The sequence below is a fragment of the Pteropus medius genome, unplaced genomic scaffold (assembly GCF_902729225.1).
Source record: "Pteropus medius unplaced genomic scaffold, Ma_sr-lr_union100, whole genome shotgun sequence".
Lineage (NCBI taxonomy): Eukaryota > Metazoa > Chordata > Mammalia > Chiroptera > Pteropodidae > Pteropus > Pteropus medius.
Genome location: NW_024348533.1, coordinates 5,415,642 through 5,549,948, shown reverse-complemented (window position 1 = coordinate 5,549,948; position 134,307 = coordinate 5,415,642). Strand labels below are relative to the sequence as shown.

General features: G+C 44.9%; 5 protein-coding genes and 3 pseudogenes across 14 annotated transcripts in view; 4 read left to right on the top strand and 4 right to left on the bottom strand.

Moving 5' to 3' along the window:
• Positions 1 to 2,516: 2,516 nt before the first annotated feature.
• On the bottom strand, positions 2,517 to 2,631 carry LOC120616754 (uncharacterized; annotated as a pseudogene).
• A 12,974-nt stretch (positions 2,632 to 15,605) lies between these two features.
• Positions 15,606 to 15,724, bottom strand: LOC120616721 (uncharacterized; annotated as a pseudogene).
• Positions 15,725 to 21,168: 5,444 nt separating this feature from the next.
• CANX (calnexin) lies at positions 21,169 to 49,945 on the top strand. 5 transcript variants are annotated; one of them, XM_039880253.1, is made up of 16 exons: positions 21,169 to 21,302; positions 27,226 to 27,315; positions 34,776 to 34,952; positions 35,259 to 35,332; positions 35,885 to 35,943; positions 36,413 to 36,554; positions 37,006 to 37,087; positions 37,570 to 37,762; positions 39,204 to 39,393; positions 41,666 to 41,779; positions 42,064 to 42,220; positions 43,412 to 43,627; positions 44,536 to 44,655; positions 45,518 to 45,644; positions 45,830 to 45,909; positions 47,622 to 49,682. In XM_039880253.1, exons 3-16 carry the CDS (start codon positions 34,779 to 34,781, stop codon positions 47,673 to 47,675), a joined length of 1,782 nt encoding a protein of 593 aa, XP_039736187.1. In that variant the 5' UTR covers positions 21,169 to 21,302; positions 27,226 to 27,315; positions 34,776 to 34,778; the 3' UTR covers positions 47,676 to 49,682. The 5 variants fall into 5 exon arrangements, with proteins under 5 accessions (XP_039736187.1, XP_039736186.1, XP_039736189.1 ...); XM_039880252.1 differs by lacking the exon at positions 27,226 to 27,315 and having other exon boundaries at positions 47,622 to 49,945; XM_039880255.1 differs by lacking the exons at positions 21,169 to 21,302; positions 27,226 to 27,315 and adding an exon at positions 22,434 to 22,452 and having other exon boundaries at positions 47,622 to 49,945.
• MAML1 (mastermind like transcriptional coactivator 1) lies at positions 49,946 to 91,901 on the top strand. Of its 4 annotated transcripts, none has more exons than XM_039880246.1 (5): positions 49,946 to 52,958; positions 81,772 to 83,184; positions 84,800 to 85,039; positions 86,477 to 86,573; positions 88,466 to 91,901. In XM_039880246.1, the coding sequence occupies exons 1-5, from the start codon at positions 52,644 to 52,646 to the stop codon at positions 89,443 to 89,445; spliced, it is 3,045 nt and encodes a 1,014-aa protein (XP_039736180.1). In that variant the 5' UTR covers positions 49,946 to 52,643; the 3' UTR covers positions 89,446 to 91,901. The 4 variants fall into 4 exon arrangements, with proteins under 4 accessions (XP_039736180.1, XP_039736182.1, XP_039736184.1 ...); XM_039880248.1 differs by lacking the exon at positions 49,946 to 52,958 and adding an exon at positions 68,535 to 68,901; XM_039880250.1 differs by lacking the exon at positions 49,946 to 52,958 and adding an exon at positions 78,272 to 78,420.
• A 10,995-nt stretch (positions 91,902 to 102,896) lies between these two features.
• LOC120616671 (crk-like protein) lies at positions 102,897 to 103,529 on the top strand (annotated as a pseudogene).
• Positions 103,530 to 119,407: 15,878 nt separating this feature from the next.
• On the top strand, positions 119,408 to 122,210 carry LTC4S (leukotriene C4 synthase). Its single transcript, XM_039880245.1, has 5 exons — positions 119,408 to 119,575; positions 121,338 to 121,437; positions 121,541 to 121,611; positions 121,701 to 121,782; positions 121,960 to 122,210. Exons 1-5 carry the CDS (start codon positions 119,518 to 119,520, stop codon positions 122,099 to 122,101), a joined length of 453 nt encoding a protein of 150 aa, XP_039736179.1. The 5' UTR covers positions 119,408 to 119,517; the 3' UTR covers positions 122,102 to 122,210.
• A 1,067-nt stretch (positions 122,211 to 123,277) lies between these two features.
• MGAT4B (alpha-1,3-mannosyl-glycoprotein 4-beta-N-acetylglucosaminyltransferase B) lies at positions 123,278 to 132,803 on the bottom strand. Of its 3 annotated transcripts, XM_039880240.1 has the most exons (16): positions 131,820 to 131,865; positions 129,323 to 129,451; positions 127,407 to 127,592; positions 127,179 to 127,319; positions 126,973 to 127,106; positions 126,515 to 126,561; positions 126,101 to 126,214; positions 125,829 to 125,904; positions 125,616 to 125,730; positions 125,219 to 125,349; positions 124,942 to 125,049; positions 124,648 to 124,841; positions 124,221 to 124,299; positions 124,048 to 124,135; positions 123,848 to 123,960; positions 123,278 to 123,748 (listed from the first exon to the last, which is right to left on the bottom strand). In XM_039880240.1, the coding sequence occupies exons 1-16, from the start codon at positions 131,848 to 131,850 to the stop codon at positions 123,725 to 123,727; spliced, it is 1,710 nt and encodes a 569-aa protein (XP_039736174.1). In that variant the 5' UTR covers positions 131,851 to 131,865; the 3' UTR covers positions 123,278 to 123,724. The 3 variants fall into 3 exon arrangements, with proteins under 3 accessions (XP_039736174.1, XP_039736175.1, XP_039736173.1); XM_039880241.1 differs by lacking the exons at positions 129,323 to 129,451; positions 131,820 to 131,865 and adding an exon at positions 132,578 to 132,803; XM_039880239.1 differs by lacking the exons at positions 129,323 to 129,451; positions 131,820 to 131,865 and adding an exon at positions 132,578 to 132,759 and having other exon boundaries at positions 123,386 to 123,748; positions 123,848 to 124,135.
• Positions 132,804 to 133,218: 415 nt separating this feature from the next.
• Positions 133,219 to 134,307, bottom strand: part of LOC120616670 (uncharacterized) — a 7,182-nt gene continuing 6,093 nt past the window's right edge. The window contains exon 5 of the mRNA XM_039880332.1: positions 133,219 to 134,307. This exon is cut by the window's right edge and continues 1,217 nt beyond it. The gene's annotated coding sequence lies outside the window, so the exon portion shown is untranslated.

Below are 134,307 nucleotides of genomic sequence, written 5' to 3'. Positions count from 1 at the left end.
AGAATATAAAGCCCTCTGGAGCTTACATTCTAGTGTGTGTGTCGGGGGTGGGGGGCTGACAATAAATAAAATACATACAGCATGTCAAATCGTGACAAATGCTAGGAAAAAAAAACAGGAAAGGAGGGTAAGTTGTGCTGGTTTGTTGAAGGTGGGGAGAAGTCATGCTCTTTTAAATAAAGGCATCAGGGAAAACTTCACTGAAAAGGCGATATTTAAGCAGACATCTGAAGGAAGTGAGAGAAAAATCAGCAAGACACTGAGAAAGAACAACTGTGAGATATCAGAAGAGTGTGGTGCCCCAGAAGCCAAGTGAAGACAGTGTTTCAAGGAGAAAGAGGGGTCAACTGCATAAAATGCTGCCAATGGGCCAAGAGGATAGAAAATTGGCCAAAGGACTTAATATTGGAGGTTGATGGCATCCTTGACAAGAGCAGGCTGCAGAGAGTGGGGGTTGAGAAGTCCAAAGTTGAGGGGGATTAAGAAAAAAGAAGGAGAGGAGGAATTGAAGACAGTGAAGATAAGCAGCTTTTTGGAGTTTAGTTATAAAGGGAAGCAGAGAAGTGAGGCAGTAGCTAGAAGCTAATGTAGGGTCAAGAAAAGTTTTTCCAAGATGGGAGATCTACCTACTAGGATCTCTACTCTCATTTCCTTTCATCTTTCCAATTACTGCAGACAAATCCACAGCTTTTTTGACCTCCCTCCTCAAGCCTAAAAATATTTTTGCAAAGGTCTGTTTCCCAGAGGGTTCTGAGCTGTAGGCAGTGAAAGCCACAGAGTCCTTTGTTCCTGCTTTCTGCTCTGACACATCTTTCCCAGGGGCAATGAGCTTGGTGCCACCTCAGTCAGGGGGTGATATTTCAGAGCAGAAAGAACAAAGTCAGATATCTCAAAATATTTCATCCTGCCCATTTAATTTGGGCTCTCTATCCATTTGGATGACCCTCCCTAAACATGCGGCTCCCTGCCTGCCTGCCTGCTGCTGGTCTGACAGGCAGGTGCTTTTTATTACTCTAGAACTAGTTGTTTGCAAGTACTCTGGCCAAAACAATAGTCCCTCAACTTTAGTCATTCTTGCATCACCTTTATGATTTTTGCTTTTTCCTCATGTCACATAGTTTTACTTCATGTTTATATGTAAAAAACTTTCCTCTTTTGAAATATTTTTTTGTGGCAAAACTAACATAACATAAAATGATTATACTATGTACAGTTCAGTGGGTTTTAGAACATTCACAGTGTTACGCAATCACTACAGCTCCAAAAACTTCTTCAACCCAAAAGGAAATTTGGCACCTGTTAAACAGTCACCCTTTTCTCCCTGCTTCCTCCAGCTCTTAGTCACCCCCAATTTGCTTTCTGTCTCTGTGGATTCACCTATTCTGGATAGTCTCCATAAACAGAATCATACAATAGGTGGTTGTATTCACTTTAATATAGTTTTTCACTTTAATATAGTTTCTCTATTAGTACCTTCTTTCATTTTAATATAGTTTCTCTATTAGTACTTCTTTGATTGCTTTGCTAGTGTATTATTTTGATTCTTCTCATTTCTTTTTCTGTATATTTCATTTTGTTATCTTGAAAGAAAACCTCATTTCACAATTATAACTATTTTAAATGTTTTTAATATATTAATATAAATAAAAATAAAAAATTTCTTTTGAACGCTGTTCAAAAGAAATGTTAAGCTTAGTGTCTTATGACATGTTTTGTATCATCTTGCTAATAAATAAGGCCATGTTTTTACACTGTGGACCCTGAGAATGACGTACCTGTTAAGGACTCCTGGTAGTTAATTGGGGCTCAAACTCATAAACCTCTAGCAGTCCTAGCAAGGGGCCTCTCTGCACTTCGGGAAACAGCTACACTGAACTCTTTGCCTCCTGCTCCGTGTTCGTGCCATTTGGACTCACCCTTATAAAGAAACTCCTAGACTTGTAAATCAACCAATGGGCTGGAACACTTGAGCTGAGTTGAGACACGGGCCTCTGTGCTTTAGCTGTCTCATAGCCATGCTGTTTCATAATTGAGCTGTTTACACTGAATAAAGACTCCCCCTTCACTGCACCCCAAATTGAGGACTCCTGTTGGTACTTAACTGGTGCCGGCGACATTCGACCTTCAGTTGACAATACACAGCAGTGGTTTATTAATTTCTAATCTACTCCTGAAAGCAAGTTAGGCTGACGCAGGACACCCGCTTCTTTCTGTTTTCACATGGCTCTAGACTCTGGTGGATGACATAAAGGCTTGTCTACACTCCAGGGGAAAGACTGCAGATTGCAAGGACCAGTGCCATGCATCACCTTTGTCTTGCAGCCGCATAACTCACAAGTACAACACACTCCCCACAGCACCTGATATACCTTGCTGTGTGTGTTGGGGGAGTATCTCTCTCCCCACCGTGTCCTAAGAGAGAACACCAATCAGACATTGATAGAACACAAGAAACCAGGATTTTTGATGTGAAATACTCCAAATTCTTTTTCATTACTATTCATTATTATTATTTATGAATACAGCACCTGGTCTTCCTAGGTGGTCTCCCATCCAAGTACTAACCAGGCCCAACCCTGCTTAGCTTCCGAGATCAGACATGGGCTTGTTCAGGGTGGCATGGTCATAGACCATGGGCCATGGCTTCACTGGGGCGGAACCCAGGACCTTCTGTGTGTAAAGCGTAAGTGCTAACCGCTGCACTATGGAACCACGTCCAATACTCCAAATTCTTCAGTGTTGGTAACTAACACAGAATTTTAAAATAGCACGGGGTGGCAAATCCTATCTGTGTACAGGATTTTCCCTGGAGAGTACTTGTTTATACTGGGTGGAACAGTTCCTCTCATTCCACGAAGAAAAGGAAGCCTGCATGGGAGAAGAGACTCACCAAAAGCCCAACAGCCAGGAGGGGGAGGCAGAGTCCAAGTTTCCAGAAAGCTTCTTTAGGAGAACAGTTTCCTGGTCGTAAAATACACTTACTCTGGACTCATGCTAAAAGCCCTCCCGCACGCGCCTGGAGGCCGTTTAGGGCCAAATGTAAGGTCCCCGACCCCGCCCAGCTCGCTTCACTGCAACTTCCATCCCTGAGCGTCCAAGGTTTCGCTGCCTCCCGGACTTCGCCCTGTGTCCCTTGGACCGAGAATGGCACTGCCTGCTGCCAAGCCTGGTTCTCCACGTTCTCAGCGGGTCGCACACAGCCCTCCTCCACTGGGGGCCGGCTGAGCCACCCATCCACGCCGCACCGCATCGGCGGAGGAGAACCATCCCCGCCCGCCCCTGCCCCAGGGCCCGGCAGGGAGTGAGGAGAGTGTGCGCCGCAAGGGCTTTATTGCGTCACCGCGACTCGAGTGCTCCCAGCTCCAGCATGAGCACGCCGCCCGCGCTGTCGCGCCTGCGCAGTTTCTTCTGCCAGGGGCGGGCCGCTGCCGCGGAGCTAGCCTCGCCATTTAGCTTTTGCTCCAGCAGGTGCATGCGCGCTGTTGTCTCGGTCAGCATGTCCATGAGCAACTCTTGCTGCAGCTTCAGGTAGTTGTTCTCCTCTAGCAGCACCTGGCTCTTGACGCGCCGCATCTGCGCCTTCCAGCCCGAGATGGTTGGCGAGGGCAGCGGCGGCTTTGACCGCCCGGGCGGGCCCTCATTGGTCCAGCGGCCGCCGCGAAACACGAAGGCCTGGTCACTAAGGCGTGTGCGCGGCGCGCCGTAGCTGAGGCCCAGCTCGGCCTGGCGCGTGCAGTGGTCCAGCAGGTAGAAGGTGGACATGGAGGAGAGGCGGCGCAGCGGCGGGCGCCGCGGCGAAAATCGCCGCGAGAAGTGGTCAGCCCAGAGCTGCCGTAGCTGTTCCCACAGGCGGCTGGCGTGGCCCGAGGCCAGGTACCCGAAGGCCTCCAGGGCGACGGCCGGGTGGGCCCCGGCAGGCGCCCAGGTGGCAGGAGCGGAGCCGCGAGGTCGTGGGAGATAGGGGCTGCGCCCTTGCCTCGGGACCCCTGGTGTCCTGAATGGTGAAGGCGAGCCAGGGGCACTGCTAGGGAGCAAGGGACCCGGTGAACAAGTCTTTTCACTGCCGGCTGCCCCTCAAACTGCGACGCCCTGTGGACAGGGCTTGGCCGCTGAGGATCCCATCCCTACACACTCGCACTAGCAGCAGTCTTACAAAACTACCTTCCCCCAAAGACCACTCTGGGTCAGGCCCTGGGTCAGAGATGCCGATGAAGGACCTGACCCCTGCTCTCTGAGCGCTGGGCGGCTGCGGGGAGGGCTTGTAAGGGAGAAGGACATGATAGCAGAGACAGGTACTTCTAAGACGTGCAGGACTTGGCCCGTGGATTGGAGTGGATAAGAGAATCTCTAGGGAGAGTGAAGAGCTAGGCAAGGCTTACATGTTCCAGAGGTGAGGAAGAACTTAGGGTGGGTATGGTGTACGTTACTTGGCTGGGGGTAGCAGAAGAGGAGGCTGGACAAGGGGAGGAGGGCACAGACTTCCTTCTGTGGGCAAGAGGGCGCTGCTGAAGGATTACAAAACCAGGGCTGGATTTGGATTCTGAAAAGTTTGGTAGGATGTCTGGCATAACCAACTGCGTGACTGCCTTCATAATTCGGTTATTCTGCAACCTCCAACTGGCACCTGCTCTATCCCAGGCCCTGATCAGGGCAGGAAGTCTCAGCACAGCCTGTACCTGCCCTCAAGATGATGCTGGTGCTGGTCCAGCTGGGGAGCCAGATGTGTGTGTAGATAGTTCACAGTCCAGTGTGCTCAGTGACATCCTAGGACACGTGCCATGGACTAAGACCTATGCTTAGGGCTCAAGGTAACAGGGCTCATGCAGACTATACATGACTTTTGTTTCAAGCAGACTTCATCTTCAAGGAAGCTAAAGTCCAGATAACAGACAGGTCCCATCCTCCCTCTCTGCCCCCACCCCTTAAGTGCTGATTCTGTCTTGTGAGAATAGGACTCTGTGTTCTCTTAAAGTTTTCTCTCCATGAAGGGTGAAAAAGAAAAGAACCTTGGGCAGGGTTCCCTCTGTTATACCTTCATCAATTCAACACTCGCTTATTCAGCTGAATAGAGGCTCGGTGCTGTTATCCATTAGCTGTGACTCAGGGACATGTCTTTGGAAGCCCACAGAGGGCCCAAGAGATGCAGCCAGCCCCACCCTGAAGGTTGCACCTTCCCAGAGGACCCTTCCCCAAGAATCCTCATGGCTTGTTTTACCTCACCTGGAGGATGTGTTGAAGGTGCCGAGCTTCTGTCCCAGGCCTGGCCCCATCTCTGAGCCACTCAGCTAATATCCACCCACTATGACTCACAATGCCTCCAGGACAGATCAGCCCAGAACAGAAGGGGAGCTGACTGCCAAGGCATAAAACAGATCCCGGGCTCTCCCCTGTATTCATTCAGTGCATTTATTGAGTGCCTACTGTGTTCTAGGTACTGTTCTAGGAATGTGTTGAACCTATTCCCTCATCAGGCTCTCATTCTTGGGGGGGGTGGGGCGGTCATAAGCAGAGGCCAAGATAGGAATTTGTTCTAAAGGAGTGAACAAGATAGTCCTGCGTGAAGGCACTGCTGATATCATGGGTCAGATTCCTCAGAAGCAGAGCCTGAAGTGAAACTTCTTGTTTGAGTGATGTATTGGAGAAGTGCTCTTGGAAGAAGGGAATGAGGGAAGCAGGACGGGGCAGGGAAAAGAGCTAAAGCTAAGCATGAGTGTGGCCTCAGGTGGAGACCACAGAGTTTGGCCTCCCTACCACCAGGAACTCAAGCCTCTTGTACCTGTCCCCTTCCCCCACTCATTTCAGTCATTGGCAGGGGCAGCTGTGAGCTGTCAACCAACACTTAAGGCACCTATAGTGTGGGTGCACCCCTAGTAAAAGAGATCTGTGAGGCACCAATATCATAAATGAGGGAGAGAATACACATAAATGTAATAACTAGACGAAAAAGAATTTGATAAATGCAATGAAGAAAATAGAGAAATGAAGTGACTAGGACGGAGCAAGGGGTAAGATCCAATTAAGATGTACTCACTGAAGGCACTTGACATTCATGCTAAGACATTCACTCCTGGGTATTCATTCAAGAGAAAGGAAAGCACGTGGGCACGCAAAGACTTGTACACAGGTGTTAATGGAGTGAGGAGACCCCAGCTACATGAAGATTGGGTGTTAGAGGCAGGAAGGAGTTTGTTTGAAGGACAAGCGTCATGTATTGAAGGTTCATGAAGGAAATGGCGTCAACCCTGCCTGCCAAGCACACCCAGTTGACTGCCATTGCCTCTCTTTGGCATTCCTGACCCCAAGGACCCCAAGAGCTTCTTCTAGGGGCTTCCTGCATGGCCTTTCATGGGGTAAGACCCAGCTAGAGGAACACTCTCACCTGGGGTGGAGCCAAGTGGTCGCGCCACCTCCTGAAAAACTTAGTTTCATTAAGGTATAATTGACAACTACATATTTTTATAATGTACAATTTGATATGTTCTGATAAAGTATGAAATCACCAAAATCAAAATGATGAAGGTATCCATTATCTTCAGAAGTTTCTCCTGTTCCCATCGTTATAGAATCATCTGCATTTTCTAGAATTGTATGTAAATGCAATTATTTAGTATGTACTTTTTTTTTTTTTTGCACTAGCTTCTCACAGCATAATTATTTTGAGATTCGTTCCTTTTATCAGTGAGTGGTATTACATTGTCTGGAATTAGTTTTTCCATCTACCCGTTGATGGCTATTAGAGTTGTTTCCAGTTTGGGGGCTGTTGCAAATCCAGCTGCCATTAACACCTGTGTACAAGTCTTTGCGTGCCCACGTGCTTTCCTTTCTCTTGAATGAATACCCAGGAGTGAAATGGCTGGATCATGTGGTAGGTATATGTTTACTTTTTTTTTTTTTAATGTTTACCTCTTTATGAAGCTACCAAACTTCCCAGAATGGTTGTACTACATCCCCACCAGCACTGAGAGAGTTTCTGTTCCTCCACATACTTGCCCACACTTTGTATGTGCCATGGGCGTCAGACCTATGCTTAGGGCTCGAGGTAACAGGATTCGTGCAGACTACACATGACTTTTGTCCCAAGCAGACTACATCTTCAAGGAAGCTAAAGTCCAGATAACAGACAGGTCCCTCTCCACCCCTACCCCTATGGTAACCCTTTTTAATTTTAGTTATTCTAGTAGGTTGTCTAAATTGTGATTTTAATTTCATTTCTCACAGCTGATGATGTTGGTTATCTTTTCATGTGTCATTTGTTACCCTCAGTGATGTTTTTCAAGTCTTTTGCCCTTTTTTCCCCACTAGATTGTTTATCTTATTGGATATAAGGAGTTCTTTCATGCTGTATTTGTCGGATGTTTTGCAAATGGTTTCTCCCAGTCTGCGGCTTACCTTTTAAAGAACCAGTTTTTAATTTTGATAAAGTCCAATTTATTAGTTTTTCTTTTGTAGTTTGTGCTTTCGGTGTCATATTTAAGACTCTTTGCCAAACCTAAAATCACTAAGATTTTCTCCTCTGTTTTCTTCTAGAAGTTTTCTGGTTTTAGCTTTACATTTTGGTCTGTGTTCCGTTTGAGGTAATTTTTGTTTACAGTGTGAGGTAAGTGTCGGAGCCAGCCGACGAAGTAATTGAGGGTACCTGAAAGGGGGAGCATGGACTGAGGAAAAGAAAGAAGACAGACAGAACTGCAGGAGGGAGCACAGATACAAGCTGTGTCTGTGTCCCCGAGTTTATTTAGAACACACTACTTATAGCATCGCAATGAGAAAACAGCAGTCAAGACCCAAGGTCAGCCAAATTACTCATCCTGCAAAACAATGAAGTTCTCACAACTCCCTTCTTGGAAAACACTGAGTGTTTAAAATAGTTTAGTGCCACTTATGTCAAAGCTCGCCAAGTTAGCTCAGCTCCCAACAGGTAAGAGTCGATTTTTTTCATATAGATATCAAGTTGACCCAGTGCCATTTATAAAAAGACTAGCTTTCCTACATTTGCAGTTGTGTCTTTTTTGTTCATCATGTGACTGTGAATCCTCCTGGGCTCTCCATCTCTACCATCGATCTCTACTCTATTTTGCACCAGTACCATATTTTCTTAATTATTGTGGCTTACAGTAAGTGTTGGTAGTTGGTAATGTAAACCTTCCAACAATATTTTTTTTTAAGATTGCTTTGGTTTTCTAGGTCCTTCAAATTTCTATATAATTTCAATTTCATATAATTGAATTTCCATGCTAATTTTAGAATTAGCATGTCAGTTTCCACAAATAAACCCTCAGCTCCCTCTTCCTATCATCAGGACACTTGAGAGCTCAAATCAGCCCTCAGAAGGTTGTCTGATGGACATGGAATCAGAGCCTAGGAATATTTTAACCAAGTCAGTGATTCATTATCACCTTCATTCCCCCCAAATTGTGTCTGTGTTATTAAAGCTAATTTTCATTAACAATTGCTATATTTCAGGCAAGTCATGGCATACAGCATCTTTCAACTTCCCTCATTTCCATGGACTACAAAAAAGGAAAGGCTACAAAGCCCAAGGAAGTCTTTATTTGATTATTTGAACAGGAAAAGTTTAGAGAGCTGAGGAACAATTTCTATTTAACATGTTAACTCCTTTCACAAGCAGAACTTGATTTTGAGGGAGTTTAATAAAAACTGCAGAATTTAAAGACCTACAATAAAAAAAACAATGGTTCCTGGCTCCTTTAAGGGACTCTATCTCGATGTTGTCACCAAAAAGACCAGATTTAGAGCCCATGAGAAAAGGAGTGCCAGGTCCCAAGAGGTCTGAGTTTAAGGACATGGAGTTCATTCTGATGGCACAGAGGAAAGAAGAAGAGGATCTAAATGAATTTTCATTTCCCCACACCACAGGCAAATGCCAGTCACTGTGGATGTCAGTGAATCCCTTCTCTTGGCAACCGAGAGGACTACTTCCAAAACCAAGGAAGCAAAATCTGGCGATTTCAGTCCAGCTTGTAAGATACTCTCTTAGTGACATTTGCCCTTTCCTGAAACAAGCCAGGCGTTCTCTGTGCTAATATAGCTTTATTTAAAAAATCTGCACTTGTATAAAACTTGATAAAAATAGTAAATGGTACAGAACACAAGTTATAAGAAAATGCACACATTTTACCAAGCATCTCCATTTTCTATAGAGTTGGTTTTACACTCCCTTTTCTGCAAGGTGCCTGTCTAGGAAGAGCAGATTTAGCAGGAAAGGATCCCTGCCCTTCCCCTAGGCTTTTTCTTCTTTAGCTTCTCTTGGGCTGGGTGGTGACATCAGTAGGTGGCACCACGGTGGTAGTCTAGGGATTCACTGCTCCCTTTCTTGCCTAGTGTTGTTCTTCACCCATTGTGCCTTAAAATTAGTTCCATGCAGTATTGGAATCTGCAATACTCTGGAAAAAAAGTTTAAATTTTCTATTTTAGTTAAAAATCTGAAAAAAAAAATTAGAAAAAGTGACGATGTTTTATCTGCTCCAGATAACCACCTTTAGGAAGCACCACAGAACCTGAGCGTCTGTACCTGCCTTGGTCTGAGTGGCAGAGACTGAGAGGGGAAGGCAAGCAGGCAGGCCTGGGAGCACCGAGCTCCTCTGAATGGGAGAGTTCAAAGTCATCTGAAGAGGGAACAGGGGAATGAGAATGTGCAGCATGGCACAGCACATAGCATGTGTCAGCTGAACTTCAGAACACTTGCCTTGGGGCATTGGGACCAGATCATAGGTCAAACAGCACTTATTTTCAGCAGAAAACATTTTTTGTTGTCCTGTTTAAGAGTTAATTTGTATATTTCCGTGTTATAGGTGATTTATAAATTTATTACGGTTTTATGTTTGCATGAGAGATATAAATAAATGAATGTATAGTGGCCTTATGTTTATAGGCATTTAAATAAGAGTATGATATGGGTTAATGTTGTGATTAGCCCATGTATAGTTTGTCACAAATAATTCCTTTTTACACAGGTACTTGTTATCATTTAAAAGAAAGTCCGAGGCTTTCTGCTGAAAACAGAATCATTTTCTGGGCTTTTAACTTCCAAAATAGACTCCAAACAATATTGATACAATACTTTAAATGACCATCTATATTTCAATTTTTTCAGATTACTAATAATGTCCTTTATAGCATTTTTGTCCCTCTGGTACAAGATCCCTTTTGGGACAGGTGTTGCTTAAGTATTGACAAGGAGCTTTCTCTATTGTGGGCAGACATTTTACGACCATGTAAATATCCTGTTCCTCATCAAAATTTCCCCTTAGATTTAGCATTCATTGGTGATTATTGCCTGATTCAGTCTTTACTGTTATGGTTGCCAAATGATGCTTTTCCAGCGCTAGCACTTTCTGTTTATCAGTTGGCTCTCAGCATTCTACCAAAAGCAAGAGATCTTCCTTCTCCTCTATTGTTACTGTGAGATAATAGAAAATATATATGTTCCTGGCACAGGGCTCCTAAAACTCATGTAATTTCCTAAGTGATAAGAATGCTAAGAGTACCTTTCTTCTAATATTTGGTCTCTGATCCCTGTTGTTGACAGTTTCTAAATCCCTTGGAATTTCCTGGGTGATAGGAATGTCTTTTGTTTTAATGAGATGACTCTTTTGTTGTTGTTATTATTATTATTATTATTTTTTAATGAGGTGACTCTTGGTGGGCTCCTGAATAGGACTGGTCAGACCAAGCCATTATTAGAAACTTGGAACTTTCAGTCCCACCCCCCATTCTCTGGAGAAATGGGAATTAACGATTGATCAAGTCTCCATAAAAATTTCCAAAGTACTGGGTTCATAAAGCTTTCATGTGTTGGATGTGTTGGAACACATCCACTTACTGATAGAGTGACATATTCCAATTCCACAGGACAGAAGCTCCCGAGCTTGGGACCCTCCCAGACCTCACCCTGTGTGTCTCTGCATCTGGCTGCTCTCTGTATCTTTTACCATATCCTTTAATAAACTAGTAAATGTAAGTATTACATAAAACTTCCCAGGGCAGAGAGACCGTAGGAATAGGCTGACAACTCTCTCATCCTATCAAGAGTTTACTAAGGCAACTTACATACGAGGGTCATCTCCAGTGGTGGTGGGATGACATGGATATCATTGGTGTCTTGTGGCAGGTGCAAAGGGGTTATATAGGACAGGGCAGGATGGATACAGGTACTGGGGTGTGACCCGCCCCAGGTAAAGAGAAAACACCTTATGCGCTTGCCTGGGTGGGGCAACAGCCTGTTTCAGGAATGAGCAGGAACCAGCAGAGGTGGGAGAGAGGAAAGGAGTCAGTCAGACAGTGTCAGAAGGGATTTTGGGGAAGCAATCTCTGTTCTGGCCCAGATCTAGCAGCAGTCAGGCAGCTATCACAGCACGGAACAGTCTCCCCACCACAGTAAGTAAATGTATCCCTGAGTTCTGTGAGCTGTTCTAGCAAATGACCGAATCCAAGGGGGAGGGGGTAATGGGAACCTCCCATTTTTAGTCAAGTGTGACAGAAGTGGTGGTTAACCTGGGGACCTGCTACTTGCAATTGGCACTTGATGCGAGGGGCAGTATTGTGGGACTAAGCCCTTAACCTCTGGGAGCTGATGCTGTCTCTAGGTAGGTAGTGTCAGAATTGAGTTAAATTGTAGAGCACTCAGTTGGTGTTGCAGAGAATTGCTTGGTGTGGGGGGAAAAAAAACAAACCCAAGTATTTGGCGTAGGAAGTATTGTGAGTGTGGCAATAGTGTGAGAGTACAGGAGAAATGAGTAGTGTAGGTTTTCTCTTTATAGGTATAGACATTTCTGTTTTTAAAATTTGTTGACAGTTCTACTTTTCAGTGGTTTATAATTCATTGAATTATTTTGATTCTCAAATGGCTGCCCACCCCTGCCCAGAGATTCTGATGTAATATCCTGTAGCCATCGCTTGGGCACTGGGATTTTAAAAGCTTCCCAGGCGATTCTAATATACAGAGAAGGCAAACAACCTTTGCAGTGTAAAACACAGAGACTAAGGCAAACAGAAAAAAAAAATTAGGAGAAACAGGCAAAGGTATAGATAAAAAATCTTCGACTAAAAGTATATGGGAGTAGCAGTCTAGGGGAATGAGAAGGTCAGCAAATTCTCTCTCCCAAAAACAATTATGAAACTGGAGAGAAAAATGTTTAAAACGGGGCCCTGGAAATTGACCAAAAGCAAACGAGAAATTGAAATGCACTTATCCATGAAAAACTGCTGAACTCTGGGTGAGATCAGTGAGAGTCTGTGGCATTTTTGCCTCGGGCTGCTCACATTCCCCAGCTGGATCAGGATAAGCTGTACCAGGACAGGGCAGGCTGCAAAAGCCAACGGCTTAGCTGCCACAAGGAGCTCACTGGATTTGGAACAAATCACAAAGAGAAACCACTGCACACCCACTAGAAAGGCTATAAGCAAAAAGACAGATAATAGCAAGTGTTGGCAACAACATGGAGAAACTGAAACCCTCCTATATGAGAGTATAAAATAGAGCAGCCACTCTGGAAAATAATTTGGCAGTTTCTGAAAAAGTTAAACATAAACTTAGCATAAAAGTCAGCAATTCTATGTACTACCCATGGAAACATGTCCACATAAAGATTCATGTGCAAAGATTTGTGTACATGTCCATATAAAGAATCATCTATTATAGCTAAAAGCTGGAAACAATCTAAATATCCACCAGCTATTAAATGGATAAACAAAATGTGACTTATCCATGTGTGGATGTCCAGCATGGGCTACCACAAGATGTGCTTTAGTGGTACGCAGATTACTTTGAGCTAAAGGCAATTTTAGCTTCAGTTTCCAGAGAAACTTCTTCCCGCCCCCTTTAGCTACCTAGAAGTATTTGAATTAGAGGCCTTGCCTATAAAATATATTAGAAGTAACTTCTCCTGACCTATCTGTAGGGCAGGGCAAACTTCTATTTACTGAACTTCGGCTCTTCTAATCCTCCTTCAATAACCATTTAAAGCCACCATAGCACCTTGCCTCATTTCTGGCTCAGTATCTCATATGAGGTACCTAAGTCCTCATCTCTATCTCTGAACCTCTCATGCATGTGGAGTGTCTGAATTCTCACATATTCAGAGTTCTCATATATGTTAAATTTAGTTATTTTCTCTTGCTAATCTGTCTCATATCTATTAGATTATTAGACCATTCAAAAGGACCTCGAGGGTAGAGGAAAGTTTGTTCCTCGCCGCCACATAGAATTATTTAGCCATAAAAAGAAATGAATTCCTGATAGGTGCTGCAACATGAATGTACCATGACATTATGCTAAGTAAAAGAAATCAAACAAACAGTCCACATATTGTATGATCCCATTTATATAAAATATATAGAAAAGAAATCAATAGAGGGAGAAGGTAGTTCAGTGGTTGCCTGGGGTTGGCTAAGAGTTGACTGCAAATGGGCACATAGGAACTTTTTAGTAGTGGAGATATTCTAAAATTTGATTGTGGTAATGGTTGCACAATTCTATAAATTTACTAAAAATCATTGAAGGGAGAAAAAAATGGTGTAGTTAGATGATAGAGGCTCTGTTTATCCCTCTGGCGACCAAATCAGTTATGACAGTAATAAGGAGCAGCAGCAAGGAAAAATCACCTGGGATTTGGATAAGCAAGCTTTACTTGGACTAGGGAGAAGTCCAAGAAAGCACCCTGCAACAGCAGAAGGTAGGACGGGGCGAGGATGGGAGGCTGCCTGGTCCCGAGCAGCTAAGTGAGACAGTGGTTGCCGCAGTGGCAGACGCTTCTTAAAAGGGGCTGCATCCATGAGGGGAGTTTCGCGGTGACTAACCTGCTCACTCTGGTTTCAGCTGCGCGCAGGGGGTCCCAGGGACTTACAGGGAGACGTTGTCGGAGTGAGGGCCTAGGAGAGACTCACCCTGTACAGAAGTGCCGGAGATATCCATTGTTCCTCTGTTGACTCCCCCCCCCCTCCCAGTGCACCGATGCAGCACCGCCATAGCTGACTTCATCAAACTGGATAACAGAGGTCGCTTGGCCCAGAGGATTCCCTGAAACCCTGCCTCCTTCAACACGCGACACATCCTGATATATCCTCAGTGAGTCAGGTGCTCCTTGCTGACCGGTGCCTAAATTCACACTGGTGGCAGCTGGGCCTCGGTTTCTGGTGTGGCCTTTTGAGGCAACAAAAGCACAGCATCTGTGGATTGCTTGCTGAATCTTAACACGTGGCCTTGAAGGGGTAAATTTGGCCTGCAGCTGAACCCGTCTCAGGACTGTGCCACTGGACATCCACTTCATAAATCCACACTATAAGACTGGGAGACTTAGGAGCTTTGCTTAGTACATAGAAACAGACACGGAAAGGCAGCCAAAATGGGAAGCAGAAACCATATGAGAGAACAGAACAGAGATCCAGATATAATGGAGTCAAGTAATCTAACAGATGCCGAGTTCAAAACACTAGTTATAAAGATGCTCAATGACCTTTTGGGAAATGTAGATGAGTTCAGTGAGAACTTCAATAAAGAGGTAAAAAACACAAAAATGGAAATGGAAACAGAAGTGAAGAACACATTACCTGAATAAGAAGTATATTAAATAGAATAAACAAAGGAAAAAACAAAGTGAATAAAGAAAAGGATCAAATGCCCTATCTAGAGGACAGGAAAGCCAAGGACACACAAGCAGAATGGCGAGAGATAAGATGATAAGACTAGGAGTGGCTCTACAGTGTAGTGGTTAGCACGTCTGCTTTACACGCAGAAAGTCCTGGGTTTGCACCCCAGGTGAGCCACAGACCATGTGCCAGGGGATGGGGGGTGCCAGGCCCCAGGCCCCAGGCCCCAGGTGCACATAAGCGTGTGGGAGGAGACTCTCCGCCTTCAGAGATCCAGTCCTTAAGGGGAAATGGCAACATCCATGGTCAGAGGGTGAAAGTGGGGCAGGGGGGTGGGGAATTAAAGAGGGAGGGGAAAAAAAAGGATGGCAAGACTATAAAAATAATTTAAGGAGTATATGGGACACTACTAAGAGTCCAAATATTCATCTTATCGGTGTAAATGAAGAAAATCAAGAAAATCAAGATGTTGAACAACTGTTTAAAGAAATAATGATGGAAAATTTCCCTAACCTGGTGAAAGAAATGGACATAAAACCCCAGGAAGCTCAGAGAATTCCAGAAATCAGGGATCCAAATAGGCCCACACCAGTACACATCATAATCAAAATCCCAAAGGTTAAATACAAAGAAAGAATATTAAAAGCAGCAAGAGAAAAACAGATAATTACTTGAAGGCAACGCTCAAGACTGGAGCTGATTTCTCAAAAGAAACTATGCAGGACAGAAAGGCTTGGTAAAAATATTCAACAAGATGAAGACCCAGGATCTACAACTAAGAATAATTTATCCAGCAAAGCTGTCATTTAGAGTTGAAGGACAGATAAAGAGCTTCCCAGACAAAAATAAGCTAAAGGAATTTATCACCACAGGAAATGTTGAAGGAACTTTTTTCTTTTTTATTTATTTTTATTTATTTTTTTTAGGCGAGGCAACCTTTGCTTGACCTCACAGATTGCAAGGACTTTGTCACCTTACAATCTCTTATTTTTTACTTTTTACGCCTACAGCACCTGGTCTTCCTAAGTGGTCTCCCGTCCGCGAACTAACCAGGCCCTACCCTGCTTAACTTCTGAGATCAGACGGGATCGGGCTTATTCAGGGTGGCATGGCCGTAGACTTGGAGGAACTTCTTTAGGAAGAAAAAAAAAGTATCAAAAACAGGAATAAAGAATGGTAACAACTACACTCCTATCAATAAGTACCTTAAATGGAAAAGAATTAAGTGCTCCAACCAAAAGATCGAGTGTCTGAAAGGATAAGAAAACAAGACCCCTACATATGAAAAGGAAGGGAATGGAAAAAGATATTGCTTTGATGGACCTAGAAGCTATTTAAGTCAGACAGAGAAAGATAAACACTATATGATTTCACTTATATGTGGAATCTAAGGAATAAAAAGAACAAACTAATAATCAAAAACAGACTCACAAATATAGAGGACAATCTGATGATGGACAGAGGGGAGGGGCTTGGGGGGGATGGGGAGAATGCGGTGAAAGGTTAAGAAGTACAAATTAGTAGCTCATAGATGGTCAGGAGGATGGAGAGCACAGCAGAGGAAATGCAGTTAGCATTAATATGTTGGCTAGGTAGAGGGTCAGAGTGGGGGAGTGTGCAATTGGGGGGATCGTTTTATGAACTATATAGATGTTTAACCAATGTACTATTTACTTGAAGCCTATTAAAATAAATAAATTTTAAAAATCATTGACTTTTATTTACAGTAGGCAAACTATGCCGTGTACGTTATATTTCAATAATGTTTAAAAAACTATGTGAGGATGTTAAACAAAAAAGATTTACAACTGAAAGCTTTTCTGAAAAAAAAAAAAAAGTTTATTGAGCTAAAACACTAGCCAGAAAAGGACCAGGTCCTGGGCATGTAGTCTGAACTACCAGCAGCAAGGCTGGATGGAGGAGGCAAGATGTCTGCAGTCCTGGAGTTGATGGGCTTGTTTATGGAAACAGTTTGGGGAAGAAAGATGTAAGTTGTTGTGAAAGAATTTACATTGGCTACAGATAAAAGGGGTGAGAAATAGTGAAGCGGGGCTTGTTCCAGGTTAGATGCAGAGTCTGTAAAGAAAAGAAACGTTACCCTTTGGATTTTGGTGGACAACAGTCTAGAAAGTATAAGCAAGAAGCAGTGGTGACTGAACGTTATCTCTAAATAAGTGTGGAAATTGCCACCTGGAAGTTGATTCAAAGTTTCAACATACATTCAGGAATGTAAGCAGTGTTTTGCTCGTTTTGCCCTACAGTTGTTAACTAATTAATCTCCCTTGTCTCTTCCTTCCACCCAGTGGCATGCTACAATTTAAGACATTTCGGAATTTTCTCCTTGTCAGAGGGTAGAATACAGACATTTTTAGATGTGCAAGATTTCAAAAGCCTACTACACAGCCTTTCTCTGGAAACAACACGAGGCTGTAATTACTAACTGAGGTAGTAGACCAAGAAAAAGGGAAGATGTCAAGTTATTAAGGGAAAATTAAAACATATGTCTATACGAAAAGTAGTATACCATGTGTGTTGCAGTTTTATATCATATAACCAAAAACTGGGCACAGCCCCAGTGTCTATTACCTGGTGAATGCATAAACCGTGGCATACAATAGGATACTACTCAGGAATTAAAACCAACAAATGACTCAAAAGAAACAAATGGCATACTTGTACAACAGAACAGGGGTCCCCAACCCCCGGGCCGTGGACTGGTACTGATCCGTGGCCTGTTAGGAACCAGGCCACACAGCAGGAGATGAGTGGCGGGTGAGTGAGTGAAGCTTCAACTGTATTTGTAGCTGATCCCCAGAGCTGGCATCACCACCTCAGCTCTACCTCAGATCATCAGGTGTTAAGTTCACACAAGAGCACCAGTCCCTAGTGCCAGAAAGGTTGGGGACCACTGCAATAGAATATTACTCAGAAATTAAAAGCAATACATATTAACACAGATGAGGATCTGAGGGTGTGGCAGCTTCTTTACCTTTGCTGGATTTTTAGTGGCACCTTTGTTAAGCGCAACAAAGCTTCGGTTAATATTCTGCGGATTGTGGAACCACATACTGCCTGGGGGGAGCCAAACCTGAAGTCTGAAAAGAATGGATCCACAAACACGGTTATGGCAAAATCAACAAGAATCGAATTACCCTGATGGATAACCACTTAGATTGTTCCATCTCATGGTAAATATGGCATCGTCTGCATGGAAGATCTGACTCATAAGATCCATACTGTTGGAAAACCTTCAACTTCCTGTGGCTTATAAATTATTATCTCTAGGAGGGACCAGATCAACAGAGTTATTAGAAGGATGAACTGAAGTGTCTACCATGATTATTTTTGTAATTTGGTCAGTTAATCAACAGTGACTGCTTTAAAATTGTTTAACAAAAAAAAAGGAAAGGAATGGGAGGGAGGGAAGGAAAGAAAAATTTTATTCTTGTCCTTGGCTTCTTCCTTTGAAGAACATTATGCTTTAGCCAAAAAATCCCTAGCAGGATGCTGAGCACGTTCTCCAGTCTTGCTCTGTCTTGGGCCCATACCCAGGATCTCCAGGATCAGCCAAACTTGAATTCTCTTTTTGGGAGTCCTACATTTCACCTCCAGTCACCAAAGCTCTCACATTCAGTGTTGGCTTTGGTTCCTCTTCCTCTCTTTCCCTTGCATCCAATGGACCATTCTTCAGCATCAACATTTTATGCTTCTGTTTCCATACACCTGCCATTCCCTCATCCTGACCTTTAATCAACAGCAAAAAGTGGCGTCCAGTTAGTTAGGCCTCATAGCTGCTAGTCTCTTTCAGACCTCCCTAGAATAATATTAAAATAATGCTTCATAAACATCTAAATCATTATCCAAATCTAAAATCTGAACTGTACAAAATCCTTGGCTAGGCCTTCAAGGTCTGCTCCTAACCTAACACTGGAGCTGACTTTCATGGACACCTTTCTGTAGCCCAAATGTTACCGGAGAGTGAGGATCCTCTTCCAGTGCGTTGTCCAGGTTCTTAATGTCTTGAACAAAGAATTGAGCAAGACACCAAAATACAGCAGAAAATAGCTTTATTAGAAGGGAAGGTACACTTCCAGATGTGGAAGCGGGCCTAAGCAAGAGAAGCATAGCTCAAAAGGCCTGGTAACAAAGCCTTTGGGGTTTTTATCCCTATTTGCTGGTTACTTGTGGGTGGGTGTTTACTTTTCTTAGAGGGGTGGGCTTCCTTGATTGACAGGACTCAATGATTCATCGTTTGCTTTCTGTGCATGTTCGTTCCCAGAATTCAGTGTTATAATCATATTAATGAACTCCTGGGCACATGCATCATATTGTAATAATGGTATAATGAGACTCAGGTGAGTTGAAGGTCATTGGGTCTTCATTGCACAGGTGCGAGTAACTGGCTTAAATTGTTAAATTGGTACCTAATTCTCAGCTCACTTGTTTCTTTCTATGAGTTACTTTTAGCCTAAAAATGCCTCTAGCTTGCTTAATTGTGGGCAGATTAGGGCGGACCCCTTCTAAGATAGGATGACCTTAGTGTCTTTGCAGGCAGACCTGAAACCCCCTTTCCTGCCTAACTCTTTTCTAAGAGCCATGAACCCCCTTATTATTAGTATGGATGTTGAGGGACATGAGGTCTCTTCTGTATCTGCTTCCTGCTGAGAAGGGTCATTGTCCCTGCCTGCTGGGGTTTCATGGAGCTCTTTCCCTTTCTGCCTTAGGGCGTAGTCTTGAGTTTTCTGCCGAAGTGCCGCCTCAGTCTCTAGACAAGGAAGATACAAACTTATTGAAATAATTATATCTATTAATTTCTATTATTGATTTGCCTATTAAACGAGTAAAGGGAAACAGGCTTGGTTAATATATTTCTTAAAGAGTAAAAAAAACGACCTTTGGCCTAAAGTTCCCTCCTCTCTTGGATTCTAAGGGCCCCGTCTGGCCTAACACCATTTCTTCTAACAATGGGCCAATGACCCTTATCAATAGCCAGAGGATCTGAGTCACCAGTTTCAGGAGAATTATTGGGATTTGAGGGAGAGGAGGGAAGAAAACTTAACTAGATTTACTAAAAAGATTAAGAACTCTGCAAGAGATGTCCCGTATAATTTCCTGTTAAAAGATTAAGAATTTTTACTAGTGATGTCCCGTATCACAAACACTCCCATACATGGCGTCCTCAAATACACAATACCCATTTTCCTGCCTTTGCTGTTTCCTCGTCTAAAGAAACCTTCCTCCAACTCTCCACCTATAGAAATCCTGCATAGCTTACCAGGTCCAGCCAGCTCAAGTCTTACCTCTTTTCCCATTCCACATGAATGTTCCTCCTAACTCAAAACCCCATTAAATTCTGTTCAGTAACCCATCTTTTTGCATAAACCTTTGCTGAGGCGCTCTTTTGCTCTCTCTCTCTCTCACACACACACACACACACACACACGGTTCCTTTAACTATATTATAAGATTGTTTGGAACACGTGTCATCCAGAATATTATTCTGCCTTGACTATCCACTTTCTTTGGTAAACAGAAAAGCAAAATTCCCTTACGCAAATTTGGAGGCTGAGAGTTGGAGAATACTAAACCCAAGCAAACACCAAACTGACTCGTCTCTTTTCCCCCTTCCAGGTGGCAGAAGGGAATAAAGGTGGTCCAAGGATAGGTGATACACCAGTTGAGTCCTTTTTTTTTTTTTCCCATCTTAGGAATCTGCCTTTGGGTGGCCAAACTAGGACCTTACCCTACTTTCATTTTCTGAGGTTCTCAGCATATTGAAAACTAAAAGCTAAAAGTGGGTTTAAAAAATTGTGGTGTTTCAAATCTTTTTTCCATTGCACCATACTTTTCTCTCAATCCTGTCGTGTGTGTCATCGTCGGGAAACATCACAAATTGTAAGTTGAAAAAACCTTGGATTATAGTATTCAGAAGGCTGCAGGCTGTTAGGACCAGAGCGATGACTCTGCAGGAACGGTCACACGTGGTTACAAAGCGCTGTGCTGGGGACGCCAGGCGGAGGGAGCCGGTGCCGCTTCCCCCTAGCCCCGTCGGGGCCTCGCACTCGCTACAAGGGAATTGGTCCTTCCCGATGGCCTGCCGGACGGCTCACCCCTTCTGCTGCCTGCCATTTGTCCCCTTAGCGAAGGGAAAGGGATGTCAGTCCTGGGGCCTGGATCCAGGAACCGAGGAGTTAGAAGAACCACAAGAGTTAAGATGAAACGGCGGGCAGCCTGCCTACTAAGGCAGGAGGGCAACAGGCGCAAGAACGCGAGCTCGCTCGGCCCCGCCCCAGGGCGCGCGCCCGCTCCGCTGTGGTCCGCCCCCTCCCCTCCAGCCCAACCAACAGCCACTTCCTGCCTTACTCCCAGCCAATTCTCACACTCCACGAAGAATAGCCCTAGGGGGCGTATGGGAAGGTGATTAGAGCGATGGCCGCAGCAACCAACCGCATTACGGAGCTGGCGTAGGGGGGCGGGACTTGGCACTAGCCGTAGCTACTCAGGAGCGAGGGGCGGACGCAGGGCTGGGCTTCGTGCGGCGGTGCTCGCTCGCGCGGTGGCAGCGGCAGCCTAGGCCTCTTGGTCCCGCGGCACGTGACGGTCGGGTCGCCTCTGCCGCTGTCCCTACTGCAGCGCGAGGCGAGGTGTGCGGGCGGGAGGAGGCACGGGTGCCGCCGGCGGTCCCCGGGAGGCTCGAGGTGAGACAGAAGGCCTGCGGATGTATTCAGGCCTGTGAGGACCCCGGGGCCCTGGGTTCGCGGCGCCACGACCCAGGGGCCGGGCGTGGCCGGAGCCGAGGGGTCGGGCTGGGTTTTCGAGGGCTCGGGCCCTGCCGACTTGCGGTCGTGACGAGCAAGGCCCGAACCTGGGCGAGCTCGGTTGGGAAGCCGGGCCTCCGCCGCGCCGCTGGGGTCGGGAGGCGTGGCAGGTGCCCTAGAGCGTCCCTTAATCTCAGGCAAAGCCAACTTCCTATGGTTGTGCTGCTAAGGCTCTCTTTAGGCCTTTTGCTGGCTGTCTGGGAAGCCGCGAGGTGGGCCGGAGTAAAGGCCTGCAGTGGGATCGGGCCTGATCACTACCCCTAGTAGTGGGGAAAGGTGGTATTGGACCGAGAGAGAACATTTAGAATTAGTGTTACAGCTTCAATATTTTAAAATGAAACCTAAAAGCGAAGACTGGATCTTAGCACCCTGAAGAGAATAGAGAATGTGCTAGAACACGCAGTAGTTGAAAAACTTCAGTCTTAACATTTTCACCTATTGGGAGGTGGGGAGTAGTCCAGTCGCAAAGTCACCGAACGTTAAAAGCAGGAAAACACCTAAAAGCTCATAGGGCAGGTCATTTTTGGTGGAAGAACAGGCCCAGAGATATGAAACGACTGGCCCAAGGTCATTCGATTAACTTTATGATCACGTTGGGATTATAGTTGAGGTCTAGGCAGTTTTGGTATTAAGGGTAAGATCCTGGTTCAAGTCCTTCATCAGCCGTTTGTTGCTGTGAACTTGGGCACTTTACTTACCTTTTTATCCCAGTTTTCCCCAGATGATGGGTATAATAATACCCGATGGAGTTGTTAGAATTAGATTAAGGTGTATATAAAATAAGAAAAGTCAGGTACATATTAATTGCACAATATATAACGATAGCAATAAATTATAGTATGTTGCTGTTGCACTATACTGACTTACATCCTAGAGTTGGTTAAGTCTTCTTTCCCAGGACCCGTGGTCACATATGGTGATGAGAAGAAGAAAAACTGATCTAGTGGATTAACTGCTGGGCATGACACAAGTGAATGCTGGTTGAGGGATGTTAAACTGAGCTGAATGTTAAAAGCTTGGGAGGACAAAGGTGAACCACAGTTAAGTCTCTTTATGTCTCTAAGAAAAGGAACATTTTGCTTGATTTTTTAATAAGCAGATAGTTTTTTTTTAAAGGAAGAATTGTGTTGATCTTTAAAACCATTCTGTATCTTAGTCTTTTCCTAACTGTGAGAGTCATGAATAGAATAAATGCCATGGTTGTACATTTGCTGTAATTATACTTAGAGCAGAGGTAAAGAACTGTGTGGGAGTTCTTTGCACCAGCCAGGGTGCACAAGCAAACCAGCCCGGTAACTGGATCTTGAGGCTAGGGTGAACTGTAATGGGGTGAGTGTGTCATACAACAAATTTTCTGACCTATTTGAAATGAGTGTCAGCATTCCTCTACACTGTACTATCTTAACCTGACAGTTTGAACTAGCACATTATCTTCCAAGGACCATAAGGGGTAAACGTTACTGCAGTTTTGGCAATCAGGCTATTGCATTCTTTTAGTTACAGCGTTCACTGTTCCCTGCAAATAGCTTAAAGAGATGAAGTGACAGTTGGTAAGCTTCAATGCAGGCTCAAGACTTGAATTCCAGGCCCAGCGGGGGTAACTAGCTTATGCAACACCTTGGTTTCCACAAATTTCAGATGGAAATGAGAAATCTTCTGTATACCTTACCATTAGGGGGCTGTTGGGAGAGGGACAGATAGAATGGTAAATGTGAAACTACTTTGAATAGTGGAATGAACTGTGCAAAGGAACTGGCAGCTCACAACTCCTAGGAAATAATAAAAGTGCCTGATTGTAGTTGTGACCTCTGTAGCTTACTGTAGAACTTTGTGCTGGTTGGCCACATTAACAAACATATGTACTTCTAAATTATTTGGAGAATTTTGGTTTTTAAAGAATGTAGACGATCTTCAGCAATACATTTTGAGTATTTATATCTTAACCCTATGTAGTTAATAGCAAAAAAATGTGTTACGGAAAAATCGATTCTAGTGTTCTTGTCAATGAAAAACAAAATGCAAAACTAAAGACAGTATGGGTCTATTTTTAAATGGCTAAATATTTACAATAAAGAGCACTTAGAATTTTATGTACTTTTCTCCCTTTTAAGTGCTTTTGTTTTTTGACTAGATGCACATGTAGTAATATCAGAAGGTACAAAAAGTAGTAGTAAAAGTAAAATAATTTATCTGTGACTGGAATCAGATTTCTTATACTGCTACCTTTCCAATCTAAGCCTTACAATTTCTTAATTGCTTTAAAGTTCAAGCATTTTGGAACCATTACAACTTAAATGGCGTCACTGGGCAACACCTAGTAATAGTAGAGTTCAGTGCAGACGTTGAGCACATACTGTAAACTGGGCTCTGTCATAAGCACTTTACATGCATTTTGTTTATACAACCACCCTAAGAAATATAGGGTTTTGTCTCACTTTAGAAATGAAGACACTGAGGCCCAAAAGTGAGTAATTCACCCAATATGCCAAGCTAGTAAGTAGTCGATAAGGGATTGTGACTTTTGAATTCTCTCTCACTCATAAACACTACTATATGTCTAACTGACCTTGGACAGTTTGTGTAACTTATCTTAACCTTAAAGTCCTCTGTCAAATGGGGATAATAAAACTTCCTGGGGTTTTCAGGAGGATTAACTTAGACAACTTAAGATATCTCAACCCAGAAAGACTTAAAATTTAAAAAGGTGAATGGATAGCCTTATAGGAAAAGACGTCCTCACCTTTTATTACACACTTACTTTTTAAAAATCACTTATTTTTTTTAAACAACCAAGAACCTTAGGTCATTTCTTCTGTTCCTCTTTCTAATTTCTCATAGATTAATCTGTGAGAAAGGAATAAGAGTTGGAATATACTACTTTACAAAGTCCCACAAAGAAAAGCCTGGAATCAAATGGTTTCACTGGTGAGTTCTACCATATGCTTAGGGAAGAATTAACACCACTTCTTCATAGATTTTTCCCAAAAAAATGGAAAAACACTTCCTGCTCATTCTGTGAAGCCACTGTTACCATGGTACAGAATCAAAGACTTCACAAGATGAGAAAACCGCATACCAGTATCTCTTACGAAAATAGATGCAAAAATACTCAATGTTAGCAAACAGAGTCCAGCGACATATAAAAAGAATTATTCACCACAGCCACCTGGGATTTTCCTCATGAATGCAAAGTTGGTTCAACATACAGTAATAACTGATACACCACATTAGTAAAGGAAAGAAACCACATGATCATCTCAGTAGATGCTGAAAAAGCATTTGACAAAATGCAACACCTTTTCATGATGGAAGCATTCAACAAACCAGGAATAGAAAGGAATTTCCTCAACTTGGTTAAGAGACAATGAAGTAATCCCTTCCTTGGGATTTCTGTTCCTTTTCCTAATTTTTGTGGATTAAAATAATTGGGAGTTGAAATTTCCTAATTTTAAGAAACAAAGTCCCACAAAGAAAAGCCCAGAACCAAATGGCTTCACTAATGAGTTCTACCAAATTCTTAGGAAAGAATTAACACCAATCCTTCACCAACTTCCAACAACTAGAAGAAGGGAGAACGCTTTCCAGCTCATTCGGACTGATATTACCCTGATGCTAAAGCCAGACAAAGACTGCAAGAAAGGAAAACTGTAGACATATCTCTTCTGAGAATAGATGAAATTGTAGACTTAACTTGAAAAAATATAAACATCTAAATTTAATAAACTTAAAAATAATTTGAGCCCCCATTTGTTTTAAGGTCTTTAATAGAATATAATTCTTTAATAGGTCCCTTCAATAAGGGACCCATATTGAAGATAAAGTTTCTGCCTTTGAAAAGTGACAAATTTAATATTTTAGTGTTTGCCTATTCCTAAAGTGATCTAAATAGTTGTCTGAATTTGCTAAAATTTGATGAAGACCGTGTCTGCTTCTGTTAAATAGAATACTGTCTTCAATTGAATTCTCATGTACATTATTAAATGTGTATAGTAAAATCATCTAGACTATTTTTTAGAATATGTGCTGAGAACAGAATTATCATTACTAAAAAATAAATTTAGGAGAGTTTATAAAGAAAAGTAATTGATGACAGAGCCAGGAAAAGAATTACTGATAAACATGGACATTTCCATATTCAAACATTGAGGTTGTATATACACTATTGCAAGGAAGAATTAAAGAAGAAATCATATAATGTAATTGGAGGAAAGCAAGTTTTTCTTTGTAAAGTAATTCAGCTTTCTTAAAATAAACTGGAGGTGTAGGCAGGCCTATTAGACCTTTTGGTCCAGCACGAGAATTGAGAATATATTCACTGTGTTTGTACTTCTGTGTATCAGAGCAAGCCGTTGGGTGTCTCTGTGAAGCCCTGGGCCCTGACATACCTTGTACAATCCTTACATTTTCACAGCAAGGCTTCGAGTCAATAATGCTCGTTGCTCACATCTGTAGTGTAGGGACAGAAGACTCCTGAAAGTTCAGTAAGCTGACCAAGGTCAAAGAGAGCAGGGGAGTATGGAACCTAGGTTTCTCTGATGGGACAGGTTATACCACACATTGTAGTGCCTTGTGTATGTGTGATTAAATTTCTGAATCATCAGTTTTAAAATAGGAAACTTCCAATTCTCGAATTCAGGGTAAATTTGCTCATAAGAGTTAAGAGTGGATTGAAATTAAAAGTGATTAGCTTAGATGCTCTTGAATCCTCCTGACACTTAGATTTTGGGAGCTGAGCTTTTTGTTCTGTCCTTGGGAAATTGTGAAGCAAGCCAGAAATTATTTATATTTTAAATGCATATTATAAATGTGCATGCGTTTCGCTCTTGTTTTCTTGGCTTTTTGTACATTTGTCCATGTGGTCTCAGAGGGTAGAGATTCTCTGCTGTGGATGTAGGTAGATAATTATATTCGATTACTAAAAACAAAGCCTTTATTAATAAGAAGGGAGAGAGAAAGACTTTATCTCATCAAGTTTAAATTTCTAATCAAGCTCAAATTTCTGAGTCTTTGTAGTTTTTTTGCTTTAGTGGACTAGGTCAATATAAAGCTGGTTTCTAGACAACTTGGATCAGGTTTAAAGACCCATCTTTAATGATCCAATAATACATTTTTTTTTAAAGCTGATAATTTTGAAATAATTACCAACCCACAAGAAATTGCAAAAAGAGTATAGAGAGGTCCTTTGTGACCATCATCCAGCTTCCCCCAATGGTAGCATCTTACGTAACTGTAGTATAACATCAAAAGCAGGAAATTGACATTGGTACAATCTACAGACCTTAACTCAGGTTTCACCAGGTTTTACGTGCCCTTGTGTGTACACAGTTCTGTGCTGTTTTATCTTTGTCAGTAATTCATTTTGTGAAATTTTTACTTTTTTGGCATTTGTTTTGTAGAAGGAAAATACTACTAGCATGATTTTTAAGTACTAACAAACCTATGTGCATTTTTTGCAAATTAGAGAGAAGAGGTTATGATATGAGTTTATTTTGATATTAACAAAAAACAAGAAACTTGATTTGTAGAACTAATAATACAGTGTATTCACAAAGTCTGAAAACATGAGCAAATACACAAAATGTCATTAAGGTCACCTTTAATCTATAAAATGCTGTTTCCAGACTTTATGTATATATCCTATGAGCTCCTGAAGGTAAGAGACCAATTAAAAAAAATGCTTGATATCTACTTGGCACTCATGGAATTGAACTCCGTCAGCAAACATTCATTTAGTGTCTGATGTGTGTCAAGCTTTCTGATAGGCATCACATGCATTTTCTCCTTTTACTCCTTTGTAACACAGAATCCCCACAGTTCAAGCTGTGACTGCCAGAAAACAGTCTTGAACTCTGCCATCCAACTTTTATCAAAAGCCCAGTCAAGGGATTTATGGGTGAGTATTTGAAGGTTATGCAGTCTGTTCATTTCTCTAGAACAAGTTCCAGATGAACAGAAATCGGAACTTGGACCATTTAGCGTTGGCCCCATGGTACCAGTTTTATTGACTTAGCCTTTGCTTACATAAGAGACATAAGAGAAAGCCACACAGAACTCACATTTGCATATAACTTAAGGGTATTTTTGAAAAAATTTGTTCACTTCAGTAAACGCAAAGGTGTTAAAAGATTTTCATGTTTGTGTTGTCTTTTTAATACATTAAAACTTTTTTTATTTTAGACCTTTGTGAAAATAATACACAGAATTCCCATATACTCCACATCCAGTTTCAATTAACATCTCGTTATGATTCATTTCTTATAATTTATGAATGAATATTGAAACATTATTAACTAATCTTTATGTTTTATTTAAATATCATTAGTTTTTTAAGTTTGTTGGGGTAATATTAGTTAATTTTTAGGTGTGCAAGATGATATTTTGACATCTATGTAACTGTTGGCATTTGTAGTTTTGATTTTTAATTGCCGGCTCTCCCGCAGGTCCATGCCTGTAGTACAGTAACTTGTAATTTGGCCAAGACAGGAATTTAAATGGCCCACTGTGAGAGAGTTGTAGAGCACTGAGTTGCCTGGTTATGAGTTACACATTCACCCAGCATTTGCATCCTAGCTCAAAGGGGCTCTGCAATGTAGGGTTTCAGGCAACAATCTTGCAATGATAAAAATTATGAGAAAGAGAAAATGCCTCCTAGAAGGAAACCAGAGAATGAAGTGCTTCAAGAAACCTTGCCCTAGAAGAGCTAATATATCTTCGTGAGCATGGGCTAAGAAGTAGAAGATAGAAGAAAACTTTAGGAAATGTGATAAATGCTTCTTACTATAGGAAAATGCTACTTCGTTTAAAGGTATTTTTTTATTCACCTTTATTCCTAAGCATTCCTACTCTAGGGACCACCTGCTCTGTGGCTTGGGGAAGTTGGGGGTTGTTTTTTAAAAGCATTATTATGAACTACTTGTTACATATTTCTTGTTGATAATCTTAGAAACAATGGGTGACAATAGAGAAGTATGCTCTGCTTGATATTCTGCAAATATAAAGACAAAAGAAGGCTTGAAAAGTGACAAAAATTTTATGAAAGCCTCTTAAACATTAAAATATGTGGAGAATTATTTTGTATCTTTAAGACAAAAGCAGGATAGAATTACCAGGTAGGGTGCATTGTACTGGGAGATGGGAACCTTGACCTCTCATCCTAATTCTGCCAGTAACTCATTTTTTGGCAAGTTAATTTCTGGACCTCAGTTTCTTCTCAAAAATGGAACGTCGACTAGATTCCAATAGTATATTTCAGCCACAGGATTTTTTTGGAGAGGTGGAGAGATCAACCATTTGAGGCATGATAAAGGAACACCTTTTTTTAATAAATGAATTTTTAAAACAGTTTTAAATATATAGAAAAATTATGAAGCTAGTACAGAGGGATCCTGTATGACCCACACCCCATTTCTCCTATTATTAGCAACTTACATTGGTATAGTACATTTATTAGTTAATGAACCAATATCGATGCATAATTATTAACTAAAGTCCATATTTAATGTAGATTCTTTTTTTTTGTTTTACCCAGTTATTTTTCTGTACCAGGTTCCACATTACAAATAGTCATCATGTCTTCTTAGACTCCTCTTGGCTGCGACAGGTTTTTAAGCTTTCCTTGTTTTTGATGACCTGGACATTTTTGAGGACTACTGGTCAGGTTATTTTGTAGAATGTCCCTCTACTAGACATTCTACAGAGAGGTTGAAGTACTGTTTTCATCACACTGTCAAGGGCACGTACTATCAACATGACCTGTCGCTATTGATGTTGACCTCGCTCACATGGCTTGAAGTTTATTTCGCGGTTTCCCTGCTGTAACGTCTCTGTTTTCCCCCTTCCCATACTTCCCGGCTGCTTTGGAAAGAAGTCTGTCCGTGTAGCCCATACTTAAGAGTGGGAGTTATGCCCCACCATCTTGGGGATGGAGTGTCTGCATCACTTACTTGGAATATTTCTGCATGGGAAATTTGTCTCCTCTCTCATTTGTTTATTTACTCAATCATGTTTGTATCGCTATAGATTCATGGGCATTTATTTTATATTGTGGGGCATAATCTGATACCACTCATTTTGTTGCCCATAGTGTCCCAGTTTTGGCCACTGGGAGCTCTTATGTTCCTTGGACACAACCCACATCATTGTGGTATTATTTTTCTTTTTTGAACAGTCCTTTCTGGCACAACTAAGGCGCCAGGCTCATCTTATATATTTTCTGCTCTAATTCTAGAATAAGCCATTTCTCCAAGGAGCCCTGTTTCCTTTAATTGGAGATGACATTGGTATTAGGTGTATTTATTGCTACTGGGATTTAGTTTCTTGTAGGCCCTCCCTCCCAGCTGACAGAACAAGGAAATACATGTGTGTAGACTAACTGGTATATGTGCACGTATCTGTAAATACTTCTCTAACCTTCTGTATGTTAAGGTAAACATGAGTTCGTACTGATGTCTCCAACTCTTGCCCATTATCTTACCCATTACCATGTGGATTACCCTGGCTGCCTTCCCTTGCTTGTGTGTAAATACCCACACCCAACTTGAAAGTGGCTTCCACCATCCACTAGCCCTTTATTTCATTGTTCAGTATACATGTATAGCAGTGTTAGGATTATTAACCTGCACACATGTGAAACAATTTACCAATTAATGAAAGTGCTTTCGTACAGTCTAGACTTATAGAATGTAATCTGTATTCATTTCCAAAGTGACTTCGCTCACTATCTTTTCCCTCCACCTTCTTGAATGAAGTTGTTTCATACCTGTACTACAGTTACATTGTTTTGTCACATCCTAGTGTTATCCTTAGATCACTTGACCTCCTAGATGATTTAAAATTTTTTCATATGTTAAGATTGGTTCTTTGTGCTGTAAAGTTTTGTGGGTTTTGACAAATGCATGCTGTAATGTGTCCATAATTATAGCATCATGCGGAATAGTTTCAGTGTCTTTACCTACTTAAACTGACCACCGGCCTTTTTCAGAATGTGAATAATTGGAATTATACAGCATGTTGCCTTTTCAGACCGGCTTCTTTCATTTAGCAATATACATTTAAGATTTGTTTAAGTCTTTTTGTGGCTTTACAGCTCATTTCTTTTTAATTGCTGAACCAGTATTTCATTGTGCGAGTGTACTACAGGTTTATTCACCTGTCGAAGAATGTTTTGGTTTCTTCAAGTTTGGGGTGATTATGGATAAAGCTGCCATAAACATTTGAGTGCAGGTTTTTGTGCATTTGTAAGGGTTCAGATCAGCTGGTTAAGTACCTAGGAGCACAATCGCCAAATCATACGGTAAGACTGTTTATTTTAGCTTTGTAAGAAATTGCCAAACTATCTTCCAAAGTGACTATACTATTTTGCATTTTCACCAGCAATGCAGTGGGAGCTTCTGTTGCTTCACATCCTTGCCAGTTTTTTGGATCTTAGCCATTCTAGTAGATGCATGGTGGTATCTCGTTTTAATTTACAATTACGTGATGGCAAATGATGTCAGGCATCTTTTTATATGCTTATTTGCCATCTGAATATCTTTGGTGAAGTATCTGTTCAGATTTTTTATCTATTTTTTAATTGAGTGGTTTGTTTTGTTGAGTTTGAGTGAGTTCATTGTATATTTTGGAAACCAGTTCATTATCGGATGTATATTTTATCAGATGTGTATTTCGTAAATGTTTTCTCCTGGTCTGATTTGTCTTTTCATTCTCTTACACGTCTTTCACAGAGTTGAAGTTTTTAATTTTAATAAAGTCCAACTTAACTAATTTTTTCTTGCATGTATCTAGCTTTCGACATATTAAAAACTCGTTGTCAAACCTAAAATCAGCTAAATTTTCTCCTATGTTTTCTCCTAGCAAACGTAACAGTGCAGTATCCTTTTTATATACCTACTCAATAGGTGCAAACTTATAAAAGGACTCTATTCGATATAAGGAGTATTGAGTTAGGAGGACTGAAGTGAGGGGGATTTTGTTTCTTGATAATGTCAGATTTTCATTTACTAAGCAGAATTAAATTAGAGTCACCTTAAAATATAGTCTTTAATTGCTTGTAAGTGTGGACCAGTCTCTAACAACACTTGGAACATTTAAGATGGCTTAATAGTGACTCTTGGAACTAGACCTGTTTATTTACTGTAGCATTTTCTTGGGAGTACTGGCAAATTACAGTTGTCAAAACAGCATGTAAAGCCGTCTAAGGCTTATAAGTACGTGGCTATGAGAACTGATTTGTCATGGTTTGGGAAGAGTAGTTCCTCGTAGCTTTAACAACACTGAAGAATGCGAAAACAAGTGAGTACCGTTGTGCTTCTATTACCTAAAAAAAAAAAATAGGGCTGTAACTCTCCGGGTATAGGGGAAATGGTGGTGGGAGAGAAGTGCAGTTTCCTGAGTTTGCTGGAGACCTCCTATGTTGTTCCTGGCAGTCTCTGCCACCTGAAAAAAACTTTTTCTTTCAGATGGGGCCATTCTGCTTCCCTCACATGGTTGCCTTCTTTCCACCAGGTTCCTTGGTCCACCTGGGTTGGGTGTTATGCAGCCATGCCCTCCCTCATTGAACCCTATGTGAACTCATATTCCAGATCACTGCCATTACTGCCCTTCCTGACTGGTCTTCTGTCCTGTCTCTTATCACACTTCCTTGGTGTTCAGCTGCATAGTAAGATTTGTTTTAGTGTAAATGAAATAGAGGATTTGAAGTCCTCACTTACTAGTTGATAATGAGGTTATTTTAATTTCACTAAGTCTTAGTTCCTAATGTATAAAATAAGATGAGAGTAATACCTCACAGGAAGCTTATATGAAACAGTGCATGTGAAAGTACTTTATAGCCGGGGTCCCCACCCGCTGCCAGGCTACGTTCTGGTACTGGTCTGTAGCCTGTTAGGAACTGGGCTGTACAGCAGGAGGTGAGCGGTGAGCAAAGCTTCATCTGTATTTGCAGCCACTCCCCAGCTCCCCAGCGCTAGCATCACTGCCTCAGCTCCACCGGTCCCTGGTGCTAAAAAGTTTAGGAACCGCTGCTTTTTAGACTAGAAGACAGCACAGGTGGGTTATTTGTAAACCCTGATCAGTGACTCTCAGAGTGTGGTCCCAGAGCCTGCAGTGTATGTACCGTGGGAACTTGGTAGGAAGGTGAGACACAGGCTGACTGGGAGGCCCGCAGCCTGCTTAATAAGCCCTGAACAGACACTGATGCCTGCTCGCGTTAGAAAAGCACTGCCCTACAACGTTATACTTAAAAACCCAAGGACAGTTTATTAGTCTGCTCAGGCTGCCATAACCGAATACCAGCCTTACCAGTAGAGGTTTATTTTCGGATTTATTTTCTCACCGTTCTGGGTGCTAGAAGTCCAAGATCAAGGTGTGGGGAGGATTGTTTTCGAGAAGACCTTTTCTGTGGCTAGCAGAGAGCCTCCAGCTCGCTGTGTCCTCATATGGACATACCTCTGCTTGAGCACTCCTCTTATGTGGACAGAGGTTCTGGGTCAGGACCCCACCCTCATGACCTCTTTGGACCTTAATTAAAGTCCCACCTCCAAGTATAGGTACATTGGAAGTTAGGGCTTCAACATATGAATTACTATTCAGTCCATAACAATATGTTAACAAATTAAAAATTATTGAGGAAAAGAAACCAGTCCTTCCTTTTTTAAAGGTAAGCAGGGAGTCCACTGGACCACTTCCTCTATTAACTTTTCTTTGAACAAGTATTCCAGCACTAGTCCTAATTAATCCATTGGTTTTGTGCTTTAGTTAATTACTGCTGGTTTTACCTCCACATTTTATTTTACTTTTAAAATGTTGTAACCATATGTTGTTTTAGTTGTTTTGGGCTAATTTACTTTTGTAGCTTATCCCTGGGAATCCAACATTTATAGCATTGTTTCAATGAGAACTTGGGAGTTGTATAGAGTTGATTTAGATAAAGGTGTTGAGTCAGCCTGTGTGGCTTTAGAGCATCCATTGTAGTTGGAAATGAACAAAGCCATATTGCTATGCTATGTATATTATTTTGATGGCAGAAAACTGGTATCTTTCCAGTGAATAAAAGATTACTGGTGTTTTGCATGTATATAAGAAACCATAGCAGTTTACGTTGAGAGTTTTCTTCTAAAAATGAATACCAGTCTCAGGAAAGGTTATGGTTTCATTTAGAACTTTCATTTTCTGCACTGCCTAAATAGTAAGCTTTTGCGAATCCAGTGGACTCTACCGTCTTTCATTTTTGTGAACACAGTCCCAAAATGAGTGAATAAAAGATATGCCAAAAAAAAAAAAAAAAGACTACCAAATGATACATGAAGGTCTAGGTCTGGGTGCTAAACTTTAAAGGGTTAGCATTTATAAGGAGTTTGGCATTAAATTCAGCATTAGGATAACTTGATTTACATTTTTCGTAGACAGTTGGTCAGATGACAGCCATGGTTGTGGATTGGGGCCATTGAAGTTTATGAAGGAGCCCCTGACTTTGGATTCTTTTTTTTTTGTTTTGGATTTTGCCTGAGAAATAAATGTCTCCATTGCAAACAAGAGAACAAAAAAAATTAAGCTCAGTTTTCTTTCTTTTTCTTACAATGGTAAACACATAAGATTTGCCATCTTGACCATTATTAAGCGTACACAGTTCAGTGGCATTAAGTACACTCACATTGTCGTGTACCCATCACCTCCATTTCATCTGGCAGAATTGAGACTATGTTACATCCTACCAAATCGTGTGCATCCATGTGGCTCAGTTTTCATACCCTTGGATGTGTGGTCCTTGGAAAGAGGACCCACTACCACCCATGACAGTCTAATAGAATACACACGGCATTTGAGTGTTGAGATAGAGATAATGGTAGCTGGTCCTTGGTTTAATGTTTTTGTTGTTGAGTCTTAAAACACTAATTTAAAATCATCTACAAATGGTGATCTTTGTACAACAGCAGCATATCTATATTAAGTTTTTAATGTAGGCTAGTAACTTATTTCATTGTAATGTTTTAATCAGTATTCATCGTAAATTAATACAGGAAAAGTGCTTTTGTTCATTGTCAGGCTTTTTACAAGTGGAAGAGGTTAGTTTGAAATTGTATTTGAACATTGTAGGTCTGTATAGCCAATATGATACTCTATGTGAAGACAATTGTTTATGTTTGAGTTTTGTTTTGATATTTTCTTGAAATTGAGTCTTTGAAAATTCTTTTTATTTAAATAGTTCATTTAAATATTTATATAAAGTTCACAATAAAATTCCTTTTAGCTCTAGTTTGAAAGCCTAAATTTGAAATAAGAGAGGGGTTAGTGGTCTTTACATAATTTTTAAAAGGAGGAGATATGTTTAACCTACTTTACTCTTTTTATATGCAGATCATGGAAGGGAAATGGTTGCTGTGTATGTTATTGGTCCTTGGAACTGCTGTCATTGAGGGTCATGAGGGACATGACGATGATGTGATTGATATAGAAGATGACCTTGATGATGTCATTGAAGAGGTAGAAGACTCAAAACCGAAACCAGAGACCGGCACTCCTCCATCTCCAAAGGTTTGAAGTTGTCTGAATCTATTTGTTTTACCTCTTGAGATAATCAAAGGGTGAAGGTAAATTTGGATCCTTTTCAAAGAGAAAGCAGATCTGCTAAAATACTTATGGGTCCCTCTGGCAGCCTTTGTTATATCTTGCCAAAGATAAATTATATGGATTAAGTCAAGGGCCGGGTTTGAAAATTTTGTGATAATTGAAAGCAAACCAAGAGAATAAATCCTATTAAGAAAGGACTGTTGCAAACAAACAAAAAAGGGACTGTTGCTGAAAATTTTCGTTCTTAATTCATTTTTACAACTAATACAGGTCACCTACAAAGCTCCAGTTCCAACAGGGGAAGTGTATTTTGCCGATTCCTTTGACAGAGGAACTCTGTCAGGGTAAGTATTTCTTAGGGAAAAAAAATCTTAGAGGCAAACATCATGTAAATAAGATGGAATAGTGGATTCCTTTTAGGATAGCTTCTTATATAGTGAAATATCTCTTTTATATTTCCAGTGTTCATGGCCACTTAGGAAAGTGGTCTTCTAGAACATGTGATTCTTTCTTCCATTTCTCCCTCCTCTTCCACTCTATATTTTGTTCTTTGAAGAAAAATTGTTTTTTCTTGAGTCTTAAAAAGAAGATGTAAAACAGGGCTGCAGCCTTCCTTAGTGTAGCCCTTCTCCTTCTAAAATGTATTTTCAATAAATCTTACTTTTTCTCAAAAAAATAAAAAGGTGGAATTATTTCATGGGTTTGGTACTTTTTCTTAGGAATTGAGTAAAATATGTTATCACTACTTCTGTGCCAGATTTAAATGTTGAAAGTAGAGTCATTAAGTAGCCTAGAAAGAGCTGAATAGATTCTGCTTTTATTAGTATTTACATTGTTTCTTTTCAGAGGTCAGCTATCATTTGGACCTTAATTTTGGGGATTTGTCTTAATTACAGGTGGATTTTATCCAAAGCCAAGAAAGATGACACTGATGATGAAATTGCCAAATATGACGGTGAGATTTAAATTTGATTTAAATACAATAGCAGATTGTGTTTGAAGTATTGTTTTCATGGTGTCTGTTAAGACTAGTTTAAAAGGAATTTGTATGCATTTTAAGATTTTTCCTTGAAAGTTTTGCTATCTTTGTGTGTTCCATTATATTTTATAGGGTTAGACCTGTTTGTTTTACACCATGAAACGAAAAGGTAATTTATCACTTATGGTGTTGTATATTGGAAATGGAAGGTCTTTTCTAGGCATTGGTAAAATGAATATGCTACAGGTTTTTAAAAATCTCATCTTAATATTTGTCAAATATTTGAATGTTTAATATTACTAGGCCAGCTCTCATAGGTAAAAGGAATATGTTAAAATAAATATGTCATGTGATAGACTTGCACAACTTGGAGTTTTGTTTGTTAAACTCTATAGGGCCTTCAGAAGTATAGCTAAGGAGTGGACCTTTTTTGTGTGTCTTATAGGAAAATGGGAGGTAGATGAAATGAAGGAAACAAAGCTTCCAGGTGATAAAGGACTTGTATTGATGTCTCGGGCCAAGCATCATGCCATCTCTGCTAAACTGAACAAGCCCTTCCTGTTTGATACCAAGCCTCTCATTGTTCAGTAAGTAAAAAGCTTCTTTAGTGGAAGCTTTCTGGGAAGGGTGATCTAAGGAGACATTATATTACTCTATATTTAAAAAATTATCAGAATTATTATATTACAGTAGAGATTTTCAAGTGTATTTAAGCATCCAATAATCTAATATTTATTTTTCCTGCCTAATAAATTATTTTGAAAGAAACCAGCTATTCTTCCTCTAGAAAATGAACTGGATTTTGCAAAAAGTTTTTATTGGAAATGTGCATTAAGCTTTTATTTTTTTTACTTATTTGGTGGTGTTGGGAGTGGGGAGTGGGAAGTCATTCAAAGGCAATAAAGGACAGAATCTTTCCTAAGGATAAACGTAAAACTTCTGATAAGACCTATGACCAAGATGGAGAAAGGAGAAGTAAATAAGAAGTTTGATCTTTCAAACTGCCATATGATTTTCCGCTTTTCTCTCTGAAATTAGGTATGAGGTTAATTTCCAAAACGGAATAGAATGTGGTGGTGCTTATGTGAAACTGCTTTCTAAAACCGCAGAACTCAACCTGGTAGGTGCTTCCTATTTCTTTATGTGGCCACGCACAATTATTGTGTAAGAATCTTAGAGAAAAAGAGAATTTTGTAAGCCCTGTAAAAATAAAGGCATCTTCTGCTTTTGAAATATTTTGGAGGGTTGGGAATATTGACACTTCCATGCTTTTTCATTTGAAATGTTAATTTGAAAGCTGTTCTGTCTTATCCCTGGTTTCTGTTCTGTGTAATTTTTAGTTTAGCAAACTTATTTGTTTTATGAAAAGAGTCCAGAGATATGCATTATTTTGTTTTTTAAGCACTTTCTTATATTCTCATGTAAAACTTTCTGGTAATTTCTGGTTATTTGTTTTCACTGGTATCTGTACGAACCTCATTAACAAATGAGCTTTTCCTTTAATGTGACTGATTTGTGATTTTATAAGAGAATATATCACACTTTTGAAATTTGCTTTGAACACTTCGATTTACTTAAAGTAATTCATTTTTGTTTCTGAAGGACCAGTTCCATGACAAGACCCCTTATACGATCATGTTTGGTCCAGATAAATGTGGAGAGGACTATAAATTGCACTTCATCTTCCGCCACAAAAACCCCAAAACGGGTGAATATGAAGAAAAGCATGCTAAGAGACCAGATGCAGATCTGAAGACCTATTTTACTGATAAGAAAACTCATCTTTATACATTAAGTAAGCAAAACCATTAATTTGGGGGGTTTATGGCGCTACAGATTTATCATTCATTTAATCTAAAGATCGCACACATGGCAGACTCCGGCCTGCAAATAAGAGTCTCAGTTGACTTAATATCTTAGTGGTGAAATGAGCTTCATTTCTCAGCATGAAAAAAAGCTTCTCGTCCATAGTTTGAGTTGAGAATTAGGGTATGGGGCATTTTTGAGAATAAGCTTTTATGTTCCACAAAGAGCTTCATTGCTGATGCCCTCATTTCTACCCTTTATTTTCTTGTTGATAAAATGTTACGTATTAAGTAACAGCATACAGTAGAAATATATGCATTTTTTTTCAAATTATGTTTTAGTTGAACTTTGCTTGGATGCTCCAACACCTGGACAGTTGAATTTAATCATTTGGACATTGGATGAGTTTTTTATTTTAACGAAGCTTTTCCTGCTGGTTTTGAGATTACATATAGAAGTACCTCTTTCCTTCAAGAATATAACAATCTTTTTCCTTTATAATAACAGTAATACATATCCAAATTCATACACATACATATTCAAAGATAGAAATAAACATAAAGAAGACATTCAGTATTATCTGAAATATCAACATTGAATGTATTTGGTCATTTGTGAATAAATGCGTACATGTATGAACGTAATTTTTAATTTAAAGTTGTATATCCTATATTTCACTTGATCTTTTAATTTCATAAAAGTCTGGGGATCTTCATGAAAGTAGATATTATTGCTAACATTGCCAACTGCATTATCATTGAGAACATCAGCATAGCACTGTGTCGTCTTGTATAGTACTCTGGATGAGTGTGACCCAGTCAGCTGCCAATTAGACATTTAGGCATGGGATCCAAGCTATAGCATAAGTCACACTTAAGCTACCTTTATGGATTTAAAATTGTGTTTTTTCATGTTTTTTTGGTCTCCAAAAGTACAACCATGAGTAGACGTGTGGTTTAATAAATAAAATATTTGTGTAATTTGAAATTTTGGTAACAGATGGTGGTGATACCAACTCAAAAATGAGGAAATGGACTTTTTCTACAGGAGCAGTTATAATAAATACATTTATTTGCCTGTTGACTGGTGTGTAACCATTTGCGTAAGGCCAATATTGTACTAGTTTATGTAACATTGGTTTTTTTTTTATGTTTTTAATGTCCATAATGAAGTCTTTTGGTGGTTTAAATTTTATCTATCATCTGTTTTAATTCCTAAAGAACTGAGGACCTAGCTTTTATGATATACAGATAAGGAAAACAGAGTTTACTTCCCTAAGGCCTCAAGACCATGTTCTGACTCTGTTGCCTGAGGTCTTTTTTACTCCATGCTTTTGGCTTTCCGTTAAAAATTTCTTTTTTGTTGTAAATAGAGCTTGGAAATGAATGGTTAATTAACTTTTTAAAAATTGCATTTAATTTTTTTTTCAGTCTTAAACCCAGATAATAGTTTTGAAATATTAGTGGACCAGTCTCTTGTGAACAGTGGAAATCTACTAGATGACATGACTCCTCCTGTAAATCCTTCACGTGAAATTGAGGACCCAGAAGACCGGAAGCCCGAGGATTGGGATGAAAGACCAAAAATACCAGATCCTGATGCTGTCAAACCAGATGACTGGTGAGTCTTTGAGTGTAATAGAGTATTTTATATATTCCATATGACTTGAACATCTGAATGTTGGTCAAGATCTGATAATTTCAGCAATCTATGATGCAGTCTAAATGGTAGGAAAAATGTAGACTACTGTAGCTGAAAGGAGGTGGTACCGATCATCTGGATTGCCTTACACCATTTTACAAACAACACCATGTTGAAAGTACTGAGAGAGTTTGCCTGTGCTTACACACTTGGTTTGTGGCAGAACCTTGGATCTCTTTGTCTTTCCAGTGCTTATATGAATTCACATCGAAAGTTGGAGTCCTGAAATTTTAAATTTTAATATGAAAAATAATCTTTTTCCTATTTAAACAAAACTCAAGAGATCTCTGCTCTGTGTTGGTTAGTGGAATACAAAGCCACAAGGACACCAGCTGCCCACATAGCCCCAGTTCAGTTGTAAGGCAGGTAAATGAAGTTGGCATGCATGTGGCAAGTAGTCTAATAGTAGGTGTCACTCGGTGACCAGGGCACCAGGTATACCTAATCTAGGGTAGTTTCTTGGAGCAGTACCAGTCAAACCGAGACTTGAAAGTAGGATGGGGGTTCACTGATGAGGTGGGCTGTGGTGATTCTGGTTGAAGAAGAACATGGTGTGTAAAAGCAGAGGAACAGGAGCAGCACCATACATGTGAGAGAAATAGAGTATATGTGGCCTTTTACGTGGGGGACAAACTGGGGGCTGATGAGAAATAAAAACTCCTGGAGATGTACTCTTGTATATGGCCACGTGTGAACTCTAATGCAGTGACTTTCAGAAATGTCAGAAAGTGAACAAATGGAAATAATGAAACTGACCTGCCATTTGTAAAGGTATCCCTTTAATCTTAGCAGTGAAATTCTAGTTGATTTTTTTTCCTCCCTTAAAACTAAGATACGGGTACCTGAACTTTTATGCTGCACCTAGTGTAAAGGCCAAGTTTATTTGCGTATTTGGTGAACATTAGTTTTGGATTCAGCATTGTTGTTCAGTGTTGTATTCTTTAGCTGTTTTATTTTGGGGGTGGGGGTGTGAATGTTCCACTTAAAAGGGACAGCTGAATGTTATACAAGTTCAAATTCTTACACAATTAATTTAAAACTAGCATAGTTCAAAAAAAGCATAATCCTGACCAAGGACAGATGATGTTTTTGCTTACCAACTAAAGTGGCACCATCTTTTAGCGTCTGGGTAAAACTTTGAAAGAAGGTATTTCTTGACGAACCTTTAGTTTAGAAGTAACCATTTGAGTTATAATTCACATGCTAAAATCTACCCTTTTAAATTGTACAGTTTAGTAGTTTAGCGTATCACAGTGCTATGTGCCATCACCACTGTCTAATTCCAGAACATTTTTATGTCTCAAAAAGAAACCCATCCCCATTAAGTGGTTACTCCCTATTTCTACATTCTCTAGTTTGTGTCTCTGTGGATTTGCCCATTCTAGACATGGAATAATGAAATATGTGGCCTTTGGTGTCTGGCTTCTTTCACTTAGCATAATGTTATTAAGGTTCATCCATGTTGGAGCCTGTTTCAGTGGTTCATTTCTTTTTATGACTGAATAATATTCCCTTGTGTGGATAATACCAACTTTATCCATCTCTTAGCTTATCGACATCTAGGTTGTTTCCCTTTTTGGCTATGGTTGTGACTGATGCTTCTATGAACATTCTTGTACTGGTTTTTGGGTGGATAAACATTTTCACTTCTCTTGGGTATATACCTAGGAATGGAATTGCTGAGTCATATGGTAGCTCTATCCTTAAGTTTTTTTGAGGACCCTCCATTCTGTTTTCCACAGCAACTGCACTATTTTGCTTTCTCACCAGCAGTATATAAGGGTTTCATTTTCTCCACATTCTTACCAGCACTTATTTTTGTCAGTCATTTTATTATAGCTAAGTGGATGTGAAGTGATATCTTATTATGGTTTTGGTTTGCATTTCCCTAATGGTTAATGATGTTAAATATATTTCCATGTGTTTATTGGGCATTTGTATATCTATTCATATTATTTGCTTGTTTTTTAAATTGGGTTCTTTTTACTATTGAGTTGTAAGTTGTTCATATATTTTGGATACTAGGCACTTATTAGATATATAATTTACAAATAATTTCTAGGAAGAATTTAAGTTTTACGATTAAGGCCTAAATATTTTTAGATTGCTGTGTTTCAGATTCACAAAGTTGGACTACATTGTGACTTTCTGGCCAGTGTCATCATTACTGGCTTTTTCTTTTGTGTTTAAGGGATGAAGACGCCCCTGCTAAGATTCCCGATGAGGAAGCCACGAAGCCTGAAGGCTGGTTGGATGATGAACCTGAATACGTAGCTGATCCCGATGCGGAGAAGCCAGAAGATTGGTAAGAACTTTAGTTAACTTTTAAAATTGCCTGCTTTTTATTGAAGTAAAAGTTTACACTTGAATATAGCCTAAGTGCCCAAACTTAAGTAGAACTTGGCAAATTTCATTGTATATTCATATCTCTTTAATGCATCTGTCAGGAAAAACTCTTATTAGTAGAAATGCAGAAACAAGACGGTGCTCTCCAGTGTGACACTGAAGGCATTCCTTCAGGGTGTCAGGGGTGCCCCAGGACGACAGTTCATCACAAAACCCAGTTGTGACTTGTTTATTTCTCCACAGGGATGAAGACATGGATGGAGAATGGGAGGCTCCTCAGATTGCCAACCCTAAGTGTGAATCAGCCCCCGGATGTGGTGTCTGGCAGCGACCTATGATTGACAACCCTAATTATAAGGGCAAATGGAAGCCACCCATGATTGACAATCCTAACTACCAGGTGTGTGCCTCTTGGTGCATCTCATTGATCTGGTTGTGTTCAGATAGAAGTTTCGTCTGTGGTGAGTGAGACTGCCAGCTTATCACTGTTTTTGACTGTCGAATTACAAAGTAAACTTCATAAATTGAGAGAGCTTAATGTGTTCAATATTGAAAAGATAAACCTAGAAACTGGAAGGAGCAGCGTTCATAATTGCTTTGTAACTTACATTTAAAAACAAAAAAGAGAGAAATGGAAAACTTGCAATTTGGACACTCTGCTATCATGTAGCCATGGTGCTACAGCCACAGGATGCAAATTGGCAATCTGGGTGATGGGGCCAATAGGGGACTGTGGTGTCCTCTCTGTGATGAGCCTTGGTTCCCCAGCCACGTCAGCTCATCGCTTACCTTACTGTGTTCAACTGGGAAAAAGACTGAGGTTCAAATGAGATGGTGAGAATACAGGTAGTGATATTGTAAAGCTTTAAGGTGATATTTACTGATCTTGCTTCTGTTTCTGTCCTGGTCAAGTTATTTATAATCACTCATTTCCACTTTGTCACACTTTAAAATGTGAGGTTTAGGTCCATGTCTATGCATGTACCATGTGTATACTTGTCTGTTTTCAAATCTATTTTTAATCGTGCAGTCAAACAGTAAGATTAGTTTAAAATTGCCCTTTTAAAAAACCTGCCCTTTGGCTGTTTTATTTTATGGCCATTTAGATGGATTGCCATTTTTTGCTTTTTGAGTCCTTGATACAATAATCATCCTTGTACATGTCTGGGTGTCCATGGTAACTATTGTCTTGGTGGTTATCTAGAAGGGAAATTGCCTTTGAAGATCATGTACATTTTCAGTCCCCACTAAAGAAGCCTGTACCAACATGTGCACCCACTCCTACTAGCAAGCTGGTTGATAAGAGTGGAGGCTGTCGAATGTGCCAGGCAGGGAAAGGTGTTAGTTTGGATCAAGGTCATGGGTGGGTGATATTAGAAATTGAAGGTAGTCAGAGTCCAGACATCTTAGAGCCAGAGTGTGTAAAACATCAGCAGCATTTATTGTTTTATTTCTGTTACTCAGTTAAGTTTCAAAAGGTCAGCATTTACCTTCATATGTCATGCAAAATTTATCTTAATTCTTATTTAGGTTCACTGTAAATTTGTGTTGGTTATTATCTGAAATGATTTTTTAAAATATTTTTCTCTAGGGAATATGGAAACCCCGGAAAATACCAAATCCAGATTTCTTTGAAGATCTGGAACCTTTCAAAATGACTCCTTTTAGTGCCATTGGTTTGGAGCTGTGGTCCATGACCTCGGACATTTTTTTTGACAATTTTATCATTTGTGGTGATCGAAGAGTCGTCGATGATTGGGCCAGTGATGGATGGGGTCTGAAGAAGGCCGCTGATGGAGCTGCTGAGGTATGTGCTTGCTTGTTTCTGGTGCATTTATACCTGTAGTTGCAGATATCTAATTGCTACTTATTTTCTAGGGTTTATCTTTTCCCTTATTTGGGAATATTGGCATTAAAAGTGATCTTATGCCTGCTAAAGAGAAAATACTGGGTTTTGGGACATGATTGCATTAGTCTAATGCAGTAGCTTCAGAATTTCTGTTTGTATAATGTGTAGGGTATTTTTTTTTTTTTTTACTATTATTGTATTTGTTAAAATATATTTAACAAAATTTGCTGTTCAGAGCCTATTTTAATGCACTTTTAAATGTCAATTTTCGGTTTACCTAACGTGCGGAACTTTCATTTGGTCATATGGCCGAGCTGGGAATCAAAGACTTGGAGACGTTAGGTTAAGAAACTCTTCATTCGCTGGCCGCTGAAGTTAAGAGCCTTTGCTGGCAGTTAAGAAGCTAGCCTTTACACCCATGAGAGGGAGATCACCTTGATCCGCTGTCCCCAGCCTTTTTGGCACGAGAGACCGGTGCTCTTGTGAGACTAATGCCTGATGATCTGAGGTGGAGCTGATGTGGTGATGCTAGCACTGGGAGGCGGCTGCACATACACATGAAGCTTCACTTGCCTGCCTGCCACTTACCTCCTGCTGTGCGGCCCAGTTCCTAACAGGCCACGGACCAGTACCAGAATGCAGCCTAGAGGTTGGGGACCCCTGACCTTAATGATAAGGAGAATAGGAAAATTGAAAGTTCTCTCTCATTTCCGTTTTTTTGTTGTTTTGTGAACACCTTGGCTTGTACCCTTTGGAAAAAGTGAAGCCTGAGTGGTACCACGCAATCACTGAACAGTGGGACAGTGCAGCTTGCACTGGTGTCAGAAGCCTTCAGAACTTGAGATGGACCCTGTCTTGTTTTTCAGCCAGGTGTCGTGGGCCAGATGCTCGAGGCAGCCGAGGAGCGCCCATGGCTCTGGGTGGTCTATGTTTTGACTGTAGCACTGCCTGTGTTTCTTGTTATCCTCTTCTGCTGTTCTGGAAAGGTATGAGGTTTGGCTTGGTTTTGTTTCATTTCGAGTCACTTTTAGAACTCTTATTATGTTAAAAAAATAACTAAGATCTGTCACCTGGAGTTTTTTTTGTAGAGGCTGAGTAGTGACTGAGCTCCATTTGGTGCTGGTTCTGAACTCTTATTCACTACTCAGTGGCTTTGCTTTGTGCCCTAATGGGAGTGGAATTTGTAGCCCCTCCATTTCTAGTTATATTTAAGCCACTCTCTTGCTCTCATTATCTGGCAGCAGCTTTCTCCTGTGGGAAGGGAAACAGCAACAACAAATTCAGATATAAAACCAGCCTTGAGGGCACAAGCCAGCTTTTGCTCTTGGCATAGCTGTTTCTATTCATACACTTTATAATTCGATCTTCTCATTACCCATTCCTCCTTCAGCATCCCTGCCCCTCCCCTAAAAAATACACGGGGTAATTCAGCCATATTTTACTTTTTCTTATTTAGCCTTTGCTACATGTGATCAAAAAGAAAAAATTTTATTTAGGTTCTCTACTCCTAAATGATTATGCTTCACCTTGCATTCAAGATGTTTTATAACTTGATCGCCAAAGTTCCTTTTCCAGCCTTACCCACCATCACTGTTCTGCGAGTCTGTGCCTCAGGCACCTCTATATTTAAATCTGCATGGTTCTGCCTGACCCCTTTGTTCATACTGTTCCTTTTATCTTGAACCCCATACTCCCACCCAAAGAAAGCTCTCGGGGCAGGAAGTACATGTTACACATTTCTGTCTATCTACCCCAGTATATAGCCTGGTTCAGAACTTTACTCATAGGCCTTCAGTAATTATATGATAACGTATTGCATAAAAATGTGCACTGTGGGGAATATTTTAGAAACAGTCCAGTCCTGTGGAATACAAGAAGACTGATGCTCCTCAGCCAGATGTGAAGGAGGAAGAAGAGGAGAAAGAAGAAGAAAAGGACAAAGCAGATGAGGAGGAGGAAGGTGAAGAGAAACTTGGTAAGAAATAGATCCCAAAATTTGTGCTTTAAGCCAAGCCCCTAAGATATTGCTTCAAACACTTATAAGCAAGTTATTGTAAAGGTTGATTTAGACTCTCAAGTTGTATGCTGATGCTAATTGTCTAGTTACCCAAAACAAGTGTAAGGTTTTGCTCAGTTGTTTTACTTTGACTTCTATCTTAGAAGAGAAGCAAAAAAGTGATGCTGAAGAAGATGGTGGCACTGTCAGTCAAGAGGAGGGAGATAGCAAACCTAAAGCGGAGGTAAAGCGGGGGGAGTGCATTTTATATTTTAGTACCTAAGTCGAAGGTACATTTAACTAGCGAGAGTATTTTCATAGGATAATTATCAGTGGGTGTGGCTGTAAAAATTCTGTTGAAGCCAGTTTTGTAAAAGTGAAATTCTTAGTAATATAGGTCAACATGTTGTAACTTTAAATTATGTGTGAATCTCCAAGTATTTTTTCTGTGCTAGAAATCGTTTTTGGAATAAGCAGAAGGTTATAGGGGAAAACTAATAAAATGCTTTCTAAGATCCAGCTGTAGGTTATTATTTTAGTTTCGTCTCATCTACCTCTCCTCACTGTTCCCTTCAAAAGCATTTTTGCACAAATCACTGCATTCTAAAATTTTGTCCCTGTTGCTCATGGATTCATTCATTTATTCAACACAAGCATTGTCAGTGAACAAAACAGACAAAGATACCCTGCCTTTGGGGAGCTTAAATTCTAATGGGAGGAGACACATAAGCAGTAGACATCATAAGGAAGTAAATGAACAGTATGTTAGAAAATGACAGGCCACGAAAAATAAAAGGCGAGGAAAAAATACTGCAAGTGCGAGAGGTGAGGTGGGTTGCAGTGTTAAAGATGGTAAGCCTCATTGGAGAGATGACAATTGAGCCAAGTCTTTAAAGAGGTAAAAGAGGGGTCGAGGTCCATGGGAAAAGTATTCCTGGCAGAGAGGACAGCCAGTACAAAGCCCTAACATAGAAGGCCAGTATGGCCAGTAGAGAGAGCAAGTGGAGCAAAGGAGGGTGGAGAAGGTCTCCTGGGCTATTGTCGAGGCTCGGCTTTTTCCTCCTAGTGAAATGGGCAGTTAGTGCAGGCTTTGGGCAAAGGAGCAACCCGGTCTGATTACTCCGGCTGCTGTGTTTTCTGCAGACCAGAGAGAATCAGGGAGGCTAGTTAGGAGCTGCTATGATAATCCAGGCAAGATACGGTGGTTCTGAGCAGGGCGTTAGGAAAGGAGGGTTTGAGAACTCATTGGACTTCTGGATCTGGCTTCTGGTAGATTGAATATGAGGGAAGAGAATAGTCCACACCTTTCCTACCAAGGTTTCTTTTCTAAGAACTTCTCTGTTTCTTCTTGGAAAACTACCCAGTGTCCATTTGCAGCTCCCACAGCTCCACTGCCCTCTTGATTAAGGTCAGTGCTGTTGAAATTTTCAGTGGATATATTCAGTCTCAACTAGAATGCAGAGTTCTAGCCGGCCAGTCTGACATACTTTTTTATATTCTCCAGGCTTCGTCTCACAGAAGTCACCGTGTAGAATAGAAAGAGCATGGGGCTTATAGTCCTGAGTGTTCTCTGGGACTCTGCCAGGATAGTCTTTAGCCTCCATGAAACCCAGCCTTCTTAGCTTCCAAGGGGGGCTCATGTGCCCACAGGCCAGCAGATGATTTAGTATTAAGCAAGATAACGTGTGAGGCATGGTGTCTGGTCCTTTTAAAAGAAAACGTTTATGGGTTAGATCGAGAAAAGTGCATGCTTACGGAAAGAAAACAAAAAAGACTGTATTAGACACATAATCTCACCACCTCCGAGACAGTTTTCGGCACATTTTCCTCTAATCATTTTTCTTGTTTTGTCCCTTGTTTGGGTTAACTTCAGCCTGGAATCTTGAAAACTTGGCGAACTTTTACTTTTGTTAATATGCAAATTATAGTAAATTTCTTCTTTTTTTCAACCAACAGGAGGATGAAATTTTGAACAGATCGCCAAGAAACAGAAAGCCACGAAGAGAGTGAAACTATCTTAAGAACTTGATCTGTGATTTTCTCCCTCTCCCTCCCCTGCAAGTGTGGTCCTAGGAGAGGACCGAGCACACCTTAGGTTGAAACTCAGAAAACCTCCAGATGTCGCCTTCAACAGGTTTCAGTCAAACACTAGCCCGTGTAATTTTAAACATCTAGCAGTACATGCAATTGTGACATCAAGGACCCTGTTTCTGTAGAAAGAAAGCATTTAGCATAATGGTTGTGAAATGTAACATGAAGCAACTAACTTCTATTTTTTTTTAAAACATCTTTGTTTTTTAAAATAGAGTGATAGAACTTTGCCAGTCTTTAAAAATCTTGGCTTAATTTAATATATTAATCTATCCCTGCAGAAATAACACCAACCTTTAGAAATGCTAGGGGAATGAATACAGTTTTCGTAACCAATTTTGTTTAAGTTTGGTATTACAGAACGTTCAAGTGTCTCTGTCCCTTAAAATTGATAATCATGTTTAAAGTGCAGTCATTTGTGGTTATAATCTTGTGTCGCTTGCTTCCATGATTCAGTTCCTCCTTAGGAAATTGAGAGGGATTGGATGGAAGCCCAAATTTATATAAAGTTTCTGTTTAAATTGTATTAAAAATAGACATATAAAAAGAAAAAAACTTTTCAGTTGATGTTGGTTAGACCATAAAGCGTGTGTGTTCTGTTGCCCTTGAAACAGCTCAGTTCCCAGATATCTTTGCAGTTAGTGGAGGAGGTGGCATAATGTAGCACGTGAGCCTTCATATTCTACACACTGGGCGCGTCTGGGCTCCAGCCTTTTTGAGCCAGTGCTTTTTTGAGGAACGCTACCAGGACATGTGAGCTCCAGAGTAGATGCAGATGTTTCATCACATCTTCCACTGTGTTGACACTGTTTTCTTTTCCTTCCCCAAACTCCCAGCTTTCTCCTCTGCTATGCATTTTCTTCACAGCGCAGCTTGCAGTCCGTTGCTGAAAATGATTATAAACTCTGCATAGTGTTAAGCTTTATTGTGATTACGTGTATGTTTCTTCTTCCTTTTTTTAAAGCAGACCCACACCTTTCAAGGGTCAGAGTACAGGATAGGATACAATCTTTCATTTTCATTGGTTTCTTTTACTCTGTGTAAAGACTTTAGAAGTCTAAGCCAGAGGTGAGCCAATTCAAAATTGACTGTAATTGAACACAGGCTAAAAGTATTGATGGGAGGAGTGACATAGAGCATGAGTTATCTGATTTTTGTAGCTGCTAAACCTTTTACGTTTTCATTTGCAGTTCACGTAATGTTGTGTCTTAACTTACATGATAAAGCAGTCCTGTTCAAAAAATTTTTTTAAGTATGTGGCTTACAGAATTTTTCAAAAAGTGATGTTAGGTTTGTTTTTTCACATGGAATGCAGATGGGTGCTATCAGAGCCTCTCCCCCATCACTGTAGTGTAATAATAATATTATTACATCACAATGAAGTGTATTCAGAATTAGGTGTTCTTTTAACTTTATTCTTTCTTCAGAGGTGTTTCAAATGTTACCGATGATACTGTTCCTTGCACTGAATATATAAACACTCTATAGAGTGTTTATATCGGGGAGATACTTGGGAAGGAAGTATATTTGTAAAAGATGAAGGCTGTATCTGTTTATTTTGTTTATCTTCAATTTTTTACTGGTTCACTTCAATTCTTATGAGGGTAGGATGCATTTTCTTGCTGTTCAGTACTTCATTTTCATCTGTTCTGTGGTCACAGTGACCTTAGCTATGTAGCAGACTTTCCCAAATGTATTGAGTGCAAATAAACAGTTACTTAGCAAGACCTGAAAATATGTCTGCAGGTTGATCCTTGAAGCAAATGTGTTTGGAATTGTTGCATTTTTAGAAATCAGCCTTTTGCATTTTCCATTGATAATTCATTTTTCTCACAGTCTCTTCCTGCTGAGCTGTGGAATGACAGGTGTAAATCGGAGTGTTCATTTGCTTTTCCAGGGTTAGTTAGTAAAGTTTGTCTAAATCAAGTCTTTTCTGAGTTCTCTTTTTCACTCTTGTTGAAGATGCAGCCTCCTGATTAAATGTCTGATACATTAATGAATGATCAGCAGCAGTTTTCAACTCTTTAAAAGGCACTTACGTTGTGATTTGACATGCTAATTATCTGTCCCATGGTTGTAAAATGCCCACTCCATCAGATGTTTGTCACTTTCTCTTGTCCACAAAATACTCTCCACTTTTCTCAAGTTGTCGCATTGCTAAATGGTATTACATTAAAGCCCTGTGTTAAGCATCTGCTTTTTGACTGAACTTCTTCATAGTAGCCTTAAATTTGCATGTTTTACTGTTCCAAAATGGGTTAATCTTCCTTTAACCCATTTCCCGTTTAGGGAAAAAAGTGCAACTCGCTGCCAGTGTTAACATCATGTGTAGGAATGCTGCATTTTCTAGGATTTGACATTTTCAGCGATTGAGAATTACTATATTTTGTAAATGGAAATGCTACTACTAAAAAAATGCTATAAATAGAATGATGTCATTTGTTTCCAAAGACTATTGACATACTAGAGTGATGCAGAAATAATAATAAAAGTGTGATATTTCGTGGCAAACTTTAAGGGTAAAGTTAGGACTGTAACCTGCAAGTTATCCTGCCAGAGAGTATTTTTGGGGCAAACAGGAAATGGGTTAATTGGCTACTACATGAGAGCTAATATGTAGAAACTACTCTGGGTGGTGGAATAATTATAGTCATCCCTTGGTGTCCGAGGGCGTTTGGTTCCAGGACCCCTCACAGATACCAAACTCCAAGGATGCTCAAGCCCCTTATATAAAATCATGCATAGTATCTGCATGTAACCTACACACGTCCTCCCATATACTTTAAATGATCTTTAGGTTATAATACTTGACAGCCTAAATGCTATTTAAATAGTTGTTATACTGTATTGTTTGGAGAATGACGACAAAAAAGTCTACGTGTTCAGCACAGATGCAACTAGCAGTCATTGTAGGCATAGCCTACATAGCACCCATCAGCAACAATAACTTTTTGATATATTCAATCCTTACTGGGTTGAATTCAGGATGTGGAACACTCATATTTAAAGCCAGTTGTACTTTATCTCACCACAGGAATTTGATCCAATCAGTTCACTGTAGGTTTTGCCTCCTTTTCCTGCTGGATTGGGGTTCAGTAGTTTCTGTTGTATCATAGGGATAATAGCTCAGATTGGGTAATTCATAGATAATGTTCTTTAAGATTTATGGGAACTATTTGACTTAAATTTCTATTAGAAAGTAAGTCTTCAAAATCTCACTTTATGTTTTACATATTAAATATTTCTGGGAGATTTTGAAAGTTTGGCCAAAAGTTTGTTTTTTTTTTTAAATGTGTTATTAGGCTTTTGGATTGCTTACTGAGGAACAATACACAAAATGTAGTGCCCCTCATTACGATTATCTTTCCTATTAGAAAAGAAATTATTAAATTCTGGTGTAAAATTTGAAGACTGGTAAAAAGCAGGGCCACCTATATATGGCATTTGTGAGCTGTAGGCACTTTTGCCTTGGTGGGCCTCTTTTTTTTTTTTTACTGCTTTTGTATAAAAACATACTTTTTATTCAAAAAAGGACTCATTTTTTCGCGATTTAATCTATCTATATCTATTTATTTGTTTTACGCCTACAGCGCCCAGCTTTCCTAGGTGGTCTCCCATCCAAGTGCTAACCAGGCCCAACCCTGTTCTTCTGATTTTAAAATAAAAGATTTTCGCTGGCCCGTAAAAAGTTGCCATAACAAAAGTTTGAGCTGTTCCTGATGCCTCTCAATGTGCACTCCTGGCATCTCCTGTTTATCTTGGGCAATTAAGGTTCCGAATATCTCTTGGCCCACCACAGACTATCTAGTTTTATTGCTCATTGCTCCTGTTTTTTTGTCTCGCCCCCTTTGCCCTCTAGGAATAATACTAGAGAGTAATTGGTTGGATTTTGAGCGACTCGATTTTACCTAACATCTTTTAAATGCAAAGCTTCCCTCCAGGATCCCAGTTTTTGACTGAAGCGTCATCCTTTGCGGTTCTAATCCCCACTAATGGCATTAAACTCTCCGCATACTCTTCCTCATGTATGCTGGGAATCTTTTTCTTTTTTTTTAATAAGCTGTAACAACTTGAGACAGTCTCAGTGACAGTCCCAGTGATTCAGAATAGTACAAGAGAAAACTTTCCAGCTTTCTTGTGGACGATTCTGAGCAATTCCGAGGCTGGATGTAAGGAATGAGGTCGAAAAACAGCTGACATTAAGCGTGGCTACTTCAGAGTTTATCAGAGCAAAACTCAGGAAAGCGCTGGAAAAGAAGAGAATGGTGACGCGCTGTGGTGCCCTGCGACGTCTGAGCCTTGGCCAGTTGCACGGCGCCTACTACCCCGCTCTCCGCCGCGGACCCGGAAGGGCCTTCCGGACGGGGAATGGGGGGCGGTGCTCGGAACGGGATCCCATCAGTCACCCTTCGTTGGGTGCCCAGGACTGAAGCCCGCCCCTCACTTGAGAGTTCCTTTTAAACTCTGCTTGGGAGCCCCTCTGCGTCTCCGGCGTGCTTGCCCCCGCCCCTCGGGTGGCTCGCTCTTCCTCCTCTGATTGGTTGCAGTGCATGTTCATCAGCCGTGACGCCAAGGTCGCCTGCCGGTGCCCCGCCCTCTTCCGAGAGCCCTGAAAACAATTTTAAGATGGCGGCGGCGGCGGCGGCGCGGAAAACAATGGGCCTGGGGCGGCGGGGCCAGGCCGAGCCCTGAGGTAGGCAGCGAGCGCCGGCCGGGGTCGGGTTAGCGGGGTCAGAAGAAAACCCGCCGGTGAGCGCTAGCCCGCCCCATACCTTGCGGGGCCATGGCGCGGCCGTGAGGCGGCCGGCTGCCGGCGGGGAGAGGATCCCGCAGTGCCAGCCGGCCCGAGAGGCCCGCCCCGGGCCCGGCCCGTGCTGCCCGCGGCCCATGGTGCTGCCCACCTGCCCCATGGCGGAGTTCGCGCTTCCGCGGCACAGCGCGGTCATGGAGCGCCTCCGCCGGCGCATCGAGCTGTGCCGGCGCCACCACAGCACCTGCGAGGCCCGCTATGAGGCCGTGTCCCCAGAGCGCCTGGAGCTCGAGCGCCAGCACACCTTCGCCCTGCACCAGCGCTGCATCCAGGCCAAGGCCAAGCGCGCCGGCAAGCACCGTCAGCCGTCCGCCCCGGCCGCGGCCCCTCCGCCCGCCCCGGCTCCGCGCCACGACGCCGCCGACGGCCCCGAACACGGCCGCCCTGTCGCGGTGAGTAGGGCACGGGGAGCGGCCCCTGCCGCCGCCCGGGCCTCTCTGAGATGCGGCCAGTGCCCGCAGCTCCTAGGGCCTGATTTGGGGGAGGTTAATCTGGCAGGGTCTGAGCGGTTGTCACCTGCGCGAAATGACACTGGCGTTACTCGAAAAACATGACCGTGAAGACTTTACATTAAGGCCTAGGCTGGGAAGGCTGGTGAACTGCTGTTGAAAGGTTTTTCTTACAGGCTTGATTCTGAAATATTGAGAGCTTAATTTGAACACACTGGCTTTAGAGTGGTAGTGGCTGCATTTATTCTGCAAATGTTTATTGGGTCCTTGTTCTGTGCTGGGTCAGGGCTTATATATGGGAATACGTTGGCCTTCAGTTGACCAAGTCAAATATTCTAAATGAAAAAATCCAAAAATCTTTGGAAACCTTCGTAAAAGGCATTGTACTGTTCATTGAGTTGCATAAAAGTTTAGGCAGCCCTGCAGTTGGTGAACTTGTGATCCCAGAGTGGTGTTGACAATTCCAGTTTTAATTTATAAGCCTCTTTAAAATTTCTGATGATATTGGAGAGTTTACTGGTAAATTATTATGCCCTTTGGGTTCTCAGTAGCTATTCAGATTTGTTGGCTAGAAGTTTTCCTCTTATTAAACTCATGAATAAGAGTTTTTTGTTGTTGATAGTTTAAAACAAGTGTTACCAAACTCATTTGTTCTTTGTATTTTAAATCCATGCCTTTATAACCTGTCACCTGAGCTGTTGCAGTGCCCTTCCGGAACTAGTCTTTGGGCATTTGGTCTCTCTACTTTACTCTCTGAATGCTGTGTCCTCCACAGGTGCTATTCTCTGGTTGAACAATTTTCATTACTTTCTCCCACTTTCTCCTGGGCTGCTGAACATTTCATTGTTTATCACCTAGTCAAGTCTTCTGGTCCTCACTTTTCTCATCTGTAAACTGCAAATATGTTTAGCTTCTTATATTTACAGATTCTTATAAAACTCAAAAGAAATGATTGTGGATGTGAAAATATTTTCACAAATGGTAAGGCTGCCTGCAGGACCCTCCTGCCATCCTTCGGATCCAGCTCATCTTCCTCTTGAAAGCTAGTTTCTGACCACAGTAGCCCATAGCCATCAGGTTCAACTTTGCCAAAACATTTAGGAAATGTATTGTCGGTGCTATTTATTTTTAGCACATGGTCATATACTACTTTGTTCTTGTCTTGCCAACTAGACTGTAAGCCCTGGGAGGCAAGGAGGGGTTTGGCTCAGAGTTCCATACACATCTTGGGCCCGCAACATGTGTTCGTTGAGTGACTGATATTAAACTTGATAGCACTTTTTTATTCAGTAATTTATCCTCCTGTGCGTTAACCTTTTCAAAAAGCAAAATGGCTTAACTTCATGATGCTTTTCCTAATAATGCTTGTTTGAAGGAAGGACTTTGAGAGAGTAGTGGGTGGTCATTCCAATTTCAGTAATTAATGAAAGCTTGTAAAAATCTTAGTTCTACATGCAGTTTGTTTAAAGAGATTTAGAGTGTAGACCATATATGATATTTTTAGTCCTGAATTACTAGAGAGAAATTGGCATGTTGTTTGAAGAGAAATTAATTCCGAGTGTTAGAACTTGAATCTGGCTTGTCAGTTATTCCTTTGGGTGTCAGAGCCTGATCAGATGTGCCATGATTTGTTGATGTCTTATCACATTAAACTCTGACCGGTGAATTTCATGAGTTTAAACTTTAGAGTGGAAATGCTCTTCTCTCTCCCTGCAAGGAAGAGGGCCCCTTTTCATTTCATTCTTGAGTGATTCTATCTAGTTGAGCTCTTTGGCCTTGGGATGGGCTTGTAGGATCAGTGTCACTAAGACCACAGTGGCATTTTCCATTTTAGTGGCTCCTTTAGTTCAGAGGGAAGAGAGTCCTTCCCTTTGAAGGACTTTGGCTTCGAGAGAGAGCACAGCTTTGCACACAGTAAGAGTGATTGTTATTTTTGACAATTCTATATATATATTTGATCTAATTAATATTCCTTACAGAAGGAATATTATTCTTTTCCAAATGTTCTGTGGTACTGTTGAACAGCTGTCTCATAGCTACAGTTACCATCAGCAAACCATTTGTGCAGCTGAAAAGGGATCAAATTTACTAATAGAGTTCACCCTTAAGTTTTTTCCTCTCTTAGGATATCCCACCACAGCAAAGTCTTAACCACTCTCTGCTTACTCTGTTAAAGATGGATCAGAAGCAGTGCTTCAGACTATCTAGTTGTCAAGGAATGACATTATTAGGTTTTTTTTATGCTGTGTGTGCTCTTTAAAAAACCAAATAGTAGTTTTCTAATGACAGTTAGGGTTGACTTCTTTTTAATAGGAATGCTAGATTATAGAGAATTATCTACCCACTTATTACAAATGTTCATTCTGTAATTAAAATAGTCTTTCACATAGCTTGAACATTTTTTTTTAGTAAAATGCTGTAAAGTTTTATGTCTTGTCCCTCTGTCCCGCATGTTACTCTTTTGCTGCTTACTCCTTCAATAGTTGTGATAGTCTATGTAGAAATGTGACAGTTGCATGCCAAAATTTCAGTTTCGTGGAAGTTGTCTTCCCTGCTTAGCTTTGGTGTACAAAATCTCTCTTTTTAACTTTTTATTTGTACATAATTTAAAACTCAGAGAAAAGCTACACAAATAGTACAAAGAACATCTGCATACTCTTTCCTCACTTAGATTCTACCTATTGTCACCTCATTTGCTTTATCATTTGCATACATACTTTCTCTCCTCTCTCCCCCTTTCCTCCTTTGCCCCTCTCTAAAACTCGTTCTCTGAACCATGTGAGAGGACACTGCACACCTCATGGCTCTCTACCTCAAAACACCCCAGTCTGTACCTTCTAAGGGTTAAGAAGGAGCTGTAAATTTTTTATAATGATTTTGTGGTCCAAAATTTTGTAAGGATTATTCAAATAACAAATTATTGCCAGGGAGTAGATATTTCTGAACGTAAAACAGACATTGTGTTGTAATAATGTGGGATCGTTTTAGAGGAAAGATGACTAATGTGGCCTTAGGACCCCTTTTTTTCCTGTAATATCTGGGACTTTGTCCTAGCACCCTCGTTTCTTTTTTATCTCCAGTGTCCCCTTTCCCACTGCATCCTCCCCTTCAGCTTGAAAGCACAAGCAAATACTCTCTTTTGTCTTTTCTCACCCTGAAAATAGTGTTCCCTCTTCCTTCCCTTTGCCCTCTCCACTGAACTTCCCATTTACTCAGTAGCCCATTGTAATCTGCCTTCTACCTCTTCTACTTTCCCAAAGATGCCCCCTGAAAGGACACCAAAGATGGAATTGCCAAATTTAGTGGCTTCTTAGTCATCATTCTTCTTGACTTCCTCCTTCTTAAGACTCTTCTCTTAGCTTCCACCCTCTTCTGATTTTCTTTCCAGCTCTGACTGGTTTTTTTCTTAGTCTCCTTCCTGCTTTCCCTTATTAATTCATGCAACAAATATTTGAGTGCCTACTGTGGGCCAGAGTGTATTTTAGGCACTAGAAGTACAGCAGTGAACAGGACAAATTAAAACTGCTCTCGATAATTTAAAAAAATTTTAAAAAGAGATCAATAATTTAAAAAATAACTTTGTTATAATAAATCCTAAAAAAATTAGAAGAGTAGTGTGATGCTGAGTGATTTACAGTAGCAGCTTTAGATAACACATTTTGTCTTAGGTTTGGCTTGAATGACAGGAGGTTGGTTATTAGTCAGCTGAAAGTCTCAGAAAAGAACATTCCATTTAGAACCACCAGCACAAAGTCTCTGAGGCAGAAACCTTCTGAGCTTGCATGAAGAACAGAGTTGGCCAGAGTGACCAGTAGGCAGCTGGTATGAGAGGTGGGTAAGCCAGGATCAGATCAAGTGTTGTGGGAGGCAATAGTATGATTTTAAGCAGAAACATGATACTATCTGACTTATTTTTTCAAGGCCATTCTGGTGCTGGATAGGATTGGTGTGGGCGAGAGGGGATGCAGTTACGGCTTTTACAGTGGTGTAGGCTGGAGCTGGTGGTAGTTGTGGAGGTGAAGAGGAGGCGGTAGATTCTGGACAGCTCCTGAAGTCAGAAGCAACAGCTTGGTGATGGACTAGATGGGTTGCAGTGGGGCAAGATGCAGGGGAATGTTGAGGGGAATTCCGAGTTTTTTGGCTCGAGAAGCTTTCTTTGCAGACTTTTTAAGTATTAATGTTCTCTAGGCAACTACATCCTCTATTTTGTTAGTCTGTTCCTGGGTAATGTCATTGAGTCTTTCATAGCTTCATTTGTTATCTGTAATAATAAAATTCTCCAAATCTACAGCTTCTTCAAATCTTTCCTCCAAGGTTTAAATCCACACTCCAACTGTCTCTTGGACATTTCCACTTTGATTTTCCACAGGTCCAAAATGGACTCTCTCTTTTTTCTGCCAATCATGTTCCTTTGGTGTATTTTCCCTAGTGCAGTCATCCAGAGTAAAAAACCGGGGAATTGCCCACTCCTTTCCTTCACTTCTAGCTTCTGGTTGCTCGTTTGTTAAGCCAACATTGCGCACCTGCTGGGAGTCAGAAATTGTGGTGCAGGATCTATGGCCGGCAGCCTAATGGGATGTAGGTAGTAGTGAATGGTCATTGCAAAGCCATGTTGAGGGCTTCAGAGCCAGTGGGAATATTGGGGAAGGGATACTTTTCTGGGCGAAGTTTGGAAAACTTTAAAGATTTGGCTTTTTAAATGGGTCTTAATATTTTGCCAGATGCTCTTCCTAAAGTGTGTTCCATGGAACACTAATTACAAGGGCTATATTAAAAGAGTTCTGGAGTCTAACGAATTTAGACAACACTGGGCTAAACTAACTTAAACAGTTTCCTTAGGACATTTCCAAACCTTTAATATGCTAATATGAATGGGGAACTGAGCTGTTATCAAGGGATATCTAGTAGGATTTTGATCCCTGTGGAAAACTAAGCAAAAGCACAAAATTGTGACATTGAGTAGTTCTTTGAATTTGGGGCTTAAAGTGCTGGAGGCTGGAGGATAAGGCTGGAAAAGTAGAAGTCAAATCATAAAAAGCTATATATTTGATACTGGGTGTTTGGACTGAATAATTTTGAAACATTGTGAACCCCTTCACATTTTTATGTTGACATCTAAAGCTTTTTATCCTAAGTTTTTAAGCTTATCAAAAATTATAATTCATTTACTGTGTTGATCAATTGTATACTAAACTACCATAACTCAATTTCTTAAGTGAAATATATGTAATAAGAAATCTATGTAACGGAGTTTTATAAAGTGCTACATATATTTAACATGAATTAGCTATTTTCAAAAGAAAAAAGGCAAAAAATGCTATTTATAGTTTCAGGGTATGTAACTTCCAGAGAATGATAAATATTAACATTTAAAAATGAAACGGTTACATCACTTTTTAAAATGTAGCCAGTGGAATCTGAATACCTTAACAGTAAGCTTTCATCAGTCATTTAAAGAATGCTTTTCTTTGACAGAAATTTTAAATCATTCCTTTCTTTCCCGGAACTTGGCATTTCTTGTATATTTGCCCCACATAGTTTTATTATAACATAATGTATGCTTGCAAATCTTTTTATTTGATAACTCTAGCATATTTGTTTACAACAAAATTGAAATTAAAAACTTTTCAATTAACTTTGACCATAAAGCTCTATGCATATTTTTGCTCTTTTTAAAGTTAATTTTTCAAAAGAAGAATATATACAGCATTTATAAGGTTCCATGTGTTACAAATGTTTCTTATTTCAGTAAGTTACAGTAATTCATACATGAAAAACAACAAATGCCTTATAAATTTTTGTAAATAATTATTAAACAAAAAAATATACATTTATTAGAAATACCTCCCTGATGAGATGGATGAGGCTTCCTCTTCTTCAGTTTGTTCACATGGGTATTACTTGTTGACAAAATGATAATTCTCAATTCTATTTTTGGTTTTTTAAATAAATTTAATCCCCATAAATCCTTCACATAAGTAAATATAAAATAAAGGAAGAAATTTAGTTATAGCAAAGGTTTTTTTTTGGAACTTGAGTTGTATGCTAAAAATCACATGGTGATGTATTATCAAAAATTAATTTACTGATTAACTGACAACTTGATTAGGTACACCTTCAATTTTATTGAAAGCAAAGAATTAGAAACCATGTGATTAAAAGGATTAATCAAGTCATTAGCCTTTCACTTTCTCAATTAATGAGAAATGTAACACAAAGGCTTTACCAAGTCTTATCACTTGATTATTGATTATATCTGTTATTTCCACAGAGGGACCTTATTTAATCTAATATACTCAAAACTGATTGGGAAAATCAAAATACTGTTCATTTCAATACATCTTTGCCAATAAGTAGTTACTGATAAAATACTTTTATCTGCTTTAGATATATTTTCATCAAAACCTTAGTGCCGCTGCTATATATTGGTTTATGTGTGGAAAATATGTGCCATATAACCTGACAGTCTTCACTGTCAAATTAATCAGCAAATCAAACTCAGCTTTCTGTCAGAAAAAGTTTGGCTTCATTTTTCAACTAAACATAATACATCCCCATGATGGCCACCGCACTTCTGAATTCTAAAGGAGAGAGTTCAAGAGCATGGAGCCTTGTCATGAGTCTTGTTGCCTATCAGATACAGGGCATTACCTTCATGTTTCTTACCCATGCTTTCTCTGCTCTTTCATGGAACAGTCCTTCAAAGAGCTATACATTTTTTGATTAGTCGAGGGTGGAAATGTGGTGTGCTTCATTGAAAGTTATCACCACTCCTGCTGCCTGCTCTGTGGTGTATCAGAATTCAAAGCATCCCAACTCCCAGGCCACACTTACGCAATTTAAGTGCTCAAGGCCCTTGAGGTCCATGGGGAACTGTTCTGCTGAGCAGACAGCAGAGAGCTGAAGAGACGAGTACGGGTGCACCTTTGAAGCAGCCTCAGCAGGCCTGGTAGAGCAGCATGCTACTAGGTGGCACCTGGAACCATGACAGTGACGCCCCTGTATGAACTCCCAAGATCCCCCAGAAGAGTACTTTGAGTGCAGTTCTTTCAAAATGATCTAATTTCTCTTCGTGTCTTCACATGTATGCCCTTCCCTAGTCTCATAACGTCTGCCACCTCCTCACCATTCAGAACTCTGCTTATGTGTCATCCCCTTCAGGACCCTTTCCCAAGTCCCTCCTCGAGCTGGACTAGGTACTTAACCTCTGTCAAAAACCACATTGAGCTTTAGTTGGTGTGTTTGCTGCTCTCTGTGAGACTATGAGCAACCCAAGAGCAAGACCAAGAGTCTAGCACCATACCTGTCAGGTATTTGGCAGTCAGCAAACATATGTTGAATGAATGTTAATGATATTGTGAAAGGAACTCTGAATTCAGAGTCAGAAGCTGTATGTTTTTAGGCCACGATCAATTCAAAAATGGAGTTGATGGAGGTAAGACAGTAGGTCCAGATTTGTACTCCCATGTTCGTTGCAGCCTCATTCACAATAGCCAAGAGACAGATGCAATCTAAATTTTCATCAACAGATGAATGAATGAGGAAAATATGTATACACACAATGGAATATTATTCACCCTTAAAAAGGAAGGAAATTGCGTTATATGTCAAAACATGGAAGAACCTTGAGGATATTATGCTAAGTAAAATCAGTTGCAAAAAGACATACTTCATGATCACATTTACATGAGATATCTAAAATAGTTACTCTTAGAAACAAAAAGTATAATGCTAGTTGACAGGCACTGGAAGGCAGGGGGAAGGGGGTGATCATTCAATGGGTACAGAGTTTCAGTTTTGCAAGGTTAAAAAATTCCAGAGATTTGTTGCAGAACAGTGTGCATATAGTTAACATTATTGTACACTTAAAGGTTAAGGTGGTAAATTTTATGATAGAGGTTTTTGACCACCATTTAAAAAAATTAATTATAAGAAAAAAACTATGATTGTAAATACCACATTCTCTGAAAATTTTTAGCAATTATAAGGGCTTCTTAATAAAGGCAATGAAATTAGACAGACAAGTCATTTTAAAGTCAATCTGTGATTCTCTGCGTAAATACAAAACAAGGAAGAAGTTTATATGTGTGTATCTATTGCTATATAACACCTTTATTGCTGTATAGTTATGAATAAAGTCTGTTCATCTAATCAATAACAAAAAGACTACAGGCCCTATGTCTCAGGAAAAGAAGATAGTTCAATATTTACATGCAGGTGGGATGAAGCTAATTATGCACCAGGAGTCAAAAAACCTGAATATAGTGACAATTTTGGCTTAAAGTAATTGTATGACTTTAGGCATGATACTTATTCTCTCCTCTCCGACTTCCTCATCTTTAAAAGGTGTTAAGGGAAAAAAATTTCTGAGAGACCAAAGATTGTAAACAAAGTGAAAAATTTTACCTGTAGGTAACCCAGTCTAGCACAGTCTAGGCTCTGAGGGTTGTGGTTCATGGGAGGAAAAATAGGGCAGTTCTTCTAAAGCCAGAAGATCACAAACCATCTCTTCCCTTACTGGGAAAGCAAAGTCTCTGAGTGTTGCTGATTGGCTAATGATATCAGGACCTTTCCATTAAGGAAGCCCTGGGCTAGCTGGAGGTGATCTACCTTGGAATGGGGCAGCTATCTCTTCTTGTCCTGCCTTCAGCCGCCTCTTCTTTTAACAGTCCTCCCCTTATCCACGTTTTGGTTACCGTCATTTCACTTTCTGTTACCTATGGTAAATTGTAGTCTAAAAATATTAAGTGGAAAATTCCAAAAATAATTCACAAATTTTAAATTAAAATCCAACCATTGACATCTTTATGGCTCGATGATCTAGAATCACCCTAAAGCAGATCATCCTCTTTGTGATGGTAAATAGTAGCCTAATGCCTGCCCTCATTCACATCACTTCCTCTCATCATGTAGGAATTGTCATCTCACATTATTACAAGAAGGATGAGTACAGTACAATAAGATATTTAGAGAGAAATACCATGTTCCCATAACTTTTATTACAGTGTATTGTTATAATTGTTGTTTTATTATTATTATTATTATTAATCATTTACTATGCCTAATTTATAAATTAACTTTACCATAGGTATGTATTTGTAGGGAAAAATGTATATATACGGTTTGGTACTCTCAGTGGTTTCAAACATCCACTGGGAGTCTTGGAATGTATCCCCCGCGGATACATGGGGATGACTTTAAGTGATGTGCCTGTCTTGTGATCACAGCATTTAGTCAGGTCTGCTTTGATGTAAGTAAGTTAGCTGGTCAGGTCAAAATAAAATTTTTAAAAACCAGACTCTAAATATATTGTCATTGAGTCGTCAGAGCAGTCTCGTGTGTTAGATTTTATTTTGTCCAATTTTAGAAAACTAAGACTCATAGGTTAACTTGCCAAAGGTTGCCAGCTCAGTGGTAAGACCAGAATTCAAACAAAAGTACCGAAGCTCTTAGTCTTTTCACTATGGCATTTAGCTTCTGCACATGAAATCATACATGGGGAAGAACTTTATAGAATTTGGAAGTTTTCTTAGAAACAAATTGCTGATTTATATGTTATTTTCACTGAAAGACATTCTCTGTGGCAGAGGGGCATATGTATCAGAATTACTTGGGGCACTTTTTAACTATACATCTTCTTGCCTCTTCTTTTCTACCTCTCCCCTGACTTTTATCCCTTATCCCTGCTAAAATGAGTCACTGTTATTTATTTTTTTTATTTTTTAAATTTAGTTTCAAGTATACAGTACATTGGTTAGACATCTATAAACGATGCCCCCAATTGCACCCTACCTCCCTTGACTCTCCACCTAGCCAACATATTAATGCTAACTGCTTTCTCTATGCCATGCTCCCCATCAGCTACTAATTTCTACTTTTTTAGCCCTTCACCCCCCATTCTCCCATCCCTCCAAAATTCCCTCCCCTCTGTCCATCACCAAATTGTCCACTATATTTGTGAGTCTGTATTTGATTAGTTTGTTCTTTTTATTCCTTAGATTCCACATAAAAGTGAAATTATACAGTGTTTATTTTTCTCTGTCTGACTTAAAAAGCTTCTAGGTCCATCAAAGCAATATCTTTTTCCATCCCCTTCCTTTTCATATGTTGGGGTCTTGTTTTCTTATCCTTTCAACCTCTATACCTTTTGGTTGGAGAACTTAATTCTTTTCCATTTAAGGTACTTATCGATAGGAGTGTAGTTGTTACCATTTTTTATTCCTGTTTTTGATACATGTTTTTGATACATGTTTTTTCTTCTTAAAGAAGTCCCTCCAACATTTCCTGTAATACTGGCTTGGTGGTGATAAATTCCTTTAGCTTATTTTTGTCTGGGAAGCTCTTTATCTGTCTTTTAACTCTAAACGATAGCTTTGCTGGATAAATTACTCTTGGTTGTAGATCCTGGGTCTTCATCCTGTCGAATATTTTTTGCCAAGCCCTTCTGTCCTGCATAGTTTCTTTTGAAAAATCAGCTGCCAGTCTTATGGATGTTCCTTTATAAGTAATTACCCGTTTTTCTCTTGCTGCTTTTAATATACTTTCTTTGTATTTAACCTTTAGCATTTTAATTATGATGTGTCTTGGTGTGGGCCTCTTTGGATCCCTGATTTTTGGAATTCTCTGAACTTCCTGGGGTTTTATGTCCATTTCCTTCACCAGGTTAGGGAAGTTTTCCATCACTGTTTCTTCAAACAGCTGTTCAACATCTTGATTTTTTTCAGTTACGCCAATCAGACAGATATTTTGACCCTTAATAATGTCTCATATCCTCCTTAAATTATTTTTATAGTCTTGGCATCTTTTTTCTTGCTATTCTGGTTGGATGTCCTGATTGGCTTTCCTGTCCTCTAGATAGGGCATTTGATCCTCTTCTTTATTCACTTTGTTTATTCCATTTAATATACTTCTCATCTCATAATGTGTTCTTCATTTCAGACTGGTTCCCTTTTATAATTTCCATTTTTATCTCTTTATTGAAGTTCTCACCGAATTCATCTACACTTCCCAAAAGTTCATTGAGCATCTTTATAACCAGTTAGATCTGCATCAGTTAGATTACTGACTCCATTATATCTGGATCTCTGTTCTGTTCTCTCATGGTTTCTGCTTCTTTGTCTTTCCATTTTGGCTGCCTTTCTGTGTCTCTGTACTAAGCAAAGCTCCTAAGTTTCTCTGTACTAAGCAAAGCTCCTAAGTTTCCAGGTCTTACTAGTGTGGATTTGTGAAATAGGTGTTCAGTGGCACAGTCCTGCAAGGGGTTCAGCTGCAGGCCAGATTTAGCCCATGCCTCTACCCCTCCAGGGCCACGTGTTAAGATTCATCAAGCAATCCTCATATGCTGTGCTTACAGCTGCCTTAAAAAGCGATACCAGAAACTGAGGCCAGGTGCCACCAGAGTGAGTCTAGGTGCTGCTCATCAAGGAGCACCTGACTCACTGAGGCTATACCAGGATGTGGCTTGGTAAGAGCTGCGAGCTGGGGGAAATGGGGTTTCTGTACAGAATGAGTCTCGCCTTGGCCCTCACTCCGACAGTGTCTCCTTGTAAGTCCCTGGTACCCCCCGCGTGCTGCTGAATCGGCACTGGTGCTCAGAGTGAGCAGGTCCGTCACCGCGAAAATTTGCTCACAGACACGGCCCCTTTAAGAGGCTTCTGCCAGCCCTGCTGCAGCCTCCGTCTTACTCAGCCGCTCAGGACCAGCAGCCCTGCGTCCTCGCTCAGTCCTGCCTTCTGCTGTTGCAGGGTGCTTTCTTGGACTTTTCTCTAGTTATATGACTTGTTCCTCTAGATCCCAGGTGATTTTTCCTTGTTGCTGCTCCTTGTTTCTGTCACAACTTTGATTTGGTCGCCAGAGGGATGAACAGAGCCTCTATCATCTACGCCATTTCTTCCCTCCTCTGAGTCACTGTTATTGTTGGGACTATATCATGTCCCTTAGTTGTGTGGGGTAGGTTAAATGTTTGCTCTCAATTCTTCACTCTCTAGGTCACATTATAAACCCACACCCTTGCCATAACTTTACAGCAGGCAGAGTGTACTTCCCCGTTCCTTGATTTGGTGCTTGCACTTAGGACTTGCTTTAGCCAATGAGATGTTAATGAGAGAGATAAGAGGATATAGTATATTTATGGAACAAAAGTTTTTTAAAATTCAGAAAGCAAAATCTTGGAAATATTTTTAAAATAGGAAATTATGTGGGAAGTATACGTATAAAATTAAGTAATTTTTCCCAAAAAGTAAAAAAAAAAACAAACCACAAAACAAATGGAAAATAGAAAATTCGAAGACCAGTGTAGGAGGTCCAACATCTGAATAATAGAAATATAGGAAGAAAACGGAGGAAATAATTAATGAAATAATTTGAGAACTGAAAGGCATGAGTTGCCAGATTAAAAAGGCACAGCTGGAGAAAAAGATAGACTCAGTCCAGTTATAAAATTTCTGTCATTAGGTTTAAAAGATTCTACAAGCTTCTGGGGGTGCATACTAGGTTACACATCAAGAATCAGATATATCTTTGGACCTCACAGCAGCAACATGGTAAGCAAGAAGAGTGTAGTACAATACCTTCAAAATTCTGAAGGAAAATTATTACAAACCTAGAATTCTATACCTAGGCGAAGTATACAATAAGAACTAGTATAGAATAGTTATTTTCAGAGGTTAAAGGTTTAAAAGTTTTTGACTGCCATATACCCTTTCTCAAGAAGCTACTGCAAGAAATACACCAAAATTGAAAGACTAACTCAAGAAAGTCAGACATAAGAGACAGGAAGCAGGAGACCCAACACAAGGTGATGACAAGGGATCCCTTGGCAAATGGTGAAAGTGATCCCAGGATGACAGCCTTGCACTAGACTTGGAGGCAGCTGAGCCATACCGCAGCAGTGTTATTGCAGAGACAGACTTACCACTAAGTCCCCCATTTCCATCAGGTCATCTTCTTAACTTGAGCACAGAACGCCCAGGAGAACTTGGCCCAGATTCTCATGAGGACATGCATGTCACTCACAGAAGTTCTCAGTTGTCTCTAAGAGCTGGCGGTGGGCCACAGTGAGCTCAGGAATAGGGCATATAGAGCAGCCCACTCAGTCTGCCTGCCCTTCTGCTGCACGTCCACTGCCTGGACCACACTGCAGTCTTGCCAGGAGTCCCAGCTGTGGAGCCCTATTTCCCAAGACTCCCTCTTGACTTTGCTCACAACTTCTCCAGAAGGGGCCTCATCACCTCCTAGAGAAGTGGAAGCCAGACCACGACTTCAGTTCAGTTCCACCCAGCGGGGGCCATGCTGCCTTCCCCTTGCCTGGTTGGTGTGTGCTCACTCTCCACATTCAAGATTAGGCAGTTTATTGTTTGGGGAAAGATTACAAGAGAATGGTAGAGCTATAAATAAAAGCTGTTAACACAAGAGTTAGGATATTTGTTGTATGGGAGGCTGAAGAGGGCATGCAAGAGCTTCTAAGGGGGGGCTCCTCAGAGTTAATGTGTAGATGAATCACCTCTACAGCTTGTTAAACTGCAGACTTTAAGGCAGGTGGGGGGAGGCTGAGAGTCAGCAATTTTAGCCTTCTAGGTGATGCTTGTTCTACTGGTTCTGGGACCACACTGAGCGCCAGAATTCTGAAGTGCTGGTACTATTGTTTCTTACCCTGAGCAGTTAGTACATAGCATTCATTTTATTATTACTTTTTACACTGTTATATATGTATGATACCTTTCACACCAAAAAAGTTTTAATTGCAAAGAAAAAATATAATATGAAAAAGATGGGTTGAGCAATAAGCCTGGAGATATAAACATGTCATATCCTAAAAGCTTTGTATACTGTACTAGTCAGGGTTCTCCAGAGAAACAGAACCAGCAAGAGATAGAGATAGAGAGAGAGAGATTGATCGATTTTAATGAATTGGCTCGTGCAGTGATGGGAGTCTGGCAGGTCCCCAAGATCTGCAGTTGGGAAACTGGAGACCCAGGAGAGCCGATGACATGGTTCTAGGCCAAATGTTGGCAGGTTTGAGACTCAAGAAGAGCCAATGATTCAAACTCAAAGCAGTCAGGCAGGAGGAGTTTCCTCTTATCAGCCTTTTGGTTCTTTTCAGGCCCCTAGTTGACTGGAAGAGGCCCATCCATATAGGCAGGGCAATCTGTTTTACTCTATCTGCTGACTTAAATGTGAATTTCCTCCAGAAGCACCCTCACACACACCCAGAATAGTGTTTGACCCAATATCAGCATCCTATGGCCCAGTCAAATTGATGCACAGAATGAATCTTCGCAAGTATCACGGCAAGGAGCCTGCACTTGATTTTTTTATGTACGGTGGAGAGCCAGTTAAAGGATTTAAATCATGGTGAACCATGAGTAAATTTGTGCCTTAGGTAATCTTTGCAGTGGCGTGGAGTGGATTAGGGGTGAACACAGGTGGCAGCAGAGAGACCAGTAAAAGGCTATTTTATTGGTCTCAGCATGAAATGGGTAGGAGGAGCTAGAAAGTGGCAATGTGGGAACACAGGAGAAGGCTAGATTCCAGAGATATTAGTATGGTAAAATGAACAGCATTTGATTGAGAGTTTGGGGAGGAGGAGGAGGTAGGGATGAATCACGAGTTTCTGATTTTTGAGATTCCATTTTCTGAGCCGGTTTGGGAGAGCCCCTGCAGGGTAAGGATTGCTAGGAAGTATTTAGTCACATGGGCCATAGGCCTTGGGCCTCATTGGTGACTTTTGGCAATGCAGCTGAGGAGTGGCGGGGGCACGAGGTGGGGAGCTAATCCCCAGCTCCAAGTCTGCAGAGGTCTTGAGCCGCAAGTCCCTTCGGGGCCTTGCCCAAGGGGCACGGTTAATGTTGCACTGGTCCCTTGATAGTTTCCCTGCAGGTTGTCCATTTCACGTCAAGAGAGTATAACCTTTCTACACTTCTGTCCTAAACGTTTTTATTAGAAAAAGCTTAGAATCCATGTCAGCAGTTGGGTTCTGTATTACAGTGTGAGCACATGCATGCAGCCTGTGTAAGTGGAGAGTCAAGAATTTATGTGTTTTCTGTGTACTGTACCAGCCTGTAGTATGGCAGATAGATGTTTGCAGCTTATGCCCCCCAGGGTTTTCTGCTGTGCCTTCAAGGATTGTGAAGATGTGAGCATCTATCACTCCCATGTTCACTACATACAAGTACGCACGTACACATGCTTGTGAGTTTCTTGCTGATCCTCTTCCTCTTCACTCTGCCCTCCCCAAGCCTATGTTTCCTTTCTTGTGAAATGGTGCTAACAACAGCACCTGCTTTGCAGAGTTTCTCTGAAGAGGTGCTTAGTAAATGGTAGCTCTTATTGGTTTAGGACAGCGGTCCCCAACCTGTTTTGCACCAGGAACTGGTGCCCCTAAGAGATTGTAATGCCTGAGGATCTGAGGTGGAGCTGGGGGAGTGGCTGCAAATACAGATGAAGCTTTGCTCACCCTCCTACCGCTCACCTCCTGCTGTGTGGCCCAGTCCCTAACAGGCCATGAACTGGTACCAGTCTGTGGCCTGGGGGTTAGGGACTCCTGGTTTAGGAAATTTCTTTTTAATGTTTATTCTGTTGTTTTGATCTCTTGATTACTTCTGTTAATCAGGCATGAGCTTTTGCCAGAAGATCTGGCCAGCCATAGAGTGTTCTGGTTTGACAAACTAGCCAGTCCCAACCAACAGGCAGAATTTAGGGGTCTGTTTACTGAATAGTGATGATGAGTCAAGTCCCATTCTAGAGGACAGGTGAGTAAGGGAGTGACCCTTCCCTAGGAACTGATGGAGACTGCTGCTGTTCTGTATTATATGGGCCACACTGGAGGATGACACAAAAAGCCCACGGCAAACTGCAGTCCTCTCGGGGAATTGAGGAAGACTTTAAGGTGGGTACTTCGTACTTTCTGCAGCTGAGTGCCGGGGTATGCCTACAGACCCCCCTGTGTTTCTGGTAAAACCGTTTATCTGCCCACCTCCTTCCTTAACCCCACACACTCAGCAGCATCTCCCCATTGCCTCTCCACTGCCATCTGCCATCACTCACTGTGCTCTAACCACATGCCAGCTGTCAAGGACATTCTCCCAGAGACCCTTGACCCAAACCCCATCAGCAGACCTCAGCAGTTCCACCTTCAGCACACATCCAGAATTGGCCATTTCTTACCACCTGTGCCACTACCACCCTGGTCTAAGCCATCGTTTCTTTTACGAGGATTATTGCCACCTAATTGGTCTCCCTGTTTGCCTCACCCTCCTACAGTCTGCTCTTCACCTAGCAGCTTGTTCCCCTGCTCCAACTCCACCAGTCTTTCCATGGCACTGAGAGAGAAGCCAGCCTTTAACCAGGGCCCACAGCCCTATGCAGTCTGGCACTTTGTTCCTCCTGTCTGCTGTCCCTCTCTCCCCTCCCCTCAGGTTCCCTCTGGCACCATCTCTTTATGCTCACCACCACCACCAGGCATATGCTCCTGCTCGGCCTCTGCACTGCTGGGCTCTTTCCCATAGATATTGGCACAGTTCACTCTCTTATCTCTGGCAAATGGCTCATGCTTCTCACAGTCTTTGAGGCCTTTCCTGAGTACCTTATTTAAAATCATAAGCCCCACAAACTTTCTTTCTTTCTATGCTTTTTTCTTGGGAGCAAAAGCCAACTCCTGTGGGCTCTAGGGGAGCAAGGGGTTCATTTTGTTCCCTGCTATATCCCCAGGACACAGACAGTGGCTGGCTGGCTCCGAGTGCCAGCTGTGGGGGGCTCCTGTTGAATACATTGAATGAGATCACAAGAAGGAGTCTGGGAGGAAGAGAGGAGGGGCAAAGTTGAATACTTCAACAAAGAAGGTCCCATGCAGAGTGTCTTAGTGTGCGGAGCGACCTGGTGTGTACGCTCAGTTTTTCTGACATGGGAAGGCAGGCTATGAGATGTGCAGTAAGGAGCCTGCTGCCAGCACAAGGCGACAGGTACAGGGGCACTATCCCAAAAACTGAAGTCTCAGACTAGTTTCTAGAGCTGCACTGTCCTGTACGGTAGCCACCAGCCACAAGGGCTGTCAAGCACTTGAAATGTTCCTAGTCCAAATTGAATTGTACCAAAGGTGTAAACTACACACTGAGTTTTGAAAACTTAGTACCAAAAAAGAATGCAAAATAAAATATCTCTTTTTATATCACTTATATTTAAAATGATAATATATATCGAGTTAAATGAAATATATTAAAATTAGCTTCACTTGTTTATTTTTAGTGTGACTACACCTGGAAGGCTTGTTAAAACTTACGTGGGCCCCACCTCAAGTTCTTGTGTCATTAGGCCTTGGGTAGTACCTGAGAATTTGCATTTTTAGTAGGTTCCCAGGTGATGCTGCTGTTGGTGGTCCAGGGCCACACTTTGAGAACCACTGCTCTAGAACAAAAGAGATTGAAGTTATTTTTGAGGTGGGGAGGGGAAGAATTTAAAGAGGAAAAGTCTCAGATGAAGCAGGTCCAGAGGGGATATGAAGGTGCATCGGAAGAGAGTTAATCTTTGCAAAGAGAGATGTTCCCTGTCAAAGAGGAGGGAAAGAAAAGAGTTGATTAAGTAAATATACTCAGAATTTTGAGGTGAAAAAGGGATATTTGAAAGAGTCACAGAAGTTGGTCTTTGAGAAATGACTTTGAATGAAATTAGATCTGTGTTCAAATCCTGGTTCAGTGCTCACTTTCCAAGTTCTTTAACTTTTTTTCGGCTTCGGTGTCTTGATTCTTAAAATTAGGGATAAAGTACAACACTAACTCCTAAGGCTATCCTGAAGATTAAGTTGACTAGCCTGCCTCCATTACTGGGCAGAGAGAGAGTCCGTGAAACTGAAAGACAAATATCCATGAAACTAATGAACAATAACGTGACTGAGAAGGGGAGCCACGGGGAAGGTGGGAGCGTTCATTCTGGAAATGGTCTCTGGGTACCTGTTACTTGCGGAGCATTGTACCTGGCGCTAGGGTTGTAAAGGGCAAGGTTGTTGTCCTCCACAGAAGGGGGAGATGCAGAGAAACAGGTCTGTGAGTATTTACAGTTTGACTGCAGTACTTTACCATGAATGTGAAACATAAGTCTATGGACAAAGTTTTATTAGAGCACTAGGGATGGAATGAAGAACTTGACTGTGGGTAAATGATAAGGGGAGAATGTTACAGAGGAGTTGATGTTTGGGCTGAATCTTAAAGGACTAGCAGAAGGTCGCCAGGCTAGAACTATTTTCTCAGTCCTGAAAAGAGTTTAGTTTAAGTCGGGGCCTTAAGGGAACAACATGGGATAAACAGAGAAGTTCATTGGGATCAGGTTAAACAGGCCCTTATGTACCAAGTTAAGGAATTTGAACTTCATATGTGATGGGGAAGGAAGGACGGATTTTAAATGGTTTAGGTTTGTGTTTTATATCAGTCACGCTTATAATAGGAAGAGAGGGAGAATAGAAACAGATCAGCATGAGGTTATTCAGTAATCTAGGTAAATTATGAGGAGTTGGACTAAGATGGAGGTGGCTTGAGGGGCTCTCACCGGAGAGAAGTTTAAAAGGTAGAATCAGCAGAATTCAATGTCAGGCCACCTGAGAGGACAAAGATTGAGCCACACACCAAGTCAGGAGCATGAGAGGAAAGGAGGAAGACAAAGAGCCAAGTTTAGAGGATGTCCTTCTGGTTTCCACATGGAGAGTCCTAGTTTACAGTCAAATGTGCAAGTCTAAAGCACAGACGAGAGGGCTGGACACTACTTACCGGGAAGTGTCTACTCAGGAAGTATTCAGGTGCCTGCTCTGTGCAGGGTTGCTAGTCTGTGGCTTAGGCCCTGAGTGTGGATGCGGATGACAGCAGCGAAAGGGGACAAAGGCTCTACCAGTATCATCACTGAAGGAGCAGGCATAACAAGGGGCAGCCTGCAAGGAGTGGCCTTGGGGGCAGGAGCAGGTCCAGAGTATGGTAGGTCTTGTGGGCCTCAAGGAGGAGGACACTGTGTAGAGAAGGGAGGTGTGGCCATTAGATCTCAGTGCCTCGGAAAGGGCAAAGAGATGCAGTTTGGTATGTGTTCCTTGGATTTAAGAACCAGGAGATCGGTCACCTTGGTGAGGATGACATAGTAAAGACTCGTGTTTGAAGAAGCTTTGAAGTGAAGGGAGAGAATTAGCGAACTTTAAGACCTTTATCAGCTGCCCAGTAATTGACAGCAAGGGGCCTCACAGCCCACCAAGAAGTGGCTCTTCTCCCCTTCTCCTTCTATTTAGATGAGGAACTAAAGCTGGGGATGTTTATTAATTTGCCTGTGAGCACACAGCAGTTAAGCAGTTAACCAAACCAGAGTTCAAACCTGCCTTGCCGTGCTCTGGGAATGCTGAAATACCATATAGGTTAGGACGGAGGGCAAAAGATGGGAGATGCTGGGCATTTGTCCACGCTTAGGGGAAGGAGGAGCTAGTAAAGTGAGAGCAAGATGGAAAATAGAGAAAAAGGTCGTAATTGAATGAACAAGGACCTTGAAGAGGCTGAATGGAGTGAGTGGGGTCGAGAACCCAGGTGGAGGGCTTGGCCCTGGAAGGGAAGGGCATCACTCTTATATGCGTAGTCCCTCAGCTGAGTCAGAATTTCCCTGTATTTGGGAAGGTCGGGGTTAGACTTTTAGGAGTTGTCATGACACATCTTTTTCATACTCATATATGAATGCCTGACCGGATTCATAGAGTAACAGTTCCAGAGGAATTAAGTGAGCTCAAGTATTATTCCAAAATAACCCTTCTTTGACCTTTTTTTGTACCAACCAGTTTCTCTCATATTTTTTTAACAGCTTTACTGAGATATAATTTACATACCACACAATTCATACATTTAAAGCATACAATTCAGTGGTTTTTAGTTTATTCACAGTTGTGTGACCATAAGCACAGTCAATTTTAGAACATTATCATCACCTCAGAAACCCTGCATCCATTAGCCTTATCCATCAAACATTCCCCGCTTCCCAGCCCTGGCAATCACTAATCTACTTTGTATCTACATCTCTCTTTTTAAACTAAACTTGGGAAAGAACAGTTCATACTGTTTACTCACTTCAGGATTACTTCTCACTCAAGGGTTTTTATTCCAGTCAACCTTCTGGAACTGCTGTGGGCAACATCATTTGTGACCCATTAGTGACCAGACCCAATAGACATGTTCAGCCTTTATCTTTCTGAACCTTTCTGGTACCTTTAACCCATCACTCTCCCTTGTATTCTGTCCTCATTATGGGCCCCTCACCTGCCCCTTCCTGAGTGAGTGGATCTGCTCATGGTCTCAGCTGCATGCATTGCTGAGGACCATCTGTCTGCTTAACTCCCAGTCAGTCTCATACACTGCCCCTTGGACATCCTCTGCATGGTCCAGTCATCTCTTCATGGCTAAAACGGAACCAGCCCCTTCCCCCGCCAAAACCCTGCTTTTCCTTTGTTCTGTATCTTACCTGTATACCCAAACTACTTTCCCCTTCACCCTCAATATAAAATCAGTCTCCAGGACCTGCTAAATTTTCTTCCACCCTACCTTTAAAATCATCTCCTCTTCTCCCATAGCCACTGTCAGGTCTCATCTCTTTCACATACTGTTTTTGCAATTTCCTACTTGGTCACTCTGGCCGAGCCTCCCTCCTTGAAATCCATCTGCCACACAGTCATAGAGAGCTTGTAAAAATGCAAATATGACCTCATCTGCTAACATCCTATTAAAATGACATGCTGTACATCACTTATATGTGTTTACGTCAAAATGTGAATCTGATCGAGCATCTAACTAGCAGTTTACTGGAAATACAGACGATAGAAGAACTTGTAAAGGACACTGGGAGGGAGCATACCATCAGCCAGCTATGGAACTGGGAAATTCTACAAGACAAGCGACTGTCTTGGACAAATAAATGGCAAAGGAAAAAATTGGAGCGAGAACTGTTGCATATTGAAAGAGTCTTAAGAGCATGTCAACCAAATGTAGTGTGTTGGATCTTGACTTGAACAAACCAACTCTAACAACAACTTGATTTTTTTTGACATTCAGTAATGGTGTCATAGTTATTTTTTAAAGAATTTATATTTTAGCGATACAGGCTGAAATGTTTAAGGAGAAATGATGTGACTCCTAGGTTAGCCCTAGGGTAGGGTATGAATGAGTCAAGAAACTGATTCTTTAAATAAGAATTTAAAGAATTTTTAAATTGTAAAATACACATAAGGCAAAACTTGCCATCTTCACTATTTTTAAGTGTATATAGTGTAGTGTCATTGAGTACATTCACATTGTTGTATAACTATCACAACCACCCATCTCCACAGCACTTTTCACCTTGTAAAACCAACGCTCTGTCCCCGTTAAACACCAATTCCCCATTTCTTCCTTGCCCCAGTCCCTGAGAACCACCATTCTATTTTCAGTCTTAATGAGTTATGCTACTCTAGGTAACTCATATAAATGGAATTATATAGTATTTGTCTTTTTGTGACTGGCTTATTTCACTTAGCATCATATCTTCAGAGTTCATTCATGTTGTAGCATATGTCAGAATTTCCTTGTTTTTTCAGACTGAGTAGTATTCTGTTGTGTGTATGGGCCACCCTTTGTGTATCTGTTCATCCATTGATGGACTGTTGGATTGCTTCTATCTTTTAGCTGTTGTGAATATGATGCTATGAACATGGATGTACAAATATCTGTTTGAGTCCTTGTTTTCAGTTCTTTTGGAAATGGGATTTTTTAAAATATGAAATTGCTGGATAATATGGTAAACCTTATTTTTTAAATTTTTTGAGAAACCACCACCATATTGTTTTCCATAGCAGATGCTCCATTTTCATTCCCACCAGTAAAGCTCAAGAGTTCTAATTTCTCCACATCCTTGCCAACATTTGTTTTCTGTTTTTTTATTTTTATTTTTTATAGTAACCATCCTAATGGGTTTGAGGTGGTGATAATAATTATTAATGTTTTAGTTGTGATAATGGTGTGATACTATACACACATATATATTTTTAAGAGTTTTACTTTTGAGAGATATTGAAATATTTATGGATTAAATGATGATTTGCATAGGATTTATTTTTTTAAATAATACAGTTTTGGGGGCAAAAGGGTAGGGAGGTAGAAATGAAACAAAATGGCCAAATACTAATAGTTGTTTAAGTTGGGTGATGGGCATATGAGGGTTGAATATACTGTTCTCTCTAGTTTTGTGTATTTTTGGTAACTTTTCATTAAGTCACATTTTGGGGCCATCATGGCCCATTCTCAGCCTCGCTCTCTAGAGTTAGCACCTCTAACTCTAGATAGTTAGCAACATTAAACTACTTTTTTTTTTTTCCTACTTGCCTCCTTCTGTCCACTCCCACTCAGTGCTCATATGTATATCCTTGCCTTTGCTCCTCAGTCTGGAATGTCTCTTCTGGATGACTTCTGTGCTCCTTTAATACCTAACGCAGGTGTCCCCTTCTCCAGAAAGTTCACCATGCCCTCCCTTCTCTTGCTTCCATTAATATTCCAGCCTGCCTTCATAGCTGCTCTGTCACATCCCAGCTGGCTGAAACAGAACTATGTCTTATCTTTTTATCCCCATTGCCTAATGCCCTGCCTAGAGTATAGTAAAAGCCTAGTGCATATCTGAATGTACCATTATTTTGTGCACATCCTCTGTAGGGCAATGTCTGGCATATAGTAGGATCTCAGTGAATGAGTACTGTGAACCCCTGAGGGCATCTCCTGTGTAGGGCAGTAGTTGCTGTTAGCAGGATGAGCATTATAGACCTTTAAAACTGAGTAGGACCTTAGATCATCTTTCCCAGAGTCTTCATTATGCAAGTCAAGAGAGCAGATGCTGGAAGGGTTATGTCTTAGCTAAGGTTGTGCAGCCAGTTACCACAGCCTGCTTTGTTTTCATGTGCACTGCAAAACCTTCTGAGCCTCACCTGGTGTCCCAGATTGGTTTTTCTATAGCAAAGAGAATACACGGACTGCCTGCCAAGTACCAGAACCAATCTATTTAGCAATTTTGTTTCTCAATATAAAGTGTGAATTTTAACTTTTCTGCTTTATAATAATGCAGGAAGAGATTACATTGTGTAAAATACATAGCCAAGCTTTCTATCAAAAAAGGTTTAGTCACATGTTCCAGTGATACAGAACTGTACACATACATTCTTCCCAGTTGATACTGTGCTGTAATTATATAAAATATAGCCATTGGGGGAAACTGGGTGAATGGTCACTGGACATCTCCGTCCTGTCCATAAAGATTCTATAATTCTTTAAAAATAAAAAATAAAAAAGGTGATGATAAAAATGTCTAGGCACCAAACTGAAGTTTTCTGGAAAACACAGATCTCAGGACATGTCATTTTTGGTGTGTCCCTGCAGGCGGGTTCACTGGTAAGGAATGGTGCTGCTTACTGATCTCTTTAGTGCTCCCCATGCTTCTATATCAATGAGGGTCCAAACTAAGAAGACAAATAATGTCTTAAATTTGGGAATCTTTACTAGCAGACAGTTCTGTGATAGATTTTCTTTAAATACTTTATGAAGAAACATTTGGGGCCTTTCTGTGTGGGGTTTCCTCCTAGCATGGCCTGTTTTTCTGGTGAAGACACCTTGATGGGGATCTTCATGGTTGACCTAGGGGAGGTACGTTTCTTACAGTTTGAAACTCTGACTCACTCCCTGCTGCTTGTGCTTCATACCAGACTCCTCTTTCAGCTTCCTGAGTGGAAGAGGGTAATCTGGACTTTGCCTCAGTCTGATGGGGGGCAGGGCTGTGGGTGCCGGTGCCCATTCTTCCCCAGACCTCCAAATGTGCAAACCTCAGGACACCCCGCCAAGTGTCTGGCTTCTGTCTGCGGCAGAACCAGAGCGTGATGCTCATCTTCAGGGCACCTTCAAAGGTGAGATTCTGAAGCATGGGGAATAGTATGTGCAGGTGCCAGGTGCTTGGCAAGGCTCACTGCAAAGTCATGACTTGCCCCTGTCACACTTGGCTCAAATCCATGCCTTATCCAAGTTGCCATTGGAACCTTGAATGTTGCATGAAAATAGATCCACTTTACCTGGAGAGGGTCTTTTCCTGCACAAGGTTCCAAAGGTCCTAAGTATATGTTCAGGGTGCTGGAAGAGCTCACAGGGAAAGGAAAAGCCAGCATGGTGTCAGGTTGAACTTGCCAGTATTTCACTATGGCTCCCTGAAAGGTTATCATTTTATGTATTTCAGCCTACTCTTTTGAGGCGTTCCAGTGAGCCGCACACTGGAGGAGTGTAGCACAGGCGTGGTTGGGGGGTTGGTGGGGAGTTTCTCGTGTGCCAGTGCCAAGCTCAGGATCACACAGACCTGTGCGGCGACCTGCCATGGAAGAGCTTTGGGGGAATGACCAGATCAGATTTGTCCTTTATGCAATCACTCTGACTATAGGGTAGAACATTAGATGAGGGTGGGGATTGTGACAAGACTGGCTTTAGACATGGTTAAAATAATTCAAGCCAGAGCAGTTGGTGTTAGTAAAAAGAGAGAAGTGTGTGAATTCAAGAAATGCTAAGAAGGTAGGCCCATTAGGGGTAGTGGACTGGTCAGATGCAGGGACTAAAAAAGAAGGGACAGGAGCAGCACCCTGGTCCCTGGTTTAGGTGACTGGGTGGGTCATCGTGACATTCCCTGAGGCAGAACAGAAGCACAGCAAACAAGACTAGGGAGACACTGCTCCAAGTCTGGACAGATTTAGTCTGAGGTGTCTGTGCTACCCCTAGCAGAGCACACCAGGTAGGTAGGTTGACAGACGGGAGTCTGGAGCTCTGTAGACATGGGTAGGTTAGACATAGTACAATTCATTCACAAGTTGTTATCGAATGCTAGATGCTGTTCTAGGTACTGAGGTCTCTGCTTTTCCTTCTAATTGCGGGGAGCCATGTCCACTCAAATGAGTGCTTCCTGTAGGAGAATTAACAAGGTAATCGGATAGAGTGATTGTGGGGGAGGAGTGAGTGATCAGAGAATGACTTTGGGGAGATAAGGAACTGAATTTTGCGATGGGAAGAAGTTCTGGGCAAAGAGAAGAGCCCTGAGGCAGAATGAGCAGGCACATTTGAAGGACTGTAAGAAGGCCGCTGTGACTCAAGCATGATGTGCAATAGAGAGGGCCTGTGAAAGGAGGGCGGGGGGGTGGTGCCAAGGGCTGGTAGGTCAGCACTCCATCTCTGGGCAGTTGGGTTTATTCTAAGTGTGATGTTCAGTCATAGGAATTCGAAGACATGAGAATGGATGAGATCACTCAGAATGTGCAGAGTAAAAAAAGGAAAGGACTCGGATATTTATTTGAAGGGGAGACCTACCTTAAAGGAGACTAAGAAGAAACAACCAGAAAAGTAGAAGAGAAAGCAAGGTAATGTGGTAGAGAAATATGAGAATTAAAGCTTGAATTATTAAAGCTTTAAAGATGGAGAGAATTAAGTGGCAGATGATGGACAGAGAGGGAAAGACTGAAAATGTGGACTGAGTTTCACAGCATGAAGATCATTGCTGCCCTTGGAGAAAGCAGGCCTCCTAAGTCCTCCCTTTCTTTTATTCTCCACATCCAACATCCAGTCACTTCCCACAGGGTGGACCAGGATGCTGGTTCTCGGGTGGGGGTGGGGGAATTTGGCTGATAGAAGTATGACAGAGAGGGAGAAGGATGAACAGTGAGTACCCAGTGAGAAAGGACAGGAAGCACTGGTGGCTGCCCTAGAGTTGCTGGCCACTTGTAAAGAGCCATGATGAGAGAGTCACCCTGTCTTAAACAGCACATCTGTTTGTTAGCTCAGAGTTGAAGAATATAGGTGTTATCATTTGGGGGAGTTTGACCACAAAGCACACTGGAATTTCATTGGTAGACAATGAAAGTGGGAGGAGGTGGAGGGCCTGGCCTGTAAGCCTAGTGGTTCAAGCAGGGTTACAGGATGCTGATTCGGTGTCCACAAGGTGTTGCAACTCTGGCTTTACTGGGAGCAGCGTTGATATCCTGGGGCCTCTCTTCCAGAACAGAAGATGGTAGGTGGCACAGGCTAAGGCGGAAGTCAGGCCTGCAGGGTGTGTCGGTGGAAGACTGACAAGGTGAGCATGTGGGGGCTCCAGTTTATAGGCAAAACCCCCTTGCGAAGGAAACGAGCATCAGAACTGGTTCTCCTTCAACCCTGTGCACCACGAGACCATTTGGTAGTTAAGACAGAAACAAGAACCTCTGAGCTGAGCACCCATAAATACATTAGGCTGAGAGCAACCACATGCATTTATACATGGCAGCCAGTCTTGTCTGCTTACAAGCGCTACTGTGTTTGTTCTTATGTAATCTGTAATCTCTTCAAGCCATTTTCCCATCTCTTGGGAATTCTCTGAGATTAGGCTCTGTGGTTTATTCACCTTGCCACCTTCTGCAGTGCTCAAGGCTTAAAAATCTGCCAGGGCCACCACATTCCACAGCCCCCACCCCCACCTACATCATTCCAGTTAAATTTTGAGAGCAGTTGAGAAAATGACCTGATGGTGTTACTTTGGAACTTGTCTGCAGCTGTTTGCATGTGGATATTGAAATAGGGAGTGGTAGCTTTTATAATTGTTAGGGCAAAGAAAGATTCTGTTTCTAATCTGGGACAAACAGCTGACTCATCAAGTGCCTTGACCTCTTAGCTTTCCATCTTCCCCCTTAGGAAAATGGAAAACTGAGCTCCTAGTTTACAGACAACCCAAACGTGACACTGAGGAACAAATGATCCCACCACCACCCTCCAAAAAATATTAATAGAATAAAAATCCAAGAAAAATTAGCAACTCATATTGATTTCTTTCTGACAGATTAAATGGGCGTGAATTTACCTTTTCCAAAGGAAACTTTTCAAACAATGAATCTTAACAGTGTCCATTTTAGGAGCATGGTTTCTTTCCTCCCTCTCACCCCTAGGTGGCAGCAGGAAGCAGAAGAACCTACAGGAAAGGAAAGCTGATGTCTGGCTGTTGGAGGGGCTGTATTCTTGAGTTGTCATAGGATCAAGTTTTGCTTCCACCTCTGCCCTACAGTTTCATTTATTGAGTATTCCTAAGTTTTTCTGAGCTAATTTAGGTATCCAGATACTGATTTAAAGAACTACTGACTCAGCACTTACAATAGGCTTTAACAGTTAAAAAATAAGAAAATGAAGTGGGGATAGGAATGGGAGGGAGCATTAGAATTAGGACTCAGATTAGAAAATGGCCTCCTTGTTTTCTTAGTTGTTGCTCATTCGTATCTAGCAACTTGTTGACTGCTGAGAGCTGGTGCCCACTGAGTTGCCTTAGGCAGGAACCCCAGGTAACAGTACTCTTAACACTCAGGTCCTGGGGCAGGTGTGGTGGTCTGCGTGACCCTTCTCTGCAGCTGGAGGACAACAGCACAGGGCTGCATGCTACTGTCTGACTCCTCTGAAATCTATTTAAAGATAATAATGAATGCTGTTATTTGGAACTTTGTAAACATAAATAGCTCAGTATAGATGCTTGGGGTCAGTGGGAAGTAGGGATGGGATTGGGGTTGGGAGATGTAGGACGAAAATGTAACAAAAGTAAACATAGGAAAGGAGCAGCCGGTGTTTAGAGACTGGATGTGGGCACCCGTTAGTGGAGGAATCCTGTCCCGATAGCTGCAGACTAGGCTGGGGAGGTGGTAGGAAGATGTCACCTCTCCTCCCCACCCCATTGTCATGCTCTTTTCGTGAAACTCCTGCCCCTGAATTCTCAGGGTGCTTAACTTCTCTACTGCTTGCGTAGGGCATTTGTCTTATTCTGTAGCCATGTCTGTGTATGTCCCGTGTCCTAGAAGACTGGGAGCCCATGCGGAGGTTCCATTTGTCTTGATAGTCCACAGCGCTGTGCCTGCACAAGGCAGCCTCTTTATAAAAGGTCAGTTGAATGAATCTAGTTGAGGATGAGAAAGCAAAAATGACAGCGTAGACAGACATGGCTCTGGTCAGAGAGTCGTGATAAGAAGTGGAGTTTGTGAAGGGTGGTCACTAGGCACAGGGGATTAGAAAATGCTCACAGTTGGTGGGGAGAAGAGTGAGACAAAATCCCAGGGGGAGAGAAGGGGTGGGGCAGGGCAAGGCTCCTGGAAAGGCTGGGAAGGGCATTAACACTGGCCTGTGCAACAGGATGGAGCCTAGCACTGGTGGCCAGCCCCCACCAAGCCTGAGAAAGAGCCTTTACTGCCAGGGTTCTTCAGCTGAAAGCAGCAGCAATCTAAGTTAAACCATCTTAAACACAAGGGGTTTATTTGTTCTCACAGGCGAAAGGGGGGGATGGCTGCTCTCAGGTACAGCTAAATGCAGGCATCACGTCATATCCTTAACAGTGTGTATGAACGCTCTGGCCCTCTCTCATTGGCCCCACTCTTGGGAACACCCTCACACCAAGAGACTGGGCAGCATCAGGCTCGTGCCCTGCGAAAAGAGAGAAGATGGCCCAAGTCCAGGGACTCACCAGTCGGCTGCAACTGGGTCCTTTCTCACAGCTGAGCTGGTTAGTAGTCCTTGCTCAGCCGAGGTCACAGGACTTGGGGGAGGGGGAGGCAGCCCCAGAGGTAAATTAGAGGTGTTTCCAGAGTGAGGAGTATAAAGTGGTCAGGAAATCGCAGAGGAGTACTGCTGGGGTACAGGCCCTTGGTCAAAGCAGAGGAGTCTCATGCACTTTGCTGCACACGGACGTCACTCTTCTCCATGTTTTTCAGCATCTCCACGACACGGTGAAGAGGAACCTTGATAACACCACCTCCCCTCAGAATGGTGATCAGCAGAATGGCTATGGAGACCTCTTTTCTGGGCATAAGAAGACCCGCCGGGAAGCCCCCCTCGGAATAGCTGTCTCTTCCAACGGCCTGCCTCCGGCATCCCCCCTCAGTCAGCCTGACAAGCCTGGCACAGAGGTCCTGCAGGCTGGTGGGAAGCACTCTCTTGGGCCGGCCTCCATGGATAAGAAGCGTTTGGCAGACCCAAGCCTCCGCCTGAATGGAGGCAGCAGCCCTGGTGAGTCGTTTCCTCTGAGCCTGAATAAAGAACTGAAGCAGGAGCCTGTCGATGACCTGCCTTGCATGATTGCGGGAGCCGGAGGCTCCATGTCCCAGAGCAACCTCATGCCTGACCTCAACCTCAACGAGCAGGAGTGGAAGGAGCTCATCGAGGAGTTGAACAGGTCAGTGCCTGACGAGGACATGAAGGACCTGTTCACCGAGGACTTTGAAGACAAGAAGGATCCAGAGTCTTCTGGCACTGCCACACAGCCCCCGTTGGTGCAGGACATTAATATTAAGACAGAGTTCTCTCCAGCAGCCTTTGAACAAGAGCCATTAGGCTCTCCACAAGTGAGGGCTGGGTCTGCAGGACAGACCTTTATGGGGCCTTCATCTGGCCCAGTGAGCACAGATCCACCTAGCCTAGGGGGCTCTCAGCCTCTCTTCCACCCCTCTGGTCAGCCCGGGGTGGACTGTCCCAGTCCCAGCCTGATGCCGGCATCAGCCCAGGCCCAGAATGCACAAAGAGCCATCTCCAGTGTGGTGTTGCCCAGCCAGGGCCCGGGAGGGACCTCAGAGCTGTCCTCGGCCCACCAGCTCCAGCAGATCGCTGCCAAGCAGAAGCGCGAGCAGATGCTCCAAAATTCACAGCAGGCCACCGCAGCACCAGGCCAGATGTCCACGTGGCAGCAGACAGGCCCCTCCCACAGCCCCTTGAGCGTCCCTTATCCCATGGAAAAGCCTGCCAGCCCTCCTGGCTACAAGCAGGACTTCACCCACTCCACGCTGCTCACAATGTCCAACACGAACAAGGGCCCCCCCCGCCCCGGAGGCCCCTGCCTCCAGCCCAGCCACGTGAACCTGCTGAGTCATCAGCCGCCAAGTAATTTGAGCCAGAACACCGTGACTAACCAAGGCTCAGTGCTGGACTATGGCAATACCAAGCCCCTTTCTCACTACAAAGCGGACTGTGGGCAAGGTGGCCCTGGGGCTGGCCAGAGCAAGACGGCCCTGATGGCTTATCTTCCCCAGCAGCTGCCTCATCTAAGCAACGAGCAGAACTCCTTGTTTCTGATGAAACCAAAGCCTGGAAATATGCCTTTCCTGGGAGGAAATATGGTTCCTCCCAGCCAGGTAAGCATTTGCCTTCTCCCTGATACTCTGCATCCCAGTGGTTGCGGGGTCCAAGTAGTGGGGAAACAGAAAGAAGGAGGGAGGAGCAGCTGTAGTTGTCTTGTGACTCCTTGAGAGTAAAAATTGATCAAAACCAGGGCTGATTTTTAATAATAACAGGGTAAAATTCCCTATTGTAACTAGATTTTAACTCTTCATACATTTGAGGGAGCACCTGCCCTTAGTCTCATGTCTCCTTCATGCCATACAACTTATGTCATTTATGGCTGTATTTTGTAGGTAAAGATCAGGCTTAATGTGCTTCTTAGAGGCTTTGCTTTTATTTATTTATTTTTACTACATTTCAGAGCTCTGTGTTCAAAATACGTGACGTTTTAGTAAGCTTACGACCTTTTTAGATGAGTGCTGCTTCCTCCTAATGTATCTGAAGTCCATGGTTATTCAGACATGATGAGCAAGCCTCGCAGAAGCACATGGCTCTGTAAGGCAGAGAATGGTCAAGTGCCAGTGCTATCACGATCACGATTTGCATCTCTGCTCTCTTCAGATATGTTCTAAGATGCCTCCTCCCTGGAAGCCTTCCTGTCCAGGCCTCGTGCACTAACAAGAGTCCCTAGCTTCCTCAAAGACAATGCAGCATGCTTGCTTTTCTCACTCCACATTGTGGCCTAGATGTCTGCACACATACTCATCACATGATTGTATCTACTTAGCCAAAAAAACGGGCAGTTTAAGCATCTTAGCAGGTTGCATGCATAAGTAAATGTTGAAACTTCACTTATTTCAGCCATTTAACTGCTACACAGTAATAAAAAGCAACCTTAAGAAAAAGTGGCACAGTGATGACTGCCATTTCAGTATCTCTTGTCGCCCATAAGCTTCTGGTGATTGCGGGGAGGAAGTTACATCAGAATCTGTCTGCTCTAAGATTAGAATCTTGTAGAGATTAAATATATTAATGAGTAAGGAGTGGAAAGAAGCTCAAGAAATTGGACTTGTTTAAGTGATCATTGCTTTTTGCCTTTTTCCTGTTTTTAGTTAAACTTTCCCCTTCGAAGTATAAGTAATGATGTTGGAATAACTGTGGTAACTTTTGACATGACTCTCACTTTTGGTCCATGTGTGAATAGAGAATATTTGTTAAAGTTCTCATTGATAGTCTTTTTTAAGCATGAGTATCTAACAGAAGCCAAGCAATCTCTTCTCAGAAAAATGCCGTACATGAGTGGACAAATGATACCATTTCAGGCGGTTCAAGGACAGCCCCACCACCAGGGACCAGAGGCTTGCACACTCTGAATGTAGTGTCTCCATCAACCAGAGTCCCTCAGAGTCCTCTTCTAGGAGCCCACCTACATTCACTCCAGTGAGCCTGTATGTGTAAGCCACAGTTGCCTGCAGAAATGATTGTGTGTAGATATCCAAGCATAAATGTAAAATCACACCCTTGCTACTTGTGAGTCACAGGAAGCAAAGCTAATACATTCTTGGTGTCTGTGCCTGGACACCCAGGTATTCACTCTTGCTGGATGGACAGAGCTCATCTGCTCTGATGGGGAGCTTATAGACTTCACCGTGTCCCACCTGACTTGAGACCCCCTATCTTTGTTGACAGGAGCAGAACCCTCCCAACGTCCCCATGCCAGCCCAGGCCTCCAGCGTGGGGACCCAGCCACCCACTGCATCCGTGGCCAGCACTCACAGCAGCACCCCCTATCTCAGTAGCCAGCAGCAGGCAGCTGTAATGAAGCAGCATCAATTGCTTTTGGACCAACAGAAACAGAGGGAACAGCAACAAAAGCACTTGCAGCAACAGCAGTTTTTGCAAAGGCAACAGCACCTTCTGGCAGAGCAGGTAAAGAGAAAGGTGGAAGACAACCCCACCCCCCACCTTTGCCTGCCTCCCAAGTCGCCAGAGTGGCTGCAAGCTCCACTAGGAGTGATGTGAATATGTGCTCATTTGCATGTTCAGCATTAGTGCTTTGCTTTTTTAAACCCCTTTCCAGGATTGGGGCATTTCTCGGACAGTGGTGGCTTGTGTCAGAAGCAGCTTTATGTCACTTAGTGGAGATTTTAATGAAGACAGAATCTGTGGCTAAAACTCGGCGTGTTAGGGACATTTTTCCATGTCCATTGTCGGCAGCTGCCAAACCACTGAGCTCCATGATCCACTGGTTCGCTCTGGGACTCAGCTTCGTTGTAAATGTAGAGTTTGTTATAAGCCGGAACATGAAACAGAAATGAAAACGTGCCTGCGGTCCTGGAGCTGTAGAACCAGGACCGACAAGTCCCCTCCAAGCCCTGCGGTTCATCCGCTTGGTCATTAAGCAATCTGCAGGTACCAAGGTTACAAGAGTTTGCAGAATTTTAACTTATATCTTTAAGACATAAGAGAAGAAATAATCCAGAGGCGATTTTAAAACTCACATCATTGCCTCAGTTCTGCCATTTTTTAAATAACAGCTTTATTGGGTTATAATTCACGTGACATAAAATTCACCCGTTTAAAGTGTGTAATTCCATGGTTTTTAGTATCTTCACAGAGTTGTGCAGCCATTACAATTTTAGAACATTTCATCACCTAAAAGGAAACCCTATACCCATTAAAAGTTATTTTCCCACCCCCTAGGCCGCCACTAATCTACTTTCTATTTCTATAGATTTGCCTATTTCTGGACATTTCACATAAGTGGACTCGAGGTTCAACCTTGCTATAGCTCATATCAGTATTTTCCTCCTTTTTATAGCTGAATAATATTCTCTTGTATGATTGTTACTTCTTTTTTATCCATTCACCTGTTGATAGACATTTGTTTTGTTTCCTGAACTTTTTTTTGTGAACATAGGTTTTTGATTCTCTTGAGCGCGTATTTGGGGTGGTCATATGGTTGATAACGCTTACATTTATCCATTGAACACCTGCTGGACTGTCTCTCAAAGCGGTGTGTGAGGGTGCCAGTCTCTCCGTGTCCTCGCCAAGCTCGTCTTTTTGATCCCACCATCCTAGTGGGTGTGAAGTGGTATACCTTTGTGGCTTTGATTTGCATTTCCCTGATCTGCCCTCCATTTTTAAAACTGATACACCGTCTTTTTTTTTTCTTACTTATTGTTGTTAGGTCTGCCCCCTCTTTCTGTTTCTTGGTGTTTATTAAAAGTTCCCAGATGAGGTCAAGAGCGTTATCTCCGCCGAAGTCCGTCTGTGAGTCACAGACTTGGACCGACCCCGCTCTGACCTCACTGTGTGTCTCATGTGGGTCGCTTGCTTCGCTCTGTTGCTCTTGCCGTCTTCTAGGAGAAGCAGCAGTTTCAACGTCACCTGACTCGCCCGCCACCCCAGTACCAAGACCCGACACAGAGCACCTTCCCGCAGCAAGTTGGACAGTTCACAGGTGAGGGGGCGCCTGAGTTGGTGGCTCTGGGGCAGGGGAAAGTGGGCCCTGACAAGCAGGTGCTCCGTTCCATGTGTGCCGCATTCCTGTTGTCTGCCCAGCCTCACGCCAGGTTCACACTGCGTTCACTTGCTCAGGCATGCTTCAATCCGCTTAGCCAAGGCTCCTGGTTGTCGAGTTACCCTGCAGGCTGGGAGAGGAGGCTCACAGCGGCAGACCATTTTGGCTGGGTTCCTAGCTATACAGTCTTTTCAAGAAAAGCCCTTTCTAATTGGAAGATATCTTATCAACAGGAAATGGCTTCTATAATTCTTAAAAACGTTCTTTGCTTCTGCAAAATGACCTCCTCCTGGCTTCCAAATAATGGAGACTTACTACATTTGTATGAGGCCTTTGCTGCTTTTCTTTCTTCTTGTCCACTCACTTTGGTGTCACAGGTGACCCCGCCAGCCATGGACAGTTGACCAGGAAAGGGCAGGAAAAACTCCGAGTTCTTAGCTATCATGTATCAGATATGCAAGGAGACCTGGCTGCCATTGCTCAGGCTGTCACTCCAGAAACATATTGTGGTGCCAGTTGACAGACTCAGCAAAATGTGGTCTGGACCTGCCTTCCTGCTCTTCCTAGAATATCTTTGGAGCTTGTCCTTTTCTTGGTCAGTGACTCTCACTACGAAGTGTCCCAGAGAATCTGGCTACTGCTCTGCATTCTGGAGAGTGCAGTGGAGCCTCATGTGCACTGACGGGCTGAGGTGGGAGTCAGCAAGCATCTCAGAAGCCTGAGGCTCAGCCAGCGTTCCCGTCTCTGCCTTTGTTGTGCTGTCACTGGCTGTGAAATGGACTATTTCTTTCCCTCAAGCCAGTTTTTAGTTAGGTGCTAGTGGGGAGAGCGAGAGGAGAAACAGTACTGTTATGGCTAACCCTTACACAGTTACTCAGAAACCCACCTCAGTGTCCAGCAAGTCTCCCAAGGCCAGAACTTCTCTATCCCATTCTATGCTGTCCCGAGCACAGTGCCCGCCACAGAGTGGGTGCTTGGTAAACATCTGGACTTCTCCATGCCTTGCCCACCTGTCATTTGTGGTGTAAAAAACATGCTGTCACACTCCCTCCGCCACCCCCCAGTGCCCACTGCATGCACCCTCACCTAAGTGATTTAACAGCCCTAGCCCAGCAGGCTCTGAAACATGGTCGCAGTCCAGTACCCTTGGGCCATGCAGCCCTGTCCTTCATGATGTCCACAGCCTTTCTGAGTGTGGCCGAGACTCTTCAGTTTTATCTCTAAGCAGCTGGATGCTTCCCCACACCACAGCCCCAGAGCTACCCACACAGCCTGCTTTCATAATTTTGTACCTTTATGCACACTCTTTTCTCTCTGGAATACTCGTTTCTTGAAACTGTTAAACTTCCACCCTTTTAAAACCCAGTGTATTTGTCACCATCTCTCTGATGCTTTCTGCAATTTTCCCTGGCATTGAGCCTTTATCCCCTGTACTCTTACAGCCTGCCGACCCAGCTTTGCTGTCACTTGTCACACCGCTTAGAGCCTTCATTCAGGCAGGTCCTGAGTCAGATTTTTGGGGCCCTCAGTGCCCAGTGTAGGGCCTGCTGCAGAGCAGAGATGGGGTGGGCTTTGGAAGTCCGCCAGCTTCCTTCCAGGCATTGCCCCTTCCTCCCTGCCTGTCTTGTCCCCAGTGCTGCAGACTGGCCTTTGTCCCACGGTGTAGGGGCCTGCTGCCCTGTTGGCCCCCAGGGCTCCTCTCTGAAGCCCATTGACCATCTGGTGTTGATGTATGCCCATAGCATAGCGGCTGCACCTTGAGTCTTGGAGTGTCTCCACAGTGAGGGTCAAGAAATGCCAGCTTAATTGACAAACCCTTCTCTGTCTTCTAGGCTCCTCTACCGCTGTGCCCGGCATGAACAACCTGGGTCCCTCCAACTCCACCTGCCCTCGAGTGTTCCCTCAGGCCGGGAGTCTGATGCCAATGGGCCCTGGACACACTTCGGTTTCCTCTCTCCCCTCAAACTCAAGCCAGCAGGACCGGGCTGTGGCCCAGTTCCCCGGCTCCCAGAGCATGCCACAGGGCAGCCTCTATGGCATGGCGTCTAGCATAACGCAGATGGTTGCCCAACCCCCTCCACAGGCCACCAACGGACACACCCATGTCCCGCGGCAGACCAGCTTGGGCCAAAACACCTCGGTCTCAGCTGCCTACGGACAGAACTCTCTGGGGAGCTCTGGCCTCTCCCAACAGCACAGTAAGGGGACCCTGAACTCCAGTTTAACTAAGCCACAGGTTCCAAGGGTGTCAGCGGCCCTGGGGGGCCAGAACCCCTCCTGGCAACATCAGGGAATGCCGAGCCTGCGCAGCCAGACCCCAGGGAGCAGCACCGTGAGCCCCTTCCCAGCGGCCTCCAGTTTCCACGTGCAGCAGACCCACCTGAAGATGCCCAGCCCACAGTTTTCCCAGGCAATGCCCAACAGGCCCATGGCGCCCATGAGTTCGGCAGCTACCGCAGGGCCCCTGCTGCCCCCCGTGGGTGCACAGCAGAGGGCCAGTGCTCCTGCCTCGGCCCCGCCCCAGGGAGCCCCACAGCAGGGCTTACCAGGCCTGAGCCCTGGGGTGCCTGAGCTGGGGGCCTTCAGCCAGAGCCCTGGCGCCACAATGGGTGGCCGGGCGGGGCTGCACTGTGCCCAGGCCTACCCCATGCGGACTGTGGGCCAGGATCTGCCTTTCGCCTACAGCGGGCAGCCGGGTGGCAGCGGATTGGCCAGCATGGCCGGAGACGCTGACCTGATCGACTCCCTACTGAAGAACAGGACTTCAGAAGAGTGGATGAGTGACTTGGATGACCTTTTGGGGCCTCAGTAATGGGAGGGTTTATGGTGTTTTCAGCGTTCGTACACCCTGTATTTTTGTCTCATCTTCAACAGTGAGCAACTGTTTGGACCAAAAGCCCATGGCCTGGGGTGCCAGGTGGGTAGAGCAGAGCCCACGGCTGACCCCAGCCTGGCCAGGTTCTGCGGAGCCCATAGCTCCAAGCCAGCCACTGTGGTCCGTCAGGCTGGCCCAGACCATCTGCTGGCATTGAGACAGCAGGACAGGGTTATACAGGTGATTTTCTTTCCAAATGACCAAAAAACCAACAGTTATCACAGTGAAACCCCATGGTGTCAAGCTTATAAAAATCTGTGCCATCGTGTTGACTTAATCCAAGATTTCTCATGCCCTAATGTTGAGGACAAGTTTTTGTTGAAACTTTATATAGCAGAAGTATTTGCAATTATAGCATAGAAAAGGTTAAATTTTTTAAAGATTTTAAAACAGCCTAGGATAGGTGGTGGTTTAAGTTGATTAAGTGGTATGGAAACATAGGGCTTCCTTTTGGTGAAGAGACTTTTTCCTGCTTTGTCAGCTTTCAGGGGAACGAGAGAGTCACTGGGAAATCATTTCTGTAAGTGAAGGCTATGACTACATGTGCCAAAAAGGAACAGGCTGCTGTGCAATGGCAGAGCTGGTGACAGATGTGGTCTTTCCAGCAGCTCCTCCCCCTCCCAGAATGCTGTTCTTCCACGTCAGCATTTAGGAAGACCCCAGACAGCCCTGGGCTAACTGCCAAAATGGAGTCTTTGGGTTTTGTGTGTCCCTTTTCGTTGTAACTTACTACCTTCTGCAGCTTCTCTGACAACTTCTATTTACTGTGTTAGGAAGGTGACTGTTTTTGAGTTGTGCACAAGGTGTTTTTCTTTCACCCTGGCTTCAGTTCCCATGCCTTTTCTTTCTTCCTCTTTGTTTTTCTCTCTCTAGCTCAAATGGAAAACCTCTTTAAGGCAATGACTTACTAGATTGGAGGAGAAAAGAAAGAGTCATTATAGTTCCCTAGGAAGTCCTAGCAGTGGCAAGAGGAGGGTACCCCTCCCTAGAAAGGAAAGTGTCGTCAAGAGAAGGGAACTCAGAGGTGTGCCCTGTCGGGGAGGGAGGCTAGGCTGTAGGCCTGGCCCAGGAAGGAATTCTACTTTGTTTTACTCCTGCCACTCCCGTGTCAGATGACTTGCACTTTTTAAAGATAATTGCTTTATAACACTAATACATTCTCTCTAAAAGGTTCAAGTGGATTTCTCTTTTAAGGTCTGTGAATTAATAGACTTGGCTAAGCTAAGAGTCCACAAAACAGAGTATTACATGTGGCCTGGTTGTGGAAAAGGAGATGGAGAGAGCACTTCGGAAATGGCAAGCGCGGGGTGAGAGCCTTTCACAGAGTGTTGGAGAGAAAAAGGTGCGCCGAAGAGTGGCTCAGACGTTGGGCAGTCTCTGGAGAAACCACAGCTCCATTTTTATGTCCCCGGAGTCTCAAAATACATAACTCAAGGAGTGTTATATGTAAAGAATTGAGCCAAGGAAAGTATTCATGCGGCCAGCCTGAGTGGCTTTGATGAAGGGGTGGAGGGCCGTCCACACATCGGTAACGATTTTGCACCAGCAGTGCCTTCACAGGGGTACCTGGACCCTCAGATTCTCTTCTCTAATAGCCATTTCCCACCACAAATAGTGGTGTTGGGCCATTTGCCCTTTAACCGCCCTCCTCACCTTCCCCAGAAGGGAATGAATCATAGAGCCAGTGAAGACTCCACCCTCTGAGTAAGTTCTCCAATCTGAAGTGGAATAGGGGGACTTCAGTGGGTTTTCTACCAAATATAGCGGGCTGGAGGCTGGTGATGGGCCCTGTTCCCCACTGGTCTCCCTCTGGCTGCTGCTCACCTCTGTCCCCAGGGCGCTCTGCCTCCCCTCCTGGGAAGGGCTGCCCCCGCCTTAGTCCTGGGGCCACCTAGACAGCAGGCTGCTTGCTTGCTACAGTGTCAGAGCAATAAAATGTGATGCTGGGGTCCCCCCAGGAGCTGCCCATGGCTTTATTTATGAACCTGGTTTGGGGTGGTTGGGGAAGAGGACCCTGCTTCAGTGCAAATCACCGTCTTCCAGGAGCCATGACTCAAAAGGGTGCTCGGACTTTCTTTATACACATTTGCTTTGTGTAAATAAATGTTTACAATTTTATATTAAAGATGGAATAAGCGTTAGAGCTCTGACTGTATATTTTTTACTTTTATAGATTTTAAAACTATGATCCTTTATATATGTGTTTTGCGGGAGCTATGATAAGTTTTATGGCAAACAGTTGGTATTAACTTTTTATTGTCATCAAAGTACATAAAAATCCTATTAATCCCCTTATTCTTCTACTTCCCTTAACTCTGGTATACACCAAAAAGAAATCTTGACTTTCTGTTTTATCATTATAAAATAATAAAAGTATTTTGCTAGTATGGAAACTGCTTATGTATTATCTTTGCATGGCTGTGCCAGTAGGGAAGGAAGTGGGCCACCAGTACTTTGTTTGGTAGTTGGGTTTTTTTTGTCATTTGGCTATTTTCTTACTGAGCATTGAGGTGGGGGTGAGGTATTTGGTTTGGTTTACCTCAGAGTAACTTCTGCTATTTGACGATAGGCATGAAGTTGGAACTGACACTGTTGCAAGATACTCAGGACAGAGAGATGGGACACTGAGGCAATAAGCAGGAAGTAGCATTTATTGGTGCCAGCACCAGCTCAGCAGATTCACATCCAAAGGCTGAGCCTTGATCGCAACAGGGCTTTCCCTTATACACACCTTATACTTCCTCATTGTAAAGTGTATTTTGATTGGTTGGCGGGCCATAAGGGGGGTGACCAACCAGGGCCAGTGGTCTGTGCCACATCAGCTGTGACACTGGAAAGTCCTTTACCTATTATGGTAAGATAAGTGAACAACCTTCAACCGTTATAGGAAATGGTTAGGGCAACCGAGACAATTGTGGCTACCACAACACCACTCAGAGCCCTCTCTGGGGCTCTTCCATGTCCTCATGTCTAACATGAGGGAATTCGGACCAGCTAACTCAGGGATACTTTAGGTCTTTAGCAGTTGAAATGTTTCACAGCCACACCTTGGAGATATCGCAGTTTCGGGTCTGGACCCACCGCAATAAAGCAAATATCGCAATAAAGCAGGTCACATGAATTTTGGGATTTCCCTGTGCACATAAAAATTCTGTTTATATTATAGTGTAGTCTATTAAGTGTGCAGTAGCCATTGTAAAGATTATAATTGGTCATATTTCGATATCTGTGTCTCAGAGAGGGTCATCCTCACCAGTAACAAGTCCATATTAGAACAAATGTGAGATGACTCTGCTTGTCAGAGTAACAGTGCCGGCTGCAGTGTGGCAGGCTGCTATACAGCCTTTTGTGGGAAGAAATTCTGCAAAAAGTATCAAGCTTCTTAAAATCGTCGTGTGTCCAGCCCAGCAGTTCCAATTCTGAGCAGCCATACCGGATACAGAAAAAGGTCCTAGCACAGGGGTATTGTAGTGGCACTGTTCTTAAGTGCAGGAAGCTGGGACAGTCTGGACAGCTGTCAGGGGACTGGTTAAGTGCATCACAGTGCTTCCACCTGATGAGCTACAATATCGTTACTTTAAATGTTTATGGAGGTTTTGAAGGTAGCTTGGACTGATGATTTTGTTGGGCTGCTTGTGTTGGAAGACAGTAGAAAAGAAATCTGGCTAATACCACTCTAAAAATCTCCTGCCCCCAGCTTGTACTCAAGGTTACCAGATAACTCCCATAATCAAAGGAGGCATTGGACAGCAGGCCTCAGCAGTGGCAAGGGCCAGGCATTCCAACCTCTGAACTATCTGTTGCAAGTCCATGGCCTGTTAGGAACCAGGCCACACAGCAGGAGCTGAGTGGCAGGCAGCCAGCCAGTGAAGCTTCATCTATATTTGCAGCCACTCCCGAGCACTACTAGTCAGCTCCACCTCAGATCATCAGGCCTTAGATTCTCAGGAGCACTGGTCCCTGGGGCCAAAAAGACCGCTGCCCTAAGGGACAGTTTACTCAGCATGTGTTTACAGAGCATCTGCCATGTGCAGGGAGCACAGCAACTGTGCCCAGAGCCCTCAGCCGCTTGTAGAGCAGCGTCACAAGCAGGTCAACAGGATGATGTGAGAGCAGTAAGTGTCGGGAAGGAACCAGTAGGGCGGTAAAATGGAGGGTGCTGGGCCGCGAGGGTGAGGGGCAGTCAAGACAACTTAGATGTGGTGATTGGTGTAGGCCTCTTGAAGGAGGGGACATTTAACTGAGACCAGGTGCTGGAAAAGAGCCAGCTGGAACTGGGGGAAGAGCAGATCACGGTCACATGGACAGGAAAGGAAGTTCCCCAAAGGAGAGGGGCACTGTTAACAGGAGGGGAGGAATGCAGAGAAAGCAAAATGAACAGATGCTGACACACGGCTTAATTTAAAACATGAAGGACATACCGCTGCCTATGGTTAGGGACATGGCCCTTGCTCTTCTGCCAGGCGCAGTGCAGGCCTCCACCAGTCCAGGCCTCTGCCAGCCCAGCCCCAGGAGATGCCCGGGGAAGGACAAGGTCTCATGTCCTCCCTGGGGTTGGACCGCACCTGCTGTCGTCAGCAGCATTATTAATAAGGCAACTTCTTCAGGATAGCCCGCTGAGGAGGGTCTGAGTGCGGCTATAAAGCTGCTCAAAGATAACTCTCATAATCAAAGGAGGCGTTGGACAGCCAGGCCTCAGCAGTGGCAAGGGCCAGGCATTCCAACCTCTGAACTATCTGTTGCGGGTCTATGGCCTGTTAGGAACCAGGCCACACAGCAGGAGCTGAGTGACTGCCTGTGAACTTAGGCTGGGCTAGTGGTTGAACTCAACTAGAAGTTGTAGGCACTCCCAGGCAGCTCAGGATGGTGGGCGATGTCATGGAAGTGGCTCACTGGCCATCTCCCCTTTTGTCCTCCAGATAGCCTCACTGGCCATCTCCCCTTTTGTCCTCCAGCTAGTAATGCACCTGCTGCTTTGTAGACTGGCCATGCTGACGGTTCAAAGGTCATTTGTTCTCTGAATGGTTGCAAAAAACTGGGCTGTAGACTCCAGTTGGTATCTATTAGACCATTTCGCAAAGCCTGGAAAAAGGAACTTCAGCCCCTTCCCGACATGGAAAGCAGCGTGGCAAGGACAGAACGCACAGATTACCTGGGCAGTGCCCTGGAACGGACTCTCTGAGGGTAACATGCCCAGGAAAACGAGGCACTGTCTGATGCACAACTGGATGTGCCAAATACAGCAGCTGCCCCCAGGGGTGAGGTGGGGGGTAGGATTCCCTGTTCGGACCAGTGTGGTAGAGCCAGAAGACTACCCTGCTGCAGGTTCCTCATGGAGCAGGTTCCACCGGAAGCTGTGGAGAGGAGCAGAGACAGCTATGCCACACACTCATGGAGTCTGGAGTCCGTGCAGAAGGCCCCTTCAGGCATCGCACCTGGAAAGCAGAACTTAAGGTTACTGAAGGGTCAGAGTCATGTTCTTAGTGAGTCGTTAAGGCTCTGGCTGCACTAGACACAGCTGACGAGTGCTTGCCTTTAGACTCATCACTCCTGTCACCAGCACCATCCCTCGTCTGCAACGTAAAGGTCCAGGTTGTTCTATGCTTCTGTAAGCACCCAGGCTCCTTCCTACACTCAAGACAGGCCTGCCACTTGCAGTCTGCCTCTGAGCCAAAAGCCACAGGTACGGACGGCCCTCTTACCTGCTGTGTCCTGTTACCCCAGGCTGGAGGCACAGGGTCCTAAACAAATCCCAGTCTGCTTCGTTAGTTATGTCCCTCTCATGCCATTTCTTCTTCTAGATACTTGCTTGTGCAGTGAACGATGCTTTTCTTAAACTCTGTAGCTGCCTCTCATTCATCTCGTCAAGCCTATCCTGTCCTGCCTACTCTGTTGGCTCCCTCGTCTCTCATCCCACCTTTAGCCACTCAATAGCATTCTCAGATGACTAGAGCAAGAAAACAGGGTATGTCTGAGCCCTAGCTGGCCAGTCAGAACACGGTATGAGCTCAGCTGCCCCTTCAGGGCCAGGAAGGATTCCTCTCCCCCAACATTGGGAATGTTGGCTATGCCAGCTCACAGCCAAGGCCTCCTATGAACTGCCATTGGGGTAAGTGAGCTGCCTCACCCACAGCTATGCCCCCTGGAGACTGGTCAGTGTGGAGTGCAAAGGCCCAGCCCCTTCCTTGGTGTGGGACGTCCCCAGAGGCCCTGAGACTAGCTGAGGCCTCTTTGTAAACTCATCTCAGTTCAGCTTCCCTTTGCCCAGTCCAGATGCCCTTGTTTGTTCATGGCTGGTGTCTCTGGTATGTGCCCCACCTAGATCTGCTTCTGGGGAAGTCGACCCGAGAGGGCTCTCAGAGCTGGCTTGCAGTAGCCACCAAAATAAGGGCCCATCACTGGTGATACTGGGGTAGGACGCAGGGAAGAAAATGCAATGTCTTAGGCCTCTGAGAAGTCTAAGAGAAGGAGTAATGATAAGAACTGAAACTAAAGACAAATGTGTTGGAAAAACAGAACCCTCATGCACTGTTGGTGGGAATGCAAAATGGTGCAGCTGCTATGGAAAACAACAATGCAGAGGTTTCTCAGAAAATTAATAATAGAACTACCATTCGACTCAACAGTTCTACTTCTGGATATTTATCTACCCAGAAGAATTGAAATCAAGAGATATTAGCACTTCCATGTTTGCCGCAGCACTATTCACAATAGCCAAGATGAACAGACAATGAAAACATGCTCTATCCGTACAATGGAGTATTATTAAGCCTTAAAAAAGAAATTCAACAATATGCCACAACATGGATGAACCTTGTGGGTATTATGCTAAGTGAAATAAGCAATCAATCACAGGAAGATAAATACTGTATGATTCCATTTACATGAAGTATTTAAAAGAGTCAAATTCATCGAATGAGAGTAGAATAGTGGTCGCAGGGGCTGGGGAAAATGAGGAGATGCCCATCGACCAGCATGAAGTTTCAGTGATATGAGATGAATCCATGCTAGGGGCCTGCTGGACACAGTCAAGAACCCGATACTGTGTTCTCTGAGGAACTTTAAAGGGTAGATATGTTAAGCCTTCTTATCAGAATAAAATTTTTTAAAAAAACCAAAGAACTGGCATCAGAAGGCTGTTCCTGGCCTTACTTGCAGCAATGTGAGTGTATCAGAAGGGCTGTCAGTGATGCACTGGAGAAAAATAGTGAAAAGCGAAGGGTGATAAATCACCAGCTGAAGACAGTGTGTGGAATCCGAGGACTCCTTAGCAGATGGTGAGGCTGAAGGGATCAGGACTTCAGGGTGAAGGTCAAACTCTCAACCCACCAAGGCTAAGGTCCTGTTTAGGAAGGAGAGGGGCCCTGACACTTGAGATGGGGACATCTGATAATGCCCTAGAAAGCCTTGAAACCCAGGTCCCCCTGAACCCTCTGGGCCTGCAGACAGACCACCTCACATTCTTAAGAGTTGGCACTTTCCTTTTGCTTGAAAATCACGCATAGGCCTCTCTGCCCTCTCCCTCTGGGGCCTGTTCCTCACCTTCCCTCCAGGCTACCTGCCCCAAAATGAGGGTCATGTATCAACGTGACCTGGCCAAAGAAGGGCTGGGCCTGCCAAGAGAGGAAAGGGGTGACATGCTGAAGGCACTGCAGGATCCTGTCGAGGTGGCCAGGCAAGAGCAGGAGTGTGCAGGGACTGAGGAGACTGGGCTGGAATGGCACTGATAGGAAATTGGTTCAAGGAGGTCTTCACCATAGGGGAGCACCTGCTGTAATACGGACTTACCAGCTGGGCTAGCCAAGCCCCCAAGAAATAGTGCCAATATGCTGCCAGCGTGACTCTGGAAGCTTTGAGAAAGCCGCGGCCACATCCATGATAGGCCACAAAACCCACCAGCCAAATAGGTTCTGCAAGAGGACCCAGAAGACATCTCATTTACAAAAAAGAGAGGGCGCACTGGACAGGTGGCACCACATCATTGAGAAGCTGGGTGATAACACCTCCATCCCTCATGAGGCCCAGACTGATGATACTAGATGCTGCAGCAGAACTGGGCACCCTGAAAGCAATGGGGTTAAGAGGATCGCACAGCAATGGGCCAGGTGGCAGCGTGTGCCTCTCAGAGCCGGTGGAACAATTGTTGTGACGTGGCCTGTTTGGGGGACTGACACACAGGGAGCTCGGGAGCTCTGACAGGTCGTGGAGTCACCGGGATAAGTAGCCAGGCAGCTGCCAAGAGGCAGGATTCCCTTGTACAACTAGGAGGCCACCCTGGGCCCCTAATTGGAAGGCTGAGGGCGGCTGCCCCAGAGCAAACTCACAGAACATTGCTCCATTTTTGGGCTTGAGGCCATTGTCAGACTCAGAATCTCCTGACTGAAGGCAAGGAGGGACCCCACAGGGAGGCCTTACCAGCATGGCTGTGAATGGGACAGGAACGACTCTCCCGGGCCCTCCCATAGGGACCTGCAGCCAATGCCTCAGACAACTGCACCCCAGGGCAGAAGACTTCCTAGATGGCTTCGGGTGCTTGGTTACAAATGAGATCTGAGTTGATACTGGTACCTAGGGATGCCAAGTGTCCTCAGGGCCCCCTAGGTGTGGGAGAGACAGAGTAAAGGGAGTCCTGGCCCAGCTCGCGGTCCCACGGCCACAGCCCCACCTGCTCATTCCCTGGCCCTAATGCTCAATAGAAAGGGACACCCTTGACTGCTGCAGAACCCATCCACTGGCAGAGAGGCCCCTGACCTGCCCCTCCCAGCAGTGTTGTTTTGGAGGGAAAGGCAGAGCGAAGTCTGCCCAAAGCCTTACAGGATGCGGAGGAGGTGGGCTCCCTCACAAGTAACCATTTAATCCACCAGTTTCGTCCCCTAAAACAGCAGATGGTCCCTGGCAGGTAACTGTGGACTACTGCACATTCAACCAAGTCAAGTCCAAAGTGCAATGGGCATCACCCAGCCTCAGCCACCCCTATGCTAGAAAAGGGGCTTATGATGGACTAGCTGTGGTAGCCGTGGTGGGGGCTTTGCATGGCCCCAGCAGCGTGGTTCCGACTCACCGAGGCTAGCTCTGTCACTGCTGAATGTCCACTCCACCACTTAGCAGCACCTCGGTCCCTCCTATGCTGGAAGGGGCAGTGTTTTGTCTGTTCTTTTTTTCCCCTGGCTTTTAATTTTGAAGTAATTTCAGACTTACAAAAAAATTTGTGTTAGTACAAAGACCTCATAAACATTAGATTAAGTTGGCAGACACAGAAAAACCACATATCATATGATTCCCTTTATACAAAGTGTTCAGAAAAGGCCAAAAAATAGGGATGGCACACAGATCGGGGGTGGCCTGGGGCCGGGATATTGGGTGCTGAAAATGTTCCGAAACCAGATTATGGTGATGCTTGCACAAGTGGGTAAATTTACTAAAAGGCATTAAATTATATGTTTAAAATGAGTAAGTTTTATGGTATATAAATTATATACCTTAATAAAACATTACAAAAACACTGCTATACCCTTCACCAGCTGCCTCATGTGTTAACATCCTTTATAACTACAGTACAGTTACTAAAAAGAGGAAATTAACACTGAAACAAAAACTGTTAACTGATCAACAGATCTTAGTCAAGTTTCAACAGCTGTCCCATAAAAGCCCTTTTTCTGCTCCAGGATCCCATCCAGGATCACACTGCATTGAATCATGAGGCATCTTCAGTCTACCCTAATCTGACTGCTCCTCAGTTTTTGTCATTTATGTCTCTGGCACAAGCCATTTGCAGCTCCTGGAATGGACACAGAGTCCAGGTGTGGCTCAGGCTAACCTGCCGGTGAGCCTGGGCCAGCACTGCTGTCCGAGGGGGTCAGTGTTTGACCTGCCAGTACAGAATACGTCTCACATTGCCTTGGATCCAGGGACTCTCCTCACAGTAGTGCTTCTGGGTACATGGCAGCAGGATCTGCTATGCTGTTTCCCTCTGGACTCCTAGAAGCTGCACCCCTGGGGTACTGTCCTCCAGGAAGTGGGGTGTACCCCAGATCAGTGAGTGAGACACAGGGCTGTGTCTCTAACAGATTGGACACATGGGTGGGGGCACCCTTGCTGGCCATCAGCAGACCCACTGGAGAGGTTCGTGCTTCCCACCCTGCAGCTTTGGGCTATGAGGGTCCCAAGAGAGACCACGCCCTCCAGGCCACATAATAGGAGACCCCTTAAGCTTTAAGCAACAACTGTCACCTGGTCCCTTGAGCCTCTTGCACAAAGAGAGCGGAGAAAGAAGCCACTGTGCTGGCAGGAGGAGGTGACCCTGACCATCGGGGAGGTGGGAGAATTCAGGCAGCACCCAGCTCTGGGGCACCTCTTGGTACAATCTTGTGGCTAATGGACTAGTGCAGCCACCCTGCACTGAAGAAGAAATTTGGGGAATTTCATTAAAAACTAATCAGCTTTCTGCTTCTGTAAATATGCTTGCTTTCTACAAATATGTTTGCTATATGCAAGAGCTCATGCAAGAACTCCCTTGTACTTTGCTCGACTTATAAATGTAACTGTTTGTACTCCAGCAGCTCCCATTCCCTGTAACAATTTGTGTTTACTGGTTACCCATAGCAACTCCTGCCCTTCTCTATGTTACTATTTGAAATCTGCATAGCAACTTGTGCTGTATGTAACGGTTTATGTTCAAATTGACCAATCAGATTATGTAAAATTTTCCTAATCTGGAAATGTTTCCAGGAGCCCACTGCCCAGATCTTCAGAGCACTAGGTCATCTGAGACTGTGTGTAATAAATTTTGAATTCTCCTCTCTAAGTGAACTGCTTGGTTTTTCGCTGGCCTGGGTTTTGGAGCTTTTGGGATATTTTTCCACAACATTTTTGGAGGCCCCAGCAAGATTCCAACCACACCGGCCCCTTGAGCCGCTAGACCAGTGACATGGCCTGGCCGAGGCGAATGGGAACCAAGATGCATCACCTAGATATTTCAGGTTCTCTTTCAGATCGGCGCCCCAACTCCCTGGCAACCGGACTCATGAGAGAGAAGGACTAAATTCACCAGAAATGGCCGCAAGGACATCGAAAAAGGGAAACAGGAAAAAGTACCAAGGTAAGATCAAAGTATATAATTCCGTGTATTCTTTTTGAAATTTAATGTGGTAGGCAATCTAATTATTGACTCTGATGTATTTAAAGGAGGCACCAGGTAAAAGTAAAAAGGTAAAAAGAATAAAAGTACAAAGTAAGATCAAAGCGCTACATCAGTCTGAGGTCCCAGGACAGCCCCCAAATCAGCCCCTCTGTCAGAAGGAAGAGGAGTAGGAACACCTCCTTAACCTAATTGCCGGGTTGGTAACCTGTTTGAACAGGAAACCTGTTGTTTGATTACCAAGTTCATCAGGAGTCTCTATGAGGGCAGAAGCTAGAGTCTCCCCAGGGGAGGAGGCGTCAGGTTGAGGCACGCACTCACTAGTTGGGAATCTGTCGTGAGATCTGGGTCAGGGAACCTGTGGTTTGATTGCCAGGTTCATCAGGAGTCTTGTATGGTGGGGTGAGGCAATGTTTTAACCTGATGTATGAATGTGTGAGTGAACGAGCGGCTTGACCTGTATGCCGGTCAGGTAGGTGTTTGTAGCTCCATGGCTAGGCACACTTAACATCCTCTAAAGGCTTCGTTTGGGCTCATTCTGCGGGTCAATGGTGAATGGCACATGGTCTATGGCGGCATTGGCCTAGCGCCTGATCGTAAGTCACAAAGCTGAGTCCGCTATGGCTAAGTGTCACCTAAGCTCCCTGAGAGGGGACACAGCCAGATGAGTACCTGAATGGTTTCCTCTTCGGAGGGGGCGCCCCACCCTTGTTTGTCTTTGCATCACCGTTGCAGGGGTGAATAAGTGGGTCAAACTAAGTAAAGGGGCGAGTTACATCATCCTCCAGAGGGCGAGCAGCGCCTTCCACGAATTAAGGAGAAGCGGCTGCTCGCATGCTGATTAGTGCACATGTTAGAGAGTGGTGGGAGGTGTACGAAAAGGAGCAGATGTTGACTGACTGAGACGTAGCTTATCTACGAAGCGAGAGCTGAGCCCCAGTCCGCGGTTCCGTGGCGATCCTCATATGGCTTACGGTGGCCCCACTGGATCTCTGTGAGGAGTCTACTCCAGTGGTCCGGGTCAGGGGTTTATACCGACCCACCAATGCTAAGAGGCACCTTAAATTCCTGAGAGAGAAGCAGCCAGAGATGGCTAAGCGAATAGCGTCCCCTCCAATTTCCCAGACCTTATCCCCGTTTTCGTCATGTGGCCTGATTGTTGTCTGTCGTGGGAGGAGCAGGAAGAACCTCAGATTTATACGAAGGAATAAGGCATGTCGAAGAAGGTGTAAGTAAGTAGGAAGGAAAGGGTTGGAACCAGATGGAAAGAGAGGAAAGTGTTCAGAAAATATAAAAAGTGGAAACTTAAGTTGAAGGAAAAAGAAAGGTATTTGCCTTGAAGGTTGTTATTGCTGAAAGAGTGAAAAAGAGGCAAACTGAAGGAATCAGCAAGTGTAAAGGAGGTTTGTGGAAGTAGTAGAAGGTTTGTGAAGAGAAACTCTGAGAGGAAGAATATAGAAGAAAGTTTTTGGAAGAGATCTTGAGGAGAAACAAGATTGGAAATTTAAGTGTCGAAAGTAAGCTGATGCAAAATTGGAATTGTGCTTTAATGTTTCTAAGACTATTGGTCTGCCTCAAATGCTATGAAAAGGTTTTCTGAGTAGAATTCTGTATGTCGTCAAATTAATTTTGGCGTTCTGTGTTGCCTTAACCAGGTTTCTGGAACTTCAGGGAATATATTAAGATTGGCCACGGTGCCCAATTTTCAAAGGAAGTTTCCTGTAAATATGGAGGGGGGTTCCTTTAAGCCAACTGTCTTATACTGTATGTTGGAGAACTTTAAGGAAGGTTTCTCAGAGAAGTACGGGATTAGGCTGAATTCAGAAAAACTTCATGTTCTTTGTGAGCTTGAATGGCCTGCATTTGGGGTAGGGTGGCCCCCAGAAGGGACCCTAGACCTCCCCACCATAAGGGCAGTATATCAGGTAGTGACAGGAACCCCTGAATATTCAAACCAGTGGCCGTACATAGACACATGGCTGCAGACTACTGCTATGGTGCTCCCTTAGGTTCAGTTTGGCGCAGTTAGGCAGAGACAGAATAAGGAATTTTTGCCAGATTGGCTGGGCAAAAGAACAAAGAGGAGTTAACAAAATTAATCCACCAAGGGGGCCTCAAGGGAGAACCTGCTTTCTTCCTACCGCCGTACATCTCGGAATGTCCGTCAGTTCCTGTGCAACTACTTTACACAAAGTTACCTGACAGGCTTCTACCATCAGTGCCTGCACTGCCCCCTACCGCCCTTAAGCCCATGGCTGGTGCCATATCCTCCACCAGGTTCAAGTTCAACTCTGTAGATCAATCCGCTTGGTATGTAGGGCCAATGTCTCATGAAGAGGCGCAAACCCAACTCCAAGGCCAACTCCACAGCATGTTCTTAGTCTGCTACTCTCCCACCTGTCCTGAAGACTTTGTACTGTTCAGTGTCCAAGAATGTGCGAGTCTCTCACTACATCATCAACTTGCTGCCCAACCGTAGTTTTAAGATCAGGGACCTAGAATTTGACTGCTTGCCAGCTCTGTTGGAGTTTTATAAAACTCAGTGCTTGAATACCACCACCTTAATGGAGCCCACACTCAGATATCTAAGCGCATTAGAACATGTACGGACTCTGTGATTTTTCTTGGATTGATGCTGGGGACCTGTCCTTTAAGAAGGGCGAAATTCTAATAATAACAAAGAAGGCTTACAAGCAGTAGTAGAGTACCCGGAACAAGGACGGCCAGATTGGGATGGTTCCTGTTCCCTTCGTGAAAAGGCTAGCCAGGGGAGTCGCCCATAGAGCTCTATGAGAGACTATGCAGGGCGTTTCGGGTGTGTACTTCTTTTGACCCTGAAGCACGAGAAAACCAGTGCATAGTCAACACAGCGTTTGTGATCCAATCCTCCACCGACATCCACGGCAAACTTCAACAACTGGAGGACTTTGCTGGGATGAACAACACCCGGCTACTAAAGGTCACGAACGAGGTGTTTGAGATCCGTGACCAGAAAGCCAAAGGGGTAACTGTGTCTTTGTTGAAAGCTGCAAAGGGGAATCAGTAGCTGCACTGGGGAACTGTGACCCATGTGTCCACTGTAAGGAGACTAGACATTGGAAAAACGAGTGCCACTACTGCAGGAGAACATCTGAAGGTCCAGAAAAGTTCCACTAACTTCATGAAGGAAAATACCAGCCTGAGCCAGCTACCCAAATGCTTATCGGCCTAGCCAAAGAACAGTCAGTCTAGGAACAATCAGGTTCCCTGTTCCAGTAACTTACAGTCGCAACAGAAGTAGGGGGCCAATCATTGACTTTTATAGTAGACATTAACATTAAGAAAGGAGTCCATGGGGGCAGCATCATCCATGGAGGACAGCACAACACTGGCTATGCAATAACAACTGCCAATGAGGTAATCAGAGTTGAGGCTCTGCTACAGAGCTGGTCATCATAAAGGACTATACGCACTCATCCAGGCACTACAACAAGTTAAAGGGAATCAGGCCAACATCTACAACAGCTCAAGGTATGCTTTTTTCACCTTGCAATGCTTAGGGCCTTTCACCAAAAAGAGGGATTACAAATGGCGAAGGGAAAAGAAGCTCTACATGGCTCAAAGGCTGCAAAGTTTAGGGAAAGTTGAATTCATGAACCAGACCCACGGAACCACTATAGCTAGCTTTATCAGGAAAACTTAAGACCCCGCCCCAATCAAGGCAGAAAAAGGAAAAGAGCTCCATGAAACTCCAGCAGGCAGGGACTACAACCATTCTCCGCAGGATGCAGATACAGAAGAAAGAAACCTCCAGTCCCTCAACATCCATATAAGAAGAGGGTTCATGGCTTGTAGAAAAGAATTAGACAGGAAAATTAGTTAAGCGGGGTATCTGAGTTTGCTTGTAAAGGCGCTAAGGTAATAGCTAACCTGGAAATGTCCCAACACCTTCAGATCTTGGGGAGAATTCCCTACCACAACACTAGAGAAATTTTAGAAAAGAGCTTCATTCTTTTAGAAAATTAGATCCACCCCTTTCAGTCAGAAGAAAAAGTACAGGTTAAAGACTGGAAGAAGAAGCTGCTCCAGCCGAGTTATACAGGTAATCCTATACTCTAAAAGACTGAAAACAAGGAAGTACTATAAATGTTAAAGTGTTTTTTTTAGAATATTTATTATTTATGCCTACAGCATCTGGTCTTCCTAGGTGGTCTCCCATCCAAATACTAATCAGGCCCGACCCTGCTTAGCTTCCGAGATCAGACATTGGGTTTGTTCAGTGTAGCATGGCCACAGACCAAGTACTATAGATTTTAATCTGCTATATTATCCTAAATTAAAGCAACCTAGAGTCAGGAACTGAAAATACTGTGTGAAATCTGCTAAAATGTGTTTCATAATTTGGTTTAGCTAAAGCGTTCATTAGCCTAATATAACAAGTGTTATTAAAATATAAGATTGTCAAATTTATAAAGGATTTGGCCCAATATAATACAGATTCTATGAGATAATTGTTATACTAATTTAATCAGATTCTCTCAGTTTTGTCTGGTTTGTCAGTGTAATTAAGCATAAAGATCAGTTGTTCAGATTGTCCAGATAGTCATCACAGTCGACCCCTGACAGTGCAGACAGATTTCACCGGCTCCTGTAAAGACAACATGCCCTGCTCCAGCCACAAACCGGAAGCTGGCTGGTCTACACACGGCTGAAGCTTGAGGAATTTCATCGTGAACCTCCTTATAATTGGACACTAGGGAAGGAGGGAAATTAGAGCAGAAAACTGTAAGTTGTGTATCTGTGTCACTAAAGGAGGGTCAGAGAACTCAAAAAGGGATCTGTATCTATAACAAGACTCAATATTCCGTATGTAATCGAGGAGGTAATCAGCCTTATGTATGTTACAACTCAGATGAATATCCCCCACCAGAACAGTTCTGAAATAGGGAAAGCCTTGAGAGACCATAGGGAAAGATAGATAGACAGACCCATGTTAGCCCAGAAATAGAGTAAAATCCAAGTTAGATATGAATTTTTATCTGGAAAAATGTAAGGGCAATTTTAGTTTGTCTATTCGAAAAAATCTATAACTTCTAGAGTTTCATTAAATTGTAATGCAGCTCAATGACTTTGAAATGAGAGTTCTCAGATAATCTTTTGTAGAAATATCTAAATTCGGGTACTGTCAGAATTCGGTTTTGTATGTAATTTGTTTAGCCATACTTCAAAATGTAAGGCATAGATTCCTTCTTTGGAAAAAGTCTAAAGTAATACAGTTTTGAAAGTATTAGAGAGGGAACTCTAGTAAGGGGCAGGTAACCTTAGGAAACTACAAAACTGGTTCCCACCCAGGCAATGCCAGAAATAACAGTCCCACATACCTTTAGTAAGAATCAATAGATTTTAAGACATACCATGTAGGACAGTACTGCCAGGCTAGAGGCAGAAAGAACTCACCAAGACAGTCAAAATTTAAATGAGATGTGTAGTAAAAAGGGGAAGAGAATTTGTTAGCCAGATTTCTAGAACAGAATAGAGCCTGACAGAACAAATGAGATTAACCAATATAGGAAAGGCTGTTGCTGAGGATTCAAAAGAGATTTATGATAATTGAGTGTACTATTCTAGAAGACCAGGGTACCATTACTCCACTATTCCCCCAATGCTAGAAAGTTAGGTTACTTTTAATTTGCTTCAGGAAATCACTACAAATTGTAATTATGATCACTATACAGAAACATAGAAAACACCTATAACATGTAATGGCAGGTACAGAATTGCTATGATTTTATAATATATAAACAAAAAGGCCAGTAGAAAATATTAGATTAAATGTTAGTCTAAGAGTATTAGAGAAAAATAAGTATACTAGAATAGCAAAAAGCAAAAAAAAAAAAAGAAAGAAATTAATGTTTCTGATTCAGTGAGAGTATTAACAGGAAGTTTAGATAGATTTAACCCAAAAGTTTTTAATATTAACACAAAATTGAATATTCAAGAGACAATTCCACATAGAGTAGTGTGTGATAAAAGCACATTTATTAAAGAAAGTAAGTTTACCAGTGCTGATGAATCTGAAAATCTTAACATTTTTGTAAACTATTTAGATCCTTTTTCATTAGAAACTCTAAAAGACTTTTATGGGAGGTGTAACGGGTATTTTTTAAGTCACAATCCTTTTGTTAGATTCTAAAACTAAATTATGTAAGGATACTAAATTTGAGAATATTCAAAGTGATCTAGGATTAAATTTGAAGAAAATTATTAACCAAAGGGGAATTTCAAAGGATTCTAATTCTTCTGCGACAGAATTTAGTCATGCAGTTGATACCACTAACACTAATGTAGAGTCTTCCTGTTATTCAGGAAGAAGAAATTCAAAGCAGGCAGTTTTAGAGATCTCCACTAACACTAATGTAGAGTCTTCCTGTTATTCAGGAAGAAGAAATTCAAAGCAGGCAGTTTTAGAGATCTCTACTAACGAAAGTAGGAGAGCCCTGCCTCACCTTACACATCAGCAGACTCAGATGAGAAATGTCAAAACAGGTTAACCCTAGAGTATCTGCTAGCAACAGAAGGAGGCATGCATAGGAAGTTCAGTCTCATCCACTATTGTATACAGATTGATGACTAGGCCTAGGCAGTTGAGGACAATGTCAAACAAATGACAAAACTGGCATGTGTGCCCATGCAAGTATGGCACAGATAGGACCCCGATAACCTCTTTAAAGTTTAGTTCTCTACTTTCGGAGGCAATGCACTAGCTTGGAGGTAGCAAAAGCATATCTTCCAGAGCCGCACTGGACATGGCAGGATTTACCACTTACTGTATGCAGCAAGTGGCACCCAAACAGGAAGGTGTAAATAAAGTAAGGTAAGGAGACTCCCATGGAAGGAGCATGCGCATAAGAGAGAGAGACAGAGAGACACAGAGAGAGACACAGAGAGAGACACAGAGAGAGAAAGACAGAGAGAATATGGATTACAACCTAGTAAAATTTGAGAGAACATGTGTGTTAAGTAAATTTAAGGAACAGGCTGTTATCATCAAAGTAAAATATAAGACAGCAAAAAGCCAAGAGGGAGGATCCTTTATGTATAAATGTTTAAGGCCATAGAAGAAAGAAAAACTGCAGTGAAAATCTTTATGCAATAGAATTATTAATTTCTAGTGTAGGGAATCAAGAAGGAAAACAAGAAGGTGATGCCCTATAAAGAGTTTAGACGGGCATCAAAAGGGGGGAATGAAGAGGAAATTTGGGGAATTTCATTAAAAACTAATCAGCTTTCTGCTTCTGTAAATATGCTGGCTTTCTGCAAATATGTTTGCTATATGCAAGAGCTCATGCAAGAACTCCCTTGTACTTTGCTCGACTTACAAAAATAACTGTTTGTACTCCAACAGCTCCCACTCCTTGTAACAATTTGTGTTTACTGGTTACCCACAGCAACTCCTGCCCTTCTCTATGTTACTACTTGAAATTTGCATAGCAACTCTTACTGTATGTAGTGGTTTATGTTCAAATTGACCAATCAGATTATGTAAAATTTTCCTATAAAGGGAATGTTTCTACTGAGCCCACTGCCCAGATCTTCAGAGCACTAGGTTGTCTGGGACCTCACGTAATAAATTTTGAATTTTCCTTCTCTCCGAGTTAACTGCTTGGTTTTTCACTGGCCTGGGTTTGGGAGTTTTGGGGATATTTTTCCACAACACACTGGTAGGACCTGGTGACCAGGCACTCAGATCCCCAGGGACATGGGTCTTGGTGATCCTCCAGGTAAGTTGATATGAGGGCAATATGGACTGGATAGTAGAATGGGGAGGCAGTGAAGCCTGAGGCCAGCTGTGGCAGCTGTTGTGTGTCCCACTCATCCTTTCTTTTAAATGTCTCCAGGAAAAGAGACCAGAGTCCTGAGGCTTGGCTGCAGCCACGTCACAGCTCAGCCCTGCCCAGCCCTGTGCCCGCCCCCCTGTCTTCCAGGCGGTGCTGCTAGGCCAGGTTCTGAAGAAACCCCTGCACACAAATCCTGTCTCTGAAGAGCTTGCTCAATGTGAATGGAAAGTTTTGCGTCAAGAGTGATTTTGTTGGGGAGCTGGTAAGTTATCAGCATTTCAAGGGCTTTTGTGGCCTCAAACAGGTTAATTGAAAGCCCGCCCTCCTTTGGTCTCTGGGAGAGCCTTCCGGAAAGAGAAAGGCTAGTTCCCACGACCACAGCCTCCCACTGAGTGCACGGGGCTTCTGGAAAATGAACATCTGCCGTGTTGTGGATTTTTTGCTCCTAATGATTTTAAGCTCTTTTAAAACTGCAAGGCAGAGGATTTTCAGTCAATGTCACCAAAAATTCTTATTGGCTATGATGTTTAAATCAGTGTCTATATATCATTTAATAAAGAATTCTAATACCCAGTTTTTATATTTTTATACTTGACTCAAGTGAATGTATTAGCTGTTCAGAAAATTAAATTTTATAAAATCATTGTATTTTTAAAAAATACAATGTAAGTATTCATTGAAGCTTCACCTATAATTGCAAAATGTTAGAATCACCCTAAATGCCCATGAAGCGATATCACAGAGTTATCCAGGCCCTCCCACAGTGGGATCCTTGGCTGCAGGAACGAAGAAGAAGGTGGAGCTCTGTGAACTGGTGTGGCAAGCTGTGCAGGGCATTTTGTTAAGCCAGGAAAGCAAAGTGCAAAGAATGTGTCTAGGATGCTACCTTTTGTGTGGGAAAGAAGAGGAAATAAAATTTACGTGTGTCTGCTTATTTGTGCAAAAAGAAACATGGGAAAGATAAACCAGAAACTGAATGGGCGGGTGAGTTACTACAGCTATGAATGGGGCGGGATGAAAGGACAGAAGGAGTGGACGGCGCAGAGATTCTTCTCTGAGCAAACATTCGGACCATGCCAGTATTTTACATTCTCAAAAAAAAAGGTGGAATAAGCAAAATCAACAAGGACGAGAAGCTAATGAACTGAACCATGTTTCAAGTGAATAACGTTTTGACATGTCCTCAAGCAGAACGCTAAAGGAACTCAAAACAAATATTCAAGTCTAGCTGGTAGGTTTCTTGAGGCAAGGGGTAGCAATCCTGAGACTACTGTCTGTACAAATAAGTAACTTGTGGGTAACAGGAACCAGATTTTTCATTATTGGAGAAATTCAGAGTTATAAATATGGAAAAGAGGAAGAACAGAATGAACCCTGTGATTTTAGATTTAGAACTAAAAATTAGTGTAAACTCATGGTTTTTAACAGAGATATGTGTGACTATATGTATATATTTATACCCTTTTCAATATATAATAAGGCATATATTACATATACTATATATAAATATGTAATATTTATATATACACACACACACAAACATATATATATATATATATATATGTATGCATGTATATACTGTTAAAGAAAAAAACACAGGCCCAAAATGGCATCGCTCATGCTAAAAGCCCATGATACCAAACCTAGATTTAATGTCCGATCTAATTGCAGTTTCAACCTCTCCCAGCAAAATCATCTTCATCAACCAGTCTGGAATTTTAGCAAGTTAGTATAGCAAATCTCAAACGGTCATGATATGCCTTTCCTTGTTTTTGCATCTAGCATTGATGTTAGTCAACTTAAAGCTTGTCTACTTATTTAATGTCCATCTTGCATGAGAAAAGAAAAAACAAAAGGCAGAATCTACCTATTGGTTATGTAAGCTTTCCTACAGCAGACTGGCAGACGAGGGGTTCTAGAAAAGTTTCCAGGCCTGCATTCCTTCTCTCCTTACTAAAACACAACTAGAGCAGCTTGGGAAAGTCCATATCCTGCCTTCCAAGGCAGAGATACACCTGGACCAATTCTTAATCTATTCTTGCTAAATGTTGAAATGTAGCACAGTATTTTGCAGACGCAGTTGTAAACAGGATGAGCTTAACAAGAACCCAACCAGATAAGTGTAGCCAACTGCAAAGAAAAAAATCAATGTGTAATTAACCAAATAGTGTGTACAGGCAATGGCTAAGTCCCATCCAGGAGACAGAGCTCAAGATGGGAATCCACGGTCTCCTTTACTTACTTCAAGTAAATAAAAATACCTAACAACAACCCTGTCTTGTTCTTGAATAGAGCACCCCAAGCGGTGAACCCCTTGAGTTAGGTAACAATCTGGACATGAAAATAAACAATGATCATAAAGAATTGTAACTCATTAAGTAAAATAAGAATTTATTTAGAATTTAAGAATTTGTGAATCCACAATGATTCAAATAAACAAGTGCAGGGGGAAAAAAAAGCTCTTTCCTATTAATAAATGTAAAAAGAGTGGATGAAAAAATGGCGTAGATGATAGAGGTTCTCTTCATCCCTCTGGCGACCAAATCAGAGTTGTGACAGAAACAAGAAGCAAACAACAAGGAAAAATCACCTGGGATCTAGATGCACAACCATACAACTAGGAAGGAATCTAAGAAATCACCTTGCAATGGCAGAAGGTAGGACGGGGCAAGGTCGTGAGGCTGCCCAGTCCCCAGTGGTTGAGTGGGATGGAGGCTGCGCAGCTTTGGATGCCTCTTAAAGGGGCCACATCTGCAAGCAGACTTTTGCAATGATGGACCTGCTTGCTCTGAGCACCAGGGCTGATTTGGCTGCACAGGGATTTACAAGGCGACACTGAGTTTGTTAAAGTGAGGACCCAGGAGAAACTCGTTCTGTACAGAAGTGCTGGTGGTATCCACTGTTCCTTGTTGAGCCCTCCCCGCTTCCAGTGTGTGGACTCAGAACCCACCATAGCGGAGACATCATAGAACTGGATAACAGAGGTTGCTCCGCCCAGAGCATTCCCTGAAACCCCACTTCCCCCAGCTCATGGCCCCACCCAAGCACATCCAGGTGTATCCTCAGAGAGTCAGGTGCTCCTTGCTGAGCAGCATCTAGACTCACACTGGAGACAGCAGACCTTGGATTCTGGCATGGCCTCTTGAGGCAACTATAAGCACAGCATCTGTGGATTGTTTGCTGAATCTTAACAGGTAGCCCTGGAGGGGCATAAGCTTGGGCTAAATTTGCCTACAGCTGAACCCCTCTCGGGACTGTGCCACAGGACACCTACTTCATAAATCCACACTAATTAGATGAGGAGACTTAGGGGCTTTGCTTAATACAAAGAAACAAACAGTAAAAGGCAGCCAAAATGGGAAGACAAAGAAGCAGAAACCATATGAGAGAACAGAACAGAGAACCAGAAATAATGGATACTCTAACAGATGCAGAGTTCAAAACGCTGGTTATAAAGGTGCTCAATGAATGGGAAGAGTAGATGAATTCAATGAGAACTTCAATAAAGAGATAAAAAACATAAAAATGTAAATGGAAGTTATAAAAGGGAACCAGTCTGAAATGAAGAACACATTTTTTCTGAAAAGAGAAATGTATTAAATGGAATAAACAAAGTAAATAAAGAAGAGGATCAAATGACCTATATAGAGGATGGGAAAGCCAAGGACATTCAATCAGAATGGCAAGAAAAAGAAGCCAAGACTATAAAAATAATTTAAGGAGCACATGCGGCACTATTAAGGGTCCAAATATCCATCGATCGGTGTAACTGAAGAAAATCAAGATGTTGAACAGCTATTTGAAGAAATAATGATGGAAAACTTTCTTGACCTAGAAAAAGGAAATGGATATAAAACTCCAGGAAGCTCAGAGAATCCCGAAAAACAGGGATCCAAAGAGGCCCACACCAAGACACATCATAATTAAAATGCCAAAGGTTAAATACAAAGAGAGAATCTTAAAAGCAGCAAGAGAAAAGCAGTTAGTTACCTACAAGGGAGCACCCATAAGTCTGGCAGCTGATTTCTCAGAAGAAACTATGCAGGACAGAAGGGTTTGGCACAAAATATTTGATGTGGTGAAAACTCAGGATCTACAACGAAGAATATTTTATCCAACAAAGCTATCATTTAGAGTTTAAGGACAGATAAAGAGCTTCCCAGACAAAAATAAGCTAAAGGAATTTATCATCACCGAGCCAGTATTACAGGAAATGTTGGAGAGACTTCTTTAAGAAGAAAAGAATGTGTATCGAAAACAGGAATAAAGAATGGTAACAACTACATTCCTATCAACAAGTACCTCAAATGGAAAAAGAGTTAAGTGCTCCAATCGAAAGATAGAGTGGCTGGATGGATAAGAAAACAAGATCCCTACATATGCTACCTACAAGAGACTCACTTCAGATTAAAAGACACACACAGTATGAAAGTAAAGGGGTGGAAAAAGATATTGCCTGATGGACCTAGAGGGTATTGTGCTGAATGAAACGGGTTGGATAGAGAAAGACAAATATCGCATGATTTCACTTATATGTGGAATCTAAAGAACAAATAAACAACAAATGCAGTAATAAATTCATAAATATAGAGAATATTTTGAGGGCTACTAGAGGGGATGGGGGTTGGGGATGGGAAAAAAGACAAAGGGATTAAGAGGTACAAATGGATAGTTGCAGAATAGACATGGAGATGTAGAGTGTAGTATGGGGAAGATGGTTAATAATGTAATAAATGTGTAAGAGGGAAGAAGGGTACTAGGTTTAGTGGGGTGACCACTTTGCAAGTTATGTGGATCTCTGATTACTAGGTTGTACAACTAAAACTGGTATATTATTGTGTGCCAACTATAACTGAAAAAAAAAACTCATTAAATTGTACAATGTAAAAAAAAAGAATTTTGAAATTATGTAACCATGAAAAACTTCACTTCTTTAAAATGACTTTTCCTCTTTCCTTTCTTCTTGATTCAAACTGGCCTTGTCTAGTCTAATAGCGCCATGATTCGTTTGCTTCTTCTCTTTCCTTATCCTTCCATCTTTCCACACACTGCACCACGACTCCCTTAATCATTAAGTCCTTAGGTCAGCATCAAACAAAGTGTCCTAGGAACAAAGCCTCAAGTCTGTTGACCACAGAAACAGAGTTTCAGTCAAACTAAAGATAGCATCTTGACCTCAGGAGTGTTTCAGCTCCAGACCCAGGACAGCGAGACAACCCTACTGGTCACACCCCCTCAAAACCCAACGGAACAATGCTGTGACTGACACTGGGACCTGATGCAATGATCAGCTGCCTCCTACCAAGCCCTGACCAGTCACTGGAGCTTACGATGCCAACACCTCTAGCTACATGACTAGTGATTTTTCCCTTATATAACTTGTCCCCTAGAGGCCATAGAGGAGCCAGGTATTTGAGGGCAACCTCAATTGTGTCTCCAGGCTTGGAGCCATTTCCTTAAATAATAAACCTTTACTTTCTTTGGGACAAATCCCTGTTTGTGTCTCTTTTGGCTTTGATGTGCACAGGCAAATGAACCCCTTTAGTTTAGTAACCGGCAACCATTATAATAAGTGATTGAGACAGGAATCACCAACAGTTGTTAAAATTAGTGGGTGAAATATAAATATGCAATAGTTTGAGGAGTGATGGAATTATTTTACATAAATCTCAAAGTATGTCCCTATAAAGAAAAATATTTATAAACTTCAACGGGAAAGTTACTTTTGTCAAAGATAAGGTAAGGGAAGTAAAAACAGTGGGGACTCCAGCAGTCATGGAAGTGGAAAATGACAAAATTGGGTAAGAGGGTCGTTCAAGGCCAAAGTGATTAGATCATCCTGGCTGCCAACCAGCACTTGCTGAAGTTAGACTTTGCCCCTCCATCAGGGACCGAGAATCAGAGGCCCCAGCCTCCCTAATGATGACATTTCAAAGGAATAGCTTTCAGGTCCTTGAGAAGGACACTCCTGGGTTGTGGGAAATACATCTACAACTCAAGAGGATAAAATAAGGATTTTACAATTTTAAAGGTTTTAAATAAATGCTCTAAGAATGGGAGGTTGGGAACCTATCTTTAGGTGTTGGCTGGAACAAATGATAAATTCTTTTGTCAGCTTTCAGCTTTTCCAGACTGGCCCATAAGGTGGCTGGGTCAACCCAGGTCACAGCCTTAGGCTGCAAGAAGCCTTGGCAGAGTTTGGGCAAAATGTCTTAGTGCAGGGGGTTTGGGTGGGGTCGGTGTGCCAAGAGTTCTCCTCTTCTCACTTTACAGTAGAGAAGCCAGCAGACACCACGTCAACAGCACAGATAAACATTGCTGGGTGAGGGACAGACTGACTTCACATACCTCCTGGTGGTGCACTGAGAAGAGCACAGTGTCATTCCCCTGATGTTGTTGCCCAAAGATTATGATCAATCACAATCTGCAGAAGCCTCAGATAAACCCAAATTGATAGCCTTCTGCAAAATAATTGGCCTGTGCTCAGAGAAGTCTGAGAGAGATCTGGAAACTCATGAACCCGTCCAGACTAGAGGACACTGAAACTGCTTGACAACTGAGCACAATGCCCAGTCCTGGGGTTTCTTCTCCCATGGAGACCGTATTGGGACAACTGGCAATATCTGATTAAGGACTACTGATTAGACAATAGTATTGTCTTAATGTTAATTGCCTGATTCTGCTAATCATACTGTAGCTATATGAGAATGTAATACTTATGGGACTCTACCCTGAGATGCCTCAGAAAAATGATATTGATGTGTATTTGTGTGTGTGCAAACAGAAAGAGAGGAAAGAAAAAGAGAGGAGTGAAACAAATAGAGTAAAATGATAGAAACCAAAGTGAAGGGTATACTGCAATTTCCCGTATTCTTGCAAATTTTAAGTCTGTAATTATGTTTAAAAGAACTTTTGGGGAAGAAAAATACAACCCCAGCCTGACATCATAAACAAATCAATTCCAAGTAAATTAAAGACATGTAAAAGGTAAAGTTATTAAGCTTTTCTAAGCTAACTTTATAAGGAGAACATCTTCATGACCTCAGGATAGAAATGGATTTCTTAAATAAGACAGGGGAAAAGCTAACCATGAGGTGAAATGTGGATAAACTTCCTCCTACAATAAAATTAAGAGCTCTAGTGCATTAAAAGCCAACACACAGACTCTGAAGACAGCAGCCTTCGGTCAAAGGGAGCCCTCCCCTCCCCAGGCTAGTTTTGGCCATGGCCAAGGGAGAGGTGCTGGGGCTGCAGAAGTGGGTGACACAGGCGCCAACTTGGGTTGTGAACCCCTCTCGGCAGATGCGTGAGGGGCTGCTGCTATGGAAGGCGTCCTTGTCACCTTCTGTCACCCAGTACAAGTTAGAGGGTCAGCCAAGATATATTGTTATAGTTCAGAGCATGAGCTGTGGCCTTCACTTGTTCTCGGCTCCTTCTTGGAACACAGGCCCCTGCCCAGTGCTGAAGGCTTGCAGCGCTGAGTGTGGCAGACAGCCCCCACCAGGCAGAGGACAGTCACCTCTCCAAGGCACTCCTGGAAGGGTGGGGAGATAGAAACCGAACCAGAAAAACAGAGAGAGACAAGGGCTGCCAGGGGAGGATGCTCAGAGGACTTGGGGTACATGGGGTCTAGGTGCCCAAATGGCATCAGGCTGAGTGAGAAGGGCCAAAGTCAGAGGTGTGAATCAGCCAGGTTACTCTGCAGGGTGGAGCATGGGCTGGGGACAGGGTAGGTTAAGTCAGGAGAAAGACGTGCCATCATCACGAGTGCTACTTCCTTATGTAGAAAGTTTAGGGTTTTGATGTATGGACACCATGTCCCTTCTGACGTGACGCAGTGAGAAGGGCACACGTCACTTCTGCGGCCTTCTTGACAAAATTGAATAACCTCAGTCTACTCATGGGAAAACGGCAGACAATCGAACTGAGGGCCACTTACAAAATAATTCACCATGGTCTTTCAACAGTGTCAAGATCATAAAAGACGAAGACAGACTGAGGAACCGTCCAATTGTCCTGGATTGGAGGAAACCAGGGACATATGATCCTGGATCGGTTTTTAGACCAGATAAAGGACATTATGGGACACTTGTTGAAATTTGGATAAGGTCTGTAGATTACTTAATAGTCATGGTTCAATGTTACCCTCCTGGTTTTAATCATGTGCTGTCGTTACATAACATGCTAGCAGTTGAAGAAGCAAGACAAGCAGGGTATGTGAGCAGTCTTCGTACTATTTTTTAAAACAACTTTATTAAGGTATAGTTTATGTACCATAACATTTGCCCATCTTAAGTGTATAATTCTTTTTTCTTATTATTAAGTGTATAATTCAATGATGTTTAGTAGATTTATCGAGTTGTGCAAACAACACTACAACCTAGTTCTAGAACATTCTCATCACCCCAATAAGATTCCTCATGAAGCCACAGGCCACCACTGATCTGGTTTGTTTCTATTTCTTTGCCTTTTCTGGACATTTCATATAAAGCAGGGGTCCCCAACCCCCCGGGCCATGGACCTTTACTGGTCTGGGATCTATTAGGAATCAGGCCGCACAGCAGGAGGTGAGCGGCAGGTGAGCCAGCAAAGTTTCATCTGTATTTGCAGCTGCTCCCCAGTGCTAGCATCACCGTCTCAGCTCCACCTCAGATCATCAGGCATTAGATTCTCAGAGGAGCACTGGTCCCTGGTACCAAAAAGCCTGGGGACCGCTGATATAAAAGGAATCGTGCCATATGTGGTCTTTTGTGTCTGGCACACTTAACATAATGTTTTTGAGGTCTTTGTACTGTTTTAGTGGGATGATTTGTGAAACTTGAATAAGATCTGTAAAACGACTGATAGTATTATATCAATGTTAATTTCTTAATTTACATAGTGGAATTATGGTTTTATAAGATTTTAATATTAGAAGAAGCTGGGTGAAGGGTATGTGGTAACTACTATTTTCGTAAGTAAAATACTTTTTATAAATATTTTATAAGTGAAATAATTTCAAAATAAAATATTTTTTTAAGCTTAGGGTCTGAGTCATGCACTTAGGATGGTCTGTGGCACTGAAGTTCTGATTTCTTTTCAATATGATGGTTCTGCTGGCCTTTCCACTCCCCAGAGGTCCTTGGTGAGCTCAGCTTCCAGAAGGTTCTTCAGGGTCATGTAGGGGCTGTAGAAGAGAGGGCATACATTCTGAGTCACAGAAGCACAGCTGGAGCGGTTCAGGGAGGAGATTTTTCACTTCCTTCCTGATGCTAGCACCTCCAGGGCTGCCCAGGAGGGTGGGGACATGGCTGGTACCTGGAGGGCCTTAGACTGGACCTCTGTTGGCCTGAGCCCAGGCAGGGACCTGAGAGGCTGAGTAAGCTCAGAGAGAGGGAGGTACAAACCGAGGGGAATGGAGAGGGCTCCAGGGGCTGAGACCCCAGTTTCTGCCTGGATATCTGCCCGGGGACTTCCTCGGAAGCCGCTGGGCCTCAGCTTCCTGTTGCCAAGGCAGGGGCGAGCTTGGAAGGGAGGCTGTGTAGGCCTCAGAGCAAACGAGAGCTTGGCAGAGAGGAGGGCCTGGACACGAGCCAGGACCCATGGACACACACGCGGGCCATGGGTGAGCTCCTGTACACTTGCAAGCACTGGGCCCCTGGGAGGAACACATGGGCATGTAACACACTGACAGGCATACACTGCATGCTGGCACGCTTGGTGCACAGGCCTCCTGCCAACAGGCAACCCATCCTTCAAGAGACCCAGGGCTGTGTTTATCAGTCTGGACTCTGCCACCACTGACCAAAACCCATCTCAAGTCAGCATGAGCCAAAAAGAGAAGTGGCCATGTTACAACAGGGAGAGGCTGAGTGGCCAGGGGCCATTTCGTGCAAGGGGGTCCCTGGGCTTCAGAACATGAGCCACCTGTCTCCTATCATAGTGGCCATGTGCGGGCTCCATCCTCCTCAGTGTGGTGTGGGGCCACCAAAGTTCCAAGGAAGTTTCTAGAACTGTGTCTCACCATCTTGAGCCAGCCTTGGCTCCAGTCAGTTTTGGCTCATGTGTCCTGCCCTCAGGCCTGGGAGCGGTGGGGGCAGCTCTCTCTAGACTGCAGGACCCGAGTGTGGAGAGGGCTGGAGCCTCAGGAAGGAGGGATGCTGGGCGGGCACATAAAGCAGGTGACTGTTCCAGGGTCAGAAACCCAGAAAGGATGGGTTCAGCTATCCTGAGTGGGCTGACCCACTGTGCCAGACCAGCCAGGCAGCCTTGGAGATGGCCCGTGTGCATGGAGCCCAGGCAGCTGTGGGGCTAGGTGGGCATCAGGCCTCCTGGAAGAAAACAAGCACTTGGCTGGCATGGCCAGTGAGGGCCGGGATGGCCCTGCATTCAGAGGTGCATGTTTCAAAACAGCCTTATTTGGAAACAGATAAGTGGGTGTGTATGAGCGGATGGCGGGTCAGGGCTGGTAACCATGAGGAGCCTGTGACCTGTGCCCAGGTAAGATATGACTGGGGCAGGGAAGGGCTTGTAAGGTGACACTGAGGTGAATTTGAGAATGAGTGGGACTCGATGATAGATTGGAAGTGGTGGCAGTGGACACCCAGCTGGAGCCTCTAGTTTCCTGAAACCAGACCCAGGACAAGGGGAGTCTGGAGGGCCAATTGAGACCAACTTCCAGGTGCAGGGCCTGGAAGACGCTGGGATGACATGGTGGCTGGACACACTTGAGGCTGGAGCACACCCAGATGGACAGCTTAGGTTCTCTTAGCATGTGGTTAGGCACAAAAGGTGCTAAAAGGACTGGGAGGAAGTGGCCAGGCTGTCCTAGCCAGCCGCTTTCGCCTGCCCAGACTCCTTCTGGCCCTAGTTTCCGCCCACTCAGTCTGACCAAGCTCCCTGGCTCTCTGGCCATGGTCATGCCCCTCCCCATACCCCCTCCACTGCGAAGGGGTGGGGAGAGCCGGCCACTCTTCCTCTCCTGGGTCAGCCTCTGAGCAGCAGCCGGCTCAGGCTGATAAATGCTCTGCAGCTAGCCTCTCACACACCAGCCAGCCCGACAGAGCCATCGGTACCATGAAGGACGAGGTGGCTCTTCTGGCCATCGTCACCCTCCTGGGAGTCCTGTTGCAAGGTGGGCTGGCTACTGTTTGGGAGGTGGGTGGGCCTCAGACCCTGCAGCCTGCCTTCTGTCCTCTGAGCCCCGGGGAGGTGCTGGAGGGCCTGGGCCCAGGTGAGGGCAAAGGTGAGGCCCCTAGCCTAGACTCTGGTGCCCTAGGTCTTCTGACCCCATTGACCCTATCACTGGAAGCTGGGATGCCCCAGGGCTGAGGAGCTTGCGCTTTCCCCAGATGAGGAGGGGTAAGCCCTAGATGGATATCTGCAAGGCAGACTGAAACCCTGGGTGGGGACCAAGGCTGACAAGGGCAGCAAAATGGAAAAAGGCCCCTGAGGGATGACTGAAGTAGGCATACCAGGTACCTGGATTGGCGTTGGGGTGGTGGCCCCTTGACTAGCATAAAGAACCCTGGAAGAGGCCAGGGACTTCCAGGGAACAGGTGGGCATCCAACTGTGTTGGGTTGTGGGAACTGGGTTGTGTGTGCCAGGATGAATGGGTGATCTGGGGCTGGGTACAGAAGTGGGAAAGCCGTGGGCCTGGCATAGCCCTACTTCAGTCCGTCCCTGTCCTTTCCGGCTGTCCCCTCTCTGGGTGTCCCGGCAGGAAAGACTCATCCTGCGGCTCTGCTCTCAAAGTCACCCTCATTATGCTAGGACCATGTAGAGCTGGAGAGGGATGGAACTTGCTCCCCTGGTCCCCCAAACGTGTCTGCTTTGTGCCCTTCTCAGAATGGCCTAGAGGACACATTCCCGGGCCAGATATCCCCACTGCTTGGGACACTACTGCCCCACAGTATATGGGCTAGGACTAGGCACAGCCTGGGGCAGGGGCCTGGAGGGGCTGAGCAGACTTCATCTCCAGGCAGACCAGCAAGCTTGGCCTCACCCCCTGCTCATGTAGCTGCAGGGCTTCCTACACTGTCCTGGCATGGCCACCTTTTGGCACCCACGGTGCACTTGGGATATGTCTGCAGTGGGCCTGGCACTAAGGGTTCCAGGGCCACAGGACTTGCAGGAAGATAGCTGGGGCACCCAGCATAGTGCTGCGTGTGGGGAGGGCCTGGCCTGGGGTTAAGAGAAGGTGTGCACAAACCCACCCTTGGCACCCCCCACTCATGCTGGAATGAAGAGCGGAGGCCTGGGGTTGGACTAGAAGAGTCCCAGCTGCAACCACCTGGGGGCAGGGGAATGTTAGGTTTAGGCTAGGGTCCAGAGTGCCTGGACAGGAAAGCTGAGACAGGCAGCCATGCCATAGTTTGGAGGTTCAAGAACCTGGGCTTGAGCGACTCTGGCCTGAGGCAGGGCCAGGAGGCTCCGCATGTGGAGAGCCAGGGGGGCTGTTAGCCACTGGGTGTGTGCTTTGCTTCACCTGGAAGGATGCAGCCAGCTTTGCCCTCAGGCCCTGGTGGCACTCCCTGTCTAGGGACCCCAAAGCCAAGGTTCATGTCTAGAGAGGGGTAGCTGGGCATTTGCCTGTGTTTTGCAAGTCAAATGATTCAGAAGGAAAGTCCTCCACCTATGGCAGATGTCCCTGTGACTGGCATCCCCCTCCCCCTACACTCACAAGAAGCTGGGGGCTGCAACCTGCCCTCCCCATTGAGCATTGCGGACACAGGCGTGAGAGGGAGGCACCTTCGGGAGGGCTTTCAAGGGGAGTTGTAACGAATTCAGGGTGGAGGAGGAAGAGAAGGTGTGGGGCCCGAAGGAAGCTGGGGGCGTCCAGCGGCCAAACCTAATTCCCGCCTCCTCATCTAATTCCCGCCTCCTCCGCCCCCAGCCTACTTCTCCCTGCAGGTGATCTCGGCGCGCAGGGCCTTCCGCGTGTCGCCGCCGCTCACCACCGGCCCGCCTGAGTTCGAGCGCGTCTACCGAGCCCAGTGAGGGGCAGCAAGAGGGTGCGGGGTGGGGCCAAGCGAGCGCAGGACAGGCAGGGTCCGAGGCCCCCGCCAGCGCCCTCACGCCACCTCGCCCCTACCGCAGAGTGAACTGCAGCGAGTACTTCCCGCTCTTCCTCGCCATGCTCTGGGTGGCCGGCATCTTCTTCCAAGAAGGTCTGGAAGTGGGGCAGGGGCGCATGCACTGGAACCCCAGGGATCCCCGCGCCAGTGCGCTCACCTTGCCCCGCTCGACCCTTCCCCAGGTGTGGCGGCCCTATGTGGCTTGGTCTACTTATTCGAGCGCCTCCGCTACTTTAAGGGGTACTCGCGCTCGGCGCAGGAAAGGTGAGAACTAGGGAAGGGAAAGGAGGTTGGTGGGCGGGGAGAGGATGGCGGGTTGGATGAGGCAACCAGTGGGAGGTGGGGGCAAGTGGGCGGGGCCCTGGCGGAAGTCTCGTTGAGGCTGGTGAGCCGAGGGCGGGGCTGCTGCGTTGCCCCGCTCCGGCTGAGCGCCCCCCGCAGGTTGGCTCCCCTGTACGCGAGCGCGCGCGCGCTCTGGCTGCTGGTGGCGATGGCGGCGCTCGGCCTCGTCGTCCACTTCCTCCCGACCGAGTTGCGCTCCACGCTCTTGGGATGGCTCGGGACACTGCTGCCCAAGGCCTGAGACCGAGGACGCCAGGTCGGCGGGGCTGAAGAGCCAGGGCCGCCTGGAGGACGGCGGAGGGTGCCTCGTTCCCTTTCCCAGACTCTAATAATAAAGTGCCGGTGACCGGACTCCGAATGCGCTTTCTGGGTCAAATGGGGTCGCGCTCCGCGGGCTATGGAACCTGGAGAGGCTCGGCCCCGGGCCTCAGCCGTCAGGTGGGCTTCTTGGGGGCGGCGGGGGCCGGGCCGAGGAAGGAAACGGCCTTTCCGCCGGGCAGGGGTTCGATCCCGTCCCGGACCCAGTGCTCTCTTGCCCTGCTCCTAGCAACTCGGCTGGTCTGCGGGCGGCCCCGCCCCGCCGAGGTTCTTCCCACGGCTCCTCTCTGAAGTCAGCGCTCTCCTTGCCTGTCCCCGCTCCTCTGAGGCCTGCCCCTCAGCCACCCTATTCCTCGTCCCCGGGCCTTCATAACCGATACCAAGGGCCCTTTCTTATCAGCACTGGGTCCCTGGAGTCTAGAATAGTGTAGGCGTTCAGGGAACCCTGCCGGGGGGCTGGGGGGCCGTGAGGATGATGAGTGTGGTCAGTGGTTTTATGACAGGCACAAGAAAACGTCCAGGTACTTTGGGCGCCCAGACCCAGGGATGTTCTGCTGGCGGAACAGAACGTCCTTCAAGAGGTGACTTTTAGCCCAGATGGCAGAGAGCTTTCCAAGCAGGGCAATAGTGTGTGCAAAGGCCCTCGAGGTGAGCGCGAGGCCCTAAAATGTGTCAGAGAAGGGCGGGAATGGGGGGACCTGGACAAGGGCAAGGCTGAGACTCTCTAAAGAGGGGTAACGAAAAGATGGGGGGAATGCCTTCTGTTTGAGGGGCTCCCGCTCTAGCAGCTGGGGTTATGAGAGGTAGGTGGTGCGATTGGGGAAACCCCCGTAGAGATGGGACAACTTTGGGCACCAGTACTCGGATTCCGTGGTCTTCCCCACCCCCGCACGCTCGCAAGTGGGCAGATCCTTCAAGGTGGCCCAGGCCCAGACCAGATGGTCCTGGGAAAATGGGCAGAGCTGCACTTAGGGATAGTTCTGCTGCATGGATTGGCCTGGACGTGGTAGTGGGTGGCCTCAGGGTAGCATCACCTGGCACCTCGCCTCCCTCCACCAGTTGGCTTCCCTCCACCAGCTGGAGCTCAGAGCACCCCATGTGAGGCACAGATTTCATTAACCCTTTATTACAAGTCACGCTCTTATAGAAGTATATGTGGACTTAGGTGAAAAAATCAAATGTATCCAAGAATAAAAAACACAGCACATAAAGTAGTATATGCATTCCAGTGTTCGCGCCGGAGACCGCGGGCGCCCAGGAAAAAGCTCTTCTAAAATGGCCTGGCCCAAGCCTGCTGGCTGCGAACGATTCTGGGCGGCACAGGTCGGCCTCAGGCACAGTGTGGGGACTGCCACCTCCTCCCTCGGCCCTGTGGGCGGGCAGCACCAGCTCCTGGGGCCTCCGGGCCAGCGGCGACCCCACAGGCCGCTGAGCAGTGCCAGGAACAACCCTTCAGGCTGGGTCTGTCACGCCTGGCCCTCCGGGGGCAGCAGCGAAGACATGCCAGGCCTCTTGGGCTTCAGGGCCAGTTCTCAGAAGCCCCGCCTTAGTCAGCCTTCTTCAGGAAGATCTGAAAGAGCCAGCCCAGAATCAGCAGGGACTACTGAGTTGGCCCATCTAGCTATGGGAAAATGCTCCCGTCCCTGTGCCCAGCCCTGTCCTGCCTTACCTCACTCAGAATGACCCACACGGGCGAGTCTGTCTGGATGGAGAGGCGCAGTGCTTCCAGGGGGCCGAAGGCAGGATCCACCTCGCCCTCTGCCACACCCTTGTAGAAGGAGCCTGGGGGAGGGCGGCACTGAGAGCTTACCCCCAGGTCCTTGCTCAGTCCAGCCTGTCCCCACACCTCTGCCTGCCAACAGCACTCACCTATCTGGAGGTAGCCATCGGGGCTCCGCGGGTACCGGAGGGTGGCTACGTGGCCCTCCTGCAGGGCCTCCTTGTCCGACTGGGGGTTCTGGGGGCAAATCAAGGGGCTGAAGCCAGGAGCTATAGGAAGGGCCAGCCAGCCTCAGTGCACACCCACACCCCGCCACACTCACGTCAAAGGGTAGCACCTCCACAGACGTGTTGAAGAGCTTGTCCTCTGGGTGCTCAATGTTCCCACTGCGGAAGAAGAACCTGTGGCCAGGCAGGCCTGTGAGATGCTGCAGGATGGGCACTGCCCCTAGTGAAAAGGCCTGGCCTGGGCCTTGGGTGCTGGATGAGGCTGGGTACCGCCAGGGGCAGCTATTGGGCTGTGCAACCAAGGCCTTGTCATAGGGATGATGGTGATAGGTAATATCACTGAGCTCTTGTGGGCACTGTCTGACATAATCTCTACAAGGTGGCTACCCTATGCACCCCACTCTTTAGGTAAGGAAACAGGCGTGGTAAGGTTCAGTCATTTGATAGGGTCATAGAAATTTGTGGTGAGGTCTGGTAGCCACCCGCCCCTCCCCCAATGTGGACCTGTGGGTGCTGACACACCTCTCAAGACGCAGTGGCTGGAAGAAGCGGAAGCGGATGAAGTCCCCTGCAGCAGGCGTAAAGGCCCAGAAGAAATCCTCACGCAGGTAGGCTTTCTCCAGGGTGAAGTGCTGGTACGTCTTGAGGCTCGTGCTCACTTCAGCAGGCGGGTTCACATGCTCCTTCCGCAGCGCCTGCTTCCCAAAGTCCTTGTCCTGCAGCCCCCAAGGGACAGCACTGCTAGAATGGGCCCCGGACTTGTCCTGCCGACCCCCTGCCCCACCCCAGCCCACCCTCTTCCTGGACTCAGCCCACCTTCAGTTTCTGAATCTTGCCCGCCAGCGACGAGTGAGTGCCCACGTGCTGGAAGAGGGACGGCTTGAAGCGGATCCGGAGGTTGGCCTTCTGCCGGTCACAGTGCTTCTGTGGAAGGTGGGCAACACCCTGGGCTCAGCTCCACCCGCCTCCCAGGACAGGGCCTCCCCAGCCAGCAGAACCTCTTCCTTGCAGCCAGGCGCATGCCTGTGGCCACAAAAGAGGCCAGAGGCCGCGTGCCCCGCTGCCGCGCCCACCGCTGCGCAGCCCCACTCACCGCATCCTTCTCAGGGTTGCAGACCTTCACCCACAGAATGTGGTCCAGAAGCCAGTCAATGGGTTTGTCCCGGTAGAACATGAGGATGAACTCCACAATCAGACTCAGGTCCAGCGACTTGAACATTTTCCCTGGGGGAGACGTAGAAAGAAGGGGTGCTGAGTGGGCAGCTCTGCCCTACATTCCTTCCTCTTAATCCCTGTGGGGGGCTACTTGGGAGGGTCCCACAGCAAACCCTGTGGTTACTGCAGGCAGGTGATGGCACCAGGGGGTAGACAGTGATGGTGACTGAGGGCAGGTGAGAACAGGTCAGGTGGGACTGCAGTGGCCATTCCAGGGAACTGGGCAGGGGAAGTGGGGAGGGGTGAAGACTGAGGGGCTCTGGCAAGTCAGTCACCAATGAACCCCAGCTGGGAGAACTCCAGGATCATCCAATCCTCCGAAGGCTGCTGCAGCGCAAAGTTCTTCATGGTGCTCAGGTAGCTGGGCTTGGCCACTATGTCGTCCTCCAGCTGCACAGCAGGGGGTAGGAGGGGGCGGGACTCAGGATGGGGCCCCTCCCCCCGGACCTGCTGGGGGCTGGGGCGGGGCAGAGCAGGGTTGTGCTGACCTGCACATAGTAGATGCCTTTGGACTGTGCGTACATCATGAGGAAGCAGTAATCGAGGTTCTGTTTGGTCCTCCACCTGCGGGCCAGGGCCTCAGGAGCTCAGAACCATACCCCCCTTCCCGTCCAGTGTGGCTGCCACAGACGTACTGGGTGGGTAGAACCCTCCCTCCATGCAGGGGTCCTCCACTGGAATGTGGGGGCACTGCAGCCAACAGAATGGGCTCTCAGCACAGGTGTGAAGGTTGCTGGGGGTGTGGGAAGAGTGCTAGTACCTGACTCTCTCCTTGGGGTCCCCAAAGGACTCTCGGAGGCGGGAAAAGTCAGGGTAGAAGTGAGGGGAAGGGGAGATGACCTCCAGGAGCCCGGAATGGATCTCTGTGGGGAACCTGGGGGACAGGAAGGCCCAATGGGTGTGCAGCCTCTAGGGTCCAGAACACGGCTAGAGCCGAGCTGGCCAGTCTCCATCCATTTTTTAAGGCCCACCAGGCAGACATCCCCACACTATACCCAGCCTAGTAGGGAAATGGGGCCCCGGAGGGGTTGGGCCACCTCTACACACCCAATGCCTCTCACAGGGGAAGCACTCTCCCCTGGAGAAGGAACTGTCCTGTGGGAAGGCTGGCACCTGCCGGCCCAACAACCACAAAGGAGATGCCCTCCCCAGCTTATCCCATGCCAGTACTCACAAGGCCTTGATGTTCTCCGTCACCACTGAGGTGTACTGTGAGTCAGTCTGTGGGGAGACCAAGTGTCCTCCCTAAGCCCAGCTGTCCCCCCAAATGCCTGGGAGATGGGGCTAAGGGTAGCAGGGAGGGCTTCAGATAACCCTACACATTGAGGGAGCCCTCCATCCTCAAGGTGGAGTAAGGCTGGGCATGTGGACCACAGATGCCTCAGAAAACACTCTTTGGGGTACCTCGGCGATGGGGTGGGGCACAGTAGGTAACTGGTATCTCCACAAGGGGCTGCGAAATGTTTCTTTCCTTTTAAATTTTTATCTTGATAAATTTGTGAATGACAGTGAACTTTTGATAGCTTTTCCTCTGGAATGTTGCTCACTCTTCATCTCTCTCTTGTTATTTGTGTCATGTGTCCCTCTCTGACTGTCATGTATCCCCCGACCCTGTGCCCCCAGCTCACTCGCCTCGGCAATCAGCACCACGATGACTGAGTCCTCCTTCTCCTGTGGGCTCAGCTCCGAGATGAGTGAGTGCAGCGTGTCCGTCAGGTATGAGTGGACCTCGCGCCGCACACTGGGGATGCCCATCACCACAGACACTGCGGGCGGCAGAGGATCAATTAGGCACAACAATAGGACCACACCCCAGCCCTTCCTGGCCCTGCGCCTACCTCCGGTGCGGCCCTGGCCCACGCGCACAGCCGGCTGCAGGCTGCTTTCCTTGGCTAGCAGGTGCGGCAGGTGGTGGAAGACAGTGGGCAGATGCAGCACAGGCTTCTGCGAAACATTCCACGGCTTCAGGCGTGGGTCTTCTGGGTGAGTCAAAAAAGGACGGATCAGAAAAGATAAGTGACCTGCCACCAGCCCCACCTCTCCTGCCGTGTTGCTGGGACACTCACCAGTCAGGCGGCCCCAGGTACGATTGCCATCTCGGTCTCGCAGCACCTGCCTCTCTGACACAGCTCTCTTGATCTCGTCCAGCACCAGATTGAGCTCCTTGGAGCGCCTGAGGCTCTCCTGCTCAGCAGCGTGCAACCTGTCGCGCAGGGCCAGGAACTCCCGCTGGTACACATCTACCACATCACCTGTGGGTGGTCCACATGCTGTCACCAGGGGGTGGTCTACCCCTTGAGGGTGCCAGAGCACACATCTACATGCCCATCTGTGTGATAGCTATCTACATTTGTTCTCGTGCTTGCCACACGTGCACTCTCTGGGGTTACATAAGGGTCACTGAAGTCACACTGACACACATGGGGGAGAAAAGCCTCCACTGGAGAGGATTAGCCCTGTCCAATACTCCTCCCTCCCCCCGCAGTTATTTTCTCCTTTGAGAAGGCATCTGAAGTGGGAGGGCTGCGGGACCACTTTTAGCCCCAGGTGGGACAATAAGCAGGGGCTGGAAAGTCTCAGACTGATCTTCTCCATCTAGTGGCTCCCAAAGTCCCCTCTGGCTTTCCTTGCATCATCTGCTCCTTCCAGGGGATGGGACACCTAAGGTCCCAACCATGGAACAAGGACCCAATCCTTCTTCAAGGGGCTTCTTAGTGCCCAGCATTCCCTGCTCCCTATCCCGCTTCATAGAGGCAATCACAGGCAGCCCATCCCCAAGGCAGCTCTGGGGATGGATGACGTCCCTGGACTCTACTTCCCCTCTTCCAAGTAGGACTGAGCCTGAGAACAGGGTCTGTGACAGTATGCCCCTAGTACCCATTCGTCCCTTGTTGCTCATCCTGCACTAGGCACCACCTTGGAACTCCCTCAGTCTCACATTAGCCCCAGGGGGTTGCTGCTGCAGTTCTGCCCCCAGCACTCAAATGAGCAAATGATGTTGAGAAAGTAGTCTAGGGTCACTCAGTGTGTCAGTGGCAGAGACGGGACCCACTCTGAAGACTCTGTGGCCTGCTTCTCTGGAAACCAGTGTCAGAATCTCCAGCTGGGCCCCAGCTGTGGGCATCGGGTGCAGGGGCCCGCAGCAGCACAGAGGTAGGGCTGCCTATCCCTGGACAGGGACCCCCAGGGGCCTGTACCTGGCTCCAGTGGTCAGGTAGGGACCAGGGAGCAAGAATGAGACAGACAACATCCCTGCCTGTGGCTGGTACTGTGGTTCCTGGCGGGCTGTGCACTCCGGGCCTCTGGTCTTACTTGCCCTCTTCATTTGCTGTCACACACAACCCCTCATCCGTGCCTAATGGCTGTGTCTTCACATATGCTGTGGTCTCTCCTGCCTGGAACCCTTTCCTCTTCCGAACGAACATCCACGTAGCCTTCAAGGCCTGGTTTTAAAGTCTCCAAGTCCAGGAAGCCTTCTAGAACTCCTTTCCCACTCCCAGACAGCTCTTCTGCTCTTGGATCCCCAGTGGGGTCATTGCTCCCAGAATGCCCTGGGACGGTAGCACGCCCTACAGCCATGAGCACCAGGGGTCACAGCCAAGGTAAAGTTAGTTACCTCAGGACACACCCCATTTGTTCTGCAGCATTCCATACCCAGTTTGCCCCACTCTCCCCCACTCTCCCAACACACACCCAGACTGCCCTGGGCTAAAGGTCTAGGCTACTACAAGCTTCCAAGCTTGGGGCAGCCCTGAGGTGGGAGGAGGGAGGAATCAGATTACCGGATGTTCTAGTGTGCTGTGCTGGGTTCCAAGGCCAGGTTACCCTGGAAACCTGACCCCTTAAACAGCAGCTAGCCATCCCCAAAGTTCAAGGAGGGGAGGGGAGCTAGAGGTGCCGAAGCCCAGCAGGAGGGAGTTCAGAGCTACCTGGACACCTGGACATGGCAGGTGGCCTCCCTCCTGAGTCTTTGCTCACCTACCTATTGAAGCCACTGGGTCCTGTCCAAGGCAGCCCCCTGCAATGGGCTTCTGTGAAGTAGGGGGAGGGGAGTGAGACTTCACCGCTCCCCCCGCAACTGCTGTCGTTGTCTCATCCCCTCTTCTCTGATCTTTAAATAGACAGCTCTGTCAACCTTACTTTGCCCAGGTGGACTCCCCAACCACCAAGGCCTGAGCATAGCCTACTCCTTACCCTGCTGTCCTTCCCAGGGCCTCCCTCCCCCTGGTCCTGGGCTTCTTCTGTTTACTAAGTGGCATAGGCCCTAGGCATTCCCAGGTCTGGCTCCTGCCCACGCGGCCCTTCTGTCATTTCCCTGAACACTGCAGGCCCTGTCCCTTGGCACCCTGCCCCTGCTCCTGTCCTGCCTGCTGCCTGCAAGGTCCCCAGCTTGCCCCTCATCTCTGGCTTCCTGCTCATGGGTCCACTCTGTCCTTTCCTGTCAAAGCCAGAACCTCAAGCTCTGTGCCTGCCTCCCCATGAGCTGAGCCTTAGGCCAGAGGTGGTTGGAATGAGTGGTAAGTGGGCTGGGAAGGCAGCTTGGGAAAGGCCTGGGAGACCCTGGCCTCTGGGGGTGGGGGGTGGGCAGGGTAGAAGTCTCTGGGGGCTAGGGCTGAGGGGACCTGGCCTCTTCCATCATACCTTCTTACCCCAGGGAGGTGGGGCTGGGGCCTGGCTCTGGGAGCGGCTGGCCCCAGGGAAGGACTGCAGCTATGGCCACAGAACTGGAGGCTCCCCACCCCCACACATTGAAGTCAGAATAATCAGTACACCTGAGGCCCACAGACCACAATCTTCCCCCTGGTCCCCTCTTAGTTGTAATAAAAAGACCTCATGCCTCATACTTAGGGAGAGGGAAACAGGCTCAGAGGGGCACAGGCTGGAGCCAGGCCCAGGGAAGGTTGGCTGCTAAGGGGCGGGCGTCCACCTCCTCCAGGACCTGTACCCTCACTCCCAGTGGTCAAGGGGAGTGGCCATCACTGCTGAAGTCCAGGCTGGGACGCTGGGGGGTGCCATGTGGCTGAAGCCAGCTCCCTGGAGGGTCTGTTGTCCTCCCTGGGGACGGGCTTTCAGCAGACACTTGGCTAAGGGCTACAATCTGAGCCCTGGCAGAGCTGTTGCACAATTTCAGTCAAGGCTGGATGTGAAACCCATATCCAGGGCCCATCATGCCAAGACCCACATGTCCTTCCTGGCCCTGGGCTTCCAGGATGCCGCCTGCTCCTGTCGCCTCCTTCCTTTCTGGCTCCCTGCCCACATCCTCCCTTCCCTACAGACCCGGGTTCGTCTGCCCTTCCCTTAAGTATCTGTGCTGGGCCAATCCTATTCTGAGCTCCCCACTCACTGCAAACTGGAAGCCAGGGTCCAGTCTGGCTTCCCCACACATTCTATACTGTTGTCTACATGTAAGAATGAGAAGGGGTGCCATAAGAGCCCAGATTCAGGCTTGAGTCCTCCAATGACCTTGCCCTCAGAAACATTGACAGCTCATGACAAGAAAGACCCCGGTCATGCTCTCACCCCATGCCTCACAGACTCTTGGGCTTCCGTGCTGCAGGTATGAGGACCCCTGAATCTGAGCCCCACAATTCTTTGGCTGCGGGTGCTCTCCTGCTCCCCAGGCCCTTGAGTACCAGCCTCCTTGATGCCCCCTTTAGAGTGAGCGGAACTTGAATGGAGCCACTGGAATCCCCTCTGCTGCTCTGGACACTGACTCCCTGTGGCCAACCAGGCCTCCAGAGAAGGTGTCCTGGTGGGGCTTACACTGCAGCTCCTGACATCAGGCTGAGGGCAGGTGGCTGCTGCAAGAGGCACACAGAAACTGTAGTCTGGCCAAGAACAGGGTGCAGGGGCTCAGCACTCACTGACAATTGGACATATGTGCCCAGATACAGCCCTATCTGGGCCTCCATGCTTACATGGAGTAGCTCCAAGTCTGTTTACATGACCACTTTCTCAAGGGTCCAAAATGCCATTCTCAGGGTGACATACCCCACCTGCAGAGACTGCCCCAGCTATGCCCTCTCCTGGGTGACACACCCCAGCTAGATACCTACGGAGAACTATTCCCCAGCCATGCCCTTCCTGCGCCAAGCCCTAGGGATATCGCGTCAGAGCCCCTGGCTTCCATCAGACAGGAGGACTGCAGTAGGTAGGGCTGGACAGGCAGGAACCAGGTGGGGGGCTGTTGAGGCATGGGGGGGTCAGGAAGGCTCTAGCTCCTGCCCCAGCTGCCTTTTTTAGTGCACAAGAGCGAACAAGGAAGCAGGCGATGGGAGGGAAGCAGAGGGTAAGCTGGCCTCAGTCTGATCCTGTTTAGGCCTTCTGCAGGAAGACCAGGAGGCAGGAAGGAAGCAGTTTTTCCCCAGTGCCTCCTGGACTGCAGGCTGGGTGGACAAGGGCCTCCCCAGCCCCAGACATCCCAGCCAACACCAGGCGATTCCAGCCAGTGCTGGGGACTGTCTCCCTCCATACCTCACCTCCAAATGTGCCGGCCAGACTCAGCGCCATGGTGGTGGACTGGCCAGCTTGCCAAACTTCAAGTGGGAGGTGATGTCTCAGTGAGACCACACTAAGTGAGTTAACGGGTAGCAAGCTTAGGCTGGCTGCTCCTGGGGCCCCCCATGTATTCCCAGGCCAGCAGCCACAGGAAGGCTGCTCCAGCACCCAGGGCCCTATGGAGAAGTCCTAGGGCCAGATGTCATGGAGGAGGGCTGCAGAGGCCCCAGGGAGCAGCACTGCAGTGAACTGGGGTGGAGGTCATTGCCTGGATGTCTGGCTGCCCCGTCACACTTGTCTCAGGAACACAGTGTCTGCTCCTGCCCAGGTGCCTGGAGCTGGTATCTTGGGAACCACCTGGTACTGCCACCGCTGTGACCTTGTGTCTCTGTCCCTTTCTGAGAACTCCGAGGACCCCAGCTGGCCAGTGGGAGCGACCACCGCTAGCAGGGGCGTAACTGTACTCACGGAGGCGGGTCCCAGCGCCGGATGAGGGACCCGGCGACTGCTCTGCCAGGCGGCCCAACGCGGACCGGAGAATTTCGTTATTTCGGCAGCAAACAAGTGGGGGAGAAAATGGGAGGGGCGTACTCCCGTGCTGACGGGCGGGGAAGGGGCTCCGGTGTCGGCTTCCGGCTGCCTCCCGCGGCTACTACCCGGACCTGCTTGGCTGCGGGCGCCCAGGTGCGCCCCAGTGTGGTTCGGGCCGCGGGGCGCGGGCCCGGCGGGGAGGGCTCACCTTTCTGACCGCCGAGCGCCGCGTACCAGGAGAGCGAGAGGAAGGCGCACAGGCAGAGGAGCAGCAGCGTCAGGAAGGTGCCATTGCGGAGCCTCATTTCCCCAGGAGCGCGGCGGGCGCCGGCGGGGCCGAGGCCGCATGGCCCGGGAGGCCGGGGCCGGGGCGCGGGGCCGGGGTACGGCGGGGGCCCCGGCCCCGGGGCAGGGAGGGAGGGGCCCGGGGCCGGGCGGGGCTGGGGACGGCTCCTCCGCGGCGCGGGGCGCGGGGCGCGAGGCGCGGGGCGCGGGGCCTCCCTCCGCGGCTGGGCCGGGCCAGGCTGGGCTGGGTTGGGCGGCGAGAGCCGCGGCCCGGCCTGGATCCGAGGCCGCCGCGGAGTCGGCGGCGTGGGGCGGGGCGGCCGGGATTTAAAGGGGCCGCAGCATCGCCGCTGCCGCCAGCACCACAAGGAGGCGGGGCGGGGATCAGCGCTCGGCTCCAAACAGTGGCCCCCGTGTGCGCTCCCGCGTCTCCGGCTGAGGGACGCTCTGGGTCTGGCCTCAGGTAGGTTGAGGCCGGGGCCTTCGCGCGTGTGGGTCGGCTGCGGTGCAGGTGGCGTTCCCTGGCACTCCAACTCCTCAGTGATATGGTTATGAATCACCCCCCCCCCCCCCCAGATTCGGACCTCACTTGTTTACTCGGAGACCCCAGGCTCCTCCCTCACTTTTGAGAGATTCTAGGCGGTGGGAGGGGGAAAGTATGGCTGGAGCGAGCGCTGCCTCCAGCCAGGAGACTCGGTGGAGTGGTCCTGCACAGACTCCCCCGGCCACTTCCCCTCCCAGGACCTTTCTCTAGTCGGAAAGATAAAGGCGTCCTGTGGGAGGAAGGCGCTCCTGCTCCTAAAGTAGGGACAGCGGGCTGTTTTCAGCAGTGAAGGACCCATGTGTGTGGGTATTGAACACAGTGACTAGTCTAGAGCTGGACTGGCCTCCCAGGTGCTAGGCGTGGGTGGGCGGGAGGCGGGTGCAACCGCAAGGTGGTACTGGCCGCAGCCCCTAACGCTCCAGCGCTGCCTCTCCCTTCACTGCAGGGCGCTTACACCTTCATTTTTGTACCAGTTGCAGGCTTTCCCCAGTCCTCTGTGGAACCAGGAAGAAGACCAACCATAAAAGGATCCGTCCAACACAGGCTCTGTTTGGGCAGGCACTAGGGGTCTCAGCACCATTCCTCATAGTCCTGATTCCCAGCATTGGCTGCAAGTATCCTGGGTATCTTGGTGGGAAAGGCCTTTTTGGGGTGAGTTCAGACTGAGAAACGCTGGGAATTTGTCGTCCCCTTTCAGCCCAGGCCCACACCTAAGGCAGGATGGTAGCTGGGAGCACCATAGGGCCTGGGCAGTGGCCTCTGCAGAGATAATTCTGCCTGGAGCAGGAGAGGCAGGGCCAGTGGCTGCAGCAGGACATTAAGTGACTGGCCTCAGTTTTCCTGCAGGCCTGATTCTGGCCTAACATAGCAATACTGTTCTCTCAACTCGCTAATGAACTTTATGAACTGAGACCCGCCTTGTCAGAGCCTTCTGGAGGAAGCTGTCTAGTGTTCCTTTGTTTTTACAGGCGTCTTCTATTTGCGGCAAGGGATAATGGTTTTTCATTTGGGATGTGACACAGATGGTTAAAAAACTTTTCAAAATGTGGATTTATGTTTAGAAATAAGTTAATTTAAGGAAAATTATTAAACCAGTAAAAATTAAGGAG

Coding starts and splice junctions, on each gene's coding strand:
- CANX (XM_039880252.1), top strand. CDS start 34,779: ATGGAAGGGAAATGGTTGCTGTGTATGTTATTGGTCCTTGGAACTGCT. Junction 36,555..37,005: donor ACCAAGCCTCTCATTGTTCA/GTAAGTAAAAAG, acceptor CTCTGAAATTAG/GTATGAGGTTAATTTCCAAA. Junction 45,645..45,829: donor GGAAGGTGAAGAGAAACTTG/GTAAGAAATAGA, acceptor CTTCTATCTTAG/AAGAGAAGCAAAAAAGTGAT.
- MAML1 (XM_039880246.1), top strand. CDS start 52,644: ATGGTGCTGCCCACCTGCCCCATGGCGGAGTTCGCGCTTCCGCGGCAC. Junction 52,959..81,771: donor AACACGGCCGCCCTGTCGCG/GTGAGTAGGGCA, acceptor CATGTTTTTCAG/CATCTCCACGACACGGTGAA. Junction 83,185..84,799: donor ATATGGTTCCTCCCAGCCAG/GTAAGCATTTGC, acceptor CTTTGTTGACAG/GAGCAGAACCCTCCCAACGT.
- LTC4S (XM_039880245.1), top strand. CDS start 119,518: ATGAAGGACGAGGTGGCTCTTCTGGCCATCGTCACCCTCCTGGGAGTC. Junction 121,612..121,700: donor CGGCATCTTCTTCCAAGAAG/GTCTGGAAGTGG, acceptor ACCCTTCCCCAG/GTGTGGCGGCCCTATGTGGC. Junction 121,783..121,959: donor TCGCGCTCGGCGCAGGAAAG/GTGAGAACTAGG, acceptor CGCCCCCCGCAG/GTTGGCTCCCCTGTACGCGA.
- MGAT4B (XM_039880239.1), bottom strand. CDS start 132,674: ATGAGGCTCCGCAATGGCACCTTCCTGACGCTGCTGCTCCTCTGCCTG. Junction 127,107..127,178: donor GGGCCAGGGCCGCACCGGAG/GTAGGCGCAGGG, acceptor TGCCGCCCGCAG/TGTCTGTGGTGATGGGCATC. Junction 125,350..125,615: donor CTCCCAGCTGGGGTTCATTG/GTGACTGACTTG, acceptor CGTCTCCCCCAG/GGAAAATGTTCAAGTCGCTG.